The sequence below is a fragment of the Diabrotica virgifera genome, chromosome 2 (assembly GCF_917563875.1).
Source record: "Diabrotica virgifera virgifera chromosome 2, PGI_DIABVI_V3a".
In the NCBI taxonomy this organism is placed as follows: domain Eukaryota; kingdom Metazoa; phylum Arthropoda; class Insecta; order Coleoptera; family Chrysomelidae; genus Diabrotica; species Diabrotica virgifera.
Genome location: NC_065444.1, coordinates 45,981,456 through 46,097,193, shown reverse-complemented (window position 1 = coordinate 46,097,193; position 115,738 = coordinate 45,981,456). Strand labels below are relative to the sequence as shown.

At 32.7% G+C, this 115,738-nt stretch overlaps 1 protein-coding gene across 1 annotated transcript; it reads right to left on the bottom strand.

Moving 5' to 3' along the window:
- Window positions 1–25,350: 25,350 nt before the first annotated feature.
- LOC114339478 (mesoderm induction early response protein 1) lies at window positions 25,351–96,418 on the bottom strand. The gene is made up of 4 exons (XM_028290143.2): window positions 96,251–96,418; window positions 40,401–40,656; window positions 30,642–31,501; window positions 25,351–25,609 (listed from the first exon to the last, which is right to left on the bottom strand). Exons 3-4 carry the CDS (start codon window positions 31,488–31,490, stop codon window positions 25,448–25,450), a joined length of 1,011 nt encoding a protein of 336 aa, XP_028145944.2. The 5' UTR covers window positions 31,491–31,501; window positions 40,401–40,656; window positions 96,251–96,418; the 3' UTR covers window positions 25,351–25,447.
- Between the last annotated feature and the right edge of the window lie 19,320 nt (window positions 96,419–115,738).

Here is a 115,738-nt window from a genome sequence, read left to right as displayed (position 1 = left end):
TGAATGGATATTTTTCTCGGCTAGTACTCAAATCTAAGTATTCAAGTTTAAATGACGGGAAAACGATGCATTTTATCAAATATACTTACTAAACACTAACTTGTCAAGTTATTCAAGAATACCTATCAAGTGAGCTCCAGACGAAGTTGATAGCATCAAAGCTAAGCAAGTTATGATGAAAATAAGAGAACCCTTTGGAATTTTTTAGGAAAAAGTGAAAAATAGAACATAATTGATTTTAAATATTGAATGGGTTGCATATGTGAGTCCATATTAAATGTAGTATGAAACACAGACTTACTCACAATCATTTAATTATACTTTGACGACCGGTTTCGATCTCTACATTATACAGATCATCTTCAGGTCGGCGTTACAAGTAGTCAAATGCTACAATAAAAGAAAACCAGAATTAGAACATTATCTGGTTGCACAAATATTAATAGAAAGCCAAATTCGAAAAAAATTTTGAAATAAAGGTTTGCAACTGTTGACATTTCAGAATATTGATACATACAAATGCACACCTATGAGTTAAAATGCTCATAAGCATATATGAGCAAATGGGTGCATGCAGTTTGTGAATATTTGTTGAAATTTAAATTTTTTAACTATTAAAAAACAAATTAAAACATTAAGCAACCTTAAAATGCATCCAACTCAAAATAATAATAATAAGGTTGCTTAATGTTTTAATTTGTTTTTTAATAGATAAAAAATTTAAATTTCAACAAATATTCACAAACTGCATGCACCCATTTGCTCATATATGCTTATGAGCATTTTAACTCATAGGTGTGCATTTGTACGAGTATGTATCAATATTCTGAAATGTCAACAGTTGCAAACCTTTATTTCAAAAATTCAATATTTTTTCGAATTTGGCTTTCTATTAATATTTGTGCAACCAGATAATGTTCTAATTCTGGTTTTCTTTTATTGTAGCATTTAACTACTTGTAACGCCGACCTGAAGATGATCTGTATAATGTAGAGATCGAAACCGGTCGTCAAAGTATAATTAAATGATTGTGAGTAAGTCTGTGTTTCATACTACATAATTGATTTTATTCGATGTTTTGTTACCTTCAATTTTGGCAATCATAACTTTTTTGTTAAATCTTATAATTTTTGGATTATTTATGAAAAACCGCTTTACACCATTTTTTTCATGATAAATTCCAATCTTTGATCTTTAATAACTCAAAAAGTATTGATATATTTTAATATCTTGATATAACAAATTTTGCTTAAAATTTGTCCCTCTATCGATTTGTGGGGTTATTTTTAATAAAATTATTTTTACCCCCGAGAAGGAAAGGTATCCACCCCAGGGTAAAAGCTCAAGTTGGCAACATGTCACTTTTGTTTCTTGAGGTATCCTTTAACTACTCACCAATTTTCATGTAAACCGATGAAGGTTCAACGAAATCGGAGGTGAAAACCTTTAAGTGACTGCACTAATTTTCCCCTTTCACCTCTTATTGCTACTTCCTGTATCCACTGAGGCGTAAGCCTGCAAGGAATCATAATTATCGATATACAATGGACAATGGACGCATTTCACAGGACAAATAGTATAGTATAGTTGATCCAAAAGATGGCATAACCCAGACATCCAAAGTGAAAGTTATCCTTCAACACCAAATTGTTCTATATGGTCCACACAATGTCCAGAAAAAAGTCACACCATTTTGAGCGTCGGGTTTTGGGGGGAGAGGGGGGAGAAATCGTTAAATTCGTATTTTTTAAGTTTTTCGCCAATATTTCTAAAACTATGCGGTTTAGCATGAACAACCTTCTATACAAAATTGTTCTACATTAAATTTGAAATAAAAAAGGCTCTATGCATAATCTCTCTAAAATGAATGGTTCCAAAGTTACGGAGGTAGTATAGTATAACTGGTCCAAAAAAAGGCCTAACCCAAACATCCAAAGTAAAAGTTTTCCTCCAACACCAAAATGTTCTATATAGTCCACATATTGTTCAGTAAAAAGTTACACCATTTTGAGCGTCCGGTTTGGGAGGGAGATGGGAGAGAAGCCGGTAAATTAATAGTTTTTTTACGTTTTTCGTCAATATTTCTAAAACTGTGCTTTAGCGTAAACAATGTTATATACAAAAATGGTCTACATGAAATTTAAAACAAAAAATGTTCTATACATAATGTTATAAAATGCAACGGTTCCAGAGTTACGGAGAGTGAAAGTCGAGGTTTTCGATACTTTTTATATTTTTTGGGCAATATTTATGATATAACTATACCAAAAACCCAGACATCCAAAAAGTTATCCTCCAACACCAAATTGTTCTATATGGTCCACATAATGTTCAGAAAAAAGTCACACCATTTTGAGCGTCGGGTTTGGCGGGGAGAGGGGGGAGAAGTCGGTAAATATAGAAAGTATCGAAAACCTCCAATTTTCACCCTCCGTAACTCTGGAACCGTTGATTTTATAGCAATTATGTATAGAACCTTTTTTGTTTTAAATTTTATGTAAAACATTTTTCTATAGAACATTCCTTACACTGAAGCATAGTTTTAGAAATATTGACGAAAAACCTAAAATAAAAAAACTACTAATTTACCGACTTCTCCCCCATCTCCCCCCCCAAACCGGACGCTCAAAATGGTGTAACTTTTTACTGAACAATATGTGGCCCATCTAGAACAATTTGATGTTGAAGGAAAACTTTTACTTTGGATGCCTGGGTTAGGCCTTTTTTTGGACGAATTATACTATACTACCTCCGTAACTTTGGAACCGTTCATTTTAGAAGGGTTATGCATAGGGCCTTTTTTATTTCAAATTTAATGTAGAACAATTTTGGTAGAGGGTTGTTCATGCTAAACCGCTTAGTTTTAGAAATATTGACGAAAAACATAAAAAACTACGAATTTGCAGATTTCTCCCCCCTCTCCCCCCCCCCCAAACCCGACGCTCAAAATGGTGTGACTTTTTTCTGAACATTATGTGGACCATATAGAACAATTTGGTGTTGGAGGATAACTTTCACTTTGGATGTCTGGGTTTGGGTCTAACTATACCATACTAAAACTCCATATTACTTATGACGATGATTTTTCGGCTCTAGCTCTCCGTCTATAAGCTGTTGTTCATTTATTTTACTACCTAATCGTTATAATCATTTTTTCGTTTATTTTTTAATTAGATATACCACAGTTAAGGAAGGTCTAAAATCGGCAATACTGTTTATTATTCCATTATAGTATCGTTGCGTAATTGTCCATCGGCAGATTCGAACGAATTCCTACTTTTCTGAAATAACTAATTTACAATGAGTAGGTAACCTAATACGATTAAAAAAACACCGGCAGGTGGTTATCTATAAAGCGGCTACTAAAATGTCTTAAACATTTATACCAAACATTTAAAATTGTATTTTAACTGTTAAAAATGTTCAAAATGTATCTACTTGTTCCGATAGTAATAATATGACAGTATAGTATAATATGTTATTAAGATCACTTTATCAATTTTTCTATTTTTACGATTATTAGTTTTTATTGCGTAGCATATAAATTATTGTAATCACTGAACACACAGCTAAAAATAATCATATTAACTTAATTAATGAATAATTTAAGCAATTAACAAGTAACTGTTGTTCAAGAATATTTAATAACTAACCGAAGTAGCCACCTCTATTTTTCAGATAAAATTGATACTCTATTACTTATGCTGTCGCCTACAGTGTTAATATTTACGTATCTATAAATTATAATAATAAAGTATAGCTTATTGAATTATAGTATGTGGGAAGCCGGCAGTGTTGCCATTTTAAGTCCGTATATCTAACTGAAAGCTAAACGTAGTGTACACATGTATCTACGACACTTTTTCAATAAAATTAAATTCTGAAATTTTTTGTCTGTGAAATTTCCTACTCTACTGTTGCTCTCTATATAACAGTTTTCATATTATTGGTTAACATTGTACAGTAATGGCAAGAAAATAATTTATTGTAGTACTTTTTAGTATATTTATCTCTTGGGACATGTTATCTGGGGTATCTAACAAAAATAATAAATTTAAAACGGATTTATTAATTCGCTCAAATTCTAACTCAAATATGATTAAGTTATTTCTGGCTTAACCAATTAGATTATATTTAAGAATCGACATTTCAATCATATGATAATTGGTTGTGTGTTTTTTGTAATATCTATCTACACTTTCAAATTGCTTTTCCTCAAATTGCCTTTTTTCCATCTATTTCTATGTAATCTTTTTTTTTCTTCTTAGGGTCCGGTATTCCTCCTTTGCTCTTTTGAGCATCCTCTTTAATTGGTTTAAAGGTATGTTATATTTTTGTTTTCTGTTGCTTCTTGACACTCCTTGTCAAACGATTCTTTTTGATATCTACTTTAGTTTTACACAATATTCTTATTCACTTGTTAATTATTATATTTCTATAACTTGTCCACAATTCCTAAAATATAGGCTCTCAATTCCCCTATACACTTGCGTTCTATATTATCTCAAAACAGTTTCAATGAGCAGATTATTCACATTACTTCTGCCTTGTTTCTCCTTCTTTAGTTATGATTTATTCCTCCGATTTTTTATATTTACAATTATTACAAGAAAGTTGTCAGTATCTGTGTTTGTACCTCGGTAACTTCTGACGTTTATGAGGTCGGAAGAATGCCTTGCGTCTATTAGGATGTGATCTATCTGGTTATCGGTTTCGTTGTCAGGGGGTTTCTACGTTCCTTTGTGAATCATTTCATGGGGAAATCTTGTCCTTCCTACTACATGATTTGGAGCTTGCAAAGTGTATTAGTCTCAACTCATTATGCTTTGACTTTGACCTTTCATGTATGCCCTAACGTCCTACAGTTGGTTGGAAAAATTGTTTTGCGTGGTTCCATGATTGGAAAAAATGTAAAGTTTTTCATTAAAATTCCCGCAATTATTTTCACATCATGACGTGGGCATCGATCATATCCTTTATCCAAGTTATCATGAAATTAATCTTTTTCGTCATCTTCCTTTTCTTCCGTAGGTGCATGTGCTTTAATTAAGCTGTAATTATTAACAATTTTTCTTTAAGACATCTTCTGTTGTCATAAATGTAACATAATCTGTTGTTTAGGGGTTTAAAGGTAAGGAACAAATTGTTTGACTTTTTTACTAACTACAAACCATTGCTTAATTATGTATGCTACAGTATATATTGCAGTCTCTTCTCTCGATAATCTCCAGCGAACCAGTCCATCTAATCTCAACTAAGGCTATGGTTTTATTCAGCTCTTGTATCAGAAATCTGACATCGTCTGTGGTGTAAAGGATTTTTGGGTCGGGCTTTTCCTCCTTGCGTTGTCACAAGTCTGGCTTTTCGACAATCTTCCACAGGGTTGATCAGGTCACCAGGGTTCACCACTTAAGGAGGAATGTTGTAATTGAGTAGAAGAGGCTAGTAACGTTAACATGGTACAGCGGCATATTATGCGCATCACTACATCGTTTGAACCCTTAGTTCTGATCTTTAGCGCTTGTTAATATGTAGGTATATTTTAGGTCAAAATAGGTATAGTGATATGAACTTCACTGAATAAAATTATATTCATGATAAATTTAGGATCTCTTCCTTTTTCAGTCCGTTTTTTGACTTGTTATGTTATAGATAAATCCATCCTACGTCAAGAAACTTGTACTATGAGCGTGTTTTTGATCGAATAAATAGGGTTCTAATCTAACCTAAGAATCCTGCTTCTATATACATGTTTAGGATTGGCAAGAGAATCCAAGTAGTGAGGCCAAGGCAGGCTATATTATTTAAAAAAAATCTAAGATTTAATGTATTTAGTTTTGAGATCGGTATTATAATTTGAGATAAACTAAGAGATACTTTGTTTATTTAGTCAGATACTTAAATAAACTAAGTTCAGAGCTTTGTTGGTCACAAATCATATTTGAGTTGGTTCCAAAAATTGTTTACATTTTTTTTATTTTTAAGGATATTTAAACAAAGCGCAATATGAAAATTAGACACAATCTCGTAAATTTATTGTAGTTTTTTAAACGTTCTTCTCAGTTTGAAAAATTGAGAAGAATCGTCAATGCAATCATTTCTATTGTTTCTGAAGTTGTACAAAATAGTAACTTAGGTATAATGCACACCATACGTAACTGAATAGCTATTTTAGAAATTTGAAGTATTTATTGTAATGTACCTACTGATTTTAACGTGTTAGGTTTATAGTCCAGTCGGGTTAGACGAATAACAGGCCTAACCTTGCATTAGGAGCTGCCCCAAATTTTATTTTTCTAATCTTTAGGAAGGGTCAATAGTAGTGTAAATTTAAAATCTCGACTGAATTCCGCCGTTGCGTTAGCCGCCATCTTGATTTTAAACTAGAACCGTTTTTGCTCAATATCTACGCCATTTTCAACTTTTAGACAAATAGTATTTAAACCAAAATTGGTAAAAATGTGATTTTATATAATTTATATTATTACAATTCTTTTGTGCGGTCCATATTTTCCGAGTTATGGCGGACGAGTGACAGTTAGAGCATAATTATTGAATTATTTCGATTATTATTAGTTTACGACAAAAATGTCCATATACAAAAATAGAGATAATTAAATTCTACACAATTTTGATCTCTTTAATTTTTTTTGCTAAAATTAATATTTAAGGTAGTACGTATGCGGTAATGGCGCGAGCGTAAGACCTGATAGAATTTATAGCAATTGTTTTTGTTCAATATCTACGCCATTTTGAACTAAAATTGTTTAAAATATAATTTTCCACAATTTCTTTTTAGCAATTTTTTTCATGCGGTTCATATTTTCCGAGTTACATGGGAAAATAGTAAAAAGTGGTGGGGGGCATAAATATTGTATTGAATCTTGTTTACGAGCTGCCCCAAATTTTATAATTCTATCCTTTAGGAGAGATCAACAGTAGTGTAAATTTAAAATCTCGACTGAATTCCGCGGTTGCATTAGCCGCCATATTGATTTTAAATGGGAACTGTTGTTGCTTAATATTTCCGCCATTTTCAACTTTTCGACAAAAATGGTGGGAAAGAAAATTGTTGGAAATGCAATTTCCTACAATGTCTTTTACACAATTTTTTTATGCGATCAATATTCTCCGAGTTAAGGGGGAAAATAGTGGAAGTGGTGGAGAAGCATAATTATTGAATTGTCTCATTTAGATATTATTAACTTTACGACATAATTATATATAAACCACCCCGCGTCCCCCCCCCCCCAGAGAGAATAAACTATCCAATGAAACTATCAACCAAACAGTAAGATAGTAAAGGACAGAAATAATAACTTATATGCATTAAATTCACTTAATTTTATTAACTAGCTGGTTTTATTGGTTGAATTTTTCTGTCGATATTTTAAGTTTCATGTTAGCTAATATATTTTAATATTTCAACAATTTTATTTTAAATTTTGGACCCTGTTGGGAGAATTTCCCATCCCCCTTGTAGACCTGCCACTGGTTCTCTCGAAAAATTGTAGTAAATCGTAATTGCAATAATTTCAGTTCTTACACTTTTTGTCGAAAAGTTGAAAATGGCGGAGATATTGAACAAAAACAATTTCTATAAAATCAATCAGGTCGTACGCTCGCACCTTTACCGCAAACGTAGTACCTTAAATATTGATTTTATCAAAAAAATGAACGACTTCAAAATTGTTCAAAATGTAATTCTCTTCATTTTTGTATAGGTACATATTTGTTTGAAAACTAATAATAAACGAGATAATTCAATAATTCAATAAATATGCTCCAACTGTCACTATTTTCCCCTCATAACTCGGAAAATATCGACCGCACGAAAAAAATTATAATAAATGAAATTATATAAAATCGCATTTTCAACAATTTCAATTTTTACACTTTTTGTCGAAAAATTGAAAATGGCGGAGATATTAAGCAAAAATGGTTCTCGTTTAAAATCAAGATGGCGGCTAACGAAACGGTGAAATTCAGTCGAGATTTCAAATTTATACTAATATTAATCCTCCCTAAAGATTAGAAGAATAAAATTTGAGGCAGCTCGTAATGCAAGGTCAAATGCTATCCCGACTGGGCTATTAATTATATTATATTTAAAAGGAAGAATATATATTTATTTAATAAACACAGGGATCTTTTAGACAAAAGATTACATATTCCTTATTTTATAAATATCGAGCGCCACTTTCACAATTTTTTGCACTTTTTTCCCTTTATCCATACTTCTGTTCCATCCTACTACTATTGTAAGCGATTTTAGTAAATTAATACTTTCTTGCTGATAACTTGTATACAAGTTTTCAAAGTAATTCTTGTTTTACTAAACAGCCCTTCCACTTTATTGTATCGACAGTTTTATCTACTCATAAAAATAGACTAATCTACTTTATCTATCCGTGATTTTATCGCTCCATATCTATTTCTAGCATGAAAATATATTCGGTTATTTTCATTTGTATCCATTTTCAGGCTTTTTAGCAAGTTCCGATAACTTTCTTTCATATATGTTATTTATCTTGCCCTTTATTTTTTATCGTTATTCTGTTCTGTGTACCTAACTTCCACTTAATAAAAAAAAGCAAAATAAGGATAGCTCATTGTTGTTTAAAAAAACAGAAGATAGGAGAAAACTACAAATGACTAGTAGAGAAAAACTTATAGGATGGAATATTTTGGGAAGTTATATTTAAGGGAGGAGAAGATTGAAGTAGCAATTCTATATGGAATAATGGGAAATTGGTGGGAAAAAGAGGAATTGGTCGAAAGAAATATTCATGGCTCCGAAACCTTCGTCAATGGACTGGCTTATCAGCAGATCAATTGTTACATGCCGCACAAGATCGAGAACGATATCGGCAAATTGTTATGGAAGCTACCCACGCCTAAAAATTTGGGCACGGTACTTAAAGAAGAAGAATGGAATAATAGTATTGGTATTCAAGAAGAAAAAGAAGAAGAAATCTAATTTTATGCATAATGTAAATGGGTATTACAGCAAAGAAGGGTGACAAGATAAAAAATAATGCGCAACCAGCAAAAATCCTGATTAATTCATCTTTCCTTTCGCTCATCCTTTCCTTAGCTCATCGTTTTCATTCTGACCATATATTATATTCATGGAGGATTTCAAATAAAAGATTATACACAAGCAAGGCAATCAACTCAGGATACGGTGGAGATATGGAAATAATAAGTTCTCTATTTGACCCCATGGATCAAAGCTTTGAATATAATCCTTTTAGACATCAACAGTAAAGAAGAATCAATCAAATTCACTATGGAAAAAGAAAACAACAATTATTATCTTCCTTTACAGAAAGTTTACAGAAAACAACCACACCAACATATTTTAAATTACTACTCAAACCACAAGGCAAACATCACAAAAGGAATTACCAAATAATTATTATTATATAAATAATTAAAATATGATAATACTCAAAACACCTGCTCTCATGAAAATGCATTTAAAGACGAAAAAAACCCGCTAACAAAGGTTTTAATACCCATTGTCAATAATTATAAATAAGGAATTTTACAAGATTGAAAAAAGAAAAAACAAAATACCACAAGCAGTGCAGAAACACAAGAAGGGATTTAAAGATGAGAGCAATACCATATTATGTAAAGGGATTATCATAAAAATTGAAAAGGACAGGAAATAAGTACAAGATCACAACACACAACAATCATGAAAGAAAGAGACATGAAAAAGAAAAAAATCAAAGAAGCAGCTCTCATGCTACTTAATGAAGAAAAGTGTGTCGCAAACCCATCAGAATAATGTAACAGACTTCGGCTGCAAATACTGAAAGGTTAACAACAAACATATACCAATAACGAATTATTTAAAAATTTATGGATTCGACCGTTACTTGATGGAAATTCATTTTATCTAACAATAAAACACTGAAAACTTTTGCTTTCAATATTTCCCCAAAATTTATTATAGTTACAAAATTTCTTTAAGTATTTTACTATATCTGCACTTTAAAGTCTCTAACTGAATAGGTTAAGAAGTGGGAAGCTGTTTGTCTTCAGTTGGCCATTTAGAATGATATCTGTATTTGTTAATTTAATAATTTCCGTAGATTCTAATGAAGATAGCTTAATGTCTTTATTTTGAATATGAAGAATTTTCAACTGTTCATTACAAGAATGATTATAATCTAGACGGTGAAGTGCGTATGTAGAATATGTTTTTCTATTCTGGAAAACACTATTGTGTTCTGCTCTACGTTTGTCAAAAGTACTGCTAGTTTGACCGATGTAAATTTTTGGACAGTCACTACATGTCAGTTTGTATACACCACTCAGAAATTTCTTTTTCATTTGGCTTTTATTGTTGTTAATGTGTTTGCTTTAGTTGTTTTCTTTAAAGTTAGTGTTATTCCTTTCCTGTTTAAGTGTTTGGATATTTTTGTTGATATCTTGCCTGTATATGTGATAGAAGTATCGAGAGTGTCATGACTATCAAGGAATTAAACGTTTTTCGCATTCCTTGATAAAAATGAAAATTCCTTTTTGACTTATGCGGGTCCTTTTAAATCCTAATTTGTACACAATAAAGGTGAAAAAGGAATAAAATGAAAATACAATGTTCGATATTATGGTATTACTTTCTCTGCAAGTATTCTTACCGACGCACGAAGTTAGTAAACTAAATCTGCATTTAAATATATTTTGATGACACAATTTCCGTCTAAATTGGCGAAGCTATACTGACCCAAAATTTGTTATAAAGTTTGTTTAGCAGTAAATGGTTGACTTCAATTAGTCCGGTCGTAAATATTATTAAATTTATCTGACTTGGCCCATTGTTAAGACCGGTCCGGAGCGATAAGAAACCGAGGTAGACAGAGTTGGTCTTTTGACAATTAACACTGACTAGACGGTACTCCTATAATAAAGCAAATGATCCACAAAATTTACAATAATTACGACGACAAAAACAAAAGACGGATGTAAAATATATTGCTTTGCCTTATATACCACAGATTAATGTTTTCAAATGAGTTTTCAAATAAACTAAATCTATTTTAATTGCCAAGATTATAGAAAAACAAACATTCAAACATATTTAAATTTTACCTGAAACCGGGCCTTTTACACTATTGAGGTACCAGTACAAGTATTCACCATTGAACTCAACCATTTACTGCTAAACGAACTTTACCTGTGCGATTTAATATAATTTTTTTGTATAGATAATAAAAGTACTTACTTACATTTTTCTAAAAGTATTTACTTACTTTTTTCTTTTATAAGAGTTAAGTAATTTATAACGTCTTTAGACAATTCCATAGCAAATCAGGTAGATATTTTACACAATTGATACTTCAAATACCTAATTAAGGCTATATGAAGATAAACAATTATTGTATAATTTTGTGAAAAGTACCGTAGATTAGATTGTTAAAACATGTAAATATTTGGTTTATGTACTACATTATATTGTACAGTTCTAGTAACGCATTGGTACTCTAGCATTTTAATTCAGAATATACAACTATAGCTTTATATAATTTTTTATTTCTTCCTTGTTTTATACAAACTGCTTTAACCTTAGGCTCATTTGAATATTTGCGACTATGTAAGTAGATGTGTAGGATTAAAGATACACATTTAAAAATCCAAATACGCCTCTATAAACTCTCATTAATAGGGATATTACAATAAACCTTAAAATCCGATTAAGATTATGCTACATTTTCTCCACAGAGCTCTCCATGGCATGGAAAGCAGGACTCTTAGAGAGACACTAATGAAAAAATTGGAGGTCCTTTTGATGTGGATGTACCGACGAATATCGAGGATAAGTTGGGTTGATCGAATAATAAATGAAATAGTTTTACACCGAATTAAAAAGAAACAACAAAAATACAGAATGGAAAAATTCAGAATGAAATTTCTAGCAGATGTCGCTTTAGCATCCTGCCATTTCGTTCGTTGAAATCCGAGACTGGAGGCAGGGAATTATGCATATGCACTCCCTGACGAGAGACTAATAAGTCTCGAAACCAGTAGGGGTGCTTGCGGCCTCTCTGATTGAACTTAAGCATAATATGGAATAAGATGGCTTTAGGTTTCCTTTTGCAACAAAATGAAAATGGCTATTCATTTTTTAAAAATGCAGAAATTATAAAAACAATAAAAATTCGAAAGTTTATTCAATATACAATATTTCGGCCATGTATGTAATGAGACATCCAGAAAGGTACAATCTTCTTCACCTCATAATATAAAGAAAGATATAAAAAAATAAAATCCTGTATAAAAGGTATATTTAAAATCCCTCAAAAGGGCCACATCAAAATCACATAACTAGTTTTCGACTGGTTTACCAGTCATCATCAGTGCTTACGTGCAATGTACATGCTAACCACCAAGATATTGTTTAACAAAAATATATGGGTCAAAGCCCAGTAAAAGTAGTCCGTCAAGGAAACATTGGTTTAAAATGCTACATTAAGCTAGGATGTTTAAAATATTTAGTTAATCTGCCCCAGGTAACATATGTGCTGTGGATTTGACTTGTTCACATATTGAAAGTATGACGTCAAGTGGTATGCCGAGTGTAGGTGAGTCCATATTTAAGAGTTTAGCCCTTTTAATAGTCCTTTTAATGAAACATATTGTCATTGATACTTTAAATTCCCTAAAACTTCGATAAGTTGACCCAGGTTCACTATTTGACATCCAGTACCTCTTTCCTTTTAAACACTTATTCCTGCGGCATTTTCTGAGGTAAGTGGACGAAGCAGGAGAGGAAAGCCAAAGAAGACCTGGGGCGCTTAGGCAGAACATGTCGGTAAAGGGGGTTGATATGACCCAAGATGAAAACTTATGGAGAAATGCAATTAGGGAAGCCGATCCCATATAGGGATGTCAAATCGATAATGGCAAAGAGAATGATGATGGTGATCATTTTGTGATGCAAGTTCCATTTAAGAAATTAATATAGAGCAAGATTTAACTTGCATGACCTATATTACTTTGTCACCTGGCCATTTTGTGTATAGCGTCAATAAAAGAAGAATACTTGGAGAAAACTTAATAGCATATTTTAAAATTGAAAGCAGTACTGTGGGCTCTTTAAGATGGTTGGTAATAGACTTTCAAACGAAATCTAGTCGTTTTTGTTTAGACCTTCACTGCAGTTTCTCCACGTTTCTAGTGCATACCTAGGTACTTTATCAGTGTTGGTTTGTTGATCTCCTTGTTCGTCTACCACTGCTCATATTTGAAATTTTTACTATCTGATGTGGAGTTTTTGAAAGAAATGTTAAGACCGCCACGTTCTTCGATTTGCACACATATTTGAGTGATGTAATCTTAACTTTGTGAATCTTTGTTTCTTTTTTGGGGTATCTTAAATTAAATTTATTATCAGCACTAGATTTATAATTTTGTTATTTCCTTCAATAAATTGTATACCAAAACACTCAGCGGGCCATGGTCTATAATTTGTGATAGTCGATATGGTATAATCCATTGCAGTTTCGATTATTTTGCCTTTGAAATATACTCAAAAGATCAAAAGGCTCAAAAGTCAAAGAAACAAAATAGCCAACTGAGAAACATAAAGGATACACCTGGGCCTGTTACTAGAAAGATCTTGCGAAATTGTAGTTTAAAAGAAGAATAATTTAAGCTTCAAATATATATCATGATTATAATGCAAATCAACAACTTCTCTATTTAGAGTTATTGCTAAAAAATCCATTAGTGAATATGGTATTTAAAATCGCATTAGAAAAAGAAGAAGACACCGTGTTATATCTTCAAGTTTTTATCTATTCTTTGGCCAGCCTTTTATTTTTTCTATACCAATTCTTTGAATTTATGTTTCTTTGAAGTAATCACCAAGTCATATCAACTCTTTTCTAACTTAGGTAGGTACTTTGTTTTTTAGGATCAGTTATAAATGGAAATAAATACATATATGAAAATAAATAATTAGTTTTAATATAAAGAGTAGGTACATTCCGTTTATGTATTTTTTTTTTCAAAAATAATCAAATACTCAGATGATTTGCAAACGCATTAACAAATTAAAATTAGATTGAGTTGGAAACATCAAAACTTTTGATTGAATTGATGAGAAATATATGTAGTGCAAATCATAGACCCGTTTTGAATATTCGATATAAGGTGTCTGACAGTGATGTATTATCCCTCCGAGGGCGGTGTTCCAGGAGTGAGTCATCCTTTCCTGAATGCCGTCTTCTTTTTCAATGCACTGCGTGCAGATCCGTATTTAGCGATATTGGCTAAAAAATAAATACGTTAGATAATAATGTTGAATGATAAAAATCGAATAATTTGAGATAAAAAAATTACTTTTGTATTTATTTTTTTTTATTTACTAGACACTGGAACAATTTTATTAAAATAAATAACTAATAAAAAGTAAAATAAACATTAGAATAATAATTGCTATTTAATGAACCAGAACCCCAGAACGTTACGAAACCTCGTTTAGCTTTCCGAATGTTCAGGGCTGCTCTCTTTGTTTTTTTTTTGTGGTAGCTTGGAGTTAGGAAGATCAGTGTCATTTGCAAGTGGAGAAATGGGAAAGAAGGTTAAGAGTTTTTAGGTTTCGAGAAAGATGCCAGTACAAACCATGAGTAGAGTAAAGGCCCTTGGATGTTATCAACTATACATTTGCAACAGCTCTTGGATCAGTTTTTTTCTTGCAGCTTATTATTATCTGCAATGTCTAAAGAGAGTTTCTTCTAGGACGTCGTGATACTCATCAGGAAGTTCGTTGACAGCTAAGCGTATAAGCTTGGCTGGGAGGAACAGAACTTTATACTTGGGATTCCTGGTGAGTAGGCATATGCCATATGCAATGACAAGGAATTTTTAGGGCTTCTTTAGCTCTGTTGTTTGACCTGAGAGTGGATTAATCTTCTTCTTCTTTACGTGCCGCGACGAAGGTTGGCAATCATCATTGCTATTCTAACTTTTGACAGACCGAAAGAGTTCAATTGAGCTGCATCGAAATTCATTCTCTGAGATTTCTCAGCCAGGACATTTTTCTTCTACCTATGCTGCGCCTTCTTTGAATCATGTTATATGACCAAAGTATTGCAGTTTTCTTATTTTGATGGAATCCAGGATTAGTTATTCTGTCTGTCCAGGAGATTCTCAGCATTCTTCGACATGTCCACATTTCAAATGCTTCCAATCCATTGAGACATTGTTTATTAAAAGTACATGTCTCCACACCATACAAAAGAGTAGAAAATACATAACAATTTAGTACTCGTTTTCCAAGATTTAGGCTGAGGCCTCTACTACATAATATTTGTTTCATATTAGTGAATGCACTTCTTGCCTTTTCCATTCTAATTCTAATTTCTTTGGTATAATCGATTGTTTCACTAGATAATGTTTGTCACTAAATAGTTATAATTCTGAACTCAGGCGTCAGCGCCCTTCGGTAGCGATCTATGGAGGAGTATCACCAAGCCGCAAGCCCTTATCCCATTGCCGTACCGCTCCTCCATAGGCCGATCAGACGCCAGTTATTCCAGACCAAGTCGTAGATTCTATTGAGTTTTCTACTATGGCGTTAGTCTCTTATTAATTTCATGACCTGGCTGAGGCTCGAACCGTCACGTCGATCGCAAATCCACTAAACTTGTCGATCGACTGCGCCTCTGCCAACTGGACTGTCTAGACCGACTAGTGGATTAATACTGACCGATAATATGCACATTTTCTTATACATTTCCTCCAGATTTTTCTTTCGGTAGTCAATTCTTGATGATTTAGCGACGGCTAGATACTCGCCTTGTATTCGATAATTGGTCAAATGTACGATTTTTAGGTGTGCAGGAGAGTTTTAAAAAAGAAACCTACGTTGAGTTATAACAGCATACCTACAGAACAGTTGTACTCATACAAACCAGATCAAATAGACTGGCGCAACAACAACACTTTATATAAGATATAAAATGGACCTGGTTGCCAACAATGAAGAAAATAAATAGAAGGCTTATGCTGCCAAATAAAGCCTATTTCGCGTTGAGCCACATATTCAAATCGAGAGGCGTACACCGGAAAACAAAACTCCGGGCCTATAAGAAAATAATCAGGCCCATAGGAAGTTATGGGTGTGAAACATGGGATATAACACATATGGGTGCATACCTTGGGCCCAATAAGTGAAAATAACAACTGGCGAATTAGATAATAAAGAAATATACAAACAATATAGCGAACCTACACTACCACAATACATTAAACTGTAGAGATTTACAATCCCCAGAAAATTACTAAACGCACGGAAAAGACCCGTTGGAAGACCAAAAAAGTGAAGCGAAGAAGAAGCAGACGACGATGCCAAAAACCTCCTAAAAACGCGGTCATGAAAAACAACAGTAGTAAATTGGATGTATGAGAGTTTTAAAAGAATATTCCCAAATTTACCAGAACACCCAGGACATTAGCTCTTTTTCTTACCCTGACTAGGGAGTCTCTGACATCAATGTTACAGTAGTTAAGAATTCTTTAAAACTAACTTCCAAATAGGACACCAAGGGTCTGAATTTGACCCTCTCTCCAAGGACTACCTACTATCTTGTTCCTCGCATCTTCATATCGAAGGTTGCGAGGACGTCTGAATAAAATAAACTGGGTTTTGGAGGGGTAACTCTCAATTTGTTGCACCACATTACAATTGTGTTTAAATAATATTGAGCTCTATCGAATACAGATAACTGTCTCAGCGTCCCACTAGCGATACCTGCGGAGAGGAGTGCAGTATCCTTAACCTTAACGCAGATTGTTCGTTTGGAGAGATAGGAATATAGATTTTTATGAAGGAGGTAAGCAGTCCCACCAGCTGGAGTTTCTAATCAAGCCAGCATGTCAGACTTCAGACTTCATCAACGGTCTTTTGGAAATCTAGAAAAATCCTGATAGCAAATTACTGATTTCAATTACAAATTTCCTGATACGCTGATAGCGTATCTATAATGTTCATTAATATGGATTGTGATATGTAGGTTGCTGCTTCAATCAAAACATTGTGATGGAGTGTGCCGCTTTAAATCCTAATTGGAAGTTTGGAATGATATATATGATGTGCTTCTAGGAATTCTACAAGTTTCGTCTTGAGGATCCTCTCGTACACTTTACCAAGAGTGTGTAAGAGAGATATTTTAAGATAGATATTGGTCGGTCTGTAGAATTATATGGGGTTAAGGGTTTTTTTGGCTTGGGAATCATGACTGTGTTGGACACTTTCCAGGAAAAACGGAAAAAGTACCAGATGCTCTAAAGAAAATGATAAAGAACCAATAGGTGCTCCAAATTCTCTCAGTTTTCCTCCGTTTGACAAACTTCATATTAAATGAATCCTAGTTTGATCGTTTAAAAATTCAACGTGAAAATGGGCATTATTGATGAATAAGCTCATTTATATGGACAACAATGTTTTCAGTTAAGGCTATTCCTATATTACTTAAACATTGAAGGGCAATGGAGAGAGACTACAACGTAGCCTTATTCCTTTAGTTGTACCTACATATTTTCGTAGAATATTAGCCTGTATCATTTAAAATACCTTGCTTGTATAAAATTTGCTAACGATTTTGGACTACATAGGTAAGTACCTACTAGGTAACTAAAAATTATTTTTAAATGCATTAAAGTCTTATTGATTGCTGGATACACTAATACATTTCCGTAGCATTTTTTCATATCTATTTATAGAGGCTATATTATGTAGCCGTCATCTATTTTAAATATTTAATGATAAATACCTAACTATAGTTTTTGTTACGAATGAAACTGAAGGACTAACTGCATGGGTTTACGGTTTACCTAAATTTTCAAACTGCCTAAGATAATCGTCAAAATTTATAGATTTGATATACACACACCCAAACGTATATGGAATCACCATGTATTTCAAAGCAATATTTATTTCTTTTGAAAAAATTTGTAATTGTTGCGAAAAATAAGGGTTTTTTATTGAAAATAAACAAATCGATAAGACAATCAGATAGTACAGCTCGGTACGGTATAGGTTATTTGATTGAGCTGCAAGTTGAACGCAAAATAAATAAATTAACTTTTGCGTCCAAAATCGAAAGATGCCTCATGTGGAGTTATAGAACTTACAATGGGGAAATATTATTGGTCTTGTGGAGAAAGTAATGTTCTCAGAGGGACATAGGGCAAAAACCTATGCTAGGTAACAGGAACTAGGACGCTCAAAAATAAAGCAAGGGAAAGTCGCCAAAAAGTAATAGCGGCTGGCCACGATCGTTTAATTGTCCAATTAGCTGGAAGACACCTACATTCAGCTCCAAAGGCAGCTTTTAGAAGCTACAGGTGTAATTGTTTCAGTTGAAACCATAAGAAGAACAGTTCGTGTCAAGAAGTATCTTCACCACCAAAACTGGAACATTGGAAATTGAGAAAATGTGCTATTTTCAGAAAAAATCAGGATTTGTGTAAAATCAGATGACCCACGAAATCGTGTACTTAGAGGTCGAGGAAGACAAGCAAGAACGAAAACTGTCAGATCTGTTCACAAATATACAAGGGGAAGTGTAATGTTCTGGAGAGTAATTGTGATCTGTAAAAAAACTCCTATAATTTTCATCCAATAAACTTTAACTACTAACAGGTATGTTGATAACCTGTAGTTAGACTCTGGAGAGGTGCAACAGGAGAAAATTTAATTTTCATGCATGATAATGGACCTCCACTTACCATTAGAGTGACTAAAGACATCATTAAAGCAGAATGTATCCCTTGTTTGGAGTGGCCTACTTGCTCACCCGAGCTTAACCCTATAGAGTATTTGTGGGATATGCTTAAGAGAAAAATTAGAGCTCGCCGAGATAATCCACAAAACACCGCACGGCTAGTACAGTAGGTACAAGCTGCTCTTGAAGAATGAAGCAACCTACCATAAAAAAAAATGTTGATAATTTGATTAGGAGCGTGCCCACGCAAACATGCTTGCATAAGGACTAGAGGTGATAACACTGACTACCAAAAGAAACAAAAAAAAATAAAAAATAATTTAAACATTATTCGTTTTACATTGAAATTTTTTACAAGCAGTTTCAATTTGTTTGTTAAATACTTTATTGTTTTATTTAATTGTTATGTATTTGTTATTAAATTGCTTTAAAATAAATATTGTTTGACTTCATCGTGTGTTTGTTTTTTTAAATTAGCGCGAAATAATAAGAAGTATCAAATGATTCCATATTATAAGTTTGGGTGTGTGTATTTTGTAATTTGTTCATTTTCTTGATAATCTAAATTTTTAAATTCTACGTCTAAATTAATTTTAGATGCTCTACAATTAACATTCTGTTAGGTAGGTACTCTAAAAAAATCATATTTTGTGGATTTAAAATGTCATCAGTTGTTACGGTAGATGGTAGATTGTATCGCCATCTATGCGTAGAGGTTATAAACATCCGAGACTTAGTTACAGTTTCCATAACAGAATAAGGAAAACTGTAAATTTGGATTTTAAAATTTAAAGAATTTAATTCCTATCACTTTTATACAAGGCGAGTAAAAAATAAAAAGTGTGTAAAAATATCCTTCTAAAACAAATACATTTCTGCTACAATGGCAATTAGATGTTCCTTAGGTTAGGTATTGAAAAATAGTCCAGTACATCGACTTAACATTTTTGGAAGTCTAATTAATATCAGTGGCGCACCTAGAAATTGGTCTTGGGAGGGTAAATTTGCCCTAGGGAGAACTTCCAATAAAACACCTTCCAAAAGACATAAAAAAGATAAACCCAAACTACATAAAAGACATAAATAATAACTTATATTCTTATATATATATATATATATATATATATATATATATATATATATATATATATATATATATATATATATATATATATATATATGCATTAAGTTCCCTTAATTTTCCTAACTAGCGTGTTTATTGGGTTGAATTTTTATGTCTGTTGCTTAACTTTTATGTCAGCTAATATATTTTTGTGTTTTAACATTTTTTTTCTTTAATTTTGGACCTTGTTGGGGGATTTCCCCTCTTTTCCTTTCCCATATATCCGCCACTGTCTAATATAAATAAAACTACAAAAGCTTAATATAAATAAAGCGAAAACTTATACTTAACCAAAATAATGTATAAAATCGGAAAAACTGAAGAACACTCCTAAACATTCCTGTATTAAAAATATTCAAACGAAATCCAGAGTAGATATCTAGGTACTATATAAACAGTGGCGTAGCTAGCATGGGTGACACCCGGGGCGGTAATGGATGGTGTCACCCCAAATACTAAAAATAAAGATTGTTAAAATCGACGAAAATCCGATAAACGTATGTTTTGAATAATGAAAAAATTAAGAATTATAGTTAATAAAATTGTAGTAAATAGTCTTGAAAAATGTTTCTGTTCGGTATCCGAGGCTTGGTAATCGGTTCTATGAGCATTGGCTATAACGATAACGAGGATAACCTACAGCGAATGGCACAAACTTTCAATACAGTGGCGAAGAACTACAACATGAAAATATCGACAGCTACGACAAACTCCCTGGTAGTGTCAAGGGAATCCATAAGATGCAAATTAGTAATTAACAACGAACTAATTGAACAAGTTTCGAGGTTCCAATATCTGGGAGTCGAAATATGTAGTTATGGAGATGTTAAAGAGAGCGTCCGAAAGCAAGCAAATAAAGCCAATTACGTGTCAGGAAAGAAATCATACATATACAAATAATGTGTAAGACCGACCATGACGTACGCGATAGAAACAAGATGTGACATAGCAGAAACCAAGAGGATACTGAGAACATCAGAAATGAGAACGTTGAGGTCAATAACTGGGAAAACACTGAGAGACAGAATACCGAACGACAGAATAAGAGATCTCTGTAACATACAAGATATATTATGTAGTACGGTGGGGAAGACATTCAAATATTTTTTTCTAGCTTTACTAGCGGCAAAATCTGAAATCACATTTTCTATAAATATTATTTATGTTTTGTGTTGCTTCATGTTCGATAGTAAGTTAATAAACCGAGGTTATTTAGCCTTGTTTGCGCCATTGTTACTCGCTTCTTGATTAATTTTAGCTTACTAAAACTTCTCTGGTATGAAACAACCGATACAAAAATGGTCATAAACAATTCTAATGCGACCATTAAGTTTGAGAGGGATTCCATGAAATCCCATTCCACAATGAATTTTATAAAGTCTACAGCTTGTCTTCTATATAGGCCGCTTGTCTTCTGAGCCTTGGTATTTATAGCAGGAGGACTGCTTCTGATACTTCTTCATGGTAAAAGTCACAAAATATTGAAACAGCTAAATTCAACTGTTTGTGAAAAGCAAAGCGCAAGACACAAGATCAAAGTCCATGGATGGACATTGAACATTGAATAGGTCAAAACATTCTAGCATATCCTTTTGAAGTTAGGCTCGAAATGTGAGTCCTGTATCGGTAGTTAACTCACCATCCATTCCTTGTTTACGTCGAATTAGTTTTTCGTGGGAATGTCGTCGTGCTCATATGTTTTCGTGGCAAAATCTATTGCTTTATAAAGACGAAGTGCCCCTATTCTGGTCGCTGATTGATCAAAGGTTATGTCTTTACTTTGCAATTCAATTTGACAAAAATGTATTTCTCTTAGTACATTATTCTAAAAGAAATGATGACATAATTTCTCATTTGAAGCATCAACACAATCAAAATGTTCTTTCAATACTTTAACTGTAGATAGTGAGCACTCCAACGCGTTGTGGAAAGTTGTTTAACAGATTCTTTGCTGTGTTTAATAAGCACTTCCCAGGAGCTAGTGGAAGCAGAAAAAAAATTAAAAATTGCCTCTACGGTTCAGAAAAATGTTACCCTAGATGAATTTTGTACAAAAGAGTGCTGGCAACATAAATTAATTAAATGATCAATACATCCAACGAAAATGGCGTTTTAGTTTTTTGCTTTAATAATAGTTTGTAGTCCCCCATGTACCTACGCCGCTCATAACAGCTGCATTATCGTATCTCTGTGAATGGAACTTCATAATATCTAAACCATCAATTTCAAGCTTCTTGAGAATTTCGTTACTTAGATCAACTGCTTTTTTCCTTTTAACGTAAAAAATCCAAGAAATACCTATTTGACCTCGACTTTTCTCGATATCGTGTGTTCATAAAATAATATCCAATTGTATTTTGATTTTAAAGTGAATAAAGTTACAAATTAACGATCTACGTTCTTTTGTGATCGGGTCTCTTGGATGTCACCCCCGAAAGGGTGACACCCGGGGCGGACCGCGCCCTCCGCCCCACCCTAGCTACGCCACTGTATATAAATTAGATATACCTTCTCCTTCTTCTTATACTTGTTGTAGATCTGTCGATCTGTTAATTCCGACGTTGAAGTATTTCTTGAGAGGTAGACTGCCAGCTATATCTCCAACTTTTTGGTGGTCTCCCCGGTGGATGCTTGCCTGCTGGTTTTCCTTCTAGCGCAATTCTTGGTAGTCTGTGCTCCTCCATTCTTTTTACATGACTGAACCATTCTCTTCGTCTTTTCCTGCCCCATCTGACTACATCTTGCACGCCACATTGTTCCCTGATGTTGTTTCGTATTCTATCTCTTCTTGTCTTCCCTGCTATTGCTCTTAGCGTCTTCATTTCGGCTGTTCGTAGCATGCTTTTGGTTTTATTGGTACCTTCTCTTGATTCAATGCCATAGGCCATAACAGGTCTGATGCAAGTTTTATAAATTCTAACTTTGCTGTCCATTCTCATGTATGGGTTATTCCAGACCACATCTCTCAAACATCCGGACAAGACAGCGGCCTTGTTAATTTATCCTTAATATACCTAATAGAACAAAAACTGGAACAGTGGAGACAAGCTCTGGAGGAAAAAGGTTTAAAACTTAGTAGAACAAAAACAGAGTATTTGGAATGTTCATTTAAAGATGGAGTTACTACAAATAAAATGGTATCTTTGGATAGTGAAATGATTGTGAAAAGCAATAGTTTTAAGTACCTAGGATCGGTATTACAGAGTAATGGAGAAATATATGGAGATGCATGCAGTAGAATTAGGGCTGGATGGATGAAGTGGAAAGAAGTGAGTGGTGTGTTGTGTGACAGAAAAATTCCAATGAAGCTGAAGGGAAAATTCTATAAAACAGCCATAAGACCGGCTATGATGCACGGAACTGAATGTTGGGCAGTGAAAAAGAAAGAGGAACAACGAATGCATGTGGCGGAAATGAGAATGCTTAGATGGATGAGTGGAGTGACAAAGAAGGATAAAATTAGAAATGAGTATATTAGGGGAAGTCTAGGTGTACACCAATTGATGCCAAAATGAGAGAGCATAGGTTAAGATGGTTTGGTCATGTTCAACGTCGAGACGTTAATCACCCAATATGAAGAATAGCTGAAGTGCAGATTCCTGGAAGGAGTAGGTAGGAGAGGAAGACCAAAGAAGACCTGGGGGAGACGATAAGGCAGGACATGTTGGTAAAGGGGATTAACATTGATATGACCCAAGATAGAATTGTGTGGAGAAATGCAATTAGGGAAGCCGACCCCGCATAGGGATAAGGCAAAGAGAATGATGATGCTACCTAATATACCTAATAGGTTAAAGGAAAAATGCTTTCATCATCAATAAAATTATTAACGAAATTTCTAATACCCGTAAACGTCTACTATAGAAAACTTTCCTGGGCTAAAATCAGATAAACTAAGTAGGTAGGTACTTACAGTACCTATCACTTTCCGGAAATATCAAATCATTACTGCTATCGTGAAGTGGCATGTGGGACTCCGAGTCAGAAGAGTATTCATTTTCCTTTTCCTTTAGTTTATTTTGTTTTTCTTCAAATACTTTTCTTATTATTGTTTTTATTTTTCTTGGTGCTCTCCTATGTTTTATATCGTAAACTTTGTGTTTCTTCCGCCAAAAGTGAAACGAGGCCAAAACGAAGATGTCTTGTTCGTTTTCTCTTTTTCGTAAGCATTAGCAATCGGTGGTAACGTAGCAGATTGGAGAATCCCTGTTTTAGCTACAGGTTGTTTTTGTAGCATCTTGGGTGTATCCGGGTTGTGGTTCCAGTCTATTTGAATCATTAGCTTTATCTTCAACATCGTTCAATGGTTCTTCTGGATCTGCTTAATTTTATTCATAAGGAATAGTATAATCCGTATAGTAGATGATCTAGATCTAGATTTAATGCATTACTGGTTTTTTTGAGAATAGAAGTTCTCTCAAACGCCTTCTTGAATGACCCAGTGATGATGTACCTATCCAGTGACCACTTGTTCAGGATAACATGTAGTCCAGCTGTCACACAAATCGTAAACATTATTCTAATTCGGTTTCAAAATTCTAAAAAAGTTTCGGTCGAATAGTTGGGTTCGATGGCGCTGCTATCTGGTGAGAAGTTGAGCAAGTGGATGTTATGTTTTGACGTAAGTGATGGCTGACAATATCATTCGGTCAGATTTATATACTTGCGACAGTAGTCCAAAATTCAAGATATTTTAGGTCTTTTTCTTTTGAGTGCAAAAATAAAGAATGGAATGTGCAATTGTAAGTTCTATACAACTGACACAGTATTTTCTTGATCTACAGCTACATTTTTCGCTACTTCTGTTTTACCAGTGGAAGTAACATGATTAGATATTTTTTTGTACCTAATTTATTTGGTACCATCTGAAAACTGCTTTCGTCTGTCTTTTAGATTCTATCGGGGGGAATTTATAGTTTTATTTTTTTTTTTTAATAATAGAACTACTAAAAATAATTAAAGAGTGGAAAATACAATACTGGGGTCATGTGTTGACAGGTGAGAGATATGAATTACTCAAAATAATATTGTAAGGTAAAGTACAGGGCAGAATATCAGTAAGAAAACGCCAGAACTCGTGATTGAAAGACTTGAGGACATGGTTTAACCATCGCAGAAATATCTCTTGCAGTAGTTTCCAAAGATATACAGTCGAACCCGCTTATTAGAATACCTCTTATAGGAATATCCCGGTTTAAGGAATAAAAATTTGAGTTCCCGAAACGTTTCTATCAGGCATAAATAATCGGTTATTAGAATATCCCGGTTAGAGGAATACTTTTGCTTGGCACCAAGGCTCTTCCAATAAGCGGGTTCGACTGTAATTGCGATTTGTATCGCAATATGTTTCATATTTGTAATATGAAGAAGATGCAAAGTGAGCTCTGCATCGTCAACGTTGTCCTTTGTGATGTTGATCTCTAAAATCTGAAAAATTTAGCGCCAGTAATTAGCACAATTTTTTGTAGTTAAATAAAAATATTAAGTTTTTTATATTTTTTAATCACAAACATCCAGTGATTTAGATATTTTGATACAATAAAATATTTCTGTACATTTATAAAGGGTTAAGTATATTTCAGTTTGAACTGATATTTTGATTATCTTGATTTCTTTTATCTTCCACGACTTGTGCAGTGGGAGGAGAACTGCTATCTCTGGTATCTTGATCATCGAGGAATCTATCCATGAAATCGGTAACACCAGGATGCAAAGCATATTTCTTTTTTTCCAGTCTTACCTAAAATAAAGTAACATTTAACGTATCATAAATAATATTGTATTATTATTAATATTTTCTAGTTCAGTACACTTTTTGCCATTTCCTTCATACTTTTTAATATATTTCCCATAGAAAATACTTAATTCACATTTACGTGTAGGAACTGGCCGACATGGACAGAAAAAACAATAATAAACAATTAGATACATAATACATAAAAGACAGGCAATAGAGACTTACTTATACTATACAATAAAGAAATTCATAAAGCCACAAGGAATTCATGAAGATAATTTTGAGAGGAGATTATAGATATCCTTGCCTGCTTTCGAATTTGCAATATTTCAGCAAAGGATGGTGCTACCATTAAAGAAGTAGATTTCCTAACGAAGGGTAATAAAAATTTACGAAGACCAAAGAGGACCATATTATGCGAAATGAATCCAGATTTGAACTCCTACAAGCCATCCTGCAAGGAAAAATATTATTGGAAAGCGAGGTCCAGGAAGAAAATGAACATCCTGGTTGAAAAACCTCAGAATCTGGTTCAACACAACATCTGTGCAGCGTTTCCGCGCTGTTGCAGATAAGATAAAGATACCATGATGATCGCCAACATTCGTCACGGATAGGCATATCAAGAAGAAGAAAGAGGACCCATAAACACTCATTTTCCGGCCTCAGCAATTCTGAATGATGCAGACAGGCGAAGAAAAGAACTGTATGAGAGAAGAGACGTTGAGCTCACTATGGCCGAGAGAACACAGGAAAGAGAAAGGTCAATTGAAAGATGGCAGGAAAAATGGAACAACACGGAGCATGCGGCACAGTGGACAAAGATTCTTCTTCTTCGTCTTCATGTACCATGTCCTTTCAGAACGTTGGTTACCATCATAGCTATCCTAATTTTATTCACTGCCACCCTAAATAGCATGCTTCCTAACTTGAAGCGACAAAGATTCTGCTACCTAACTTGAAGGATTGGATGGACTGTGGTCACAGACGACTGGATTATTTCCTGACGCAGGTGCTCACAGGACACGGGTGTTTTAGAGCCTACCTCTCTAGGTTTGGAAAGGCTGACACTGATGAATGTCTATACTGCGGACACCCGGACACCATTATACATACGATGCTAGAGTGCAACAGATGGATAATAAAAAGGAACAGAATGGAAAGAGAGACAGGTGTGAATTTTGTGACAGTGCGAGAAATGATTGAGAGAATGACTGAAAATAAATCTGGTTGGACTAGTATACGCAACTATATCCGTGTAGTGATCAAGAAGAAAGAAGAGGAGGAAAAACAGCTGTACCAACGATAGGGGTGAGAGGGAAATATATTGTAAGTAGAAGGTAGAGAGAATAAGTTTTGATGAGAGGTGAATAAGTGAGTTAGATTGTATGAGACAGACTGTGGTAAAGAAGCTCAAAAAAACTATACAAACAAAAACCCAATTTTGGGACCAAAAAAAAGGGGGAAACGGGGAAAAGGAAGGGCATCCTTGCTTACAGTCTGTGGATAAATGAAGGTAAAGTGCTTCGGAAGCGATGTCGACCTTGCAGCGGCCATTCCGCTTTCGGAGCGCTGGATGACAGAGGAGGGTCTGGTTTAGCAGGTAGGCATTTGGCGTAGCCTCGGCGACGAGAGAGCGTTTTTAAAGTACCTCGGGAACTATCGCTGGGGCTACGAAGAATGAATCCTGCACTAAGGTCAGTCAGGCGGCGTTCTGGACTGAGATGTCTTTTAAAGATTCCAGACCCCCCCTCTTTAAAGATGAAAAAAAAATTTAAAAAAAAGATAGGCGAACCAACATAGACTAAAAGCCGATACACTAAAGTAAACATCAAAGCTGGAACGCGGGGAGGCTGTCCCAAAGAGAAGATCTGTCACCTCTACGTTTTATTCTAATCTATTACGAGATTTTTGGATGTCCAAAATAAACTAGGACAGCGTAGCAAGGTTACGGTAGCCTGGGTACCAGGGCACGAGGGTCATAAAAGCAATAGAAAAGGGAAACAGAAATTGTAGATCAGCTCAATAATGGTGGAGGAGTTAACCAGCACAGACAAGCTACAGAACTTTTATCTGTCATTATATAACATTCGCCAAAATTTAGTGCAGGCCTAATAAGCAAAGACAGGAAAACATTCAAAGCTATAGTAGGTATGCTAACAGGGCACTGAAAGCTGAATAGGCAGTTCTATGTACTGAATGTTTACTGAAAAATATCGGAATAGATGACAAGGATATTCGAGTCATTAAAAATTTGTACTGGAATCAAACTGCTATCGTAAAAATTGGAGATAACTACACCGATGAAACCTCAATACAACGAGGAGTCAGACAAGGTTGCATTTTGTCGCCAACATTGTTCAATGTTTACTCGGACCAGTTATTTAAAAAGTCACTTGAGAGACAGCCATATGGAATAAAAATCAACGGAGAACTACTTAATGTGATAAGATATGCAGGCGATACAGTAATTCTGTCAGATAATATTGAAGGTCTCCAAATTCTGCTTGATCGTATTCACGAAGTAGGAGAGGAAATGGGCATTAAAATAAACTCAAACAAAACCAAATTTTTAGTGCTTAGTCGTGACCCACATCCCGATGCAAAGCTTCAATTAAACGGAGTCCAAGTTGAGAAAGTTCACAAAATGACATATTTGGGAACTGTGATAACGGACCAACTAGATCCAGACATAGAAATAAAACGTAGAATAGCAATGACTAAAACTACTTTTATGAAAATGAAGTAGTCATTTCTTTGCAATAATCATCTTAGTTTAGAACTAAGACAAATAATGGTTAAGTGCTATGTTTGGTCCGTACTTTTGTATAGTGCAGAAGTGTGAACGCTAAAAGTATCGATCATGAACAGAATTGAAGCATTGGAAATATGGATTCATAGACGGATGCTGAAGATACCCTGGACAGCAAGAAAAACTAATGAAGAAGTACTAAGGAGGGTCAACAAAGATAGAGAACTGCTAAAGATTGTTAAACATCGAAAAATGTCTTATCTGGGACATATAGTCAGGGGAAGTCGATATAACATATTACAATTGATCCCTAAAACCAAAATAGAGGGCCGTAAAGGCGTAGGAAGAAAACAGGTTTCTTGGTTAAAAAACATTCGTGAATGGACTCAGATATCAAATGCAGGACAATTATTCCATATTGCAGAAGATCGAGAAGAGAAGCCTTCGCAATGGTGATCGCCAACGTCGGATAATTCTGATATGGCACGTGAAGAAGAAGATGTACTGAGTGATCAACAGGTATATATGGCAACATATAAAGCTAATAGGCTAATAAAGCAGCCCCTATACTAGCTTCTATGGTATACAGCCAACCACTGCCATTTTCCTGATGGACCGATGACCTCAAAAGAATTGCCACCAATTATATAGCAGAGGCCCGAATTGAAATGGATGGAAATACCTAGATAAGGCCTATGTTCAACAATGGACAAATGAGATCTGATTGATGATGAAGTAACTGACAAATATTTTAGGTATTATAAATAATATAAACACATATCCAGAAATTGATATCAGGAATTAATTAATTTATTTATTTATTTATTTATATAAATATTTTATTTATATAAAATAAATAAAATAAATAGATATCAGGAAAGAAGTTGTGCAGAAATGTATTATGTCTTCATTACTCCTTAACTAAAAACATCCCAATAAAGCTAAAAATAAAGCTAAAAAGAAAAGCATTTAACCAGTGCGTACTTCCGGTGCTTACTTATGGAGCTGAAACACTGACATTGACTAAAACATCAATAAGAAAAGTACAAGTAGCACAACGAAAAATGGAAAGATTCATGCTTGGCCTAACTTTGAGAGACAGAATACGAAATGATGAGTTACGGCGAAGAACTGTAGTGGAAGACATCATAAAGCGCATTACGAAGTTGAAGTGGAAATGGTCAGGACACGTCGCAAGACAGAGAGACAACAGATGGACAAGGAAGATCTTAGAGTGGCGACCAAGGGCGGACAAATGAAGTCGTGGAAGACCACCTATCAGATGGACCGACGATATTAAGAGAATAGCGACAAACTGGATTGCAGCTGCCCAGGACAGAGAAGGGTGGAGACATCTTGAGGAGGCCTATTTCCGACAGTGGACAAATTTGGCTGTGTGATGATGATGATGATGACTCCTTAACTTACATAGTGAAGCCATTTTTGAGAAACTATTTCAAACTGAAGGAATAATAATTAATTGAAGATCTGTTAACAACATAAGATATGCAGATGACTCTGTCATTATGGCAAGCTCTGCTAAACAACTCCAATTACTGTTAAACAAAACGAACTGTTTCTGTGAAAAATATGGACAAAAAGTGCATATAAAAAGACCAAATATATGATAATAACAAAGAAAACAAATATAAAACCAATATACATTGGGGAAATGTACCGATAGAAAGGGTTAATAAACACAAATACCTAGGAACCTGGATTTCAGACAATAATGATTAAACAACAGAAATAAGTGTCAGAATAGAAACAGAAAGAAATGCGTTGGTAAAAATTACAACAATTCTCTGCAACAAAGACCTTAGCTTAGAACTGAGAATAAGAGCTATGAGACGCTACATGTTTTCGATACTGCGATATGGACTTGAAGGCTGGACGTTAAAGTATGAACACAGAAGAAAACTAACACGGAAATATTGCAAGAAATGGGCAAAGGATACGAAATAATAAAACAATAAAAATAAGAAAGTTACAATATCTGGGACACGTAATGAGGGGACAGCGATATGAACTGCTAAGACTGATAATACATGGAAAGATAAGAGGAGAAAGGATTATACGAAGAAGGAGAGTATCCTAGTTTAAGAATTTAAGGGACTGGTTTAAATGCAGTTCCATAAAACCCTTCAGAGGAAGCGGTAGATAAAGTAACGATAGTGATGATGATATCCAACCTCTGGTTGAGAGGCGTCATTTAAAGAAGAAGAAATATAAATACTGCATTTAATTGAGAAGGGTGACTACTATACTTGTATCTATACAAACCTTGTTCGCAAATATGTCGTGTCTTTCAGACTTTTTCCATAAATAATAAAACTGTACTAACTCTCCAACAGATCTTGTGCGCACTTTGTTTTGCTGCGTCAAATAAAAATTTTTGCCAAAAGCTCGAACTCCAGCTTCAAAATTCCGGCATTCCTCTTCAGACCAAGGAGACATTTTGTCGTTATATATTGCAGTGTTCATTCCTAATCTCCTCAATGCTTCTTCAACATTGTGACCACATTGTTGCAATAAGAATAAATACTGCTCGTTGTCCCTGAGATGACTGCCATTTGGAAGTGAAGGGTTTTGTATACTTGCAGCTTTTCTTAAATAGTCTTCTACTTCATTACTAGCTATGTTGTATGGATCCCATATTAATTTGTCATCGTTCTCATATGGCAAAGCATCCCCATAATTACATAAACCTTCTGGAACCTGAGCTTGGTAATCACTACCAACCATGATGGTCTTCATAATGGGATGAGATTCTATATCATCAGGATTATAGCTGTAATGTGAGTCATCATCTTCATTAACCTTCGATCGTAACAATCTTGAAGCATCTGGATACTTGTCATGTGAATTATCATAAAATGGTCTTAATGTTGCATGTCTTGGAGCTTTATGTATGGATCTACGTGGACTTTCGTTTTCTTGGTTCTCTGAAAGGTACAAAACTTTTTTCTTCATTCGTGACAGTACATAGTTTTCTCCAGAAGATGATGAGTCATCTCTTTCGAGTCTTATATCTTCAACAAAATCATTGGCTAGTGTTTCTACAGAAGAAACCGATGCATTTTCTTCTTCGTCTGTTGACATTTTATCAGCAAATCTTTTGGATCTTTCCATTATTAATTTATCTAAAAAATAAAATATCAATTACAAAACTAATTTCACAGAATTATAGATTTGTTAGCAGCCTTCTTTTGATGTCGATGGAGGCTTTGGCACTGTCGAATATCTGTAATACTTCAGAAGCTCCATGTTTGAGGACTTAATAGAGAAATACACAGTGTTCCGTGAATAACTTGCTAGGTGATAGTATTTTCAAAGTGATTTTAAATAAAAAAATTACTCTCTATTCGCATTTAACATAAAGGGGTCTATTATAAGCAGAACTTTGTTTAATTTAACCAAAAAAAATCGAAACCTGTCGATCAAAACACATCGGGTCTTCATTTTCAACTAGAAAAATTACGAAATTTAGTAGAGAAGCTAAATGATTTTTTATCATTGAATACCAATGAAGTCCAAAAAACTAGTCAACATCACCATACAAAAAATAACAGTTAACCAAATAAGGTACCAGTAGGGAGATTGTTGACAACCTAGAAGAACTTGCTGCCAGTTTTGTTACTAATGCAACATACATAAAGTGAGGACGTTTGAGTTTGAATAAATTCATTATCTCGAGAATGGGCGAATTTGAAGAGAAATCAGACAGGTCGATTTTTATTTTTTAATTAGGACTTTTTGGCATATATAGAATACTAGTGACGTCTTCCATCTGGGCGTGATGACGTAATCGATGATTTTTTTAAATGAGAGTAGGGGTCGTGTGATAGCTCATTTGAAAGGTTATTTAATTCTCTATTTAGTAATATAAACGTTAACATAATTATTTATAAAAGGAGCAAAATTTTTTTGATTACATTAATTGAGACACAAAGAAAAATGTATGTAATTCATTTATTTCAAAATACATTTGAGTGCTGTCAGAAAACAGAAAGAAATGTTTATTTGAAAAATAAACGTTGTTTTTCGCTTAAATTCAATGTTCTGCCACCCACCTGTCTCTTAGCAGTTTGAGCATTCAATTTAAGCGAAAAGCATTGTTTATTTGTGAAATAAACATTATAACCTGTTTTTATGACAGCAGTATATAAAATGAATTTTGAATTAAATAAATTGCTTACATTCTTCTTTTTGTGTAAATCTAATTTAATAAAAAAAATTTTTGTACACCCTGTATAAATAATTATGTTAATGTTTATATTACTGAATAGAGAATTAAATAACCTTTCAAATGAGCTATCACACAACCCCTACTCTAATTTAAAAACATCATCGATTACGTCATCACGACCAGATGGATGACGTCACGTCGAGATAATGAATTTATGTAAATTCAACGTCCTCACTGTATAAATCGAATAGATGAGAAAAGAAAACACAAAAGTGCAATGTGTATTAAAATAAAGAGGACAGACAAAAAAATTTTGATGAGTTTTGGAAACATGAATGGGAAGCTAGGTTTTATGTCAAATTTCTTACCAACAAGATTCCAAGAGACAGAGTTAGATACAGGAAAAAAATGCGCAAAGCAGAAGAAAATATGTAGTTTTATCAATATCATTTGAAAAAAGGGACATCTAATATTAGTCTGTAAAAATATAGTTTTACACAGCAAGTCGATAATTTTGAAATGGATGAATGAAGATAAGGGCGGGGAAGAAACTAAGGCAGATGGAGTCGATAATAACTTAAATGATATTTAAAACAAGTCTTGTCTACTACGTAAGAAGATAAAGAAATCTGAAGAATTTTAAATGCTTGAGGCTTTTCTACTCAATATACCTAATGTATAGTCGGAAAATTACCTCCAAGAAATACGTTTAACCCGCCTTTAACTCTAACCGACAGCTTTATTTGTTTAATGCAGAAGGCTGGTGTCCAAAGAATAATGTTAATAACTATCTCGGTGCAAGCTTTCTAAAATTTTCGACGACTTAAAATTAGGTTTGTATAAACCCAAGAAGAACCTATGTGACAAACGTGAGTCTGACAGGTGTGGATATTTTGATTATGAAGTCCAGATACAAAACAAAGTGAGGATAGAGGACAGCAGGAAAGAGAAGAGGATAGGGACAATCGAGTAGCCGAAATTCATATCAAAGATATTGAAGAAGGATTGGCAAGAATAAAGATTGGAAAAGCGGGAGGTGCAAATGACATAGATCCGGAGATGATGAAGTACGTGGGAGAACGAGACAAGTTTTGGCTACTAGAAATAATGAGGGAAGCATGGAGAACAGAAAAGATACTGAAAGACTGGGAAGAAAATTTATTGATACCAATACACAAGAAAGGAGATGAAGCGGAATGTGATAACTATAGGGCTATATGCTTATTATCAGTGGCATATAAAGTCTACACCGGGATAATAGAAAGGAAGCTCAGGAAAGAACTGGAAGGAAAACTAGAAGAAGAACAAGCTGCTTTTAGGAAGGAAAGAGGAACAACAGATAATATATACATACTGAGAAATATAACTGAAAGGAAAAACGAAATAGGAGAAGACTTATATATTACGTTTATAGATATTAAAGCTGTTTTTGATTCTATAAATAGAGAAGTAATATGGTCAGTAATGGAAGACCTGCAAATCCCGCAAAAGATAGTAAGCGTGGTAAAAAGTACATATAGAAACGTACTTGCTAAAGTACAAATAAACGGAAACAGATCGCCAATAATAAACCTAAGGCGAGGAATAAAACAAGGGGACAGTCTCAGCCCAGTTTTGTTTATATTAGTAATGGATAGAGTAATGAAGAGCGCTAAAAGAAAGTCAAGACAATTACAGTCAACAATAGGGTACAGGAATTTAGTACCAGTGAGAATGGAGGGAATACTATATGCAGATGACCTAGTAATAATAGCAGACATTAAAGACAAAATGCAAAAATTAATCGATATCTGGGTAGAAGAAAAAAAATTAAATTTGTTAATGGAGGTAAATGTAAAGAAAACGAAGTCCATGATAGTAGCCCAAAAGAAAAGGGAAGAAATAAACCAAACGATATTTAGGTGTAAAAACGAAATAATAGAAACAGTCTCGACGTTTGAATACCTGGGAGTAATAATATCAGAGGACGGAAAGCTAGATCAAGAAATCTCATACAGGGCGAAAAAAGCAAATAAGATCTACTATGCACTAAATAAAACAATATTTGGAATGGAAGAAATAGATAAAGAAATAAAACTGAAAGGTATACAATGCAATATATGTACCAACTTTAATAAATGCGCGTGAGCGGAGCACACTAGTTCGCTCTCAAGGCCAAAAAACCCTCTTAATTACATACTAGTTCGCTCCGAAAACCATAACCTAGTTCGCTCCCATTGTTAAGCGGATTAAGTATTTATCTATTAAATTCAAGGAAAATTAATATTGGCAAAATTGGTACTGAGACTTTTGTATTTTATACAGAAATTGTATAAAATATTGGTTGTTACATATTTATATAAATATATGAGACAGTGGAATTAGATTATTTAGATTTAGCCCAATAAATGACCGTTTTGGAGTGTAATTTTCTGCGTTACGACGGCCACACCTGTAATTTTGAACCAATCAAAATACGTTATTTTGACAGATCACCATGGCAACGGAGGTATTTTATCGGAAATTTTTTGCTCGTGGGGTACCCAACAGCGAATTATAGTGGAAATTTTTTGACGTTTACAATAACAGAACATTTTTGACAGACTGGTTTTTATTTGTTTACATAATTTAGTTTTGATTCATTTTCTATCACTTGTAGTTACTCAAAACTTATGTAAAATTGAAGAATATACTATTTTCTATCTTGAAATGGTATTCCCATGCAACTACAATGAGTAGAAATTACGAATTTGAAAGCCTAAATAATTGCTGACAAAGCTATGGCGCGCTATTAATCTGTTCATGCAGCTTTGGATTTTCAAATGCAAATTTGGTGTGGAATTTTCTTACCGAATACCACGCGAAGTCAAATTAATATCCGGAAATTTTTTTTTGATCATGGATATTTTTAGAAAATTTCCCTCGTCTGCGACTCGGGAAATTTTCAAAATATTCATGATCTCAAAAAAATTTCCGGAAATAATTTGACCTCTAGTGGTATTACTAGTGAAAATTTCGTTTTAGGTTCTACTTACCCTTCACGTCAAAGTTCAAAGTTGGACTTGTACCGTTGGCTGTTTTTACTTGGGGGGTCACCCCTTCTCATGGGTGAGAATCATACTTTTGAAATTAAGTCCAAAAATGGATAAATTGACTAATTCTAAGCAATTTTTGTTCTAGAGAGTTTTTTAACTAAGTTAATACTTTTCGAGTTATTAGCGAGTAAAAATGTTTATTTTTCGACAAAAAAAAACACGTTTTCGTGCGGTTTTTCTCAAATATCTAACTAAAAAATATCTATTTCGTTGAAAAAATAATATGCTTAGCAAAAGTACAGCTTGTTTAATTTCGCTGTGTATCAATTTCAATGGTTTTTCACACAAATCGTTAATTGCCTTCCGTTTAACACCATTACTTAATTCTTGCCGGTTTAACGCTGTTTTTGATAAACTTTCGTGGGTGTGGTTATCACTACTGTAAATTCACAATCAAGATGCAGTAGAAATAAACAAACCAGGACACGTTAAATGTTACAAGGAGCACTCCCGAATCATAATTTACAATGTATAAACTTTGTAAATTATGATTTGGAAGTGCTCCTAGTAACATTTAACGTGTCTTGGTTTGTTTATTTCTACTGCATCTTGATTGTGAATTTAGAGTATATTTAACTATACCGTTAAAAATATTTAAAGTTTTGACAAATGCTTTGCAACTTCTTTCTGCACACTGCCAACGTTTGATATTATTAGCAAGCATTTTATGGAAGTTGTAGGTACTTGTAAATTATTGTCAATAAATACCATAGACTTCCTATTTCACTTATTTCAGATTTCTCCATCATGAACTGAAGACATTCAAACCGTAACTAAAGTAATACTGATGAGATTTGCACCACTCCTCTATCTTATCATAAAATTTCAGGTGACTACTAATTACCAATCTTTTCAAAGAAATATATCACAATATCACTTGCAATTTCTTATACGTAAAAACCCAATCAAATATTGAACAAAGGAATATGAGCTCTAACATCATAATACTGACATGATAATATGGTTATAATTTTAATATAATTTTAAGTAAGAAGTAGTTTTATATTTAGGTAAATACAAAGTTTGAGAAATATTTATTAAAAGTTTTATTAATAAAATGTATCAAAATACCTGCTTTATGAAGGACATATTGTCTATATACGCTGACCCTGGCTATTGATTATTATTCATTGTGTACCCAGTAAAGGCATTTTTAAACTATCTTTTCTAAGAAATATATGGCCGGAGCGAATTGACCTATGCCCCTTTTCTGTAGGGTATTAAAATCTGGCCGCCTGAGCGAACTAGTATATGCCCCAAGTGAGGCATGGGTAAACAATGCAAAAATAGACAGTACAATAAACGCAGCGGAGATGAAGAAGCTGAAAAAAATAGCAGGAAAAACGAAATTTGACAGAATAATAAATGAAGATATTAGACAAAGACTGAAACAGGAATCGATAATAACCAAGATCCAAAAAAGAAAATTAAAATGGTATGGACACTTTAACAGAATGGACCAAGGAAGACTACCAAAGCAGGTGATGGAATCAAAAAGATATGGTAAAAGAAGGAAAGGGAGGCCAAGGAAGAGATGGATCGATCAAATTATAGAAATTGGACAGGAAAAAGGAAAAACACTTCAACAAATGAAAGAGTTAGCAAAGGACCGCAAGAACTGGAAGATATGGATAGAGGATGAATAAAACCTCCGACGCCCCTGAGGGGCATGAGTTTCGAGAAAGAATAAGAAGAAGAAGTCCATATTGAACGGTCGATGGCAACTCGACGATGAGTTGCCATCGACCGTTCAAGACAGGGGCCTAACAGAGGCCCCCGCAGCATGAAGCTTGCGGGGGGGCCCAATATATCAGGGGCCCCATCTTGTCTAATATATGTAAAAATGTGTTATTATTATATTATTTTACGCATAGATGAAAAATGTAAGTTGCCATAAACAGTGCATGAATACACTAGTAGCAGTAGTAGCCCAGTAAATGACCGTTTTGAAGTGTAATTATCAGCGCCACGACGGATTTGCTTGACAATTTGGATTTATGTTCTGCTTAAACTTCAGCTTCAAAGTTGGACTTGTGTCGTTGGTTGCTTTTACTTGGGAGGGCGAAAGGGAAGACTCTCAGGGGTGAAAACATACGTTTAAAATAAGTCCGGAAATGGATAATTTGACTCATTTTTGCTCTATAAAGTTTATATAAGTCAATACTTTTCAAGTTATTTAAGAGTGAAAATATTTATTTTTTAACAAATAAAACACGTTTTCAAGGTGTTTTAGCAAAAATGTAGCTTATAAAAAAACAAAAAATGGTGTATTCATGAAGTATATCGACACAGTAAATTGATCTTATTCGTCCAATTCCAAATCGAATATTTCAACGTGAAACAACCAAAAAGTGAAGCACTTTTTGGGGAAAGCTCATTAAAACTTTTTTAAATGTTTAAAAAAGAGCTTTATTTTTATTTTTTATAAAAGTTTCTAGTATCAATACTAGGCGAGTTACGCTCGAAATAAAGTTGGCCCCCTTTTTTGGTAAAAAAAATAATCGTGAAAATCTTTATTTATCACTCCAAATAAAATTAATCGTTAGCGCTTTACCATTTATTTTATATAATATGTACATGATCTGTAACTGTATATTATATGATCTGTAACCGGTTCGAAGTTCTTATTTTTGCAAAAATTTGGTTTTATAGTAAAAAAATATTTCTTTATTTTGGAAAAATGCCCTTTTTTTTAAATAACTTATAAAGTATTAGTGATACGAAAAAACTCAAACAGTAAAGAAATGTAGGTTTTGCTTTTGTGTTTTATTTTGTTTTTCTGTAAGACAAAAATTGGCTAAGATGTGGCTGTTCAAAATTTGCATACACTCGTGATCACTGACAAGTCCTTTCAAAAATGAGCACTTTGAACCGCTGAACCTTACAAGTCATATAAAAAAAGTTAAGTAATTTGTAAAGCGGTAATGATTAGTTTCATTTAGGGTGCTAAATAGAGAGAGATTGATGCTAGAAACATTAATAAAAAATAAAGTGTTTTAAACATTTTAAAAAAGTTCTAATGAGCTTTCCCCAAAAAATGCTTCATTTTTTGGTTATTTTATGTTAAATATTCGATTTGGAATTTGACGAATAAGCACAATTTTTTATGAGCTACAACTTTGCTTTTACTGGGTCGATAGACTTCATTTTTTCATTTTTTTATAAACTACATTTTTGCTGAGAATATTTTTTCGATCAAATACATACATACTTACTTTTTGAGTTATATGCGAAAAACCGCCTGAAAACGTTTTTTTTTTAACAACAAACATCTTCACTCCTAAATAACTCGAAAAGTATTGACTTGGCCACTTCGGTGGTGACACTGAAAATTACACGGTATCGCCGTATTTCACTTACATTTTCTGGGCTATAAAGTTTTTGTTACACTAGTTGCATTTAGTAATTTCTTAAAGGGGCCCCATTTCCAATTCTGCGGGAGGGCCCCGACGGAGTTTGTTACGCCACTGGTTCAAGATATGGGGTAGCTGAACCCCAGGACGTGTCCCAACTCATGTGAGGGTCAAATGGTGCCCGGTGAGGTATCATGTATCCATGACTGTATCATTTTAAATGGATTTTACCCATATATGTTCAATTTTGGTGGCTTAGCATGTGAACATCCTGTCAGCACTGATGATGATCTGCATTCAGATCAAAACCGTTCTGCATTTGTGATGTAGCCCTTTTTAGGAAATTTTTAATAATCTACCTTATATACCTTTTATAAGATTTAGACCTGTATCCAGTAGAATCCTAGGTTGATACACAAGGTTGGGGCAGATATTGTAAAAAATCTAAAATCAGGATGTGTACAGCCAGTGTGTATAGTTATAAAAAAATAGTGTATAAATTGTGTTAAACCCTTCTAGTTTGCATCAAAATTTACAAAATTTTCCCGGGGGAGAACCCTGGACCCCCCTTTTCCTTGGGGGTATTCCTTACCCCTCAAACCCCACGGTAGGTTTTGCCACCCCAATGAAATTCGTGAAATGACGTCTATGGTAGTCCCTAACCTACACTAAAGGAGAAAGCACCACAAGAAGAAGAAGAAAAAGTAGATGGTCAAGAAAGATACAAAGAAGTCCAAAGACCCAGTTTGTCACTATAGTTAGAGCCTGTTGCATTCTCTCTTTGTTTGTATAACATGCATTATATAACTCAAATTTAAGGAGAATTGCCCAAAGGTACTAAAGAAGTTAATTTTTTTCTACTTTTCTAGATAACATACATGTCCAAAAAATCTGTGAGTATGATTAATAAAATTTTTGCCTTATTCGCCCTGTTTCTTTTATAATTTATTTCAAATATGTTGCGTGTTGTTTTTATCACTACGAGCTATTAAACAACCCTTTTAACATCAAACATAATGTATACACTAATACACAGCGAAAAATTTTAATAAGAATTTCATTCTTATATATTTTGTTAATACACAAAATATTTAAATTAAGCCAATGAGGTCATCGTGCATGCCCATAAAATGAACTGCACTGTAAGGCTCGTTCCAAATCACGAAATTTATTAATCTTTACGACATAAAAAGTGGCGAATACCAATATCTACATGTTTGTACTTATTATACCTAATATTAGACATAGAACTTTGAACTAATATTTATGAAATGACATGTTTGCATACATTATGCAACATTATTTTATGTACTAGATTAACTAGATCATTGACAGATTGATTAACCCTAATAAGATGTTTGTGCAATAAGATAAAAGTTTAAAGCTTTAGGATACTCTTACGTAAAACATAAATATATCAACTTACCCTGTTTTGATTGTTGTATTTGTAGTGAAACACCAGTATTGAAAGAAGAGTTAGTCTATCTCAGTTTCAGTTCTAATATCCACATTTTTGCTGTACATTTTAATAAATCTTTGTCCGCGACTGGATGTGTATTTACGTACCGGCTTAAATTTATTAGGTCAGGATCAATATCCACCCCTATGGCGAGTGAAAGAAGGGTTGCTTGCTAGAAGTTGTGGAATATGAAACCCGTCCTCGATAGATGGCGTGAAAATGTCTAGGGCAAAAATAAAATATAAGCAAAAATGGTAATAGAAAATTTATGATTAATAAAACAAGAATAAAAACCGCTAAACGCTGTAATAATGAGTGGCGTACACATATTCCAGCTACAAAAGAGCTGATATAAATATAAAAAGGAAAGAATCCCTCTCTTTGGCTGTATACCATAATAAAAATTACTAAAGAAGTAAAAATCTTCCTTTGTAAGTGGTATATAATTTATTTTAATTTTTTTTTCCTAAAAAAGATCCAAGTTGGACTTAAAGTGGGTACATCACTGGTACGATACAAACAAACGTTTTCGGACTAATCAGTCCATCATCAGGTTAAAGTCTAAAATAAGTAAACCACTGTATAAGAATGATAAAGTTAAATTTTGACTGTTAAAAGTTAGGAAAAATTACAACATGTGGTTACTTACTCCAGATCCAAAGTAGTTGAAACTAGCTACTGTGGTAGGTCGAATGACCTACAGTATAAAAAATTGGCTATTTCGGCTACATCGAGAGTGACAATAAGTCGATGTTACAAGATTAAAGTGTAATTAAACCAAAATGAAGTCTCCATCTTGGCTCAAACTAAATGGTTATGTTGAAGACAGTAGGAAACAGACTGATAGAAATTTGACATTGAAAGACTATTGAAAAGACCTTCTAGGTAGGGAATTTTATGTATGTAAAGTTATTTTGTATTATAAAAATGCAAACAAATTCTAAATGATTGAATTTAATTAACTATTAAATAAATGAATATGAATGAATCAGTTTAAATTAATAATATCCTAGAATTATTTATGACAATTATATGACTATTGAAAGCGAAAATTTTGCCAACAAGGTAATGACGTCACTTGTTCAAAAAGAAGAAAATAATAAAGATAAACTGAGAAAATAAAATAAAAAAAAATTTCATAATGATACATTTCTACCTTTCTCTTCAACCTTAGTTTTTTCTTCTCTTTTTTAATTTTATTTTCATATAAATTCATTCAACCATTTGGTACTTTAATGTCTTTTACTTCACACTATATTAACTTACTATTAATTTTGTTTTTTATTTCCCTTTCAATTTACATAAATTCAGGCAACCAGTTATACTCCTAGTTTTATTCATAGGTATGTCATTTTTAAACTAACTGAAATTCCATACCACAATAGTCAAACTCCATATTTAAGTGTTAATACTTTTAGCTTATCTTAAAATTTTTCTTTTATTTTCTCAGTTTTTCTTTATTCTTTTCTTCTTTTTGAACAAGTGACGTCATTACCTTGTTGGTAAAATGTTCGCTTTCAATGGTCATAGAATTATCATAAATAATTCTAGGTTATTATTAATTTAAACTGATTCATTCATATTAATTTATTTAATAGTTAATTAAATTCAATCATTTTGAAGACTCCATTTTGGTTTAATTACACTTTAATCTTGTAACATCGACTTATTGTCACTCTCGATGTAGCCGAAATGGCAAATTTTTTATACTGGTAAGGTCATTCGACCTACCACAGTAGCGAGTTTCAACTACTTTGGATCTGGAGTAAGTAACCACATGTTGTAATTTTTCCTAACTTTTTAACAGTCAAAATTTAACTTTGTCATTCTTATACAGTGGTTTACTTATTTTAGACTTTAACCTGATGATGGACCGATTAGTACGAAAACGTTTGTTTGTATCGTACCAGTGATGTGCCCACTTTAAGTCCACCTTGGATCTTTTTTAGGAAATTTTTTTTTAAATAAATTATATACCATCTACAAAGGAAGATTTTTACTTCTTTAGTAAGCTGATATAAATATTACGTGGCGCAAAAATGTATTTTAATTTTGATGGAAAATAAAATTCTAAATTTATGTTCACAATTTTTTCCATAATATTTGCTAAATTTGAAGTAAAACGCGCCACAAAAGTGTAACTTTGATACAGTTTGCATTTTGATGCTCTTTTGTGGCGTGTTTTACTTCAAATTTAGCAAATATTATGGAAAATTCTTTCAAAATAAAACTAGAATTTTATTTTCCGTTAAAATAAGAATAAATTTTGCGGCAAGTAATATTCATATTCAGCTCTTTTGGAGCGGGAATATTGTGTGCGCCACTCATGTTTAAGGCGTTTAGCGGTTCTTTATTCTTGTATCAGCAGTTTTTCAAAGTTTTCTATAAAATAAATGTATAAACTTGAATGTAATGTTTCTCAATTACACATTAAGCGTTATAAATGGTCCCCTTTGTCGCATTATCTATGCAATCTAGTGGTTACGACACTAAACTTGTGATAGGGCAATCCGAGTTCATATTATCCCTACCATCCCATTTTTTTTCAATATAATTCTTTGTGTGCATCAACTGTACACTAGATTTTTTTCCATTGGGAATAGATTGAAAAAAAAATATTGTGATGGCTGGCAAATGAACTCGGATGGCCTGATCAAATTTAGCATCGTAACCCCTACAACTAAATTATTTCGGCGATAGTTGTTAAATAGATTATACTTTTGGAGCTCGATAACTTCTAAACGGCCTAACCGATTTTGATCTCTAAACATGAGTTTGAAAGGTATTGAAAAGTACGCATCCAATGATAATTGAAGGCAGTGGCGACGCGTGACTTTTTCTAAAGTGTTACCAAAACCAGATGCCAAAAATCTTATTTAAAAAAATGAAGATATGGCTAAAGCTAAATGTATATACTGTTATATTTCTATTTGATCTGAAAATTTAATTTTGATAATTATAAGCAGAATTCAATTTAATATAAAATATTTTCAATTTTCTCAACCACGGGCATATAAATTTAGAACAACCTGTATACAACAAATTGTTATATTTAATTTTAAGAAGTGATTAGACGAAGCTTACGAAACTCGGGACAATGCGCTTAGAATAAACAAAGTGAATGGCGCGTACCATTATCGTTGTTCGCGGAAGGTTCGATCATTAGCCTATGCTAAATAAGACTCAGTTGAAAAAGATAATAGGTCATTATCGTTGTTCGCGGAAGGTTCGATCATTAGCCTATGCTAAATAAGACTCAGTTGAAATAGAGAATAGGTCATTAAAATTTGTAAATAGTAGAAAGTAATTTTAGAATGGGAATTAACTATTTCTTTTTTGAAATCCATTAAGCATATTTAGAAAGATTAAAAATTGGTTTTGAGGAAGACTGCGAATGAGAGTTGGTGGTGGAAGGTTGATTTGTGAATCTGGAAGGGATATTTAGAAAGTAGGGGAATGAATGACAAATATAGATCAGAATGTTTTGAGCTGTCGAGAAGTGAAGTCCAGTAGTAGACGGTAGTGTACGGAGAGTGAGAAAGCCGGTGTAGTTCCGTGAGTGTGGAGTATATATCGTGGAACGAGAGGTAGGCCAGGTTGAGAGTAAAGAACCTCCTTGAGCCAAGAGTTCCCGGTAGCTGATTGCAGTTTCGAAAAAGGTAGAACACAGCATCACGACAGAAGCAGGGACGAGAGCTATACGAGCTAGTTTCAAAGGAGAACATTACTGGAAGCCAGGACGAGGTTTTGATCGCAGCCAAGGATAGCAGGAAACGGGTCTTGTGTGAAGACATTCTCAGTTCACCAGAAAAAGGTCAGTCTCATTTGTTTGGACATGAATGTATGGGTTTTTAGTATTAAATACCACATTTAAAATTGAAGAACATAATCAATAATATCAGAAAAGCTTCATCAAACTTAAATAGAATTGTTGCTAATAAATCATAATAGTTAAATGTTAATAAAAACTTTCAATTGGAAACCAAAAGGAAATAAGATTCCCATGTGTAAATGTTATGTTTAAGAATAATAAGATATAGCAAATATTAAGCAGTGATTGCCATTTAAATAAAATAAACAATATTTTGATTATAATTGTAACCCATATGTGTGTATTATTTTACTCTTTTCTTTCCTATCCCGATTAGGAACCATTGAGAAATACTTAGAAGCCACGTAAGTAAGTAATTAATTTTATAAAAAGCCCTGAGATTGAAAACATATTGATATGTGATCTGGTAAATTAATTAGATTATTATTAATGCATTGATTAAATTAAATGACATATAAGAATATTATCTCATATCAATAATCAAGATCACATCAATACATATAGCTTCAATAATATCATTTTGTATATCACTTGAAACTCTCGAAAAAACAGTTGATGTTTCTAGATGTTGGCAAAATTTTTGATCTTTTTTGGCAATTAATGTTAACAATTCCCTGTAATTGCCTCGAATGTCAGAGCCGTCGCCCTCAAAATGACCACGAAACGCTAATTCTTGTTCGGCCAAAAAACATACGGTACATATCTATTATAAGTGAGCTAAGGATATACGAGTACCTATCTATTTTTTTAACAAACTCATTATGTTTAGCAATATTTGCTTTAAATGCTTGGTTAAGAGAACTTTCGATTCTTGTTTTGCCAAACTGAATCAAATTGGGTATACATCTTACATGTAGGTAACGGAGAAATTTCATGTCTCTTTTTTAAAACTCTAAAACTATTTAAATCGTGAACCTGGTCCACCCATTTTTCTGTAAAAACCAGAAGACATGGCCAACAATACAGTCTATTTTTCTTGCAACCACATAACCAAGGATTTTCACTGTACCAACTAAATTTAAAATATCGAGCTAATTTTTTAAATTCCTTTTTTAAATTGTTTAAAATAGGTCTTTCATTTTCAATAATCTCATTTTATTTTTCAATCAGAATTACTTTTCAAGTAGTTGATCGATTACGCAGCGACACTCATCCATGGTGAACTGCACGCACACTTTTTATTATAGGTACTGTTAGCAAATTTAAATCTGGTAACAGCCCTACTGATATACACAGCGTGCTTACGCCCATCGCTCCTTCAAAATTTTCACTAGCCGGTCCCGAGCCGCCCGAGCGACAGCGAGATAACCATTCATTGTCACCACAAATGAGACTGGTAACAGAATATAATAAAGTGCAACTGAGTCACATAAACTCGCCAATATTTTCGTGTGTCTGGCTATTTACTGAATTAGGTACTATTAACACATAATATAATAATATATTTCTATTGGTAAAAATAAAATAAAATAATAAATGGAATTATTCATCGTCATAAAATACATATTTATTTGCAAGATTTTTAACTGTTACCAATGGTAACAGTGGTTACATGGACGCTTCGCCAGTGATTGAAGGTATTTGTAGTGAGACACCAGCAGGGACGCTGCTAAAGTGTTGGCCGCCCGTGTGCAACTTAATATTTCCGCCCCCTTTTACCACCTTAGTCGTTTTAACATATGTACTAGTATTTAAAGAAATGTGCAGGAGATACATTGTAATCGTAACGCGTATATGAATAAAAATTGCTCTGATCTCGACGTTACTTTTAGACCTGGATCCCGCGTACCAAAAAAAGTAAATTAATAGCAAGCTGAAAATTTGTTAATAGCTTAACGGTGTCTAGTCGGACAAACTTTGATGTATGGGAACACTTAAACAGGGGAAGTTTTATTTGTGGAACAGGTTAAAATTTGGAACGTCAGACTACGAAAACATTCCATGTATTTTGTCGGACATAACTTCCAATTGATTTGTTACCATTTCATTAAACTCTCATGCAAAAATCAGACTGGTGTTTATCGCCAACTGGGCATTTTAATGAGTGGAACACCAAGAACATGTCAAATGACAGGAGTCATGTTGGTTAGTAATGGCAGTTGGCAGTCTGATTTTTGCATGAGAGTTTAATGAAAGGGTAACAAATCAATTGGATGTTCTGTCCGACAAAATACATGGGACGTTTTCGTAATCTAACGTTCCAAATTTTTATTTGGCCTATTTGAAATACAGTAGTGAGCAAAAGAAACGGGCACACTACTTATATATTACAAACAAAATCGTTTATCAAAAGCGTGTCTAAAATCATCAAATGCTCAATTTGACTGAGCTATAACCCATCTATAACCATACATAAGCATAAAGGAACAATATTATAACAGAGCAACCATCGAGTAATAAAAAAGATTTTTTTAAACCATCGAGTTAATAAAAAATACTTTTTTTACTCAATGAGAGCAACTTAACAAGCAATTATTTAAATTCTCGGAAAGTATCCTATTGTCGTATCGTACTCTCTTAAGAAATCATAAATGTTCAGAATTTGAAAAAATCGCATATGGACCACGTAGATAAAAATATCTTAAAGCTCGAAAGCTGCCAGCCACTTTAAATTAAAAAGCATTCCCGGAACTACTTTATGACTACAGCTGCAAAAGGGCAATTCATATAATAAATAACATTTTCTGGTATTTTTGTTTAGATTGTTTGAAATATTACGAGTTTACAGAAATATCTGAATCATTACTATTTAATTTTTGGAATTTATTTTCGTTTTAAAAAAATATTATCATCAGTCGCCTGCTTTTGGCCGCCCCTATAATCGGCCACCCGTGTGCGTTGCACACTTTGCACACATGGTAGCGGCGGCTCTGGACACCAGTATTGAAATAAGAGTTAGTCTATCTCAGTTTCCGTTCTAATATCTACATTTTTGCTGCACATTTTAATAAATCTTTGGCCGCAACTGGATGTGTACTTACGTATCAGCTTAAATTTATTAGGTCAGGATCAATATCCACCCGTATGGCGAGAGAGAGCGCTGTGAATTGAATGAAGGGTTGATTGCTAAATGCTGTAGAGTATGAATCCCTTCGGCGATAGATGGCGTAATAACAGAGAACAAGGACCACAGAGAAGCGACACGCCTTTGATCTTTCGTGGCCACGCCGCCAATGACCTTCAAACCAACCTGAACAAGCAGCGTACCAATAGTCAGTGGGCATATCACACAATATAAATTCGTAAATAAAATTAAGCATTTATGTTGACTTTCAACTTTCAACTAAGTCAACCTACTAAAACCCTTATAGAACTAAGACGACAGATGAAAGGAGATACAAGTTCCAGCAAAGAAGCGCTAAATCAAATAAATAAGACTATCACAAAGTCAATAAGAAAAGACATAAGAAACTACAATGTAGAAAAAACAAAACAAGCAATAGAGCAAAATAAGAACATGAAAGTTTTGAAGAACGTAAGCGTACAAAAAGGAAAAATAGAAATCAACAAACTAAGAAACAGAACTGGAAAAGAAACTACAAACAGAGATGAAATATTAACAATAGTCGAAGAGTTCTACACAGAGTTATACAAATCAAGAAAAAAAGATGACAATGCGCAACCTCCAATTACAGTAAAAACTGGGGTATTAAATCAAGGATCGGATTTAATGCCCGATATAACAAAATCAGAAATCAAAGAGGCTCTGAAGAAAATGAAAAATAATCGAACCCCAGGTGAAGATGGAATAGTATCAGAAGCACTAAAAATTGGAGGAAATATACTACTTGAAAAAATTAAACAACTTTTCAATATCTGCCTTCACAACGCCAATATTCCAACAGACTGGAACAACGCTACTATGATTCTATTACACAAAGCAGGAGACAAAGCCAATTTAGAGAATTACAGACCGATTAGCCTCCTCAGCCATTTATATAAGTTATTTACGCGAATAATAGTTAAGAGAATGGATAGAAAGTTAGAGACTTATCAACCAAGAGAACAGGCAGGATTCCGAAAAAATTACGGAACAAATGACCATCTACAAAGTATAAAAACCCTGATAGAGAAAGTAGTGGAATACAATAAACCCCTAGTTCTACTTTTTATCGATTTTCATAAAGCCTTTGACACAGTTGAACTTAGCAAAATATTACAGGCGCTTAAAGAATGCAGGCTAGATTATAGGTATACAAAATTATTACACAAAATATACTTACAGGCAACAACCACTGTCAAATTACATACTAACAGTAATCGCATAAAAATAGAACGGGGGGTTAGACAAGGAGACCGAATGTCACCTAAACTTTTTAATACGGTCTTAGAACATGCTTTCAAGAGTTTGGATTGGATGACAAAAGGAATAAAAATAGATGGAGAATACCTAAACAACTTACGTTTCGCCGATGATATAGTCATAGTAGCTGAGGATCTAGGTATGGCAAGAGAGATGGTACAAGAACTCGTTGTAGCTACAGAAAATGTAGGTTTAAATATAAACATCTCGAAAACAAAAATAATGACAAATTTGGTACCCAACCAGAACATCAGTATTGGTGGGAAGGAAATAGAACTCGTAGATAGATATAAATATCTGGGACATGAAATTACGATTGGCAGGGATAACCAGACTCATGAGCTGAAGAGAAGAATCGGTCTTGGGTGGGCAGCATTTGGAAAACTGAGAGAAACTTTTAAAAGTGAGTTACCCACATGTCTAAAGAGAAAGGTATTCGATCAGTGCGTCCTCCCAGTCTTGACGTACGGATCAGAAACACTTACCTTAACTAAAGCCTCGGCTACCAAACTAAGAGTCACGCAGAGAAGAATGGAGCGGTCAATGTTAGGAATAACTCTGCGAGACAAAATCAGAAACGAAGAAATCAGGAGAAGAACAAAGGTGACTGACGTCATCGAGAGGATAGCCAGGTTGAAGTGGAGATGGGCAGGACACGTAGCCAGAATGACAGATGGGCGATGGACGAAGAGGTTATTGGAATGGAGGCCAAGAGAAGACAAGAGAAGCGTCGGTCGACCGCCTACAAGATGGACTGACGACTTAAGAAAGGTAAATAAAAACTGGATGAGGGCGGCGCAGGATAGATGGGGTTGGAAACGAGGGGAGGAGGCCTATGTTCAGCAGTGGACTTTTGAGGCTGGATGATGATGATGATGATGTTGACTTTCAATAAATATAAAATATTGCACCGAAAAAAAAGTTGCGTGCAGGGCCGACTTTTGTTGGCATTCTTTATAATAATGGAATTATTTTTAATTTACAAAAGGTTGCAAATATATCGCACAATGCAAAGTAATGGTGAAAATCATATTGAGTGGAACCATAAATGAAAATACCTTTTTGTTTATCCTGATTTTGGCATTGAAAGACCAATAATAAAATATACCTATTTCCTACGGTAGGTGTGACATTCACTGATTGTTTTTGGCTTGGGCTGATACAAGATATAATTTTGTTCGTCGGGGTATTTCCTAATAAATTATATTTTTTAATATAGGTTATCGAAAAATAACACAGCCATTGTAACTTTCACGGAAATGTCACAAACTCTGAAAGTTCCAATTCTCTTTGGGTGACAAATGTTCGTGATCGATAACAAAACACTTTATGTTAAAATCGATTGTCAATATTGTTATTGTCTTGGAAACCTATACCTTCTCTGATATATCTTTGGAGCAAAAGTATGAAGACATTGTTCATTTAATTCTCTTCATGTTTCATAATTTAACAATGTTTCTTTAAGTGAAATTTTATTTTTTAAGTCACCTGTAAATATTTTAAATTGGCTCTAAGCAGTACAAATATTGCCGAACGTCAAGAACCTAAAGCTTGTCACGCACGGGAAGCTATACTATAATATACGGTGATGAGTGCGCTAATACCCGAAAAAATAACGCAAAAGACGGAAAACATAATACGTTGTGAATTAAAACACAAGACTACAATATAATATCGATGTATCCACCTTTGTACCTTTGCATCCACAAAAGACATGTTAAACTACAAAACCGTCTATTTTCTTTGTTTCTAAAGATATCAGGTACATTCAAAAAACAAACTATTCAGAAAACAACACTACAATACGATTCCGATGTATACTCCGATCCATATATTATATAGGTAACCTTTGTTATTTATATTTAAATAATTAAAAGTTGGCAGACAATTTTTGTATACTGCACTGCAAAAGGTAAATAAGTATTTAGTTTTTTCATAATTGAATGTAAGTTTGTTTATTTGCAACCGTGTTTTTGCAATTTTGAAGTCTTGTTCTGCTATAATTTTAAGATTTTCTCAATTATCGGCCCCAATTATGTTTCCAACAATTTTTGTTTGAATCGTATTTTATTTTTGTCGTTTAAATCAGAAATTCTCGTGTATAGAACTCTTTATATATTTTTATTTCGTAAAAATAGGATATCTTGGAGTGCGATGACACACGGAAAACATCTGTTGAATTTTTGACCTGGCTGACCCTTCGTAGACTTCCGTCTGACACCAAATTTAATATTTTTATTTTGAAATATCCCTTGCTTGACAGAGCGAAGTTTAGTTTTTTATGCATTACGTAGGGGTAATTAAATTCGAGAAAATGAATCACTTTCGTCATGATTTATTATCAATAATATTTATTCTAGTCAAATTAAGACTATTAGATACGTAATAACTAATACTTATGTAAAAATTACAAAGCAATAACAATTACCTGTTATTATTCTTAGGAAATCCAAATAAACTTATTCCTCTTCCTGTCTCAGATGGACATCCGTGAAACACATACGAGTAACCAGACATTTTAACTATTATAATTATATAAATGCTCAAACAAACTTTTTAAGTCGAGTATTTACCATACACGCCTACGGACTATCGTAAAACAACCAGGAGGGACAGTGATACTTAAAGCATTTAAAGCAACCAGGTTCGCGCATGCGTCTTCAAAAACGGTACACGTTTTTAGTGCGGTTGTGTCGTTTCTCTGTGGTCCTTGTTCTCTGGTAATTATAGCCGTGTTCGTGCTGCATGCCCCGAGTATGCCCAGAGGGAGAACGCCTGCGCATTACGTTTTCGGAGGGCAATATTCGACCTTATTGAACGTCCAATTTTGTAATGCGCAGGCGTTCTCCCTCTGGGCATACTCGGGGCATGCAGCGCGAACACGGCTAATGTCTACGGCAAAAATAACCTAAGAAAAATATAAATATCGTACACACAACCAAACTTATATGGCACCATGTGATATTTCTTATTACTTTATTTTATTTTATTATTTATTAAGCGCAACAGGCCTTGTAGGCCTAGGGCTAAAATGTTTACATTTCTGATGACATAAATAATAATAGTTATTTTTCTACAACCACTATTCAAAGTGCACTTTTCTGCACGGTTTTATGTTAGCAAACTTGATATTTTCTCACAGTATAAGATATTTGACATTAGTGTGCAGAAAAGTGACGTTTCTGTGCCGCAAAGTGACGTTTCTGTGCCGCAAAGTTCTTTTCTGCACAGTTGACTACCTCATTCTGAGTAACGTTATATTCTGTTTACATCCGTGGACTACCGCATTCTGAGTTACGTTATATTCTGTTTACATCCGTGGTTAAACTTTAGACAAATATATAACCTATAAGACAATTATTATATTTAACTATAGCATAGAAACTAAATTGTGGATGTTACAACTGTTTTATTTTACAATTTTATTCTTATTAAACATTTTATAATTATCAAATAACCAATAAGGATTTAGCAACCTGTGCAAGAGACGTCGAATGAAGTAGGTTTTGTGTAAATCCGTGACTGCATAAATATAATGTCAATAATGTGTAATAATTGTTTAAATTTAAACAAATTAAGGCAGTGCATTCATTTTTTAACTGATTTCTGTGCAATTTATTTAGGTATAAGGAATTTAAATTGATTAGTAGGTATTAATTAAATACAGTTTAAAATTTATCACATAGGTACCTATTATAATTAATCGTCGTTTGGAAATTGTGATTTTTATTTTTAGGAAAAACTGTGCTTGTAGAAAAAGTATAGTGTGAAACACGTGCAGAAAGGTCATTTCTCACTCGTTTGAATTGCGGCACTCGCTTGCACTCGTACCGCAACTTTTCAAACTCGTGAGAAATTAGTACCTTTCTGCACTTGTTGCACAATATACTATTTCCTAACAAGTGCAGAAAGTTATTCTTTTCCGCACACGACTGCAGTTTGCCGAACGACGCGAAGCGGGAGTTCGGCAAGCAGTCGAGTGCGGAAAAGAGACTTTCTGCAAGAGTTAGGAACAATATTTTTTCTAAGAGTCTTTAAAAAATTACCAAATCTTAATCAATTAATTTAATTAATATGAAAATACATACACAAATTAATTCTTTGACAAGGTTGTCAAAACCAAACTTTCAATATAATTAGTTAGCATGACGACGATCTTGGTTTCCATGACGATGATTCAAAACGACTGTTATTGTCCACCGAATAGGTAGACTTACTTTCGAATATTATGTCAAAATAATTTTATTTCATCGAATTGTCGCGTTAATTTCATTAAAACAGGAACACAATAACATATATTTGAAATAAATTAGTAAATAAAATCTAAATATTAGTTTATTGCATGTATTATAATTACTTTAAGGCCATATTAACATATCTAAATTAACACGCGTGCGGAAAAGTAAATACCGCGTGCGGAAAAGTAACACGCGTGAGGAAAAGTAACACGCGTGCGGAAAAGTGAAACTTTCTAAACTAAAATGCGTGCGCGAAAATAGACATTTTTGCACGCTCGTAGAAAAATAACTTAATGTAACTTACATAACTTATAAATTTTATTTAACTCCTCAGTCTTAACTTCTTATCTAACTATTTAACTTCAGTCTTTTTATACACTCCTTCACCACCTCTTTCCCTTATTACTTTAAGCGAATATAAAAAAACCAGTATACAAAGTTGAACAATATATTTATGATAAAGCAATTTAATTACCAATACATAAAAATTAAAGAAAATGATAAGTAAAGTCTTGAAATAACAAATTGAAACTAAATATCTGTTTTAAATTCAAAGCATAAAAGATTTCAATGTAAAACAAATAATGTATAAATTGTTTTGTTGGTATTCAGTGTTACCACTCCAACCGTACAGCAAGCTTTAATTTATGGGGGCATGCTCCTAGTGAAATTGTCAATATTTTGTTGTGGTAGGTTGTTCCATTCTTCAAGATCAACTTGTACTAGCCAAGCGGTGTTTTGGGATTATCCCGGCGAGCTCTAATTTTTCTTTTAAGCATACCCCAGAAATGCTCAACAGGTTTAAGGTCGGGTGTGTAAGTAGGCTAGAACAGTAATATCTTCTGCTTGAAGGAAGTCTCTAGTCATTCTGCTGGTATGTAGAGGGGTATTATAGTGCATGAAAATTAAAATTTTCTCCCATTGCAGCTTTCCAGAGCCTCAATACAGGCTACTGAGAAATCACTAGAGTATAGTAGATCAGCATTTCTATGTCTGATTGACTTGAAGAAAGCATTTGACAGAGTAAGACTCAAAGATGCAATCCACCTTCTGTATAATAGAGAAGTCCCCCTAGATAGAGATAGAAGTCCTCCTAGAGATAGAGATATAAGTCTGCAAAGATTAGCCCACAGATTTAACATAAGAGCAAAAAAATTCAATATGACAATTTCATCTCGGAAAACTAAAACAATAGTAGGTAACAGTGCCGTTTTATGCACTGGGCGCTTGGGGCAAGCGCCCAGGGGCCCGGGCCCCGGAGGGGCCCGTAAGGACCCGTTCCTCTTACTAAAAAAAAGTAAAGTCCTCTATATAATTTACGTATTTTCCAAAATGGAAAAAAAAACGACGAAATACCTGCGATTCCTTAGAACATTATAAAAAAATGTTTGAAGATGGAGAAAAAGCTTGTTATAGAAGATTAAATAAAACAACTTTAATAGAGGAAAACCCAATGGAGGCAAAGAAAAGAGAGATTGGCTAATATACGACGCAAGTGTTAAAGCTGTTTATTGTTACCCGTGCAAATTATTTCCATTTGAAATAGCTATTTGTATAACAAGGGAGGAAAGTGCTACTTTTATATGTTTTACATATGGTTTTTCCACCTTCCTCAAATTAATAACAAGTCATTTTTCATTTTTAATTAATTTATTTATGTAACTAATCAACAAAATTTATTAAAACTAAAACTAACAAGTAGGTACAATATATCTGTCAACTCTCAATAAGTCAAATTATTAATGTAAGCATTGTTAAATCAAAATAACAATTTACTGTTTTTTACCATTCTGCAAAATACAGAGTGTTTTATAAATAAGCGTTAAAATGTATAGATACTTACGTAATAGAAAATAGATATTGTACAGGGCGACAATAAGTTATATTTCATGACTGAAATACCTAACAGGAAAAGTACAACTTTGCTCCCTACAATCAGGTCCGGAAAAGTATTCTTTCGGTAGAGGTAGGTGGAAAAAATAGTTTAACTGAGTTTGGATGGACCCACTGGAAACATTTGAATATTTTGCTCAAATCTCACGAAGAAAGTAAATTTCATCCGAACTCTATGGTTACGTTAATAACAAGATCATTGATTGGAGTTATAGACGCTGCCTTGAAAGAGCAAGTAAAATGCGAAGCTGACTATTGGATAAACGTCCTAAGAAGAGTTGTTGTCACTACTAAATGACTTGCTTCTCAAGGACTAGCTTTCCGTTGATGACATGAGGATTTAACGAGTCATCATAAAGGAAATTACTTAAGTTGTCTTGTATACTAGGCTAAATTTGACTACTTCTTAGCTGAGCATTTACAACAGAATGCGAATAAATGAAAAGGTTCAGTTAGCTATCGGTCTCACCAAATTTGCAATGAATTCTTGGAAGTAATGAAATCAAAGCTTGTGGAAACTTTTGACGCTGTAAATGCTTTAGTTAAAAACTAGGGATCCATCAAACCTATTTTTTCCAGTTAAGCAATAACAGAGACGAAAAATTAGCAATTAAAAATGAAGCCACGACACTGCAGAATAAAATCTTTGAGACAGCTCTATTGACACTGATTTGGACAAAAACTTTGGAACGAGTTAATGCAAAAGCAACACGTGAACGTGAAGAAACTGTGAGCTTAAACGTGTCAATTGAAGAAGTATAATGGCATCAGCTGTTAGATGATTTTCTACGCTAGATAAAGAAGCAGTCAAGACGTCAATTAATACTTTATATGTGAAATATATAATGCCTTTTATCTATAAAAAATATGTTGATGAAACCAAAGAGAACTTGCATAATGAAATTACCCATTCTATAAAATTATGCCAAAAGTTGAATAAACATTTATAAAATTTGGTGTCATCCAGGATGTAAAGATTGTAAAGGCAACATTTCCCAATATTTTACCTTTACTGCAAGTTTATTTCACGATGCCAACTTCTAATGCATCAGGCCAGCGGTCTTTTTCGGCTTTAAAAAGAATAAAAATATATTTAGCGCCAAATTTGGGCCAAGAAAATCTAGACGCATATCACTATTGTATTATAGAAAATGAAGACCTGGAGCAACTGAATTGTGATAGTATTATCTGACAGACTGCTAATGCCTAGTCAAGCAAAAAAGTGATCTAATTTTTGTTATGTATTTTTTAGAATATATTTTTTTGTTGCTCATGTGTTATTTTGTGCAAATTTCTCTTATTTTATACATTTTTAAATGTATTTTTTGGAATATTTTTTACGTTTGCTATTCTTCTTGTTTACTAAAAATTGTGTATGGATCTTACGGGTATAAATACATGAATGTGTTTTCTTGTAAAAAAATCTGACAACGAATAGCAATTAAGGGGGCCCCTAAATATTCAGCGCCCAGAGCCCGAAGTTAGGTTAAACCGGCACTGGTAGGTAATCAGTAAAGAACCAATCAGGTGTAAAATAGAAATTGATGGTATCTGTATTGAACAAGTAATCGAAGTAAAATACATTGGAATTAAATTGCCAAGTTACGGAGACCTGGACAAAGAAGGGAGAAATCAAGTACAAAAAGCAAATAGACTGGCAAGATGCCTTAATAATAATATATGGCGAAACCGACATATTAACACTGAGATGAAGTCAAGAATTTATAAAACCAGTGTATGACCAATAATGACATATGCATCAGAAACAAGACCCGATACAGCCACAATACAAAGACTACTAGAAAAGGCAAAGCTGGGGGCAAGGAGAAGAATGACAGGAAATACGCTGACAGATCGAAAGAAAAGTGAAGACATTAGAAGACAATGTAACGTACAGTGTATAAACGAATGGACACTAATAGAAAAAACGATGGAATAACCACATAACCAGAATGGGGGAGACACGTGTGGTGAAAATAGCAAAAGATAAATCACCAATCGGTAGAAGAAGTATCGGCCGACCGCGCAAAAGATGGAGTGACAAGCTTCCATAGAGGTATCAATCCGCCAATGAACAAGCAGAATTACTTATAAAGAGGAAGAAGAAGAAGAAGAAGAAGAAGAAGAAGAAGAAGAAGAAGAAGAAGAAGAAGAAGAAGAAGAAGAAGAAGAAGAAGAAGAAGAAGAACTACAGGTTCCAGAACCAAATCAACATACCTGTGAGGTATGAAAGTTGGTTGGATAAAAATTAAAGAAGTTTTTTTACCGATCATAATGCCTCTCCAGAACATGAAACTTCCTCCTGTATAGGTATCTGTGAACAGATCTGTCAGTTTCTGTTCTGGCTTGTCTTCGTCACACTCTAAGTACACGAATTCGACGGTCATTTGATTTTACACAAATCCTATAAAACAGCACATTTTGCCAATTCCCAATGTTCCAGTTTAGGTGTTGAAGACACCAATTTATACGATCTATCTTTTACTGCCTGGATAACTTGAGAACCCGTAACTCTCTCCTGCTGTATACTCCTTGAATAGAAACTCTTTTTCTTATCGTTTCAGCTGAGACACATGTAGATTCCAAAAGCTGCCTTTGGAGCTGCGATTGAGGCCTTGTTCGGTATCTTCTATCTGCTTGGACAGAGAAACGATCGTGGCGAACTTTTTGGCGACTTTCTCTATTTAAGTTTTCTTCATCCCTGATACCTAGCATACGTTTTTGACACAACGCCTTGTGTTATGCCTACCACTGCAGTTATGTCCTTCTGGAACATTACTTGTTCTAGAAGACCAATTATCTTTCCTCTTTGCACGTCCGATAACCACAACCACTGATAAGGCATATTTTCGTTTTTAAACGCAAATTTCTTTTTCATCCAAATTGCAAATTCTTTCTTCCGAGATGCTTGCGATTCCGGTAGACGAAAACTGTTTTATTGAAGCTGATTTGAATGGACATACTGGTAGAGAAGAAGCGGGAATAGAAATGGTCTATGGAAGTTTTTGGATGGGAATAAGAAGTAATGAAGTAAATAGTGTGGGATAGGATTGGTCTGTGGTTTATACGTCCTTTATAAAGAATGAATATTATAGACTAAGAGCTGCTATAGGTGAAATTTGCTAATCATTTTAGGCGCAATTCGACGCTATAACTTAAATAGTAGAACCTAAAAGAAAACGTGTGAACACTGTGCCGTCACTTTTTAGTGGCACATGCGTTGACAGTGGCGCATCAAACTTTCCACTTATGGACGGAATAAATAAATTAAAAGGTGCCCTTCCTCACTCGCAGAATTAATTTTTTCTCATTTTTTTAGGTTCTATGTGATTAAAAAATAAAATTCAGCGTAAGTTTAACCCATCATCCCCTTCACTCACCATCAAAAACTTCATTTTTCGTTTTTATTTTTTTTAGGTGGGATGAAATCAATTTTAGAAATTTAAAAAAATTCACTCGCATAGTTGAGACATTTACATACCATGATACCATGTCTATTTTTAAAACCGTTAAGTTGAGTGTACATAGCCTCAAAAAAATTTTAATTTTTGTTTTGGAAAAAAGCGTATAACTTTTTTTTGGGGATAGCTATAGATCTAATATTTTTTATTATTGTGTATTTTATCAAACAATATCTTTCTAATTTTTTTCAGATTTTTTCGCAAGGTTTGTCACCTTCAAAAATCCAAAAAACCGGTGTTTAGGAGGTTTTTGGGTATTTTCCCTATTTTATAGACCTCAAAATAGATCCAATGAATGTTTTTTATAGGTTATATTTAAATTAAAGTAAGTGTGTCCTTTAGAACAGTTAAAAATGGGAGAAATACGTTCATACCCCCAAAAAAACCCTAAAAAACAGTTTTTGGATTTATGAAGGTGACGAACCTTACCGTAAAATCTGAAAAAAATTAAAGATACAGTGTTTGGTAAAATACACAAGATTAAAAAAAATAGACCTGCAGCCATACCCAAAAAAAAGTTATACGCTTTTTTCCAAAATAATTTTTTTTGAGGTTATGTACACTCAACCTATAGGTCTATAAAAAATAGACGTGTTTTGTAAAAGCCTCAACTGAGCGAGTAAATTTTTTGAAATTTTAAAATTGATTGCATCCCACCTAAAAAAAAATAAAAACGACAAATGAAGTTTTTGATTGTGGGGGAAGGGGGTGGTGGGTTAAAATTACGCTGAGTCTTATTTTTTAATCACATAAAACTAAAAAAAAAGAATGTGTGTGTACTTTGTACGCACGTAAGAAGTTACACTTACTTCTATTATAATATAATCTAACTTCATATTATGATTTCAACGAAATCAATATACCTATCTACTTTAAAACTAATGGAGAAGTACTAAGGAAGGTCAACAAAGATAGAGAACTGCTAAAGACTGTTAAACATCGAAAAATGTCTTAATCTGGGACATATAGTGAGGGGAAGTCGATATAAAATATTACAACTGATCCTTAAAGGCAAAATAGAGGGCCGTAGAGGTGTAGGAAGAAAACAAGTTTCTTGGTTAAAAAACATTCGTGAATGGACTCAGATATCAAATGCAGGACAACTATTCCATATTGCAGAAGATCGAGAAGCCTTCGCAATGGTGATCGCCAACGTCGGATAATTCTGATATGGCACGTGAAGAAGAAGAAGATCTACTTTAAACAGTTTTTTATATTGTATTTAAATATTAAACTAATTTTAGAAAGAACAAAAAGAATACCAAAAATTAAAAAAAAAAAAAAAAAGGTATGACTTTGTCCGGATTCGAACAGGGGACCTCTGGGTCCCTAGGCGAATGCTCTACCGATCAGCTACCATCGTTTTTGTATTCAGTCGATCATTTCTCGGACATAATTACAATCACGGTGACAGATACATTAATTGAAAATAAACATTTTCAATAATACTTATTAAGAGGAAAACAAATCCACAGACATAAAAATTATAATAAATATATTTACTAAAAACACTAATAATATTATATTCTTTTCACGCACATCTTATTTGCACTACATAACTTAAAAGATGTAGTGACTAATACCATACTGTCGGTGTGCGCATGCGCCAGGGAATGTAAAATTTCACCGTCGTGCCTAAATTCAATTCAATTCAATTCAATTTTATTTCCAAAGAAGAATTTTGTACATTGTAATTAACAATAATATTATATTTAATATAATGCACCCACTTCAGGGAAAAAGCACACTAGGCAACTTAATACCTGTATTGTAACCTTAATCCCTGAAGATGTACAATCCAATTGTACAATTTTAAACAGTAAGTACTTGTGGCTGGTATAATTTACATACTCTATGATTGACAAAATACAATTAAAAGTGAGAGGAGAGAAGACCTAATCGGCATGGCGCAACTATATTTACTAGAAGACAGTTTGGCTAGAAAATTAATTTTTAGAAAATGTTGAATTCAATTGTTTTAGTTAATATCATATTTTTTATGGTTCTTTTAAACTGTTTATAATTTATTATTGTTTTTATAGTTTTTGGCAATAAATTAAATAGAGTTGGACCATAATAAAATAGTGATCGTTTTGTAATTGTCTTGCTGAAAAATGGTACTTTAACCAAAAGTTGTTGAGTTGTCCTTGTATACTTTTGATGTTGATTTATTTTTAACTTACTTGAATTGGAAAATACCCAAATTAATGATTGCTGTATATAAATAGATCGGACACTCATTTGTTTTAGCTCTTTATATAAAAGTGATGTGGAAAAAAGTTTACTTTTTTTAAATATTATTTTAAGAAGTGTATTTTGAGCTGTCTGTAAAATATGTAAGGTATTACTAAATGTACCACCCCAAACAACAATACAATACCGTATTATAGATTCAATCCAAGAGTTATATAGGATACTCAAGGTTTTTTTTGAGAGAATGTCTCTTAATAAGTAAAATTTAGGCATTAAGGATCTAATTCTTTTTGCAACGTGTGCCACATGCTCACGCCATCTCAGATGCTGATCAATTATAACTCCTAAATATTTAATAGATTTAGTTTTTTCTAAAGAGGGACATGGACATGCCTGCACACTGTTGCAATCTGAAGTATGAATTTTTAAACTAATATTAGTTGGCTGATCAGACATAGTGGGAGAAAAAGTAATAAATTTAGTTTTTTTTATATTCAGACTGAGCAGATTGTGGTTAAGCCATAACTGTATCTTACTTATGCCAGATTCAGCTGTTTTACATACGCGGTCCCATGTTGAATCTTTAAATACTAAGACTGTGTCATCAGCATAGCATAAAATTCGCCCTGAAAACCCATGAATTTCGGTTATACTATTAATGTACAGTATAAATAGAATCGGACCTAGTACTGTTCCTTGGGGTACCCCAACAGTAATCTCTTTAGTTGAGCTAATACAATTACCTATTTCAACTTTTTGTGTTCTTTGAGATAAATAATTACTAATAAGATTTAAAGCTATACCTCTTACCCCATTTTTATATAATTTGTTTAGAAGAATCTCATGTGATATAGTATCAAAAGCTTTAGCGAGATCCAGAAAAATTGCTAGACATTTATTTGATTCTTCTAGACATTGTATTGTTTGATCAACAAGATCGATTATAGCTTTCTCTGTGTTAGCTTTTTTCACAAATCCAAATTGCCTTTCGGTTATAATTTTATATTTATCAAAGAATGTAATTAGTCTCTTTTTGAGAGATTGTTCAAAAATTTTCGAAAAACTATTAATGACTGATATAGGACGGTAATTGTCGACTTGTTTTTGATTACCGGCTTTGAAAACAGGTGTTACAAGTGATTCTTTCCATTGTGTTGGGATTTTTCCTGTTGTATAACAGAGATTAATGATATGAACTAATGGAGAAGCAATGTGCACATGAATATTTTTAACTAATTTCGAAGTAATTCCGTCTGGTCCTGGCGCACTATTATTTTTTAAATTAGATATTAGTAAAATAATTTCATTTATATTTACAGGTTCCAAAAAAATTGATGATTGTAATTCTAAGTCTCTTTCAAAACCCGGTGGTAATGTAGTTTTTGTAATACTATCAGCCATTTTTTGCCCAATACTTGTAAAATAATTGTTAAACATATTTGATTTCTCAATATTATTAGTTATTTGAGTTCCTTGTGTATTAATCAACGGAATATTTTCAAGTTGATTGTTTTGTTTACTTTTGCAACCTGAAATTTCATTTATAATAGACCACATTTTTTTATAGTCACCGTTTGTTTCATTAATTTTAGCTTTATAAAAATCATTTTTTGTCTTTTTAATTAGATTACTTAAGTGATTTCGATAAGTTTTATATTCTTTGTCTAGTTCAATAGAGTAGTTTTTTAATAGTTTTCGCTTTAGATTGTCTCTAGTTTTAATAGACACTATTAAACCAGAACTAATCCAGGGTTTAATTTTTTTACATTGTTCTTTATTTTTTCTTTTTATAGTTTTTGTTGAGTTTATGATGAAATTATTTAACTTATTTATAAACTCATCATAAACAATTTGCGTTGTATTACTTGAATATAAGTCATTCCATGATTCACCGGACAATTTTACGTTTAATTGTTTATAATCTATTATCTGGGCGGTATCGTTTAAATTGGACAGCGGTTTATCATTTTCAGTATTAAAATATACAAACGGTGTATAATGATCTGTCATATCAGTAGTAAAAACTACAGGATCAATTCTAAACGAATTTTGTATTGCGCTATTCTGTCTAATAAATATATGGTCTAACGTAGTACTTGATTTTTTAGTTACTCTTGTAGGTTTATTAATATAAGAAGTATAGCCAAACATATTTAGCATATTTAAATATATAACTGTTTCGGGAGAGTTTTGATTTTGTAAGTCAATATTGATATCACCTAGATGTATTTCAATATCCATCATTTGAATTTGCGAGAAATATGATTCTAAATCATTAATATAAGTATCAATTTTACTAGAAGGTGATCGGTATGAAGCTGTTACACCAAATGAATACTTAGAATAAGTAGAATTTAATAAATATGTAACTCTAAGAAATTTGTTATCATTTATTCATATTACTTTAACGTCTGCATTAATTGAATTTTTTATGTAGATGGCAACACCATCACATATATTTTTTTAGAATCATTATAAAACAGATTATATCCAGGAATATTGTAATTGCTTACCTCAAAAAGATTTCTCGTTTCAGAGAGAACAATTAAATCAAAATATTTTTCCATAGTAGCTACATATATGGTTAATTCATCAAGATGTTTTCTGAGCCCACGAATATTAAAATGAACAATACCCATACCTGATAGATTGTCCGTGTCTCTCTCACCAACAAACTGTTCCATATTACTAATAATATTTGTATCAATTGTTAAATTGTTATCTAGTAGATTAAGGAATTCAATGATAGAATTTGTTTTGATGGCATGCTTAATTACCTCCAGCTCGGCCAACCTATAATGAATTTAGACAAGAAGCCTTAATTATTCATAATATATTATATTGTAACTAAAAACCTAAAACAAATATTACTCTTTAACATAAATTAAATAACTTCTAGTGAACCATCATAACAAACTCAACAACAATTACTACGTAAATACTTTTTCCAGATGAGTACAGTCTTTTAAAGTAATAATTTTATTATCTTTTTGTATGTATATTTTTCCATCCATAGTCCAAACGTTTTTTGCGCCCACTTTATTTATTGCCTGGTTTAATAATTGCATGTTCGTAGCACTTAGATCTTCTCTAACAACGATGCCGGTACCCTTAAATAATTTTTTTCCTGCATAAATTCTCTTTTTCATTTCATACGTTGTTAACTTGAGGAAAATTCCTCTATCCTTATTCTGTTGTTTTTGTCCAACCATGTTGCATACTTCAATATAATTAGTTATATCGATATTTATTTTTGATTTTAAAAGCTTAATAATTTCGTCTTCTACCTTCTCATTTGATTTTTCTTTTAAATTAAAGATTCTGAGATTAAATTTTCTATTTGCTTGATCCAATATATTAATTTTTCCTTTCAAATTATGATTATCCGTTATCATATCCGATAACTCTTGGTTAACCTGCTTTATAGAATTTTGATGTTCACTTTCCATTATTTTTATCTTATCACTTAAGCTGTTTACAGTTTTTTCAAGCTCATTTATCGTTTTTATGGTTGCCTCGGTCACATTTGTAGTAATAATTTTTTAAAATGATTCAGATTTGAAAGCACTAATTACTGCTGCTTGAACTGCTTTTTCAATTTCTTCTTTCATTTCTCTAGTTACAACCATTTTATATAGAAATTAAATTCGATGATTTACAAATGACCAAACTGTAATACTAATATGACTTCAACTGATTTCACTGTTAAATTGTTGGGAGCACGGGCAAAGCACGTCTACTCGCTAACACACATCACTCGATGATGACTAAAGAAGTATAACTTCAAAAATGAAAAAAATTTAATTCTGGGAGTGACGAAGCGTACCTTTTGATTTATTTATCCCGTCCATAAAGTGAAAAGTTTAATGCGCCACTGTCGACGCATGTGCCACTAAAAAGTGACGGCACAGTGTTCCTACGTTTTCTTTTAGGTTCTACTATTTAAGTTATAGGGTCTTATCGTGCCTAAAATGATTAGCTAATTTCACCTATAGCGGCTCTTAGTCTATTATCAGTATTACATACAGTACAGGGAGAAGGAAAGTCAGACAGATTTTTTGCTATGTAGAAGTCAGCTAAAAGTGGTTACCAACTGAAAACTGATAAAGGGAGAGTATGTAGCTAGTCAACACCGACCAGGACAGAATCAAGAAGGGATAGTTTTGAACTTTTACTGATCTATTAGTATAATAGAGGAAAGTCGCCAATTATGGAATACCATTTTGTTTTGGGGATATAAAATAATACCTTTATAGAAATGAAAATAATTTAATGTTATATGCATTTTTATGTAGTAATTAAAAGCCTTCTATTAAATATCTTAATTAACAAAAAAAAAATCGAACAAAAAAACAAAATCCCAAATGAGTAACCAAATATGGAATAGGTACCCATATATGGAATATAGACATAAACCAACGTATCAATAACAAAAATAGACATAAACATCTGAGATCAAATAAATTTAAATAAGAAAATTGTGAAAAATAAAAGAAGTAGCTTAATTCACTTAGACTTAATTCACTAGCAGACAAAACAGATCCATCATGTATGAAACTCTGGACCAGCACAATCATAATGAGCCCACTTACACTTAATCCACTATTCCATAATTAGACACCAACTGTCCATATTTGGATTTGTACATTAGTTCAAACTAGTATCAACATTTTTTCAAGTCATAATGTTTTAATTACAGAAGGTCATAAAATATCAAAATAAAGGTACTATTGATATACGCCATAGCATAACAAGTCTGTATTCATGCATAATTACCAATAATACTCGTTGAATACATTTACCTTTGAAATTTTCTGTGAGACGATAAAACAAAACTCACCTGTCAGACACGTATCGTTCGCGCATCTGACACAGAGGTGTGAATACGATAATAAAGAGAGCGACTGAAATAGAGGATGGTCTTGTAGTGCGCTTCCAACTTATATTTTCGGAGAAATCAAGGAATTCCATATTAGGGCACTATTCCATATTTGGTTACTTTCCTCTAGATATTTATGTACCAAGTCAGTAAAGTGACTATTTATTGAACGAGTCTGATATTATGAGCCGAGCGAGCGTAGCGAGCAAGGCGAATAACAGACGAGTTCGATAAAGAGTCTTTACTGACGTGGTGCATACAAAATTTTATCGCCAATCATAAAAAACATTAACACTTACTTAATTATATCCTTCTAATGAAAAAAAGAGTGTGTGTACTTAGTCCTTATAATAGTCTAAGTATGTCAATAACCATTAATATTAAACAAAAAAGTTTTCCTTACTGGGGATTCGAACCAAGTACTGACACGTCCGTAGCTAGATACACATACCGCTAGCCCACGCAACCACTTGCTAGACAAGCCCGATATTAGGTATAAAAAGAACAAATAGGCAAGTAAAAAATGTAAAAAAAAAATAAATGACATCAAATGAAAAGACATTATACATAAATCATGGTAGATTCAAGGATATGAAAAGGAACTTTACGTACAATATAATATGTAATAGTAATTTTATTTTTGTTGAATTACCTTCATCATTAAAAATAATCGTTATCAGGTGCATTTAATAAGAAATTTAGCACTTCTCCTTGCGGCAGGGTTTTTGATTTTTTGGGAATGTAATTCCTTCTTTTTTTTGTTTCAAAAAAGCTGTAAGTTTTTTACAATTGCTTATATCTATGTCTTTATTTGTGGTCAAAGTTGCCTTTAACATTGAATAATAGAACCACATAGTCGATGGAGAATATTCTTTAGGCAATTCAGAGAAATATGCTAGTAAAACAGTTTCACTATAATTTGTAATACAATTTTTTTCACGCCATGCTTCAAATATGTCATATTGTCTATTGTATTTTTCGATGGATTTTGCTGGGAGAAGCTCTGAAACTGCCTCTAACGATTTCTTGCGTATTTCAGGTGGCGTTCATGTAATTTCTTCCATTTCCAAAGCAGCACTAGGTACTGTACTATAATTTGATATTCGTTTTAACACTTTTATTACAATAAATACAATTTTCAATTAAAATTTTTTAAATATGACAGTGATGACAGGTGACTTCTGCATGCCGCTTTCGATTTTTAATCGATAGATAGTTATCAATATTGAATAATTACTAAATCGGTAAAATTTTGATTAATTTTATATGAATATAATTGGAAAATACTACAGAATTTCACTTTTTGGCATAAATTTAATTAATAATAACGTAAATTGTGTACAATATTTTCAATAATTAAAGTAAATAAAATTTAAGTTCACTCAAATAAATAATCGATTACTGCCATCGACCACTTACATTCAATCTCGGTTAATTTGATTAATCGCGGCAGGTAATGTAAAATTCTTCTTTCAGTACAATAAAGTGTTACTTTACTGCCGCAAATGGCGTCAAATGAGTACAGTAATGAATGACTTTAGTGATGGTTGGCGATAAATAAATTTATTAGACAAATAAATATTAGAGTGGAATTGGCAACTACTTATGAAAGTTTATTTTTAACAATATAAAACAACATAAAAATAAACAAAAACAACAGAGTTACAACTACTTGCAGCTACGTTTGCAATTGTTTAGGTTTTCATTTTTTTGAAACGAAAAGAATGAAAGTTATTTTTCATTGCAATTTGAAGAAAACTTTATAGCCCATTGATCTTTTTTCAATAAATGTGATTGAGTAACAACAATCTGATCTTTTTTACTTAATCTGCCTTTGAAACGTGCAATCCTGTCAATATCTCTACTTCCTCTGCAATGGCTTTGTTGTCGGCTGTGATGAATCGGTGACATTAGTTGTTCAGTAGCTGAATGTGCGAAATTTTAAAAATATACGAGGGTTTTCTAGCTAAATTTATACTTTTTAACTTTGTCTGTGTACATGCTAAAATTATCACATTCATGTGTTTTAACGTGTGTTTTTAAAAGAATCGGGACCGTCGAATATTAAGCGAAATTTATAGTTCAAAGAAATAAGGGAAAAAAATATCCTGTTGGTGACACAACTCCCTCCATTTGAGTAGTATGGAAATCTATAATAATAATCTATATGTTTCCTGCTGCCGATTTTGATGATATACATAGTTATAAACAAATGAAGATCAAAAAACGGTAAATTTTCTCTTTTTTCGTCTATTGCCAAAAAGTTAAGCAATTTAAACAAATTTGAGAGTAACAAACTCATAAATATTATAAAAAACTTCAACATGACGTTCGCTGAATATATCCTTATTGGTTGCTTAGAAAATTGCAAAATAAATCATAAATTTTGAGTTTTTATAAATATTTATAACTTATGTAAAAATTAACTTGGAATCTTCTTATTACACGGAACACTGAGACTTCTGGTGCTTAAATCATACCCTAAATTTCAAAGCAATTGGTCAAATAGTTTAAAAGGTATTCAATTTGTTTATCCCAAATTAATTTTTTTTGCACTATAAACACTATAAGTCAGAAAAGGATGAAGTTACAGTAATACTTTGGATAGCTTATGAAAGAAGAAGATTTACACTATTAATTTAATTTAAAAAAATGACAAAAAATAGTTTTAAATATTGCAAAATTATTTTGCAAGAACTTGTGAATAAAAAAGGGGGGGGCTAACTTCGTCCCTAATTGTTCTAGGACAATTGTTTTTCTTTCTAAATATGTATAAAAATTCAGTCTTTCTAAATATGAAAAAATAATTTTTCTACGGGAAACGGTTAAAAAGTTAGCAAAAAATCGACATGTTTTTGCAAAATAATTTTACACTGTTTAAAATTACTTTTTGTCATTTTTTTTTAATTAAGTTAATAGTATAAATGTTCTTCTTTAATAAACTGTCGGAAATGTTACTGTAACCTCATAATTTTCTGACTTATAGTGTTGCAAAAAAATGAATTTGGGATAAACAAATTAAATAACTTAACTATTTGACCAATTGCTTTGAAATTTAAAATATAATTTAAGCGCAAGAAGTCTCAGCATTCCCTGTAATAAGACGGTTCTAACTTATTTTTACCTATGTTATGAACATTTATAAAATCTCAAAATTTATGACTTATTTTGCAATTTTCTAAGCAACAAATAAGGATAGACATATTCAGTATGTCGAATACTGCAATTCGACATACATTGGGCAAACACATCAATATATATACATAGAAGGGTTGTTGCACACAAACATAGTGTACAAACCAACAAAGTAAACACTACAGCATTAGCCAAACATTGCATAGATAATAACCATGCTTTTGATTTTGAAAATGTACAGATTTTAGAAAAAGAACAAAACTATAACAAAAGATGTGTATTGGAGATGATTCATATAAAGAAAGATCAACGTTGTATAAACAACAAAACTGGCATCAAAGATCTCTCCAATATATATCATAATTTAATAAAAATTTTTTGACATCCATTTTATTGCAATCTATTTTATAAAAAATAATAAACAATACATATAAGTTTTAAGAATGTGACACAGTCAGTATTCATCCAGTGGTGAATACCTAAAAGAGTACAATAATGATTGAATTAGTACAGTTATTAATAAGTAATTGAATTAATTTGAATAGTAATACAATAGTAATTAATAAGTGGGAATAATTAGTTAGTGTTGAGGTCAAGAGATTTAATAAATTGATTTTATTTTTATAAATGTACCATTGGCAAACATTTTAAATACGGTCCTTAACGGATGGCAATTTGAATTCTGCCATATTATGTTTTCAAGAGTCAAGCTCGCATTCCACAACAAAACGCCAAGCCAACAAGTGCAATGTAAATTTTAGTGCTCTATTTATGTAATGTTTATTATTATTAATTAAAGTGCTTATTGAAAATGACAACTAGCCAAAACGTTTAAGCCATAACAAAGTGTTTTATTTATAAGACCGAAAAACCCAGAAATTAAAAAGTTTCTATTTATAAAATTAATATGTGTATAAAAAATATTGCATATCTAAATAAAAATTATGCATATACATATTTGCATAAATGTGTTAATATAAATATACGCATATTTTGGAAAATTTTAGTGCGTTTAATATGTCCTGTCTCTAAATTATCCTGTCCACCTATGGAGACCTGGACAAAGAAGTGAGAGATCAAGTACAAAAAGGATAAATAGATTGACAGGGTTCCTTAATCAAACTATTTGGCGAAAGACATATTAATGTTAACACTGAGATGAAGTAGAGAATTTATAAAGTCAGTTTATGATCAATAATGGCAAAAAATGTATCAGAAAGAAGACCCGACATAGCTACAACACAAGACACAGGAACAGTCAGAGTCAGAGATAGGAGTACTGAGAAGAATTACAGGAAATACGCTGAGATATCGAAAGATGAGTGAAGTCATCAGAAAAAATGTAACGTAGGGTGTCAAAACGAATGGACACTAAATAACAAAAAAGAAATGAACAATCACATAAGCAGTATGAGAGAGACCTGTGTGGTCAAAATAGTAAGAGATACATCACCAATCGGCAGAAGAAGTATCGGTCGACCGTGCAAAATCTGGATTAACCACCTTCCATAGAGGTATCAGTCCACCAATAAACAAGTAGAATTGGTCATAAAGAGGAAGAAGAAGAGGAAGATTGGTCCAATAAGAATGGATCATTCCATGTCATTTATTTTAAAATTTATAGCACAACCCCGGTATAACGTGAACTCGACTAACTTTTTTTCAGCTAAAATGTCTCCATTTCCATAAAAATCGAAAATTCAATAGTCCTCCGTTGACATTGTCACAGATAAGGGTGCAACGTCCATAACATTTCTATTAGGGTACCCTGCTCGAAGCCCCGACCAAAAAATATTTGAATGAAAGACTAAATATTGGTAATAATTGGTATTGTTCAGAAAGTGAGGGTTGATTCCATAAAAGTAGAAGGCCAGGAGGGGGTGGTAGGGGTAGAAAAAGTGTAGCCGACTTGACAACCCATGATGGATCGGGTCGGCGGGGCCCAGCGTTTGCTAAAACCTTTCAACTCAGACTGTGACAGCGTCCTATATAGCAGAATCCGAGAACATACAACTTTCTGGATTAAGGGATATATCAGAATGCTACTGCTTATGTTGCCGTTAATTTCGGATAGTGCAAAATAAATTTCTTTTCGGGAGATTTAATCAGGGATGAAATTGAATTGAATTTTCTGTGACGCTTACCGTTCCATAAATCACTATACAACATCCAGTAGAAGTTGTTTACTCATCACACGAATATGGTTCCTGTAATTTTTGTGTCAACGGCATCTGCAAGTGTTGACACTAGGTTAAAGAGAAAAAAGTTTACTTAGTTCCATGGTTTTGGTTTGGTTTTTTGAGTGAAAAATTTGATCTCAATCTTCTGAATTACAAATTTATTGTATTACTTCTACACCACATCTTGTGTTTCTGACCCATGCGTGTTAATCCAACTTCTTTGCCCGAATGTTTTCCTCTTATTAATCCTCCTCATTCCTTATGCCTGTCTTGTAGTTCAATAATTCTTTTCTATTTTATGTCTTCCCATACCCATAATATATTAATTATATCAAACATGAATAACCATTTTCAACATTTACATGTTTACTCTGATTGGAGTACGAAGGGAACCATTCTCTTTGGAACTTTACCGCGCTGAGCAGGTGGGACGTGAATTATAAATTGTAAAATTCCCTCATCTTCTTTAGTCTCAGCATCCGTTATGGCTTGCAAATTTTAGAAGCCTCAGTTCCCATTGTTTTTAATCTGGTGGGATATAGAGTAATATTTTTATATTATTTTATGTGCTATTAGATTTAAAACTTAGTCTCATATTAATTATACTTTTAGTATTATTAATTATTTATTAATTTAATATTATTTTTAATATAACTAGACGTTTTTGTAGTATCATTTTTAAAATAATCCATACGTACATTCACAATCATCATCACTGGCTTGACAACCCTTTTTGGGCATTGGTCTGTTCCAGGATTCTTTTGCATTTTGATATGTTTGCTACTTTTTCCTCCAATTCTTGTTTTATTTTAAGGTTGTTATACCATTTTCTATTTGTTCAATGTATCTCAGCTTCGGTTTTTTTGGTTCTCTTTCCTACTGAAAAAACACATATTATGTGGCAGGTAATGTACCGGGTGTCCCAATAAGAATGGCTCTCGGCCATATCTCAGGAACCGTTTATGGTACAGCTTTGAGAAAAAAATATTTATAACAAAAGTGGCCTCGGTAAAAGCCTGGAAATTATTTTCATAATTGTAGTTCCACCGCTAGAGGGCGTAATTGAAAATCAAAAATTAGAAAATCAAAATTTTACCAAATTTACCTAATGAAAGGGCACTGGAAATCCAATCATCGTATTCTTCATAAAATTCTGCGCATTTTTGATTTTACAAGTTTAAGTCTACCTTTGCAAATAAGAAGTGGGGGTGAATGGGAACCTTCTTATGAAAAAATGGCTGTAAGTCCGGTTCTGCCAAATCGAATTTTGCATACTTGGTCTTGTTAAAAACAGCTCTTTTTTGTCAATGTAAGTGTCATATTTTCGAAATAGCCTAATAAGTAATATGCAACCTAGGAGGTGTTATTTAATTATTTTAAGAAATCTAGTTTTTTTTGGAAAATACTAAAAACAATTATGCATTTTTAATCCTGTATTACAAAATTAGACCAAATTAGCAACATAATACCGAAAACCGCATGTCGATACATTTTTTCTATCTCGAGATATCTTAAGAAATGTATAAATTTTAAACATAACTGGTACTGTCACCGGTAAACGAGGTTAAGGAAAAGTAGTGTGCTATGGAAAAAACAAATAAACATTTTCCAGATGTAAACGTATATAATCAATTAAAACAACAATAAGATTAACAACACTATAAAATATAAAAAAGCAATATAAGCAACTAGTTACTTAGTCTTAGTGACTGCCTAATTGTTGCTCATCTTTCAAGAGTAGATTGAATAGCAATATATTTAACTGTTTTACACTTTTATTTATGGGGACGGATTAAAGACTTTGTTTTTGCCGCTTGGACCACTACCCGAGAAAACATGATCTAGAATCTAGAGAATACGAAACGCCATTCAAAGCATTGGGAAAGCAGAAATTGAGACTGCCGTTCAATCTACTCTTGAAAGGGTAAATACTTGCATCGAAAATGATGGGCAACAATTTGAACGTTTGGGTCGTCACTAAATAAGTATGTAGTTGCTTTTATTTTTTTGTTATATTTTATAGTGTTGTTTGTCTTATTGTTGTTTTAATTAATTATATACGTTTACATCTGGAAAATGTTTCTTAGTTTTTTCCATAGCACACTACTTTTCCTTAACTTCGTTTACCGGTGACATTAACAGTTGTTTAAAATTTACATGTTTCTTAAGATATCTCGAGATAACGAAAATGTATTGACATGAGGTTTTCGGTATTATGTTGCTAATTTGGTCTAATTTTGTAATACAGGGTTATAAATGCATACTTCTATTTAATATTCTCCAATGAAAACTAGATTTCAGAAAATAATTAAATAACTCCTACTAGCTGGCACCTTACTTATTAGGCTATTTCGAAAATAATACTTTTACATTGACGAAAAAGAACTATTTTCAACAAGACCAAGTATGCAAAATTTGATTTAGCAGAACCGGACTTACAGCCATTTTTTCATAAGAAGGTTCCCACTCACCCCCACCTCTTATCTGCAAAGGTAGACTTAAACTTGTGAAATCAAATATGCGCAGAATTTTATGAACAATACGATGATTGGATTTTCAATGCCCTTTCATTAGGTAAATTTTGTAAATTTTCGATTTTTTAATTTTTGATATTAAATTACGCCCTCTAGCGGTGGACCTACAATTATGAAAAGAATTTCCAGGCTTTTCCCAAGGCAACTTTTGTTATAAATATTTTTTCTCAAAGCTGTACTATAAGCTGTTCCTGAGATATGGCCGAGGGCCATTCTTATTGGGACACCCGGTACATTGGATTGACAACTTATAAAATTCCGTAAAAAAATATAAAGAAAAAGTAACTATGAACTGTATACAGTCACAAATGTATACAGGCGTCTACAAAAACTCATTGACAGAAGAACAGAGATAATTTGGAAAATGATATTATTCTTTTAGGTTTAGAAGTAGAGGAGAACCTGTAAATACTGACGTGGAAACTTTGAAGAAAGCGGTGAGTATTCTAAAGTTTTTTAGATGATAACAAAAGTCTTCGAATTATGAAGTTTCCTCCTTCAGGCATTCCTGACTGGACCCCCACTGCTAAGAGGATAGAAAACGGCTTCTTTTATATTTACAAGAAATACAACCATCCACAAGAAAAGGAAATGCCGAAAATTACAGAAGAGTTTCAGTATCAAACACGCTGAGCAGAGTTTATGGTAGGGTAGTAAGATAGAGTTTGAATATAGTCAATATCAAGATGAAAAACAAGATGTATTTAGAGCTAGTTGCCATGTAGGGGAGTGCATTTAGATTTTCACTTCGGAAAAAATCAAACAAGATAAAACTTTTTGTAATGTCATTAAGAAATGTTTAATAAACAACATATCAAAAAGTTCTACTCGAGAAGTGGGTGCTTCATTTTTTATTAAACAAATGAACAGCGAAGTTAAATGTTTTTTTAAATAATTCCGAAAATATAATTTCTAGAAAAAAACTGACTAGACCATTAAAAAATACAGAAAATTTTACAAAAAAAAACCTTATATAAAGATTTTTCTAAAATTAAATCTCTAGCTTCTGTAATTTTTTATTTATAACGCTAAAGTCACCCTTCTCACACACATTGGCGCACTGTAAACTAGCGTTGGAAGAAGTGCACGGTTGAGTTTTTTTAATGTAATTCTTTAACTAATGGATCAAAAGAAATTTTATAAATTGTACATGAATGAAGAAGAAATAAGCTATCTTATGGTTGTAATAAAAAGAAATAAAATTTATGGACATAAGTATGATGTGGGCGGAAAGTGGGCCTTACATGAATTTTATTTAAAAATGATTTAAAAATGTGTAACTAATACAATTTTACTTATAAAACTCTCAAATTTGAACAACTTACCTCTCAATCATCTTACTAAACGATGTTTCATTAAAAAAAATCTCAAAAATTTAATTCAAATAATACGATGTCTCAAAAAATGTAATTTTTGAAAACTTCGTAGTTTTACAGAATTCCCACCATTTTAAGACCGTATTACTCAAGTTTGAATAAATATAATAAAATTTTTTTGCTATTTCTTTAAAGCTTGGGATGTAATCTTTAAAAAACACTAATAATTTAAGTTTAAAAATGAAATCAACAATTTCTTTTTGAGAAAACTAAGAAAGATAACAAAAATGTAATACAAAAACCGAAAATTACCAGCTGAAAAAATGTATATACAGAGTGATCAAAACTTTTTTCTGTAAAACTTACCTAAAATACATTTAATAATAAGCTTCAACAATAATAAATGTTCAACACAAAAAATTTTTTTTAGCTCTTATACAGTATGTCTGCGTAACTTGGAACCTATTGTTAACTTTTTTAATATCAGTTTTACGAAAAAAAGTTATTCTTTATAAAATACTCTGCATCGTATATAACATAAGATGCAACCATCAAATATCAAATTTTGTTAATTTTGTACGAGGTATCTCAAAAAATATGAATTTCACTCAAGAGTAAAGTACCTTTATATTTCACAATATCGAAAATTTTTATAAAGAAAAGTTGTTTGGAATTAAAAACTATGTTCCAATATGTAATTATATCCTTCTAATCGAAAATTTGTTTTTTTTTTAATATACTTTCTAATACATTTTAATTTTTAATATTATTGTGAAAACTATTTGTTCATCTTTTTTTTAAGAATGAAATTCCATATTTGTTTGATTGGATTCTACTTGTTTTTCATTTAAATTACCGCCATTTTGGATCCGCCATTTTGAAATTTAAATTTTTAATCTTTAATTCAGATTCAACAACCTGTTACAAATAAAGGCAATAAATGTTTTAGAAAAATGTTCTTTTTTATGTTCTTTTTAGAAAATCCGCATTTTGGATCCGCCATTTTATAGTTTACAATGTTAACATTTAAGTTAGGTTTATCAAAGCTCTCAAAAATAAATATATGTTGAAATAAATACATTCTGTAAAGAAATTATGATTTTACAACTATTTTTTAAGTTATCCGCCATTTTGAATCGGCCATTTTATAATTTAAATTATCAAAATTTGATTCAGGTTCAGCAACCTCTCAAAAATATCCACATATATGTAAACAAACACGTTTTATAAAAAAAATTCGGATTTTACAACTACTTTTTAAGGATTTTTAGGAAAAAATCCGCCATTTTGAATCCGCCATTTTGAATTTGCAAATTGTAATGTCAGATTCGGGTTCAGCATAATCAAAACTAAAATAAAAACATTTTTTATCAAAATAAAATGTTGAATTCACCCATATTCTTAACATTATTTATACAAAACAATTGTTATTGTTTAAACAATTAATAAACAATTAGCGGCGAAATTTGTGAGTAGAACTTTTTACTTTAACTTATTTATAAACTAACAAAAAAATTTTTAGAAAAATATAACATTGTATGATTTTTTCCGAAACATTGTAACTTTTCGTTCTAATTGCACTCCCCTAATGTACAAATAGTTTATTTTGCTTAAAACAATTGAGAAGAAAAGTTACTGAAGACGTCTTTGGTCAGGTTAACCTTGTAAATAATTGTAATCAACTGTCAGCTGACGTTATGCAATGTTATATTTATATTTGTAAACGTCACCCTGATCAGTTCCTATCATTTGTATTTGACTGCAATTTTAAGTATTGTGTCTTAAAAATGGCGTCTGTTGTTCAAAATCGGTCTAAATATCGGACGAGAGAAGACTAATGATAAGCCGCGACCAGCTGCATCAACAGGCAGGAATCTGGCATATATGGAAAATTGATTAGAGAACATCGTCGAATTTAAATCGGATCAATTTCAGTAAATATTGGTGTGAGCATCTGTAGGTGTATCAATATATACAGTATAGTTGCAAACTAGATGCAATAGTATAGTTGCAAACTAGGTTGCAGTAAACTTTGTGTGCAATGGGTTCCTCGTTTTTTGTCAGGGGACAAAAAAAACTTGTGACTGGATTTATCTTTGCAACATCTTAGGGAATACAGGCAAAACGGTAATGACTCTCTTTCGTCAATAATTACTGACGAGGAATACTGGGGTAACTGGGGATGCAATGAAAACACGCAAATTATCCGCCACCAATGAAGTTTAACAAATTAAATACCACGTGAGTTGTATTTAGCTTACACCCTGTTCGGACCAGGCATTATGTGAGTTAAATATAATTCACACTAACATTGATATTGCGAACGTGGATCTTGAAGGCAAAACAAAAAAGTTAATGTGGCGGTTTATGTGTTAAAGTTCAATCTTCTGCAGGCAAGATAATATTGCATATCAACACAAACCTGTAGAACAAAACTTTCAACAAGCTCCATCTAGTAATAAAGCGAAATCTTCCAGGAAAACTCTCAAGTGTTGACAGTATTGTCATTCAGTATTGTCATTATTCTGCATGACAATGCTCGGCCCAACGTTTCCAAAGCAATGGAGTAACACGAAAGAAATAAAGGATATCCTCATTTTAAAACCTTTTTATATACTTGGCTTGGTTGGTATCACGGACTCCGCAAATTTTGTAATCCATTTTAAAAATAGTTCTAGGCTACCTAGACACCTGAAATTTTCAGGATAGCTTAGAACTAGCTAACAATGCAATATTTAACTGCTATTATACAGGGTGATTAATTAGTAGGGTAAAGCTCCGTAGATCCGTTATAGTAATAGATAGCGATAAAACTTAATCACAAAAATTGTAGCGAAATTTAAGCTTCACATTACAAAATTAGTTAGAATGTTACAGGGTGTTCGATAACATAGTGGCAGACCAAACTTATGTTTTTTTAAATAGAACACCCTGTATTTTATTTTATGTTCGAAATCTTCGTAACTTTTCGATTACAAAAATATAAAGGTTTGGTATGTTATACGGGGTATTTACAAAGGTATAACCAATTTTATATGAAAATCGTAACAAGTTTAACTACCTGTATAAATAAAAGCAAGCACAAGGTCAATGGTTTATTGACGTCATATTTTTTTATTTATTGTCAAAATTTTCGTAAATTGCTGATTTTCTTTATATTGAATACAGGGTGAGTCAAAACGCAAGTACATTATTTTCTCAGTAATTTTAAATAGAACGCCCTATATTTTATATCATTATCGAAAAGTACCATTACCATACTATAATTTTTGTATAACATTCCCTATGTGTAAATTTATTAGTTTTCGAGATATTTTCATTTTTCAGAGCAAAATTATTAATAATTACGGGTCTAAATCTTTTCAAATTTTAAGTAAGCCATGACTGAATAATTGTCTAAAACTTACAATTTACGATTACTGATTATCAATCTGTAATCAAAGTTGGCCACAATTTTTATTATTAACTTTTATTACTATCTATTACTTGTAACGGATCTACAAAGCTTTACCCCACTGACCAATCACACTGTATGGATAAATAGATTTTTTTTAAATTTCAAACTATTTTAAAAATGTGACTAATGCAATGACATTTTAAAGTACGTTAATAAATCGATATCTACAAATTGATGGTGCCTCAGTGGCATTAGACTGCAGATCGAGAGGTCCCCAGTTGGAACCCGGCTGTTGCGTATATTTTTTTAATTGTTTTAATAAATAAATAAAAGTTTATATACTTAAAATTATATATACCATTTTAAACAACCGTGGTATTATTAAAAATACTATTTTATACTAGTGTAATTTTTGGAATCATAATTATAAATAACAGTTAATACACCTACTAAAAATTCATATTTTATAAGTTAATTATTCTTTCCAAACATGTTGTGTCCTACATATGTACAATAACAAAACCGTGATATTATAAAAGGTACTTTTTTATTAGAGTGTAATTTTTGGAATCTTAAGCATTTTATCGTTAAATCGTTTATCGTTAAATTATTTTATATTCTTTCCTATAAATAATAAAAAGGTTTTATTATAAAAAAGTTATTTTTTATAAAAGTGTAATTATTAGTTTAGATTTATCTACTTGAGATTTTCACATCTTTGGGCCACTAACACAGTCGTTAAATAATAATCGTTTTCAATCATATGAAGAAGTACAAAATGCCTTAAAAGGATATCCCAATTCTTCAGGTAAGAGCCACAAGAATTCTTTAAGCAGGGCATACATCGGTTGGTGAAACAAAGGAATATGTGCCTTAATTGTAACGGTAATTATTTGCAGATATACAGGGTGCGCCAAACCTCTGGTTTTCTTTGATTACGGCTAAATTATGGGATATACAAAAAAATGTTTTTAACAAAATTAATGTATATCGAAGCCCTTTATAATTTAAAATTATTTTCGATTATACAGGGTGAGTCAGAACGACGGTACGAACCAAAGTTCTCTTTTTTAAATGGAACACACTATATTAGATCATTTTTGAATATATTTTTTAGAAATATTAAGAATTTATATAAGGTATTATAGGGCTAAAGTTAACAATTTTCGAAATATTTACACTTTTATTAAGAAAAATGGTAATATTCAAAGGGCTGTGAATTAGGCTTTCAAAGTAATAAAAATTTAAAAGAATTTAAATGTCAAAGTTTTTTAGTGTACTGTTATTTTTAAATAAATTAACATAGTTGACATATAGCCATAAAATATGCAGTGTGATCACTATTTGCAAATACAAAATGTTCTCATTTTTTTTAATGGGACACCCTGTATATTAGTATTGCCTTTTGTAGTAAATATTACAACCTTTCTTTTGGTACAAGGTTGTATGTACCTATCATGTTTTGTTTTGTAGATATTTAAAAAAAAACTATAGATTTTAGGTTTTTGCGGATTTTTTATTGAATAATTTTTTTGCAAAAAAATAGTTATAATATGGTTTTAGAAACATACATCAAAATATCAAATATGAAAATAAAAACGTAATTAATAAGATTAAAATAAATCGTATACTAGTACCATTCAATTGAATTTAATATCTAACTTAAAATTATTTTACAAAAAATATTTTACCATACTAATGAATGCATAAATTAGTTACTAAATTAAATAAACAACCAAATTTGATATCTACCCTAGTAATTTTTCTACCACAGCAACTTTCCTGTAACAAATTAATTGTTAGTTATATTGTATTTACGAGTAAGATCAGCTAAACTTTTAATTTACCTGTTGCATCTTGAGAACATAATTATAAAGTATGCTTTGAAACAAATGAATGTTAAATGTATTAGCCAAATTATTTATTAATATAAATAGTATTAACTGGTGTCACAAAAGCTGGTAATACATTTGTAGTTGAAATTTTTGTAACAATTTTTTATACTTTAAATTTTAATTTTTCAACCGAACAATTGATGGATATGACATTTGTTTTGGGCGAAACCATTAGAAATTATTACCAGCTTGTTTAACACGACTACATAGATACTATTTACTTCATAATATACTTCTATAACGTTCATTTGTTTCAAAGCATACTTTATAAGTTCTCAAGATGTAGGTAAATTAAAAAGTTATTAACTGATCTTAATCGTAAATACAATTTAACTAACAAAATTGGGTACAATAAAGTTACTAGGGTAGAAAAATTTCTAGAGTAGATTTTAAAATTGGTTGTTTAATTTAATAATTAATTTATCCATATTAATTACTTATTAGTATGGTAAAAAATTGTTTGTAACATAATTTTAAAGTTATTAAATTCAATTAAGTTGCACTTGCATACGTTTTATTTTAATCTTTAATTACGTTTTTATTTTCATCTTTGATATTTTAGTGTATGTTTCTAAAATCACATTATAATTTTTTTTTGCAAAATAATTTAACTAAAATTAACGCGGATATAAAATATCCGCAAAAGGAAAATCCATAGTCCTTTTTTAAATATTTACAAAACCAAACATGCTATGTACATACAACCTTATACCAAAAGAAAGGTTGTAATATTTACTACAAACTGCAATACCAATAAACAGGGTGTTCCATTTAAAAAAAATGAGAAAATTTTGAATTTGCAAATAGTGATCACACTGTATATTTTATGGCTATAAGTAAAAGATATTAAATTATATAAAAATGACACTATAATATAAAAACTTTGACCCACCACTTAAATTTTTATTACCTTGGAAACATAATCCACAGCCCTATATATATTACCATTTTTCTCAATAAAAATGTAACTATTTCGAAAATTATTAACTTTAGGCCTATAAAACCTTATACAAATTTTTGATATTTTTAAAAACTATATTCAAAAATGATTTAATATATAGGGTGTTCTATTTAAAAAAATACAACTTTCGTTCATACCGTCGTTTTGACTCACCCTGTATAATCGAAAATAATTTTAAATTATAGACGGTTTTGATATACATTAGTTTTGTTAAAAACATTTTTTTGTATATCCCATAGTTTAGCCGTAATCAAAGAAAACCTGAGGTTTGGCGCACCCTGTATTTACCAATAGAGTTTTTCTGGCATAACATGACAAAACAAGCATAAACTAAAATATTTTTTACATAATAAAACACTTCCTTCTAACTTTCTAACTTTCTTCCCGTAAGTGTTAATTATTTTCAAGTAATTTTAAAAAAAATTGAAAATCGATCTAGACACAGATATAATAAACAAACAATAACTCTAAATTGGATACCTACGCATAAAAAACACATACCTATTTTTTTTTAGTTTAACTACTAACTGTTGGCTTCAACATTTACAAATTATTCTTTTGGTACAATGTTCATCTTTGATACAAGATGAGTACAATTTCAATATTAAAAGCGTTTATTATAGTCTTATTTTATCAAAATATAATTTCGTTTTTGTTTTGGTTCATAAAATAAATGCGTCGCCAACCAACCAACCCTATCTGTCCCTTCAGTTCGGACCTAACATGCAGCCAGATATTAAAGTGTGATAAATCTTAAAAGAATGTCAAGTGACAGTGGCAGTGCACCTAATTAACTCGAATATATCTGATCTGAAAGTGTCGACTGTCTGACCATAACAATATCTCTCTTTATAAATGAATTTTTCAAAGACACGCTGTCAATAACTTAATAAAGCTATTAAGAATACAATTCAGATCGAACATATGCGATTAGGACATGAGTACGAGTATGGTAGAGAATACGCCCACGGATTATTGACCTGAAATGGATAAAGCATGATTTTATTATTAATTGTCTTCAGCATATAGATAAATAGTTATCTATGTGCTGGGCTAAGGCTATTCGAAATGACTTAACCACTGCATCGAATTAGAATAACAATTATTAGAGTGGTAACTGTAAAGAAATACTTCAATTGATAATAAATGGGTCACTTAATTCTTAATAAAATACAAAGAGTCAAGAAATCATGAAAATAAGGGTATTTTACTTAAATTTAGTTTTATTAAGCATTTCGTATCGCTGTCCCCTCATTACGAGTCCAAAATATTTAAACTTGCTTATTTTTATAGTGTTTATTATTTCGTATTGTTTGCCCATTTCTCGCAAAACTTCCGTGTACGTTTTCTCTGTATCCCCTCTATTCTAAGCATCCTTCAGTAACACCACATTTCAAATGATTCAAATGACTTAAGCTTATTTATGTGTCCTTGCTTCAATGTCCAGCTTTCAAGCTGGACCTTGCTTATTTCAGAGAATTGTTTTCATTTTTTACAAATCCATTTCTTGCTATTTATACGATGGCCCTTATTTCTGCGGTTTAATCATTATTTACTGAAGTTCACGTTCCCAGGTATTTGTATTTATGAACCCTTTCTATCGGCAAATCTCTCAAATGTATGATTCTTTGTATATTTGTTTTTTTTTGTTGTTATCATAATACCTCTTTAGTGCATAATCATTTATGCATTTTAAGCTTTCTAATGGGATTTGGTCTGGATCTCCTGCTTTGCCATTTATGCGGTTTTTAATGCCGTTTCAACTTCATCTTTTAGTATCTTTAAAACCGCCATATTTTCTACCTCTTCTTTAAACAAGCTTCTTTAAACAAGCTTACGATTCTGTTAGCAGAGAAGCATTGTGGGAGACTATGGTAGAAATGGGAGTACATGGAAAGCTGGAACGATTAGCACAGGTGAGCAAGGAGAACGCTTCTACACGAATCAGAATTGGCAGCACCACGTCGGAGGAATTCCTCATTGACACCGGGCTTAGACAAGGAGATCTTCTCGCCCCCCTGCTGTTTAACTTCGCAGTGGAACATGCAGTAAGGAAGGCTCAGCCACAACTAACAAACGGATTTGCCGCCCAAGGATCAAAAATACTATTGGCCTTTGCGGATGACGTGGACACAATTGCACAATCCACCAGAGATGCAAAAGTAGTTTTCACCCCATTCGAGAACGGAGCCAAGGAACTTGGTCTTAAGGTCAACGAGGACAAGACCAAGTACATGGTGGTTACGAAGAACCTAAGACCAAGGGTTAGACAAAACGCAACAATTAATGTATACAACTTTTTAAGTCGTCAAAGAAGTTAAGTAACTGGGAGCGATCATAACATCTGAAAATAAATACGAAAAGGACGTGGCAGCCAGGATCATTGCAGGAAAAACAGGGCATATTACTCATTAATGACCCTACTTAAATCAAAAATACTCTCAAGACCAGCAAAAATAAGAGTATATAAGACAATAATTCGTCCCACAATAACGTATGGAAGCGAAACATAGACTCTGAACCAGCGGGAAACGACAAAATTACTGGTAATTGAAAGAAAGATACTGAGGACTATCTATGGGCCTTGCAGAGAAGAGACAACAGGAGAATGGAGAAGAAGACACAATGATGAACTCCAGACAATATATGGACATGAAAACATAGTACGCTACATTAAAGCAAATCGAATATGATGGGCGGGTCACGTGCTAAGATCGAGTCACGAAAGACTTCTGAACGCCACATTCTGGGAAAGGCCCGATGGCAAAAGGTCAGTTGGTCGCCCAAGAAAGAGATGGAAGGACGCAGTGGCCAGTGATCTACATAAAATGGGAGTACATCAATGGGAAATAGCTGCTCAGGACCGACAACAATGGAGGGAAATAGTAAACGCGGCCAAGACTCACATATAGTTGTAGAGCCAAATGATGATGATGATGATATTTTCTACTTCTACGTTCATGTGTTCTGTTCAACGGTCTTTGAACCACGCACTGATGTATTCTGTCCATCTCTTTAATTTTTCGTTAGTATTCAACACTAGCTTCTCACTTGTATCTTTCAGTACTCTCGTTTTCTTTTCTATTGTAATGAGTTAATTCTTTATTTTATTATGTCTTTACTGATATTATCCGATTTATGCGCCCTGTTCATTTAACTATTCTTCTTTAGCTTGTTTAGTTTTGTATTTTATTGGCTTATCCACTTTTTTGTATATCTGACTACCTTTATTTCTATATTTACATCTTCCTCCTTCCACCTTACACCTTCCTTCCAATAATTAAAACGATAGAAAACATCTACCGGAACAACACAGTAAAAGTGGAAGATGAACTAACTAACCCGATTGAAGCCGGCAATGGGATAAGACAGGGGGATTCCTTGAGTCCTTTATTGTCCAACCTGATCATGGACGAAATAATAAAAAAGTAAGAACTAAAAAGGATACCAAATGGGAGAAAAACAACTTAAAATAATCTGCTCTGCGGACGATGCAATACTAATCTCTCAAACTGAAGATTATTTACAACGTATGCTGCACCAATTAACATAATCGCCAGAAAATTTAATATGTTAATTTCCTCAAAAAAGACAAAATGCATGGTTATAACAGCAGATCCAATAAGATGTAAATTGGAGCTGGAAGGTCAGATAATCGAACAAGTGATGGAGTTTAAATACCTAGGCATCACACTATCTAGCTACGGAAGGCCCAAAACAGAAGTGGAAGATCAAGTGAATAGAGCAAACAGGGCCGCAGATTGCCTGAATGACACAATATGGAGAAATAAAAATATCGGAAAAGAAATGAAAGGGAGAATTTACAAAACAGTCATCCGACCAATAATGACATACGCGGCAGAAGCACGACCCGACACAGAGAGGACACAAAGATGGCTCGAAACAGCGGAGATGAAAACCCTTCGAAAAATCGATGGTAAGACTCTATGGGACAGAGCTAGAAGTACAGATATACGACGGAGATGCAAGTTGGATAACATTAATAACTGGGTAAGAAACAGAAGAATAGAATGGAATGACCACATAAGAGTGACAACAAATAGGGTAGTCAGGACAGCGAGAGACGGTTCCCCAATATGAAGACGATCATTGGAAAGACCACGAAGACGATGGAACGACAACTTACTAGAGGCACATTGAAAAAACAGACAGAGTCATGTCTATACAAAAAGAAGAAGAAGAAGAATTTTGTATTTTATTGGTTTATCCACTTTTTTGTATATCTGACTTTATTTTTATATTTATATCTTCCTTCCATTAAATGTAAGATTTCCTCCATCATCCATTTTTTCTTTTTGTATTTGGTTATTGTCAGAATTTCTTTTTGACTTTGATCTATTTGACTTTAAAATATTTTTATCATCTTCTATATATTTATCAATAACCATTGTGTATGGTGTCTTATGTATATTATATACAGGGTGTTCCATTCAAAATAAAGATGATGGACTATGCTAGACTTGCGTGTATCACTTTTAGCCCAGTTAATGAACGGGAAATTCGGCGATACCGTGTAATTTTCAGGGGCAACTCCGAATTGCATGAAAATTTGGATTTAGGTTCTACTTACCCTCCATTTCAAAGTTGAAATTGTGCCGTTGGTTGCTTTTACTTGGAGGGTGACAGTCACCCCTTCTCGGGGGTGAAAAAACATACGTTCAAGATAAGACCGGAAATGGATAAATTGACTGATTTTAAGCAACTTTTGTTCTATAGAGTTTTTTACTTAAGTCAATACTTTTCGAGTTATTTGCCATTGAAAATGTTGATTTTTCTACAAAAAACTACGTTTTCAGACGATTTTTCGCAAATAACTCAAAAAGTAAATATTTTATCAAAAAAATATCCTTAGCAAAAGTGTAGCTTATAAAAAACCCAAAAAAATGGTGTATCAGTAAAGTCTATCAATCAAATAAAAACAAAGTTGTAGCTCATGAAAAATACGTTCTTATTCGTCTAATTCCAAATCGAATATTTCAAGGTGAAATCACCGAAAAATTAAGCACTTTTCGGGAAAAACCCATTTAAACTTTTTTAAAGTGTTTATAAAAAGCTTTGTTTTAATTGTTAACAAAAGTTTTAGCATTAGAAATAAGCGAGTTACGCTTAAAATAAAGTCGGCCCTCTTTTTTTTGTAAAAAATCATGAAAATCTCACCGTGCTTAGCTCCCCAAATGAAATTAATCGCTACCGCTTTACAAACAATTTACTTATCTATCTATTTTTTATATGATCTATCAGTCTCACCGGTTAAAGTGTTTATGTTTGAAAGGGTTATAATTGAGAAGGCTTGAATGAGTCACTAATCACTAATGTATGCAAATTTTTAACAGCCATATCTTAACCAATTTTTGTCTTACGGAGAAACAAAATGAAACTAGCATATTTATAATAGCAAAACCTACATTTTTTTACTCTCTAAGATTTCTCTTATCACTAATACTTTTTAAATAAATCCACGAGGAAAAATTTCCTGTAGTTGGCTGTATACCATTACAAAAACATAAAATCCTTTATAAAAGGTATATTTATTAAAATCCCTATACAGGGCTACATCAAAGACAGAACTAGTTTTCAATCGGTTGACCGATCATCATCAGTGCAATCCTAAAATGTGTACAACCAGATAAAATGATGCAAAGTATTTGAAATGTTGACTAAGGTTAAAAAATTTTTATAGGTTATACTCACTTAGAATCTACATGCAAGCCACCAAAGTAAAAATAACAGGGTAAAAACCCTTTACAATTGATCCGTCATCGGAACATATGACTAAGATGTGAATTATAACATGGATGATTAAGATATCCAATGTTTTTCGCCCGAGGTATCAATGAGCTCTATCTGACAAGTTCACATCATGACTGTATGGAAGCAAGTGATTTTGATAACGGAAATTCTGAATGGTGACATGACAAGAATGACAGTTCCACAGGAAGTTATAATTTCCCTGTTGTTTTGTGGCATTTATTGTAAAATTTGTTAAATTAATAACAATAAAAACAGTCGTTCCCACTGTGGTAGATAGTCTGTAAAAATGGAAATAGACTTGATGTAAATGTTAAAATATTGTAATGGAGGAAGTAGGCAAACCACATTACACATAATACAGACAACTTAATAAACGTTATCAAACCCTTTATATGTGATATCTAGGGCTTAGAAAAGCAGTTGTGTGTTTATTTAAAAGTTATCAATTATATTAGAATAATTGGACGTTGTTATAGTATGTGGAAGTACCATAAAAATCACTGTGTGGGTGACAAAGGTTCAAAAACCTTTGTCACCCACACAGTGATTTTTATGGTACTTCCACATACTATAACAACGTCCAATTATTCTAATATAATTGATAACTTTTAAATAAACACACAACTGCTTTTCTAAGCCCTAGATATCACATATAAAGGGTTTGATAACGTTTATTAAGTTGTCTGTATTATGTGTAATGTGGTTTGCCTACTTCCTCCATTACAATATTTTAACATTTACATCAAGTCTATTTCCATTTTTACAGACTATCTACCACAGTGGGAACGACTGTTTTTATTGTTATTAATTTAACAAATTTTACAATAAATGCCACAAAACAACAGGGAAATTATAACTTCCTGTGGAACTGTCATTCTTGTCATGTCACCATTCAGAATTTCCGTTATCAAAATCACTTGCTTCCATACAGTCATGATGTGAACTTGTCAGATAGAGCTCATTGATACCTCGGGCGAAAAACATTGGATATCTTAATCATCCATGTTATAATTCACATCTTAGTCATATGTTCCGATGACGGATCAATTGTAAAGGGTTTTTACCCTGTTATTTTTACTTTGGTGGCTTGCATGTAGATTCTAAGTGAGTATAACCTATAAAAATTTTTTAACCTTAGTCAACATTTCAAATACTTTGCATCATTTTATCTGGTTGTACACATTTTAGGATTGCACTGATGATGATCGGTCAACCGATTGAAAACTAGTTCTGTCTTTGATGTAGCCCTGTATAGGGATTTTAATAAATATACCTTTTATAAAGGATTTTATGTTAATACTTTTTAAGTTATTTTGAAAAAATGAAATTTTTCAAAAAATTTTAGAATTTTTTTTTTATTATAAAACCAAATGTTTTCGAAAATAAGCACTTCAAACCAATCAAACTTACAGATCATATAAACAATACACATACAGTTAAAATAGATGGTAAAGCCAAACGATTAATTTCATTTAGGGTGCTAAATAGAGGGAGGTTTTCACGATTTTTTTTTTACCAAAAAAAAGGAGCCAACTTTTTTTCAGTGTAACTCGTTTATTTTTGATGCTGTAAACTTTTGTAAAAAAAAACAAATAATAATCTTTGTTTCGATACTTTAAATATGTTAATAAGGTTTTCCCGAAAAACGCTTCTTTCTTCGGTGATTTCGCGTTGAATTATTCGATTTGGAATTAGACGAATAAGAACGTATTTTTCATGAGCTACAACTTTGCTTCTACTCAATTTGTAGACTTTTCTTGTACACCATTTTTTTCGTTTTTTTTATAGGTTACACTTTTGCTAAATATATTTTTTTCGATAAAATATTTACTTTTTGAGTTATTTCGAAAAAACGGTCTGAAAACGTAGTTTTTTTGTCGAAAAATCAACATTTTAAATCGCGAATAACTCGAAAAGTATTGACTTACGTAAAAAACTTTATGGAACAAAAGGTGCTTAAAATAAGTCAATTTATCCATTTCCTGCCTTATTTTAAACATGCGTTTTTCACCCCCCGAGAAGGGGTAAATGTCACCCCCCAAGTAAAAGCAACCAACGGCACAAATTCAACTTTGAAGTGGAGGGTAAGTAGAACCTAAATCCAAATTTTCATGCAATTCGGAGTTGCCCCTGGAAATTACACTCCAAAATGGTCATTTATTGGGCTATTTGTACATTTAAATTTATGTTGAAAAGCGCACATTTGAATTTAAAAGCTAACGTGTCTTAGAGTGTTTTATAAATTTCTTAATTAAGGACGCAACCAATTTTATTCCATAAGTGGTTTCTACACTTTGTAATTTCAAAATCCACAATTATTAGCAACTCAGTTGCTAATTACTGTACGTAATGTGAGGACATACCCTGCAGACTTGAGCAACCCACGTGTTGTGTGGGGAGTTCTGTGATGCCTGCTGCTATATCTAGTAGAATTTTAACCATCACATTTAATTAAACATAATAATGTAACTCTTTCATAATTTTACATTTAAAGGGTTTTTACCCACATATTTTGGTGGCTCAGCATGTTAGAAACCTGTTAACAGCACTGATAATGATCTTTTTAGATCGAAAACCGTCTGTGATTTTAATGCAGCCCTTTAAGGGATTTTAATAAATGAAAAGATACGTTTTATAAAGGATTTTACTAAATTTTTGTGATTAATGGTAGGTATATAGTATACAGGGTCTTTTGTTAAGAATGGGCCATAGCTTAACCTTAGATTCGTGAGCTTGAAATAGGTCGATTTAAGCTAACTTACCTTATTACAAAAGTTGATAATAACCGAAATACCGTCAAAGTTAAACTTTTATTTTATTTATTTTTGAATATTTCCTGACAGGCATGGGACAAAAACACAAAATTTGGTAAATGGTGCTGGTATTGTACAATCTATTAAATTATGTTAAACAAACGTTTCTGGCTACTACCAGAGGCGTACGACTGGGAAACGTGAATGGTTGACCCTTCCCAAATTCTACGCCACTGGCGGAATTGATATTTTATTGCAATATTTTGATTCTCCAATACTTTATATGTAAAAAACATATTCTTCATTCGTAACGATAAAGCCATTAGTTGTCGAGATATTTGAAGCTAAAAACGAAGGAGCATAATACATTAACCAAAAGAAGTGTGCCTTTTCATTTTTAACTTCAAATATCTCGAAAACTCGTAACTTTATCGTTACGAATGAAGAATATATTATTTGCATAGAAAGTATTGGAGAATCTAAAAGTTATGCTAAAATAGCAGTTTCATCAGTGGCGTAGAATTTGGGAAGGGTCAACCATTCACTTTCCCCTATCGTACGCCTCTGGTAGTAGCCAGAAACGATTATTTAACATAATTTAGTAGGGTGTACAGTGCCTACACTTTCTGCCAAGTATCACACGGAGATGTCAAATTATTTTGAAGTATTCTTTTTTTTAATAATTTATTCTTTATTTAAAACTTTAAGAATTATGTGTGCCCGATACTATAAAACTATTTGACATAACCTTGTGGTACTTGGCAGAAAGTGTTGGTACTGTACATCCTACTAAATTATGTTAATCGTTTGTGGTTAATACCAGAGGCGTACGACAGGGGAAAGTGAATGGTTGACCCTTCCCACATTCTACGCCACTGATGAAACTGCTATTTTAGCATAATTTTTAGATTCTACAATACTTTCTATGCAAATAATATACTCTTCATTCGTAACGATTAAGTCATGAGTTTTCGAGATATTTAAAGTTAAAAAGAAAAAATCACACTTATTTTGATTAGTGCATTATGCTCCTTCATTTTTGGCTTCAAATATCTCGAAAACTAATGGCTTTATCGTTACAAATGAAGAGTATATTTTTTACATAAAAAGTATTGGAGAATCAAAAAATTGCACTAAAATAGCAATCCCGCCAGTGGCGTAGAATTTGGGAAGGGTCAACCATTCATGTTCCCCGTCGTACGCCTCTGGTAGTAGCTAGAAACGTTTGTTTAACATAATTAAGTAGGGTGTACAGTACCACCACTACTTACCAAATTGCGTGTTGTTGTCCCATGCCTGTCAGGAAATATTCAAAAACAAATAAAATAAAAGTTTTAACTTTGACACCCTGTATTTAGATTATTATCAACTTTTGTACTAAGGTAAGTTAGCTTAAATCGACCTATTTTAAGCTAAGGAATCTAAGTTTAAGCAATGGCCCATTCTTTACCAAACACCCTGTATAGCCAGCTACAGGAATTTCTTTTCCTTGTGGATTTTATATAAAAAAATCGACGTCTCGGCGTTTTTTCATATATTTTAAACCAAGGACAAAAATAATTTTATTCCATAAGCTGTTTCCACCCTGCACAATTCTCCATTTAAAGCTTAGGCGCTCTGCTGATAGATGTCGGAGTTAGAATAGAATAGAATAGAATAGAAATATGCTTTATTGTCACTGAAAATTTTTACAATTTTATGGACAAAGCTTACATACAGTCAAAAGAAAACATAATATCAATAACAAATAACAACAAGTACAATTTACTAAAATAAGATAAATCGTCAATATATGTACAGTATAATATAAGATATAAAAGCCAAGACAAAAAAAAAATGTATTGCAAAATTTATATAAATTGCAAATTGAACATACTTACAACAAATATAATAAAATACATAAGGAACTGACAAGTAGTTTATGCTACTGCGTATGAAACCCAATTTTCTTAGTTATTCATTAAGAAATTCTTCTATTGAATAGTATGGTCTTTTAGATAGATAGGCTTTTGTCATTTTACGGAACTTTGGGAAATATGTTACAGATTTAAGTTGTAACGGGAGATGGTTGTACAGTTTCTTTGCGGAATATAATATAGATTTCTTTACTAACTCAGTGGATGGAATCGGTAAATAAATGTCAAAGATTGAATTTCTGGTGGAGTAAAGATGATTGGGCCTTGATGGAAAGACATGAAGGTGTTTACGAATTAAACAAACCGTTTCTAGAATATATAAAGATGGAAGTGTTAAAATTCCGTGTTCTCTGAAGTAACTTCTACAATGTGTAGATCTTCTGAGGCCAAACAGATATCTTATTGCTCTTTTTTGCAATTTAAAAATAACATCAAATTGAGCAGCTGTACTAGAACCCCAAAAAGGAAGACCATATCGAAGATGAGACTCGAACAACGAAAAATATGTTATTTTAGAAGATGCTAAATTGAGTTCCCTTGAGACAGATCTTATTGCATAGCAAGCTGAGGCGAGTTTCTTACTTAACGAATCGATATGAAGGGACCATTTGAGGTTGCTGTCTAAAAAAATACCAAGAAATTTTACAGAATCAACGGTACTGATCTGGCTGTTATTAAGAGGCAAAGGTTGAAGAGCTCCTTTATAGGATAATGCTACTGTTTTATTTACGTTAAAAGAGAGTAAATTAGAGTCAGACCAGGTCTTTATCGTCTGTAGATCCGAAGTTATAGTTTCATGAAGAGATGCAATAGTTGACTTGGTCCAAGTGATACTGGTATCATCAGCAAAAAGAAAAATTTTCCCATCGATTTTTAAATTAGTGATGTCATTTATAAAGATAAGGAACAGAAGAGGACCCAATACTGAACCTTGTGGTACTCCACATACAATGTTTTTGAGACTAGAGTCAGTATCATTTGCTCTAACTAGTTGTTTCCTATTATTCAAGTAGGATTGGAACCAATTTAAAGAAATACCTCGAATTCCATAGAAATTTAGTTTTGTAATCAAGATGTCGTGATTTACGCAATCAAAAGCTTTGGCATAGTCGCAGAAGACAGTGGCAGTATAAAGATTATTGTTTAATGCTTGGTAAACCTCATGTAGTACAGAAAACATGGCATCAGTGGTACAATTATTTGTTAAAAAGCCGAACTGATTTTTTGATAAAATGTTGTTATCAACGATAAAGGACATAAGTCGAGTTTTAATGAGTCTCTCGATAATTTTGGAGAGTACCGGTAGTAAGGCAATAGGTCTATAGTTGCAGGCATCAGATTTTTCACCACCCTTATGAAGAGGAATAATAATGGCTGTCTTTAGGCACTCTGGAAATTTACCTTTTTCGAAGGAATCATTAATTAGAGAGACTAGGATTTCCAACACATTTTCTGTGAGATTAGAGAAAATTTTTATAGATAGTCCATCAGTACTACAAGATGATTTGCTTTTGATACTATTGATTGTTTGGATCAGTTCAGAGTTATCGACTGGTCTTAAAAAGAATGAATTCGAGACCTTTCTTGAGTTAGGGAGATAGGAAATGGGATCTTGTTGCGGCAAAATAGTTGATGTTATATTTTTACTCACATTAACGAAGTAGTCGTTTAGAATTTCAGGATCTGGAAGGAAAAATGATTGAGCTGTGTGAGTTTTATTTCGAAGATCGTTTATTATAGACCAAGTTTCTTTTGCAACACTTTTAGAGCTTCCCAGACGATTTTGATAATAGGCTTTTTTAGCTGATCTGACAAGTTTTAGATATGTTGTCCTGTACTTCGTGATATATTCAGTGACAGAAACATTGGTAGTAAATTTCTTGATGTATAGTAGTGAACGCATATTCTTGGCTGATATGCGAATACCTTTCGTAACCCAAGGTTTCCGATGTTTTGGCTTAATAGGGATTAAAGGAAATGCCTTATTGAAGATGCGGAGAAGCTTATCTAGAAAAACACTGAAATTATAGTCCACGTCTATAGAAGGAAAGTGCCACTCAGAAGTTAAGCATAAATTTTGGAATTTACGAAAATTCCCGGTGGAAAAAATCCTACCTAAACGTCGGGTTTTTGAGGAGGGTTTGCTGAAGATGTTAAACTTCGTATACACTGCTTCATGATCAGATAGTCCCGCATTAATAACTGTAGAGCAGACATCAAGGGGTGAGAAATCGGAGACAGTATAATCGATTATGGTAGATGTAGTTTTTGTAATCCTTGTAGGAGAATTAACGTGCATTGAGAGACCATACGATTCAAATATAAGTTGTATAAACAAGTGAAGTGCTAAACTCTTTAATAAAAACAATAATATTTTACTTTAGCATGGTAATTGCGCTTCATGTTGCTAATATAATATCCCCCATTTTAATACAAAAACCCTTTTGTGCTATTTGCTTCCAAAAATGACTCATTCATTATAGTGTAGGAAACAGAGGTTGAACCTCGCAAAATGGACACAAGTCCGGTTTTATTTTTTTTTCTGTTATATCAAGGGGTGCTTATTATGAGACTTTTTCTTAAAAAAATTCGCCCCGTAACACCCTTTTTCATCCCTTTATACGGGGTAACTTAAGGTTTTTGCGAAACGCAGGCCTTCCTGTACGTTTTGCAAAAACTTTACTTTATAGTAAAATGATTTCCTACTATTTATTTCCCGACAGCATGTGTCTATCACCCACCGTTTAGCGGGGGTGGCGCCCCAAAGTTGACAAGTTTTTAAAAAAGATGTTTTTAAAAAAAAAATATTTTTCCCCAACTCTAATGTAAATGAAGAAGAAACGCTGCAGCAATTAATCACAAATAAGTGGTTGATTTTTTGATATAGGTTTCATTTAAGGGCAATTCCCTATTTTTTAATTTCAGGGTGTTACATTTTAAAAAAACCCCTTTTTTTATACCATCTGAACCGCTAATGCTAGAGTAAAAAAACTTTCAGCGATTATCCATGTACTGGTGTTATTTACAAATTTGTATAATGCATCCCCATTTTTCCCCGGAACCACCCAAAAAAAGGGAGAATTAATAAAAAATGTCAAAAAAATGTCTTCACACACCATGCCCTTTATTAAAATGTTTCATATATCATTTTGTGCATGTTCTTATTACCCATGCAATGACACCAAAAGCGATTTCTTAGTGCAACCCCAGTAGCAAAAAAATAAAATAAAATGGGGGGTTTAAAAAAAAGTTTTTTTGCTTTTTGACCCATATGGGCATATATGACTCCATCAATAGAGTTTTTCATAAATATATATGGTTATTGCAATGTCCCTGCGGAAACTACCCCTATCCTTGAAAATAAACTGCAGAAACTACCCCTATCCCTTCGCGAGCATGTTTTTACGATTTTCACATTACCTATACATTTTTTTGAAACGAAACTTATACATAATTAAAGACCACTATTTTCTCTACCAATAAGGTCCTAACCATTTTTTTCGTACAAGCAACCGTTACGGCACAGTTGCGCCGTAAACCTCACAAATGCTCCAGTTTTTGATTTTTCCACCTACCTCTACCGAAAGTATACTTTTCCGGACCTGATTGTAGGGAGCAAAGTTGTACTTTTCCTCCCTAGGGAGGAAAATATTTTTCCTCCCTAGGGAGGAAAAGTAAAAGTGACGTCATGGTATTTCATTCATGAAATATAACTTATTGACGCCCTGTACAATATCTATTTTCGATTACGTAAGTATCTACACATTTTAACGTTTATTTAAAAACATTCTCTATTTTGCAGAATGGTAAAAAACAGTAAATTGTTATTCTGATTTAACAATGTTTACATTAATAATTTGACTTATATTTGACAGTTGACAGTTATATTGTACATACTTGTTAGTTTTAGTTCTAATAAATTTTGTTGGTTAGTTACATAAATAAATTAAGTAAAAATGAAAAAATGACTTGTTATTTGAGGAAGGTGGAAAAACCATATAACATGGGAGTAAAGTGCCTTTTCCTCCCTTGAATGATTACTGCCCTCCGCTACGCGTCGGGCAGTAAACTTCATTCTCGGGAGGAAAAGTAGCACTTTCCTCCCTTGTTATACAAATAGCTATTTTTTTCCGTCAACCTATTCCTTTTATGGATAACTTACTTATGGAAAATAAAAGGACACACTGTCTGGTACATATTATGACCTATGCATATTTTACTTTCTTTGCACCCTAAAGCCATACTGGTTGCCCAAAATCAATTTTTGATTATTTTCTTTATTAATTCTTCTTTTTTTTTTGGGGTGGTTCCGGGGAAAATATGGGGGTGCATTATACAAATTTGTAAATAGTATTTATACATGGGTAATCGCTGAAAGTTTTTTTACTCTAGCATAAGCGGTTCAGATGGTATAAAATGGGATTTTTTAAAATGTAACACCCTGTAATTAAAAAATGTGCAATTGCTACATAAAAGAAACCTATACCAAAAAATCAGCCACTTATTTGTGATTAATTTCCGCAGGGTTTCTTTTTGATTTCCATTACAGTTAGGAAAAAATATTTTTTTTTAAAACATCTTTTTTTAAAAACCTGTCAACTTTGGGGCGCCACCCCCGCTAAACGGTGGGTGATAGACATATGCTGTCGGAAAAAAATAGTAGTAAATATAGTCCTCTTCATTTTACTATTCAGTAAATTTTTTTCAAAACGTACAGGAAGGGCTACGTTTCACAAAAACAAAAAGTTACCCCCGTTAAAGGGATGAAAAGTGGCGTTCCGGGGCGAATTTTTTTAAGAAAAAGTTAGTCTCATAATAAGCAGCCCTTGATCTACCATAAAAAAAATAAAACCGGACTTGTGTCCATTTCGCGAGGTTCAACCTCTGTTTCCTACACTATTAATTTATTCATTCTGATAAACATTATGTACCCCGAAATACCGGCCTGTATTCTAACCTAGAAATTTCATTATAATTTGATTTAGTTTTAATGCTATACTATTATAAGTAGAACAAACGAATAAAGTATGTGTAACACTGAGGATCAAATGCTATAAATATAAAACTATATCAGTATCCCATAAACAACACGAATTAAAGGAATTTACAAAGTTTGTTATTGTTTACTTGATGTTTTGTATGTTTTGATCAACACTTACCTGTCCTGTAAAACTGTTATCAAGACCTAAACAACAACAACCACAAAAACCTTTACACTGACGATTGTTTACCAACAAGAACAAGTTTAAATCGAATGTCTATGCAGAAATGATTCACGTTTTAGTAATGCACGTACTGAAATATTGTACCTACTAAAATATCGGAAATAATGATTCACTAACCCAAACAAAACAGAGGCGGCTTCGAAATTATTATATCTGAAATTGTTTTCAGGTTTTATATCTGTTGGACATAAATACAGGGTGTCCAGAAACTCTACTGACAAACAAAGACAGAAGATTCCTCATATAAATTTAAGACATTTTAACCCAATTCTTCTAGTCCGAAAATGCTTCCTAAGGGAGCTAGAGCTCTTTGAAGATAGCGTCTTGTAATTAGTTTTTCTTAAATAACTCCAGAACGCGTTTATTTAGACATATGAAAATTGGTGCGCATATTTATCTTCTAGAGATAAATCGATTACATTTATTGTGAATTTCTAGTACCGGTCATAGGCGTCCGTTTTTGGTAGGGCAACGGTTATTTTATGGCATAACTTTTATGTCTTTAACTTATAAGCATTTGGATACTGGATTATTAAATTAGAAGGCATGGTAGTACTAAAAGGTACTCTTGCTTTAAGTCGGTAGAACACACCGTTTTCTAGAAAAATCGATTTGAAAATTTTTCGTTTTTTGAATTTCCAAAAAAAAATTCAAAAAAACACCATTTAGGAAACGAAAACTGGTACGTTTATTTATATACCAGAGACGAATCGATTTCATTAATTGCGAATTTCTAGTACCGGGCATATGCGTCCGTTTTAGGTAGGTTAAGGGTTATTTTATCGCATAACATTTTTGTCTTTAAATTTTAAGACTTTTTGACTTTAGATTATTAAGTTGTGAGGTATTCTAGTACTAAAAGTTACTCTTGCTGTAAGTTCTTCAAATACACCCTTTTTTTTTAATTTTTTAATTTTTTTTCAAATTCAAAAAACGACAAATTTTCAAATCCATTTTTTAGAAAACGGTGTGTCCTACCGACTTAAATCAAAGATACCTTTTAGTACTAGAATATCTCACAATATAATAATCCAGTATCAAAAATGCTTAAAAGCTAAAGATAAAAAAGTTAAACGATAAAATAACCGTTACCCTACCCAAACAGGACGCCTATGACCGGTACTAGAAATTCACAATAGATGAAATCGATTTATATCTGGAAGATAAATATGTGTACCAATTTTTGTTTTTCTAAATAGAAGCGTTCTGGAGGTATTTAAGAAAAACTAATTACAAGACGCCATCTTCAAAGAGCTCTAGCTCCCTTAGAAAGCATTTTCGGACTAGATAAATTGGGTTAAAATGTCTTCAAATTATATGAGGAATCTCCTGTCTTCGTTTGTCGGTAGAGTTTCTGGACACCCTGTATATAATACAGGGTGTCCCGGGAAATAGTACGTTCCTTAAAGGTATAGGTAGAAGGCACCATGTAGAACAAAAAACTCTTATAACATTTTTTCTAAATGCAACCGTTTGACAAAAAAATTAAAATACATTTTGGTATGCAAATTTAAATCTGACAACTATGTGCGGTACGCAAATTTAAGCATAGACAGTCCCATGTCCCATGTAAATAGATAGAAGACAGATAGTAAACAGACAGTTTTAAAGAATCCTGTTTAGTGTCAATGCCAAAAATGTTCTCGGATCGTGAGTGTATTACCTATTATGTTATTACGTTGATTATTTATGTCAGATCACTAAATGGAGAGGCATAATAATTAATTTCTTTCAAAATGTTTTGCCGGTATTTCTCGTCGTAAGAATGAAGTTTGTGAAAGTGGGTTACTTGGAACATCTATTCAGTATAATAATTATTTTCAAGTAAGTACAACTTAATTATTTCAGTTCACAAGTAAACAAATTACTGAGACATTATCTGGTGTATTTAAGTTCCGCTGTAAACTATGTACCTAGTTCAGTTAAAGCCCTCAGCAATACTCAGCATTCAACACCTTTAAACCTTATTAAATACATAATACTAGTTCAGTTAAAAGATGTGTTTTTATGTTAAAAGATGTGTAATTTGTTTAAAATTATGCAATAGGTATTTCAATATATTTCAAAAGAAAATAATTTTAGTAAACAAAACAAATAGTAAATACGGAGTTCGGTTCTGCACCGATAACTATAATGTTGTCTTCAATGTGGGCTCCGAATAATTTTAATATTAACAAAGTTTAATATAAGTTATAAATTGTGAATCTCAGTGATATATTGAAATAAACTGTAAGTGTACAAACTCTTTACATAATATCCAGTTAAATTAGCATTAAAGTCAACAAATTGCAATTATTTTTTATGGTTGTCAACAAACAAATCCAGTTTTACCAGCAAAATAACCGCTTTTAGTAAAGACCTATACACCTGTTTTAGCAGGTGTACAGGGTCGGACTTACTTTTCACTTAACGTTTATCGAAATGAATTCTAACATGGAATCACAAAACAGTTCTTCAATACAAGACCATCAAAGTCAAATAAACGCACCACAGTCATACTCTTTGGCAGCGTCGAGAGTGCAATTTCCTTTAAAGTCCCAAGCAATTATCTTTAGTGCCTTAGAAAACACCAAACTTCAAGACTACCTTCTCCCACGTGGAAATATAATTCAACCGAAAAATATAATCTTCTCTTCTAGATTATCTAATAATCGCATATATATGTATTTATCCAATAAACAAATAGTGGATGATTTTATGAATAATCATGGTCAAATAGAAATACAAGGTGAAATTGTCAGAGCAAGAAGGTTAGTTACACCAGCGGAACGACTTGTGCTCTCCGGCGTATGTCCTTCAACACCGCACGACTTGCTAATCAATGAGTTACAAAAAATCGGCATAGTTCCTGTCTCCCCCATGACATTCCTCAAAATTAGTGCTTCTATGCCTGAGTACAATCACATCCTTAGTTTTCGAAGACAAATCTATATCAGTCCTCACAGTCTAACACTACCAGAGTCATTTACTCTTGTTTTCGACAACACGAAATATAGAATATTCATTTCTCAAGACAGTTTAGTTTGCTTCAGATGCAAGAAGCCAGGTCACATTGCATCACAGTGCTCCGAACTACTAGCTCAACCTCAACTAAAACCCAACCAAAACAATGAAGCATCGGTATCCAGCGCAACAAATATATATTTGCAAGCACCCAATGATACAAACGCTTCTCAGTGTGAACAAATGTCTATTTCAAATTTCCCAGAGATACCGAACAAAGTAGATGCATCAAATAAGGTCAGTCACATAATTAATCAACCAACCAACCAACCAACCAATCAACCAACCAACCAACCAACCAATCAACCAAAACGTAGCTTTAATGAAATTATTTCACCTGAAGCAGATCCATCTTCAAAAAAATGTAACATTTTTTCACCACCTAAAGCCAAAGCAAAATCTAAAAAAGCTAAAACTAGTTCAGCAAGCACTTCTGAATGCTCATTTTCTCTCTTACTTGACCCTGCTAAAAACTTCATAGAAAATCAACCTCTACCTTTCCCTCTAAACTTTGAACAACTTAACATGCTCTTAATGAATATCACGGGATCAACAGATCCTATAACCACAATTCAAGAATATACCACAGACCTATCAGCTTTGTCCCATATGCTCAGTCAAGTTTACCCCCATTTAAAGGAAACATCCATAAAACGTAAATTCAAGTCCATAAAGAAAAAAATCAATAGTTATCTTGGCAGTGAGACATCGGACTGGGAAAGTGACACATCTCAATTAAGCCAATAATAAAATTCAAGTCTCTACTTCAGTGGAACATTGATGGATTTTTCCATCGCCTTGCTATGCTCCAACATCTAATTGGTGAACAATCTCCTGATATAATATGCCTACAGGAAACTAATCTGAATCCCAAAAAAAAAATATAACTCCAACCAATATGACTGTTTTCGCAAAGACAGGATAACAAATAATAATTTTTCTTCAGGTGGTGTAGCCACACTAGTAAAAAAATCACTATCAGCGAAAGAATTTCCAGTGGCTACAAATCTGGAAGTTGTAGTCGTGGAAATACAATCATCAAACAGGTATTTTATTTGCAACCTTTACTTACCCTCCAGTCGCCAAGTAACGTACAACGATTTAAAGAATTTATTTAGTCAAATACCATCCTCTCGCATTATTGTGGGCGATTTTAATAGTCATAATATTATTTGGGGCTCCTTTTATTCAGATGCTAGAGGAAAAATTGTCGAAAATATAATTAGAGATTTTCAATTGAATTTTCTTAATGACGGATCTCCAACCAGATTTAACATTAATACCGGAAATTCTTCAGCAATTGATCTAAGTCTTTGTGACCCTGCACTTACACCACGATTATTTTGGGAAGTTTTACAATACACTTATGGGAGCGACCATCATCCCATAGTAATAAAAAACTCTATGGCTCTGACCCATGACGTTTTCATACCCAGATGGAAAACTGAAACTGCCGATTGGTTAAAATTTGAAAATTATATCGACAACTCAATGCCAAACTGTAAAATGGCTGAAAGCATTGATGAATCTTTAAACAATTTGAATAGCATTATTATGAGTAGTGCTGAGCAATTCGTTGGGAAATCAAAAAAGACAAAGAATAATCAGATTCCTGTACCTTGGTGGAACTCAGAATGCGGAGCAGCTATTAGAGCAAGTAAAACTGCATTTAATAAATATAAAAGACATAAAACACCTGAAAATAAAATCATGTTCAAATCACTTAAAGCTAAGACACAACTTATTATAAAACAAGCTAAGAAGGCTTCCTGGTCCAAATATGTTTCAGAAATAAATTCCTCAACTCCTGTCAGCGAAGTATGGAAAAGAATAAGAAAAATTTCTGGTTTGAACTACACGCCAATGATTTCAAAATTAAAAATTGACAATAGGATTTCAACTTCTCCTCAAGAGATAGCTAACACTTTAGCTGAATCTTTTAGAGAAATCTTTTTGAAAATGACAATTTAAATGATCCATTGGATCTACCTTTCAGTTTTGAAGAACTGGAAAATGCTTTATCCGAATTAAAAAACACTAGCCCGGGCCCAGACGATATCCCGGCAATATTTTTAAAACATCTTCCTTACTCAGCAAAATTATTTATTCTTCAACTTTTTAACTTAATTTGGCAAAATAATAAATTTCCATCAATTTGGTCTAAAGCTATTATATTACCTTTTTTAAAACCTCAAAAATCAATCCTAGAACCTGACTCATACAGACCAATCAGCTTAACATGCTCTATGAGCAAATTGATGGAAAAAATGGTAAATCTTAGATTAACGTGGACATTAGAATTATCAAATCGTTTAGTTCCGGAACAAAACGGTTTCAGACAAAATCGCTCGGGCATTGACAATATTCTTGATCTAGAATCTGACATTCATGAAGCGCTAGCAACCAAACAAAACTGTATTGCAATATTTTTCGACTTGAAAAAGGCATTTAATACTTGTTGGAAATTTAATATTCTGAAAGAACTACATTCATGGAATATTCGTGGAAATTGCCTGAAATTTATTAAAAACTTTTTACAGAACCGGTCTTTTTGCGTGAGAGTACATAATACTTACTCAGGGGAGAAAAGTGAAGAAAATGGAACACCCCAAGGATCAGTCTTAAGGCCCTACATTATTCTTAGTGGCAATAAATAATATGATTAACAACCTTACTAAACCTCTAAAGGCTCGACTTTTTGCAGATGACCTTGTTGTGTATATCAAAGGAAATAACACCGCATCAATGACAAACGCTTTGCAGCATTTTCTAAACCAATTAGAACAATGGTCTCTAACGACCGGATTCAAATTTTCAGTAACAAAAACATCAGGAATACTCTTCTCCAAAAAGGCTTCATCAACGTCCTCTACCTTAAAATTATATAATACTATGCTCCCATTTAAACCAACGGCAAAGTTTTTAGGTATGTGGTTTGATCAACAACTTACTTGGCAGGAACATATAAAACAGACCATTTTAACATGTCATAAAAGACTAAATCTAATGAAAACCTTGGCAAACCGAAATTGGGGATCAGATCAGGAAACTCTGTTGGGAATATATAAAACATTAATTAGATCTAAATTAGATTATGGATCAATTGCATATGCATCTGCTTCAAAAACATTACTTAAAAAACTTGACAGCATACACAACGCTGGTATTAGAATTGCACTTGGAGCCTTCCGGACAACTCCCTCCGAAAGCATACTGAGCGAAGCTGGCGAACCACCTCTAAGCTACCGAAGAATGTACTTAGCTCTAGCACATGCTACATCTATAGCCTCAGATATAAAAAAACCTCTCTTCTGCAATACTTTTAATAACAAATATATCAACTATTACAATAATAAGCCCCGTGCCCCCAAACCTTACTACGAGAGAATCCGATTATATAGTTCCAGACTAAACATTAAATTCCCAACAGTATTTCAAACGAATACAAATAACTATCTACCTTGGACTATCGAACAGCCCAAAGTCAATACAGCGTTAAGTATATATAATAAACATGAAACTAGTCCTATTATTTTTAAAGTCAAACTAAATTCAATCCTAGATCAACAATACAATGAGTGGATTAAAATTTATACAGATGCATCCAAAGGTGAACTTGGCGTTGGAGCAGCAGTGGTAACCCCAAATGACACTTTTCAATTTAAACTTCCTCTAAATTCCAGCATCTATACTGCAGAACTATTTGGTTTGTTCAAAGCCATCAAGCAAGTAAATATCAAAAACATCCCTTGTTGTCTAGTCCTTTCTGACTCTCTCAGCGCAGTCAAAGCCCTGCAAAATGTATACCCTAAACACCCCATTGAGAAGATGATCAAGGCCGAATTAATGAAAGCTCAAGACAATTTTAGAAGAATCCACTTCCTGTGGATACCATCTCATATAGGTATAGAAGGGAATGAAGAAGCAGATACTAGTGCGCGTAACGCTATCAACAGTGACGCATCAGAAACAGAGTGTCGGAGTGTCGCAGGCGATCTAAAAGTTTATTTCAAAAATAAATTGTTAAGTGCGTGGAATCGGGAGTGGAATGACTCTAGTTCTAAACTCAGAACCATCAAAAGTGACATTTTTTCATGGAAGTCCACTGTCAGAAGCAGAAGATGCCAAACTACTATTACACGTCTACGACTTGGACACTGTAGGTATACTCACGCCTATCTCTTCTCAAATAGTGAACCTCCAAAATTCGAAACATGCAATACAGTAGACAGTATAAAGCACTTCTTGATAGACTGTCCTAAATATGTAAATCAAAGACAGTTTTACAATTTGCCAAATAACCTGAAAGCACTCCTCAACAAAAATTTAGTTCCGGACAATTTATTGGGTTACTTAAAATGTATAAATATGTTACACAAAATTTAACTTAATTAATTGTTACAAATGTTCAATTGTTCTCAAATTCTAATTAATTGTTAAAATTATTGATTGTTATAAATGTTAAATTTAATATTATTACAAATGTTACAGCAATGTCGCTAATAACCTTTGGGTGGATGCGACTTTATCTCTTTAAATAAAAAAAAAATAGTAAATACATAAGTACCTACTATTAGGTTGGATTATTTTAAATACTGTAAATCACAATCACAAACGAGTTCTTATTATCTGTTATTATTCCGTAGTGCGTACGATGTTGCCAGTTTATTAAAATTTACAAACATTAAAATACAGGTATATGGAAAACAATGTTATCTTTTTTTTGGAAACGGTTAACTTTAGAAAAAAATGATATAGAACTTTTTTGTTCTAAATTGTGTATTCTCTTCATAACTTCAAGGAACGCACTATTTTCCGGGACACCCTGTATAAAGATAAACAGCATAAGAGCGAAAATATTGAAATATTGGAAATAATAAACGGAAACCTGTGTGTCTCCATTAGTATAATACAGGGTGGGGCATTAATGCGACGTAGTCCAATTACTCGTTTGTTGTAATAGATACGAAAAAAGTTATTTGGGTAAAAATTGGGGCATAAATTGGACTGTAATTTAAAAATATATTCAAATATACAGAGTCACCCGTATTGACAGAGTTACAGAAACTTATGATTTTTTAATGGAATATCCTGTACTTATATTTTTGCATTTTTGTATTCTCATCGATATCTTCTTTCAGTTCTTTCTTAAAATATAATCTTTTGTAATGTTATACGAGGTAGTTTTAAAAGATAATTACGTTTTTTATCGATGTCGTTGCAAAATTCACACCCTGTAGAATTGTAATGACTTAATATCAAAACTCTATTTATGTTCAAACGATTTTTAATATAGTCTACTATTATTAAAAATTATTAATATAGCGAAATGTTTAATTTTAATATTATACACAGAGTTGGTCGAAACCCTGAATGAGTATTTTCTAAGTTTTCTTAAATCTGTATTATAGTATTGTAACGAAATGCTATTTTATGGCACTTTTTTATTTCTTACACATTCCCAATACCTCACTTCTATAATTTGTGAGTTATTCGTGATTGTTTAAGCCAAACATTAATTGCAACGAAAATTAGCGAATCAAAACGAATCAAAAACAATTTTTTGAAAAAAATACATATTCATCTACACTGTTCCCTAATTTATTAATATTGAATAGGATATCAAGATATCTAGGTAGTTAAGATTGTTTTATAATATTTTACTGCGTAAATGTTCTGACAATGTTTTGACTAGTCGGCAATGGACTTGACACTAACTTTGCTTAAACATTATAGCCCGATCAAAGAACAATCTGACCCCCAAAAAAAAAATAAAGGAAGGATGAAAATTTGGGAATAGGTAGTTGAAATTGTCTATTATTATATAAGAAAAAGTTTACAATTCTACATCCTCTCCATTTTACAAAAATGGAGGGGAATACCCCCCTCTCGAAGATGAAAAAAATACATTCAAGATAAGACCGGAATTGGATAAAATGACTAATTCTAAACAACTTTTATTTTATTTCACTAAAGAGTTTTTTCACTAAGTCAATACTTTTCGAGTTATTTGCGAATGAATATGTTCATGTTTAACAAAATAAAACATGTTTTTGGACGGTTTTTCGGAGATAACTCAAAAGTAAGTATTTTAGCGAAAAAAATATTCTTACCAAAAATATAGCCCATAAAAAATTGAAAAAATTGGTCTATACATGAGATCTGTAGATACAGTAGAAGCAGAGTTACAGCTAATGAAAAGTAGGTTCTTCTTCATCAAATTCCAAATCGAATATTTCAATGTGAAATAACCCAAAAACGGAGCACTTTTACGGAAAAATTTATGTTAACTTTTTTAAAGTGTTTAAAAAAAGGTTTATTTCTGTTTTTAAAAAAAAAACTTGTAATATTAAAAGTAAGTGAATTACGCTCAAAATATTGTTGGTCCCTTTTATTTTTTGGTAAAAAAATCGCGAAAATTACCCCCTAATTAGCATCACATATAAATTTTAACATTACCACTTCACAAGTTACTTTGCCTATGTATTATTTATATGATCTGTAAGTTTCATCGGTTCAAAGTGCTTCGTTTTGAAAAAGCTGTAGTTAAAATGGCTTGAACGAATAACTAATCACAAGTTTAGGCAAATTTTGAACAGCAATAGCATAACCAATTTTTGTCTAACAAGAAAACAAAAAATTAAAAATATTCAGAAAAGCAAAATTTACATTTTATTACTCTTTGAGATTTTTGGTATTTCTAATTGTTTTTAAGTTAATTCCATAAACAATTACGATTTTTTTCAAAATTAAAAAAAATGTTTTATTTTAAACCCAATTTTTTTCAAAACTGAACACTTTGAACCAATGAAACTTATAGATAATACAAACAATACATAAGTAAAGTAACTTGTAAAGCGGTAACGATTAATTTTATTTAAGAAGCTAATTAAGGGGTGATTTTCGCCAATTTTTTTTACCAAAAAATAAAAGGGACCAACAATATTTCGAGCGTAACTCACTTACTTTTCATGTTAGAAGTTTTGTTAAAAAACAAAAATAAACCTTTTTTTAAACACTTTAAAAAAGTTGTAATTAATTTTCCCCGAAAAGTGCTCCGTTTTTTGGTTATTGCACATTGAATTATTCGATTTGGAATTCGACGAAGAAGAACCTACATTTTATTAGCTGCAACTCTGCTTCTACTGGGTCTGCAGACCTCACGCATACACCATTTTTTTCAATTTTTTATAAGCTATATTCTTACTAAGAATATTCTTTTCGCTAAAATACTTACTTTTTGAGTCATCTCCGAAAAACCGCCAAAAAATTTTTTTTGGTTAAAAATTAACGCATTCACTCGCAATAATCGCAAAAAACTCGAAAAGTATTGACTTAGTAAAAAAACTCTATAGAACAAAAGTTACTTAGAATTAGTCATTTTATCAAATTCCGGACTTATTTTGAACGTATATTTTTTCACCCCCGAGAAAAAATTTTTCACCCCGTATTTTCCAATTTTTGTAAAATGGAGGGGGATGTAGAATTGTAAACTTTTTCTTATATAATAATAGATAATTTCAACTACCTATTCCCAAATTTTCATCCTTTCTTTATTTTTTTGGAGGTTTTCGTAAAGGGAGCGTTCAAGTATTACGTAACGCAATTTTTGAAGATTTTTGACCCCCCCTCCCCTCCATGTAACGCACCGTAACGTTTTTATGTACCCCCCCTCCCCCTACCTAAATGTTACGTAACACCCAAGTCACCATTTGAACCTAAATGGGAAACTAGGTTGCGAAAAGTACCGGAAGCCCGGTAAAAGAACTTTGTTATTATTTTAATCGCATTTGAGGTAATAATAAAAACTTACAATCATCATCCAGCCTCAGAAGTCCACTGCTGAACATAGGTCTCCCCCCTCGTTTCCAACCACGTCTATCCTGCGCCGCTCTCATCCAGTTTTTATTTAGCTTTCTTACGTCGTCTGTGCATCTTGTAGGCGGTCAACCGGCGCTTCTCTTGTCTTCTCTTGGCCTCCATTCCAATAACCTTTTTGTCCATCGCCCATGTGTCATTCTCGCTATGTGTCCTGCCCATCTCTACTTCAAGTTAGCTATCCTTTTGATGACGTCAGTCACTTTTGTTCTTCTCCTGATTTCTTCGTTTCTGATTTTGTCTCGCAGAGTTCTTCCTAACATTGACCGCTCCATTCTTCTCTGCGTTACTCTTAGTTTGGTAGCCGAGGTTTTAGGTAAGGTAAATGTTTCTGATCCGTACGTTAAGACTGGGAGGACGCACTGATCAAATACCTTTCTCTTTAGGCATATGGGCAACTCACTCTTAAAAGTTTCTCTCAGTTTTCCAAATGCTGCCCACCCAAGGACGATTCTTCTTTTTAGTTCATGTGTCTGGTTATCCCTGCCAATCGTAATTTCATGTCCCGTGACATGAAATATGTTCAAAACTTAGAATAATAATCTTTTATTACTAATTTTACATCTACATTTACATTTTCCCTACTTGGCCCCATCCTTACATATATTTTTGGCTTCATCCTTTATTGTTATTCTCATGCATTCTTCTATTTGATCTTTTTTAATAAAAACTTAAAATAAAATAACATATTTTTTATTTCAATATTTTATTTTCCTTAGTCAAAATTTTTGTATAACAAATAATATACGATGTTTCCAGTAGTTTCGGAAAAATAGTGAAAAAAATGTGTAAAACTTTTTGTTCTTCAACGCCCTGTATCGTGAAAACGCATGCCGTTACAAAAATTTTATACTAAGCAAACCCCAATTATTTTTCAGTTTTTCACCTATCTTAGAGATCGTGTTACCTTTTTCTGAAACACTCTTTATATATAAGAAGGCACTTATGGAATAAAATTATTTCTGTCCTTGTTTTAATCAATTTTAAAAAACGCTGAGACCCGTAGATTTTAATATATAAAAATGTGTGTTTTTTAAACATAAATTTATATGTACAGGGTGATTCATGCAAGACTACCGTAGTCCATAAGCTTTATTTTATAACACCCTGTATATTTTTATATGTTTAAAAGCTGCTTAACAATCTGAATTTATGGTCTTTATGAATAATACAGGGTGATCATTTAAAATTATAATGTTGTATGGAAACCACTTATGGAATAAAATTGTTTTTGTCATGTGTCATTCTTTTAGAAAATTATAAAAACTCTATAGGATACGTCAACTTTTAAATTCAACTATGGACTATTTAAACATAAATTTGAATATACATTATACAGGGTGATTCACTCAAGTCTAGCATAGTCCATTATCTTTAATTTTAATTATACACCCTGTATAATTTTGTTTTTAGAAGCTGCTTAACAACCTCATCTCAAAAATGTGTATTATGTAGGGTCTATTATGAATAACGCAAGGTGAAATGTTGAAATTCACTTGAAATTTTTGAAATTTTGAAATCACACTTTAAATAAGGGTACTATTTTTTTTAAATATCTATCAATTTTCTAAACTAAGTATCAATATAGTGGGTTTTGTATTTAATGCTTTTTATTTAAAGACATTTTTAAATAATTTGAAAATTTGCGTATTTAAAACATTAATGAATACCTACTGCAGAAAACGATTTCAGAAAACAAACATGATTTATGAACATGTAGTTCCCTTCTGCAACCTCTTAAATAACATCTGTATCTTTTAATCTTTTGTTGTGGAGACAGGTCCATCTAATTATTGGAAACACGTGTTACTGTGCTTCATCTGTGTTACAAATTTTAAGATTTTTTCCCTTGAATATGTACTATTTATTGTCCTGTTGTCGGAACATTAGCGGAGCGTGAGAGTGCAACATAATACAATTCAGGGGTCTACGTAAATCATAAATTAAATTCCGTAGTTTTTTTTTTCATTTAAGTTAAAGAATCCACAAGGAAAAAGTTTTCCTGTAGTTGGCTGTATACCATGTAATACAAAAAATAGTAAATTCTTTATCTTCTTCTTCTTCTTCTCGTTGTCCTTATGCCCTATAAGAGCGTCGGACTTTGGTATCACCTATCCATCTTTTACCCATTTCTTCCACGCCTTCCGGTCTCCTGCCATTTCCTTCATCTGTTGCAGTGTTTTCCCTCTCTTTGTCCCGATTTCCTCGATTTGCTCCATCCACCCCTTTCTAGGTCTGCCCCTTCTTCTTTTCCCCTGTCTTTTGGCATCTGTCACCTTCTTTACTAGTCTGTTCTCGTTCATCCTAGTTATATGTCCAAACCAATTCAGTTTTCTTTTTTCAATTTTTTTTTCTATTGGTTCCTGGCTTAGCACGTTTCTGATATTTTCGTTCCTTTCCCTGTCCATCTTCGTCTTTCCAGCTATTTTTCTCAGATGCTTCATTTCTGCTGCATTTATGGCACTTTCATGTCTCTTATTTGTGACCCATGTCTCGCTTGCATATAGAAGAGTTGGTGCTGTGATTGTATTATATACGTGTATTTTTGTTTCCTGGCTGATTTCCCGTTTTCCCAGTATCGTATTATTAATCGCATAGTATATTTTCGTAGCTTTCTTTGTCCTATTTGCAATTTCTAGGTCTAGCTTTCCGTCATTTGATATTATCGTTCCCAGGTACTCGTAGGCCGTCACCCTCTCCAATTCTTGTCCTCTACAGAACACTCGTGTTTCACCTCCAATCTCGTGCTCCTGCTGACCTATTTTCATCGTCTTGCATTTGCTGATGTTTATTTCTAATTTCATTTTCTCTATTTCCTCAGTCCATACATCAATTAGTCGTTGCATCTTTCTCGGGTTGTCTGCTATGAGAACGACGTCGTCCGCATACAGTAATCCTTCTATCATAACTGGTGTTAGGTGTGTGTAGCCTATTATTGTTTTTAATTGATTAGTCCTTATTTTCACATTTTTAAATAATTGATCCATAATTATGACGAATAGGAGTGGGCTTAGGCTATCTCCCTGTTTTATTCCCTTGTTCATCCTAAATTCTAGTGATCTGCTACCTCCCATTTGTACTTTTCCCACCACTCTACTGTACGTACTTTTAATTATCTCTAATAGTTTCCTCGGTATTCCCAGCTCCTCCATAGTATTCCACAATACTTTCCGGTCTACTGAGTCGAACGCTGCTTTAAGGTCTATGAAGGTTATATATATGTTTGTTCCCCGATCATTATTTTTTTCTATTATATTTCGTAGTATGCTTATGTTGTCAACTGTTTGTCTTTGGGCTCTGAATGCTGTTTGTTCGTCTTCAAGTTTTTCTTCTACCTCTGTTCTTAATCTGCTTTCTATTATTCTCGTATATAGCTTGAACACTGCTGATGAGAGGCATATATCTCTATAGTTTCCACAGTTGGATTCTTCTCCTTTATTGTGAATTGGGATCAGTAGGTTTTCTTCCCACTCTTTCGGCATTTTGTTTGTTCTCCATGCTTCTCTCATTATTTCCAGCAACCACTTCTTTCCTTCTTTCCCTATCCATTTTATCATTTCGGGATCAATTTTATCTGCTCCGCTCGCTTTTCCTATTTTTATTCTACTTATCGCTTCTTCCAATTCTTCTGTACTTATTTCTTCCATTTGGTTTTCGTCCTCTGCTGTCTGTTCTATGGTTCCCTCTGTCTCTATTTCTTCACTTTCCTCGCCCATATATTTCTCTTCATAATATTCTCTCCACACCTCTAGTATTTCTGTTGTATTTGTCTTTAGTTTGTTGTGTTTGTCTTTTACACCTCTGAGTTCTTTTCTTTTCTTTCCTCTTAGACTCCTTACTTTATTCCAGAAGCATCTGTTGTTGTCTCTGTAATTTTGGTTTAGGGATTCACCAAACTTCTTCCAACTCTCTTTTTTTCCCTTTCTTATTAGTTCTTTCACTATGTTTCTGTGTTTTTGGTATTCTTTTTTATCTTGATCCTCTCTTGTGCGATTGTATTTTTTCCATGCCTTTTTCTTTTTCCTCACTCCTTCCTGTATATCTGCATTCCACCATTCCGTCTTTTTCTTTAACTTTCCGACTGTTAGATTTCCGCATATCTCTTCTGCCTTATTTATTATTACTTCTTTAAATTTTTCCCATTTTTCCTCCATATCCATTTCTATTTTCTTTCTCTCCTCCATTTTGAACTCCTTATCAGTTTCTTCTTGGTATCTCCTTTTCTTTTGTTCATCTTTTAGCTTTTTTATTGCTATTCTGCTGTATTCTATCTGTTCTTGTTGTACCGGTTTTCGCCATGTCATCTCTGCCATTACCAGTCTGTGATCAGTTCCGATCTCTGCTCTCTGTTCTGTCCAGACTTGTTTTATATTTTGTTTCATTTCTTGGGTGTAGACTACGTAATCTATTATGCTTTTTGCATCTCTGCCTTCTGCTACAAATGTATATTTATCTTGTAGTAATTGCTGTGTAAACGAGTTTCCTATTAATAGGTCGTTTGTCTGGCAGAATCTGATCATTTTAATTCCATTTCTGTTTAGGATCTCTTCACCATGTCTTCCCATGCACCCAAGTCCTTTGTTTTCATCTTTTCCTATCCTTGCATTCCAATCTCCCATTAACACTATTCTTTCACATTTTTCTCGTATCTCATCTAGGGTATTCTGTAGTTCATTGTAGAAATCTTCCATTTTTTCTTCTTCCGTTCCTTCTGTTGGTGCATATATTTGCACTATGTACCATTCCTCTTCCATTTCTATTTTTATATACATGATTCTCGAGGATATAGGTTTGAAATCTGATATTCTTTTTTCTATTGTCTCTGTGACTAATATGCCTACTCCTTCTTTCGCTCTAAGTTCTTTGTCTGCCCCGGAGTAATATATGGTGTAATTTTCTGATATTTTTTCTTTTCCTCTTCCACATTTCTTTGTTTCGCTAATACCTATTATTTGCATTTTAAATTCTTGCATTTCTTGCACTAATTCGCATTCCTTTCCTCTAAGGGATGTTAAATTCCATGTACCAATTTTCAAGTTGTTATTTTCGTTTATTCTAGTTTTTGTGTCTTGTTTCATTTCCACATCAATCATGCCAGCTGTTTTTTCAATGACCTTTTTCTTTTGTCCATTTTCTTGTTGATTATCCTCTCCTTCTGTATGTTTTTCTTTTTTTTTCTTTATCCGAATTCCATTCCGTTGTCTTTGCGTTGTCGTCATCGTCTTTACTACCCCTCGTTTGTTGTTTCCTTAGTTTTTTGGAGCAGATTTCTCAATTTTTTCGTTTACTCTATTCCATCTCCACTCCTCCCCGTTTATTGTAACTTTATTGTATCCTATTTTTACTTCTTTTCCCTTTTCTTTTTCGTCTTTAGCAAATTCTCGGAGCTGTTTTTGTATTTTCCTCTCTTGTTTCGTCATGTCATTGTTTAGGAAGATTTTTTGATTTCTTATGTTTTTTAGTTTATATTTGTTTTCCATGACTGTTCGCTTGTCTTCACCATTATATAATTGGATGAGATAGTGAGATTCTCCTATTTTTATTACAGTTCTGACGTTTATTTCTAGCTGTAGATTGGTTTTTAAAAAGTTCTGCATGGCTATTTTGAGGTCTGCTTGGTTTCTTGTATCAATATTCAGGCCGGTTATGACAATATTATTTTTCCTTTTTTCTTTATCGATCCATTCCATATTCTGTTTTATTTGTGTTAATTCTGCTTTTATATCTTTATTTTCTTTTCTGAGTTCCTCGTTCTCTTCTTTTAACTTTTTCATTTCCCTTGCATATGATTGTTGGTCTTCTCTTATTAATTTCATCTCATCTTTTATTTCTGTTTTCACCTCTTGCATCAGATATAATATTTTCTCGAGTTTTTCATCACTTGTAATGGTGGATGTTCGATGCGTTTTCTTACTGTTTTGAAATATCTCGAAGTTTTCAGCCGGTCTTTTATTGTTCTGTTCATCTGTATAGTCGTTTGAGCTCATGGTTTTCTCGAGAAATTCCTTGCAGATCTTGGGCAATTATTGGGCGTCTCAGAGAACCCGCCGAGAAGCTACTCAGTCCACCCCCCAACCAGTTACCTAAGCTGCCCTTCTATATACCCGTTAATCTACTCCCTTCGTTTAGGAAATTTCCTTATCTTTAGTGAAAATATTTGTTTTTATTTTCTTTAAAATTTTCTGATGCCGCCTCTGTCTCGTATAATTAAGTTTTAATTGTTCAATTACCAAGAGCTCTGTTAAATATCTGTTTCTAGTTCATTATCTCCTAATTTAATTAGCAAAAAGTTTATGGAAAATGATGATAGTCAAGCTTTGTTTAGCTTTAGATTTTAGTAATTTATAATATAATAAGAATAGGCATGCAAATGACTTACAGTTTTTACTGCCTTTTCGTCCACTGATGCACTGCACTTATGATTTCACTATTAAAATGTTTCCAAGTTTAAAATTTTTAGTTGTATTATTAAAAACTATCTTTTGTCAGGAGCTGCTATCACACCGTGTTTGTTACCTTCTTGCCAGGACCGGTCGGGCCTTATTTACCTTAAAATATATACCTTTTATAAAGGATTTACTAATTAAAAAAAAAAAAAGAATGTTACGTAACGCGCTGTTCGAACCCCCCTCCCCCCATGTAACGCGTCGTAACGTTTTACAAGACCCCCCCCTCCCCCCAAACTGCGTTACGTAATACTTGAACGCTCCCAAAATTGTGCGTTCCCTAATCGGGCTATTAGACATTATACTGTTTTTATAGTTCCAGTTGTTTTGTTACCATTAGAGACTAATACGAATTTTTATAATGAAAAACTGATTAAAATGGTTTATGTGCTAGGAGTGTATAACAAAATCGTGCTACTAGCAATAAAAATTTATCATCGGCAATCCCCTGATAGTCTTCAACCAAGAAAATAAACTTTTCAAAGTTTACTAGAAGGGTTACGACGGACTAGACACTTAGATTAGAGAATGGTCGTACTAATACAAACGCACATTCTCAATAACACTAAATATTACATTTAATTGATTTTATTCATTTAGGTACAATAGCTTTTGTTCGATCAGCTTTCTTGTAATCTAAGTCTCCAGTCCATTGAAAACCGTAGTAAACTTTAGCAAGTTTATTTTCTTGGTTGTCGTCTATCCGTGAATTACTGTTGATAAATTCTTATCGCTAGTAGCGCATTTTTGTTATACTCTCCTAATACTAAAATTATATTAATCAGTTCTTTATTAGAAAAATTCATATTAGTAGTAGTAACAAAGCAACTGGAATTATAAAATTACTATAATGTTAAATGTTTAAGCAAATTTAGTGTCAAAGTCATAGCCAACCTGGGTAGAATATTGTATTAAAACTTTTCACTAAATCCTAACTACATAGGTATTTTGATATCTCATTCAATATTAATAAATTAAGGATCAGTCTAGATTAATATGTTTTGATTCAATATATTCGCGGCCAACCTAAAAAAATGTCACGTAATTTGTGTTGCAATTAATGTTTGGCTTAAAAAATCACGAATAATTTACAGATTAAAGCAATTAGGTATAAAGAATGCTTAAGAATTAAAAAAGAAGGTACTATAAACGAGTATTTCATTATAATACATACTAAAATAAAGGATGGTGTTCCATTTAAGAAAACTCAGAAAATACTCGTTCCAAGTTTCGACCAACCCTGTAGGTATACTAAAATTAAACATTTCGCTATATTAATAATTTTTATTATTTAAAATTTTGATATTAAAAGAGTAGCTGGAACGGATTGGAAATGTGTTGCCCAGGATGGAGACCGATGGAAGGAGTTGGGAGAGGCTTATGTCCAAACGTGGACGATAGAAGGTTAAGAAGAAAACATAACTTTTAACAATAGTAGACTATTCCAACATTAGCAGACCCATTCAACATTTGAATAGTAGACTATATTAACAATCATTTGAACATAAATAGAGTTTCTGATGTCAAATTACTACAATTCTACAGGGTATGAATATTGCTACGAAATAATGAAAGAACGTATGTATTAAAACTTAATTATCTTTAAATATGTATAATATTAGAAAACCTTATATTTTAGGAATGAAGACATCGAGGAGAATCCAAAAATGTAAAAATATACAGGGTTGTCCATAAAAAAGAAACAAGTTTGTGTCTCCTTGTCAAAACAGGTGACTCTGTATTATTGTGTTTTCAATTTTATCAATCAAAGGCAAAATAAAAATTAAATTAAATTTTTTTTTAAATAACGCGGGCACATGAATTTGATACACCCTGTATATTGAGCTGTAAATATTTATTAGAATTTAGTTTGGATGTAAGTGGATTTCTCTTTTTAATGAGCTTTCCGATGAACCATTAAAGACTTTTGTGAATAATTAAAGTGAAAAGGACGATGTATTTAGATTTAAAATGAAAATAGATTGTTTATTACGAGAACTATAGAATCCACAGGTAGATGTAATTATCACTTTCTGGGAAAGTGGTTTAAAAAGAAAGTTTGGAAATTTAATATCTTTGTTCAACACGAGTAAAT

What these genes read in the sequence shown, in the direction of transcription:
- LOC114339478 (XM_028290143.2), bottom strand. Translation starts at nt 31,490, where the DNA reads ATGGAAAGATCCAAAAGATTTGCTGATAAAATGTCAACAGACGAAGAA. An exon ending in ACGACATATTTGCGAACAAG is followed by an intron (nt 25,610 to 30,641) that starts GTTTGTATAGAT and finishes ACTTTATTTTAG; the next exon opens with GTAAGACTGGAAAAAAAGAA.